The 131,713-nt window shown below is 39.4% G+C and overlaps 1 protein-coding gene across 1 annotated transcript; it reads right to left on the bottom strand.

Moving 5' to 3' along the window:
* Nucleotides 1-10,520: 10,520 nt before the first annotated feature.
* PREX1 (phosphatidylinositol-3,4,5-trisphosphate dependent Rac exchange factor 1) lies at nt 10,521-126,185 on the bottom strand. The gene is made up of 40 exons (XM_075167058.1): nt 126,111-126,185; nt 115,225-115,296; nt 109,632-109,754; nt 102,656-102,760; nt 99,228-99,329; nt 86,791-86,952; nt 81,235-81,368; nt 77,704-77,819; nt 76,575-76,724; nt 72,934-73,081; nt 68,616-68,716; nt 64,775-64,878; nt 64,005-64,054; nt 58,962-59,037; nt 53,474-53,546; nt 52,003-52,145; nt 44,859-44,951; nt 40,413-40,561; nt 39,422-39,507; nt 37,557-37,693; nt 36,934-37,105; nt 35,427-35,614; nt 34,521-34,682; nt 33,766-33,976; nt 32,279-32,540; nt 30,793-30,999; nt 27,250-27,338; nt 26,772-26,854; nt 26,055-26,145; nt 24,192-24,320; nt 23,438-23,479; nt 21,369-21,586; nt 20,189-20,288; nt 19,379-19,522; nt 18,613-18,727; nt 18,099-18,165; nt 17,145-17,332; nt 16,337-16,439; nt 15,717-15,784; nt 10,521-13,502 (listed from the first exon to the last, which is right to left on the bottom strand). Exons 1-40 carry the CDS (start codon nt 126,183-126,185, stop codon nt 13,460-13,462), a joined length of 4,881 nt encoding a protein of 1,626 aa, XP_075023159.1. The 3' UTR covers nt 10,521-13,459.
* Nucleotides 126,186-131,713: the final 5,528 nt, after the last annotated feature.

Genomic DNA, 131,713 nt, shown 5'->3' with positions numbered 1-131,713 from the left:
AGTGTCATTCAACTGTAGTAAAGAATATCACCGGGAGGACCAGTTTAGGGCAGTTACAACTAACTTACCTGCTTTGTCATTACAGGGTCTGTTGAATCTTTCTATATAGAAAAACAAGTTCTATATGTATTTCTGTTTTGGAAAGCTCATTATTTTTTGTGTGAGTATATAGCTATATGGATTATTCTTTTGAAATGTCCTACTGACAAAAACAGTCAATTTATCCCAGTGGAGCTAACTGAATATTTACCTTTTTTCTCTCTTTAGGGGATCCAACTACTCCAGGCAGAATTGAAATACTAGCCTAGTATTCTTAATGCATTCTCCTTTCAGCTTTAGATATAGACAGCGTAATTGTAAAGAAATACTGGAAATTTCTTTGCTTAACAGGGTTTTTTTTAGTTCTAATACCGTACCCTCTGCCATTTTTCAAAATCTGACAATGCAAATTTCAGATTCACATCTAATACAGCATTAATTTGGAAGAATGTGTGTCCTTTTATGACTTTCCTTGAACATGAATCCAGAAGTACATTTTCAGCTTTAATGATTATCTAGTATTTGGCTATTTTGGGAGGAGAAAGAGCCTGTATGGACTCTGTGCTGACCATCAGTGACTTTCTGGAAGCCATAAGCAAGGTGGCTTGGCCCAAGCAGAAGAAGTTTCAGACTGAGGAAGAGATGAATCTTGTTCTCTCCTTTGCTATGTTGACATGGTCATTTACCTTCTCTATATTTAATTTCTCCACATGCAAAGAGGGATAAGGCTATTTATCAGTCAGTAAATACACAGCCTCTGTAGTTGTTATGGATTGCTGATGCAGAGATATACTGAAATTGTAGCTTTAATTCCACTACTAACTGGAAATAGTGAAGTTTCCTGGAACCTTTATCAAAAAGAGACATACTAAGTGGGACTGTGGTTTTGTAAGTCATGGCTACTTGTCATAAAGTCTTTCCCCCTGCCTGCTTTTATGTCTGAAAAAGGCTGTTGAAACTAGCAGGGTTTTTACTTTGTGCTGCTGAATACTGATATTTCCATGAGATTTAATGTATTTTACAATTTTATGAGCATCCATGAATAAAAGTTATCTAGCGATGAGGAATGAAGCTAAAAAGATATGTAGTTTCCTATGGCTTTTTTTTCATCACTCTGAGACCAGACTCTGATAGTTAAGGCAGATTCTAAACAGTATTTCTGACATTTTTTAGTTGTGGAAAAACTCAAACTAAAGGAAACTCACTTGATGGAGGGAGAAGCCCAGAGCTTCTCAACAAGAACCTTTCTGGGGTATATACAGAGAGGAAGGGCAAGAGGAACAGTGGCTGATTTTAAAGTAAGGATGGTTCAGTGGTCAGAGGAAGCCTAGGCTCCTATGAAATTGAGTTATTTCTATGCTGCACAAGAAACTTCTTGTATGACACTGGGTATTTGCTTGCATGCAGATTCCCAAGGTTCTTCAAAAGTGTTTGGAGGCCTAAACCATAAGAATAATTCTTTTAGTGTTTAAGACTCGGGGCCGCCATGGCATTAATAAGGTTTTCTGCTATGGTTTCTTTTCCTTTCCTAATAATTCTGTTGTTCTAGGTTCTTTGTGATTGCCACAGAGCTCTGAACTAATGTTTACAGAGACTGGTCCACAAAAACTCTGAAAGATTTTCCAAAGCTTGGGTATCAAATTTAAAACCTGACTTTGTACATCCAATGCCTAATTATTTTTTTCATGTGACCAATACTCTGCAGTTACTGATATTGAATTTTAGTTGCCATTTAATCACTTCAGCCAGTCATTACTGCAGCATTCTTCTGCAGCTTTTTTCAATTGCCTTTGGATTTTGTTATCCTAAATAACATTTTATCATTTGAAATTTTTTCACAAGATTATTTACCCCTTTTTTCAAATCATTGGTGAACAAGCCCTGGCGGATCTCAAGACAGATCTGAGAAGTGTAGTACTGGTAACACCCATCCTGTGTGAAAACTACCATTTGTTTCTTATCTTTCAACAATGATAATGCAGTCATTTCAATTAGAATTAAATCTCTGAGATCTTGTTCTTATTTCCTATCTGTACAGTGGGGAAATAGTGCTTACTACTTTGCAGGGATGCTGTGGACATAAGTACATTTCAATATTGTTGCAAGCTAGTTAGAAACTGCAGTCAGAGGAGAAGTAGATACAGCGGGTGCTTGATCTCAACCCAGAGCTGGTAATCACTCAGACTAGGAGCTGGGAGGCCCTCATAGGTCCGGTAATACAGATAATATCCTTAGTGAGTAAGGAAGGAAAATGTTTTTTCCACTGCAGCAAAATGTCAGAGGTAGGCATAACAGCAGCACCTTTGGTAAGAGTAGTGTGGTCAAGAGGACGCATAACAGAAGAGGAAATATGAGATCACCAGTAAATATAGCCCTATGTTGACTAGTTGGTGGCAAAAGATTCAGCTGAGGCACTTGCTAACTGCTAAAGCTAGAGGAATATGTTGGTAAATAAGCATTGTTTGTTATAAGAAGTAGGTGTGAAAACCCCAAAGATCCTGAACAGTTGGCAAACCTCTGTTCTGAACTTTGTAATTATCTCCTCTTTATAAAAATAAGTGAACCACAGCCGTGGTCTAGACTGCATCTCAAAACCCTAGTGTAATTCTCTAATGAGAAATATTAATAAATGTGGTCCATAAAGCACTTCTGGCTAATGACATTATACTGGCTCCTCCTTTTTATCTCCATCTGTTAAACTGCTTTAAAAGGCAATTAAATTGCCTTTTAAAGTTAGTTTAAAATTGCCTTAAATATTTTAAAAGGTAAAAATATTTCACTATTTTCCTAATCTTGCCTTCCTATTTAAGCAAAGTCTTTTAGATAGTTGAACTGATGATATGCTATTAGTAAGAGAATGCATGATAATTTGTGAAATACTATATAGATAAGCAAGAATTAGGTGAATGTTTGGCCTACACTGTTTAAAAGTTGAAAACTTTTGTTGGGTTTGAGTTATATACTCAAACCTGTCAGTTGTTGCTGGGTTTGGGTTATATACACTCTACAGCATTGTGATTCCACTGAATTTATGGAACCCACATTTGATTTATGCCAGAGTAGGCAAAAGAAATAAGGCCCAAGGTTTGTTATTTCTTGCGGCAAGACACACTGTGTGTTGTACTGGCTATAAAATTGCTTATTAATTCAGAAAACTTTAATAAAACCCCCTGAAAAATAAAATAGAGCTGAGTTCATGTGGGATCAGAGATAAATGATGCATCCTTTCCAAATCACTCTTTCCAAGCAATGCATTCATGTGATAGCTTCATTAACTTTTGTGCAATAATTTGCAGATAAATTCCATCAAAAAAGCAAGTATTCAAGCACCACTAATAATACAAATTTGATTTTTGCACATTAAAACTGTGATAAAGCCATACTAATTATTTTTAATTATCTCAAGATGAAAATACGTCACTCATGTAAGTAATTATGTAAGTAATTTAAAGCTGATTAAATAATAATGATTCCTTGCTCATTGCCTTCAAAGTGCTTATAACCAAATTTAATTTTAAGCAGGATCAAGAAAATAATCACTTGATTCAAACATTAATTACTAATTTTAATCCTAATTCATTAAAAACAGACCTATTTTTTCTGCAGACTCTGCAGGGCATTAATTGACATTTTGCAAAATGAGTCATTATTTTGGCATGGAGAAGTATTTTTCAAACAGTGAATCATGACTACTAGAAGGGATTGTTAAAGAGCTCCGAGGGAGCTTTGACTTCTTAGAAAAAGCAGCCCTATTTAGCGGCAGTTCAGCTTCTCCAGGTTGACTGGAAAAGTAGTTGTAACTTTTTGCTAGTCACACTAGCCAGGGAGCTGCTAACTACCTTTAATTACTGGCAATAGGAGAATAAGCTGAAGAAAAAGTATCCTAAAGCAAACAGTTTTATTGAGACAAACTGGAACAGGATAGGGAACAGTTTAGAAGTGTAAGAATCAGGACGTTTATTGCTTTCTTTCCAATCAAGTTGGAAATGGAAAGAGAATCTGAGCAATTTGTTCAGGATTTGATCCTGGAATGTATAGCCTTACAACCACAGGACTGGTTTTGTTGGGGTTTTTTTTGTCTAGCTTGTCTATACTAGCTAGCCTCCTTTGTTAGGAACTGGGGAGAATACTAACATGCTCCAAAAACTTGACAAACTTTTGGATTGTAAATTCTTTTGGGAAAGGGCTTCCTTTTTGATATGTAACTATAAAGAGTTTAATCCAATGTCTCAATGGTCCTATATGATATATTAAGAAAAATTACATTAATATATCAGTAATTTTTCTGATAGTAGATCTTAAGCCCCAATGGGATTATTATAACTATCATGTAACATACTGACTAGCGTAACCCATGGGTTTTACCCCTTGTTCCTGCAGCTAATTCAATAGCTCAATTTTGCTTATTCAAATTGTGTGCTTTGTAAGTCTCAGGTGATCAGGACTCTACCTAAGGGATCGTACTATCATTTTATCAACGATACTTCTAGGAACATTTCCTGTTCAGCCTACATTTTTACACTTATCAGTTTCACCCTTCTCATCTTTTTGCTCCTCAGAGAATTCATCTTAATCAGAGGCAGAACTGGACACAGCTTCCACGACTGAGAAATCAACAGAACTACAGTTTTGACAAGGAATCATTTAAATTGTGAAGGAAAACCAGCAAAAAGGTAATCTTTGTTCTTTTTGCTCCATAGAAAAGGTATTATTTTGTACTGACTCAAAATGCTGCCAGCCATTTACTAGACCTGGGGATAAAGAGAACACAACTGAAAATAGAAACTGAGATGTTCAATGCAGCAAACACATTGTCCAAACGTCACCTTTCTCTGCATAAATGTAATGACCTGGCATGGGGGGAGAGGGAGGAGGTAATTTATTGAAGCTGTGTAGATGCCAATGGATAAGCCTGGAATAACTGTTATTTGCTGCTTAATGGGGGGAAATCATGATGTGTTAGTTAAATTGTCAGTGTAAAACAGAACAACCCATACAAGACAGACAGACATTTATTTTAATAGAAAGCTCTCTGTCAGATGAAAACAGTTAATCACTGAAGAGTACTCCCAGCCTTTTAATGAGCACAGGACAACAATAACAAAAAAAGAAAAAAGGTTGGACATAACACTGAAGATTAAGGCCATATGTCAGCTGTAGCAAAAAACTGCCTCGCATAATGTAGTGCCCAGGTGGAGACTGGGCAGAGGATAAGTACTGTGTCTTCCTCCCAAAATTTCCTCCCGTCTACTTGTGCCTGCAGGAGGTGGGCAGCCCCTATCCTGGCAGATTTAAAGTCTAGGTCTCCCTATAGGGAAAGTTTGGAAGCAGATGGCCTCTGGGGTGCCCTGGTCCTGGTCTGGTCGGGCTGCAGCTGTCTCCCTGTAGATGATCACAGCAGCTGGCGAGCTGAGAGCAGACAGCAAGCGCAGCACGCAGAGTTTGTCAGCAGGTCTTCAGCATTGCCCCTTGGCACCCTCAGCAGCAGCAGCACGCCCCTGGATGAGCCACTGTTACTGGTAACTGTACAAGGAAAAAGAGTTGTCAGACACCTTCTAAAAATAGTTTCTATTGCTCTGAACTGGGATTACTTACTCTTTTGTCCTATTGTTCTAAGGCAGCAGAATTTTACTTCACAACACGTCTGTGTAAGCCATGGATGGGGTTAGTGCTGGGAGTACTAGTACAAGTCCTCATTTTGAAGATTCTCTGGTGCTATTTGTTCTTTGCTCAAGACAGCTTATCAGTCCAGGCTATTGAACATCCTGTTAAGACTCTAAGGCAAAGAACTGGCACAGTCATAGTCCCTGGCCCTCATCTCACCTGAACAGTAAAATGAAAAAAAATGCAGACATCTCAATTGATTTCCAATAAGCAAGGAGTTAATTCCTTTTCTAGTGACTAGCTGATCACCCAGGTGATTAGGATCAAATGAGAAAGCCAGCTAGAAAGAAAGCCAGTCAAATTCACCAGTGCAAAGGACAGGAATTTTATAAAAAATTTTGCTGATAAGTGGGAAATGTCGGGCTCTTTCTGAGTTGAGAAACATTGCGCTAGGGACCTTAATGCACTCAGTAATGTCCCTTTCATGATCTGCATTACCCTCAGAAGGAAAGCTTACTAGTTGAGGTCTCTGTCTCTTAATTTGAATTCCTCATGCCTATTATTTACCTTATTTTTCTGATTTTCCTCTTCCTCCTATGTTGATGTAGCCTCTGAAACAGGATAGTATCTCCTAAAACTTGAGGCATGACCACACAGCTCTGCATAACTTGCTAATGAGAGAGAGGAGACATGCACCAACTGCCTCATTCTCTGATTTCTGTCATTTTCTCCAGCATAAAATACTGCTTGGAGAGTAGCCCATTATTGCTACTATCTATGGCATGTTGGCTTAGTTTGCTTCTCTTTGGTTTCTGTCCCGGTGTCACATGTTCAACTCTTTTAAGGCTGAAACAGGTCTCTTCGTTCAGGAGCTGCTGAATCAGTAGCACCTCTTTAAGTTTCTTGCAAGTGAAGTGGAAATTAAACCATTGTTAAAAACTAGAGGCTTGTCCTTGCCTTATAATAATGTTCAGGCTACTGGACTTTGAGGACTTAGGGAATTTGATGGGGTGATTTTGGCTAAGAACCACCTAACATATCTCAACATGCAATAATGGGACAAAACAGAAGTTCAGTTTTCACCACACAGGAAGCCACAAACAAAATTGTTCTTGAATCTCTCCTTTGACGTGTTTCTCTCTGTTGCTACAATAGAAGGAAGCCCAAATGATAGTATCTTGATCAGCGGCATGGATGAAGGGATTTAACTCATGTTATATTCTGCTTTCTTGGAAACCTATTGAACCCTTTCAGGTGTGCAGATTTAATCTCTTCAGTTGATTCCTTCAGTGAATGGAAAGTGTCCCCAAATATAAGCCCCTGGATAGACAGGAAAATGAAGAGTTCCCATTTTAAAGATAGCTGAGCGCACTGACAAGCTGAGTGTATCATCAAAGGCAAGAAGCGTTTATGAGTAGAGTAAGGTGATTAGGCTGTCCAGGACTTCCTCATTCTAACTGCCGGATTGCCGTGCACTTGATGCAACACATACACCATGGAAATAATACACGTTGTAACCAATTTTGGTATTCTGAATAAGCGTCAGAACATAAAAAGCTGAGTTTAATACTCTGAGGGAAAACTCAGGACCTGTCTCAGTTTCAGGATCAAGGGAAATCTTAGATGCACAGTTGGGGGAATCAAAGGCAGCAATGCATTTTCCTGGCTCCAGTTTTTGTCTTTCTTTTTGCAGAGGAGGGGAAAGAGATCTAGTTTTTTAGTTCATGCCCTGTAAAGACAGAATGCAGTTCGCACACAGCAGGAAAGAGCTTTTTTAATTGTCCCTTGTTCCACAAAACAAAAAAGGACTTGACCATCAAATACAGTTTTCTTTTTACTTTCTCAATCTTCTTGAAGTTCAAAAGGTTCTGCTTAAAGCAATAGCCCAAGTATTTTTTAATAACCCAGGAGAAATGTCCCCTGTTCAGAAACCTTTCAACCTTCCAAACCCAAGAGGAGTGCTCTGAATCCTGCCCGATAGAAGACAAATCGTTATGACCATCTGGGCCGTGTTTTCTAAATGGCTTGATTTCAACTCTGACAGACACAGAACATACAACATAGCAAACCTACATAGATCAGTAATGCTAAAATGACAACATGGATTAGACGATACAACACAAAAAGTTGAACAAATTATATTAAGACTTTTATCTTAATGCAGGATACACGTGCTTAGTTAAAAATACAGAAACATGAAGAAAAATATAACACTATTAGTACACTAGAATCCCTCAAACTTAACTGGAAAAACCCTCTCAAATATTCTGTACATTTTTTCTTTTTACAAAACATTTGAAAATGCCAATCCTATAAACTGATATAAAAATATAATCTCTGGAACATTTTCCTAAAACCATGAAAAGTTCTGTTCCATGCAAAAACAAACTATACAACTTGTGTCATTTCAGAATTGTCCCCCTGCCCAGACAAGGTAATTGACCTTAGGTGCAAAATGAGCTGTAAATGCAGTATTGCTATAGCAATCTTACTTGAGCTCCTATAGCTGATCATCAGTTAACTTTTAAAAGCCTTTTACATTTGGCCTAACCAATGGTCAGACTACTGTGGCCATTCCTACCTTTCGTAAAAAGGGCAAAAATAAAGGCCTTTCCAAAGTCCTCTGTCCTCTTCAATGAGTTATTTTTTTGTTCTATGGCATTGTACTAGTGCAGTGATTTTCATCTTGTGGTCTTAGCTCATCTAGAAACATCTGTGAAAGGTTAACTACGAAAAGCAAACCTATTGTTCTAAGATAATCAGTCCTTTGTCTTTAATTCAGCACTGAAGCCACTGTAGGCTTCAGAATACAAAGGCGTAACCCATTCAACTGATTGGGGTCCAAGTACCAACAAATCTTTCTTCTGGTACACTTGATTCCAACAGTGCATCAGAGCCTGATTCTAAGGGTATATATGCTGGCAATTAGAAGGACTTTAAATAAACAGTATTACCCTCATGTCAAACTGTGTGCTAAAAGAATTATCAATTCTTTTACAAACTAAAAGGTGCTACTCTGAAATCCAAATTGAATATCCTCTTGCCAAGACCATATTTTTAAAATATTATTCACCTAACATTTACTTATGTTCTGCATTCTGATATTCTTCAAATCAAGGAGTAGATAAGGGAGTCTAAGGAAACTTCACACATAAATCTGAGTTTATTCTTTTTCCCTAATGAAAACAGATATGTTAAATTAGGTTTCTTGATGGTATTAATGTATAGTACTTCTGAATCCTGAAATGGGGCCAGAGCAAATACATCAAAAATATACTCACTCAGTCGTCTTTCCTTATACCAAGTGCTCCCAATTAATATATTAACATTAAAAGCAGAGATTGTTATATGTCTTTGTGATGTTTATCCTTTTTTTCCATCTAGTTTCCTGTTTTTCAAGTCATTAGAACTATATTATATACGAAAAGCACTGTCAGTTTTCAAAGCAGTTTACAATTTTTCTCCTTTGAATCATCACAATACCAGTGGTAAGAAAATAGTTCCCCAGTTCCCTCCCCAAACTGCAGCAGGGAGGAAAAGTGAATTGCTCAGTATAGCAAAGGAAGTTGGTCATGGTGAGACTGAGCGCTTGGAAATTCATGTCTTAAGGACACTAGACTTCTTTCAGTATGTATTAAACAACTTCTCCTTTAGCAATAGCATAGTGATGCTGCGACAGCACCATCAAAACTGCTATTGCACTATGTTATTTAACATGAAACAGAAAGGATTTTTGCATAGGAAGGAACAGAAGGATCAGAACCAAATGGCAGAACAACAGTTTCTTGGTGCTAATCAAAACCTGGACTCTCATTCTAAAAAGTGGGAAAAGTACCTTTTGCTGTTTGAAGGTTTTTCTTCCCTGTTAAGATAAACAGCTACTGCAGACTTCTCTGAATGGCAAATTTGAACTTCATATTTGAACACTCTAGTGCTACACAAATACTAGTTCTAGATACAAATTGTACTGGGTAATTTGGTTAATCAATGATATCATATCAGTAAGTCTATGTGCTGTGTGCTTTTGTGAATAAGCTGGTTTCATGAGCTGTTTGTTGCGGGTAGGGGTTTTTTTTCCCTTTTACCAATGAACCAGGTGCTTAGAAACTGTGTCAGACATTTATAATGCCAAGTGTTAAGACAGATTAAATACTATATATGCTGTTAAGGAAGTAGGAGTGTTTAAAATTATTTTTACTTTGAAATTCTGGTAGTTAGGACTTAGTGTTTTATATCTTCAAATCACTTTAGAACCATGAAGTAATTAGTGCTCAGAATATTCCCAAATTAACACTATGAAGCTCCTTTGTAAAAGTTATTTCTTTTTTGTCAGAGCCTGATTGGGGAAAAAAGGTTTCTAGGGTCCAGAACAATTTTCAGCCAATATTTATCCCTGATTGCTTGTCCTCCTTTTTCTCCTTGTGGCTGTATTTATGTTCAGATTGAACTGTCTTTACCTTTCTCACTATTATCTTCTTACAAAGACATCAGTTATACTTGTGTCTTAGGCTAAATAAATCAAACTCTCCTGGTCTTATCTTGCAGAATTGCATCCACTTTACTGATACCATTTTAGTATCTTTCCTCAGAATCTAGCTACTGCAATTTCACTTAATTATTTGGCCTCTGCACAGTGGCTTGAATACTTCTCCATCCCAACCGGAAATTTGTCTCCTAGAGCAGGCTGAGCTTTCATGATTCTATCAAACTGCATCTGAGTCATCTTGTGACAAACTCTGTAACCAATTAACAAGAAATATAGCAAAATACTTTGTTTAATCTTCAAGTGCATAAGCTAATATTTGTAGTATAAAATTTCATCCCATTCATTTCATCCCCTTCAGTGTTCAAAGTCTTCCAGGGTTGTGTTTTTTTTTGTGTGTACCCTGATCCTTCTCTGGATTAGTGCCTCCCAACTTAACATCAACCCCAGCCTCGTAGTATCTGTGCTTCAGCCATTAATGAAAATGCTAAGCAAATTTAGTTACAAGACTGATACATAAGAAATTCCACTTGCAGCTGCCACCCAACCCCCACTTTCTTTTCAGTGTTGCCTTCTTTCCTTTACCAGCTGCTTACACACCTCATCATCATGCTGGTAGTTTCCATTTTCTCCATCTTGACTGTGTTTTCCGTATTTTCCACACTTCCAGTGTATCAGATGCTCCAGATCTATGAAATCTGCACTTGCTCGGTTCTGGTAGGCCTGATTCTTACTTTGCTTTTAGCCATGGAAATTCTGCAGACCTAATCTACTCTCTTTACTTGCAGGTTGGCTTGTTCTTTGCCCTCTTATTTTCCACATGAACTGGTTTTTTCCAGCACTGGATTCAAACCTTGCAATTTTACAGCATCAAAACAGTTTTTCTTTTCTACTTTAATAGGAAGTCTGCAGTAAAACCACATCTGTAGCCAACACTGCACAAACAGGAAGAGTTTAGCTCTACACTTGCCAGTTTGAGCTGGTATCAAAAACAACTTTTCCCTTAGTTTAAACTTCCGACTCCTCATTGCTCCATACAAATATCAGAACTTAAACTGTTCAACAGAGCTTAGAGCTGAGGAACTAAAGGGTATAACAGAAAAATAAGATCATACCTTCTTTCCTTATAATATAAACCAACTTTTAATAATAAAAACTTCTATCACATTTTCAATGAGAATAACATGTACATTTCAATGTAAAACAGTGCACAGTGTAAATGCCCTTAGATACTCTTCTATGCATCTTTAATGTTTACAATGACTGCATAAGCGTGGGCCAGGATCCTCACCAGGCTGTGTAAATTGCTGCAGTTCCACTGAACAGAGCTGATGCAGACAAAGCGAGGATCTTGGCCTATGTGTTCTTTTTATTTTTGGGTGTTCCTACAGTTCTTATAATACTAAGTACATTTTAAGTTGAGGATTCAGTAAAGAAACATCCATTTCTTCTTCAAACAGCAAATGGTGAGAATAACTCTTCCAAAATTAACAAAAAGTGCATTGAAATAATGATCTGCTCATCTGGCTGCAGTACAACATGGATACTCAGTAACAAACCCCTGTAACCGACAGCTGGCGATTGATGGGTTGTCCTAGTTCCCTGCAACAGGTTGCTGTAGGTCAGAGGAAACAGTAAAAAGTAAGAGATTAAACAAAACACGTTGCTTCCCCAAAATTATTTCAGCCTGTGAGTGAAGAAAAAAAAAATTAAAAAATTAAGAAACAAGGTTCAGAACAATCTGCATGCCCAAACTTGTCATAAGCCATTTTGTGTTGCGAAGTGTAGATTAAAAAATTTAAGAAACCTTCATATCCAAATGGAAAAAGTCTAATTTTAGTTTTTGAGTTGGTTTGGATGTTACTAAAATAAAATTAAGCCAGCTAAAAAACGAACAACGTCACAAATAAAACCCCCAAACCTTTATTTTCTAGAATATACATCACTGCAAAGCGCTCCTGGATCTCCTAACTATGAGCTGTTTCAAACAAGGCCGTGGAGAAACAGGGGAATGGTAAGTTTCCTATACACCCTTCTACTGACACCTGCTACAATTGAAATTCGTTAGGGATGGATGGTCATATTAAGGCACTCACTCCAAAAGAACACTATTTCTGTCCTGAGACTGCTTACATGTTTCAATTAGTTTCAGCCAGTAATTTGGAAAAAATTACTGTGCTTAGGATAATACTGACAGAATGGAGAACAATTTTTCAAACAAGAAAAAAAATAAAGTACATTATATACATGATTCCTTTTTTCTTTTAACTTAAAAGCATCCCTAATACATCTTAATAACTGTATTAAAGACTACTTAAATATTGAAAGATTTTAAATAATGTAGATTTCTTTTCAGTAAACTGGGAGTAGCTGTGTAATTGCCAGCATATTGGTCCCACTTTAAACAATATAATTTTTATTTAAATCTTGTATATATAATAACATGATCGAAAACACATATTCCACTCCACATAAATAAGTATAGTTCTTCTGACCTGTTTTAAAAACTACATCTGTTCAAATAATCAGATTATAAGACTGTATTTTTCCTTTGTAAAGTTTCCTTTAAAATCCTTCACTCCCAACCTCTTCTCTTAAATAGTACTGTATTTCCAGAGTACATAATAGGGCATTAGTAAAAAGAGTTAATCAAAAACCTGAAAGCTAAGTAAAATGAAGTAATGTTAAGAAGTATTATGGAATGTATACTCTGCAGCATAGAGAGATTGGTTCTCACTGGGCTGAAGTGGAAAATTATTCCAGAAGAAATTCTTTATGTTCATATTTGAATAAACCTTAGATTGTGCTATTCGTTGTTCAAAAGTGCAGGTCAGTTCACAAAAAAGTGGTGTTTATGAAGCTACTGCTCAAGGACGCTGATCAAAATTATGCTGGCAATTAAATGGATGCCAGATGCAATACAGGGAGAGAGAAATGCGTCATTTTGGATGTTCTTAACCGTCTCTTGAAGTCCACAACTTCTAGGTGGCAGTACAAACAAGTCATTAGTAAAACTGCGCTTTCTTGAAATATAATTGTCACTTTTCCAGGCATCTAGCAAATGGCAGTAACATCCATCTTAGCTCTATGGTGTTTGTTTCAAGAATTTCTTCCAGAAGTCAAAGCAATGCAAGAATCCCTGCAGGTGCTGCAGGAGTTCAAAGGCAGATTCTTGGTGCCTGGGTCCAGCAGGTTCATCTCCTACTAAACCAGAGCAGCATCTCTTCCTCTCTTGATTCAGCACCACCAGTGTCAGTTAGCATGGGTCCTCAGACAGGGCTGCTCATAGTTGAATGCTTTAAGGATGCTGCAATGTAGGTGCCTCTCTCACTTCTATAAATCCCCATCTGTAGGTGGCTGGCACAACCTATAGAGTCTTTAAGGCAGATGACGAGTACAGTATTAAATATCATAAGGATGATAACATAAAGTCACTGGCATAGTATATGAAAGTCAACTTCTCCTTTATCATTCTGCAAGCTTTAGAGATAATTCGCTACCAAGAATACCACTATTTTTAATTTTAATAATTGCAAATTTAGAAGTGCCACTAGTGATTTATTAACTAAAGTATTTACAATCATTGTTTAAATACTATTTGAGACTTTCCATCACTCCCTTTTAACTTTGGCCCAATTTGGGTCTTCAACAGTCCCTTCTCTCATTTCTTTTGTTTTAAAGCCAGTTCAGCATTTTTCCTGACAAAAGAGTTCACCTCTCACACAGATTGGGATACCAAAAAGATAAAAGAACATATTTGCTTGTTGATATGGTTGAACAAACTTTAAAATAAGTAATCATGTTTTCAGAGAAATTTTTTGAACCACATGATTAGCAAATTGAGACCAGTGGTTAAGCCTACGCGCACCTTGACTGTCATTCATATATGACTGTTTGTGGTAGCTTTTTCTTGGCTTTTTCTACTTTACATTTGAATAAACTCAAGTCTTTTATAACTTCTCTTTCAAGACTGCTACTACAGAGTTTGACAAACCTCAATGCTAGGAAATATAATCCTGAGAATTAACATTAATTCACCAGATCTCCTTTTAACTTTGCTCAGTTTTATTTCACATTATGATGATGGAACCCAGTAGGAACACATGTATCTGAGCTTTATTGCCCTGAAACAATCTAAGTAAATAGTCCTGGAATTTGTCATTGTGATTTAGAGTGTATATGAAAGAAGAGAAATGCCTCATCTTATGATTTGTTTGTAAAGCTGTTTCTTTTTGAACATAGCATGCTGTTATGGTCATAAAAATGGAACCAAAGTAATGTACAGCCATTAATAAGGCAAAATAACCATGGTGCTAAAACACTGATGACACTGGGGACATGGTACAGGGGCCACCACAGACTATTATTTTATTCCTTTTTGAAATAGCAATTACAATCCAAAAGAAGGATAAGGTTCTAAATGCAAAATATTGTTCTTTTTAAGGTCTCTGAGAAAATAAACCAAGGCCGGACTGTTATAGTAAGCATCATCACAGTCTCTAAAGTTTAAAATAATCTCCTATAAACATTTTGAGGAGCAGGTGGAGTGGGGGGAAGGCAGGGACTAGTTGTTTAGACTAACTCAGAAGTCTTAATGGGTGAATAAGGTATCAGTGTTTTAAGGAAATCTTCTTGACACTGAACTAATATATTCTTTGAAGGACTCCAGCACTAGCAAATACACTCGCTCTGTCTGAAGGGATGGCGCAAACTTTATGGATCTTTTCTGATGCTGATTCCTGCATGCCAGAACTGTTTTGCCTTCATGTGAACAATGCCATTAACAAGAGTAGAATCAGAAGTTTCTCTGATATTTGTACAGACTGGTTCTGTATATATCGTCATTTAAATCGTGATTTGTTACTACCATTGTGGGAAAATGCTCTGTTACAGTTTACCAAAGAATATTCTCTCTGATATATGAAATGGGAGGAAATTGAGCAGAGAGAGACACTCCTCTTACAAATAAAGGTATTCTTATCCTGTAGAAAGAGATGATGAACATCTCTAGCTCTCATTAGGTGCAGTACGATTCACAAATGTACAGTGCTTTTCAAAGTTGTCTTCTAGATAAAAACATATATAACCCTGGGCAACTGATCTTCCTTAGAGCTGCATTACTGTATGGTTACTCTGACTTGAAGTGCTTGCTCTTAAACCTGCTCTGCCATAACTAAACAGTCAAGCTTGTCTAAGCACACAATATTATTAGCCTATGAATTATCTTTGCATATCTGCAGTCAGATTTGCCATTCAGGAATTTTATTTTCTAAGCATTCCACAGATGGCTGTCAATCACTAGCTTTGCCAACTCACAGCAACAGTCCAAAAAAGACCCTTATCTCTGATCAGTTATGTTTTATTCAGAAAATGCAGAAACCTTTGAAGTTAATGATCTGCAAATCGTAAGCAGCAAAGCTGATTAATCAGCAGTGCACTTAGTTTAGTACAGCGAGAAAGAAGAGCAGGAATTTTTTCTTTTTTCCACTGTTACTACTAAGGAGATCTTTGGGTATAACAGGAGCTCCACAATTGTTACAGAAACATAAAACCAGCACTCAGATAAAATGCATAATACATAATAACCTACCGAGGTGCACACTGTGGCATTTGGTCCATCACTTTCAGATTCTTGGCAGAGATTTCAACCCTTGGTCCCTAAGGAAGCAGAGAATTTATGGTACTGACAGTATCGATAAAGCATCTGATCCTTAGGGGAAAATACTATAATGGGAGTATGGTTTCTATTTAAGAATCCATTAACTACTTTTAGAAGATTTGGAATCCATTGCGTGGATACATTAGTCATCTGTGTTTACTTAAAAGATGGAATTAGTCCCAAAGCACTTTACAAGCACTGCTGTCTAGGACTCGGGAATTTCTACTATTTAACACTGTGATTGAGACTTTTTTTTGTATACAGAAATTGTCTTAAATATACTGGATAGCTCTATTTCTAACCATCAAGGCACACACTTTAAATAATCTACACTGAGGCACATATTTTGATTGCTGTAATGGCTATACATGCAAAAGTTAATTTGTTCCTGTCAAATATACGTGTAGCTATTCAGACATTAATAGAAATTTGGCTATATGGGTTTGTAGTGCACAAAATACAATGCCACATCGAAATAAATTGGTGTTTGTACAATGATGTTACTGGAATGAAAACGGTGGCATGTAGCAGACACACATCCAAATACTTACTTGCTTTCGCATGATGTCTGTAGCTTGCATGATACACTTGGGCAAAAGTCCATGACTTCGAGCCAGTATGGCTGCTTGCTCCAGGGACACACTCAATGTACTTCTGAACATTGGAACAAGAGATACTAAATCACAGATCATATTTAAAAATATATAAATAGGTATGTACAGGACACCTGTTAAGTATGACTTCTGTTAGCTCGTGTTCTTATATTTACTTTTTTAGGTTTTTTACTTACAAAACTATAAAATTACCTCAGTCCTGCATTTCCAGTCTCGTTACACCTAGATACTGCAATTGTTTGAGTCTCCAGCATCATTACTACAAGGCTATGTTTCACTGCTCTTCTGCATTATATACATAGGTATATATATATAAAATTATTCACACATGAATGTTTTCTTTACTCAATGGTTTTGAGACACTGGAAGAACAGTGGTGTGTTTAGAATCAATGCTTGCACACACCAAGATTCTACAGCTATTTTTGAGCCACTTCCTACATTTTCAGTGTGTGATTGAAGACAACATTGACATAAAGTTATATGCAACGAGAAAACTCAGTCAGTTGCATTGGTTGATGCACTGAAACATAAAAAAGTTTGTGTGTCAATACTAATTATTAACAAAAGTATTAGAAGTCACAATCTACCCTAAAATAAAGATGGCAGTAGATTTAGGTCCTTATTATATTCCCTTACAATGTACCTTTCTACTGCTTCGAACAGAATCAAATATATTGCTCAAATCTCTAGAAAGGACACAAGTTCTCATCACACCAGTAACACATAGGTTTCTTAAATCTCACCTCTGCATCCCAGTGCCGCACATAGTAATCTGACAGGCTCCAAGTCGATAACAGAGCTCAGAAGATATAGGTAGCAGGCCAGCTCCTGATGTGTTAATGCTAGAATATCCTGACTGGGTTGGTTTTGTATTAATGAAAGACTTCATCAGCCTGCACAGCTCATCCATTGCATTAATGGGGCGAATAAGCTAAACAAAGCAATAAAAAAATGCATCAGTGGCATACTTACACCTTCAGTTATAAAGACATTTACAATTCTTTATCCTACGTCTAAGCACAATAATCTACACAAGAGTAACTGCCACAGAGTAACAACTGTTTAGAATATACATGAACTTTGGAAGTGGAAAACCACAATTACTTAGGCTTGGGACAATTTTTTGCAATTATCACAAATCACATAGATTGTTTACAATGTATATTACAATTGCAAAGATAGTCTCTGATTTTGTCTTCCCTGCAGTAGTATTTAATGCCTTACATGCATATATTCACATATGTCACCTGCCCCAGTTAGACAGACTGCCTTTACATGAGATGTTGGGAAGTACTATTTTCCTGTTGTTTTCTTCTATAACTGTCAAGAAAGCATAACTTGCAAATTGAATGCTTGTTCATTTTCATGCATCTGTGGGAGATGAAAATTAATTCATTCTGTCTAACATCAGATATTGTATTTAACAGGGGCAGTCAAGGGTGATATGGAGTCTGATTAATGCCTGAGTTAAGGGTTTTGTGTCTACCCCAGTTCTGCACATTTTCTTCTAAACAAAAGAACTGTAGCCAAGCTTCAGAGAAATTCAGATTACTTCTTCAGGGTAGGGAACATTTTTTAAATGATGTTTGGGTTTGTACAGGTCTGCCATATGGGTATCCCACGACTGCGATTTTAGAGATGTAGAAATAATACTTCTATGAGAGAATTTATTGTAGAAATAAACACAATAACAATACCTGATCAATCTTCACTGCAGTAGTATTGGAATCAGTGGGCAAGTTTGATCTCTCTAGGTAAAATGTCCTGCAAAAAGGCCCGCAAGGACTACATTAGTTGGTGTGTCTCATTTCAAGCACATATATGTATACTATCTTGTATAAAACATCTGAGAAAGCTGTGCTAAAATTCTTGTACTTCAAGATCTGCTTTCTTATTGAACCATTTTGATTGCAGTAATTCACAGAGTCTGTACTAAAATATTCCAAATCCTCTTTTTTATGTAATTTTAGCTCTGCACAAAATTCTGAAGTCAAATTAGATGGGAATTTCATCCTGGTCAGTGCACTACTTCAGAACGAGCTTAACTATGGGAAGAAAATTAACAAGTTTCCCACACAATGAGGATCTCCAAAAATCATATTTGTACAAGAAATCATCAGGAATGAAATCTCTTTTTCATTAAATTTTAAGGTCCTCAGCAAGGAGCACTCTTTTCAGTGTCTTTTAAGGCAAAGGAGAAGCATGAAATACCTGAGTTTACGGTAGTATTGCTGCACTTTTTCAAGTGAAATACCATTAATTTGCTGTGGAAGTTCTTCTAGAGATGAGCCAGCTGGTTGTGATTGCCCCTCCATACTCTCCAGAGCTGAAGAAAAAAACATTTTACTAAACCTATGTTATTAGTTTTCTTTTTATTCATTTATTTATTTATCTCTATATCACCTCACTGCTCAGCAAATGACTGCTGGATCATGTCAAGGCTGATTCTATTACTGCATAAATTTAATGCATTTCCCAGTATGGGAATATAGTGGTAGTATCATAAAAGTGAGCTTCACAGAAAGCTGTCCTATCAAACAGCAATTACTCCCCATTAATATCCCCTTGAAGGAAATTTCCTGTATTGTATTTTGGTGTGAATATTTGCTTATCAAGTCAATTTCCAGCCCAGATGATTCTGTCATGGTGTATGCCTTTAAAAACACTTCTCTGTAGCCTGGGAACATCTCCCGATACCATACTAGATCAGACTGTCCATGTAATCCAATATAATGTCTCTCTGGCCTTTAGAGGAAGGCATGAAAAAGCCCCAAACAGGCATATCTTGTTCTCATGACTGTGTCTTATTCTAAAATCTAGCACTCCCCAGGTCTTCCTAGAATAGAAACATCTGCTTCTTAAATACATCTGTAGTTCTCAGCTGCATTATGTTAAGAGCTTCATGGTCATTCTTTATTTTGAATCTTTCAACATCATCAGTTAGCTTATTTTTCTCAAGAAAGCTTTTCATAGACACCTTTTGTAAAGAGCACCGTGTGCAGTTTCAAGCTTCCCCCATTCTGAAACCGAGAAGGCAGTCTGGAGAAGTAGTAGCTGTCAAGATAAAAGATAACCTTCAAGGCCTGACGACTTCCTTCGATGTGGTAGAAGACATGAGTATCTGGAGAAATAAAGATAAAATACTTGCTGCTTTACCACAGCAGGAGAAATGCGAAACCATTGCTATCTGCGTTGGTTGGATTATCTAATGACATTTCACATCTCCACCATTAGACAAATAAGAGAGAGCCTTTATTGAGAGAATGCAGGCTCTGAAATATTATACTTTAAAAGATACACAGTTAGCATGACCTAGCATGATGTTTGATGCTAATACAATAAACATGGTTAATAATTAAAATCCCATCTTGTTTCATGGCATCTCATACTCAGTAAACATGGAGAGAGATCTGGCACGGTGGGACACAGAATACAGAAGAGCTGGGGAAGGACAGTCCTACTTTAGGTAATGCGGTGAATGACAAACATCTGTCAGGAAGTGCTCATCATCTGTCATATCTCCCTGTGTGCGAAATCACACAGGTAAGGTACACCGGCACAGACCATAGTTACAAATCACAGAACATGCCACCAGCATCCCACGATGTCAGTCCTGCTTTTTATGCTGTGTGTTTGCAGGGAAGCTGAGGGAATGCCACAGTGCTTCTGAGAAAATGCTCAGTGCTCTCCAGGTCTGACATGGTCTGTTAGATTTATAATCATGGAGAATATTAACCTATAAAACAAACAAGAAAAAAAGAGCTTCAAAGAAACAGAGAATACTCACTTGCTACAAGACTTTCATCCAGCTGCTTGAAATAGAAGGCAACTTTGTCCAGTTCAGTCAGAGTGACCTGTATATCTTCCAGCATGGTACGCTCCTCCTTCTGTAGAGCAAAGAAACAGATATAAACAGGTTATAATCTGCCAGAAAGAGATCAATGACAGGAAGGTATAGTTGTTATGGGCATGCTTTGGTTCAGGAGACCTAGAGCAGAATGGAGCTTTCCATTAACTCCATGCCAGCCAGGTAATTACTAATGGGTCTTTAACTTTGTGATACAAGTTTAGCTACCCTTTGCTTAGATGTCATTGGATGTGATTCACAGAGAGTAGAGAGGTTTAAGGACTGAAGTTTGAAGGGATCTCTTTCTCCAAACTTTACTCTGTATCTACAAATGTGAAGAACAGCCTATCAATTACTGCAAAATAAATGTCCATACATGCCATGCAATGTGAGGAAATAGTATTACATACGCATATAGTTTGGATTGTATTTAAAAAAAAACCCACGCTCAATCTACAATGTTTACAAAGTCCAAAAAAATGTCGCTTCTTTATAGTGTCAGAGCTACTTGTCTTTTTTATGCTCCTTTTTTCTTAACATTTTTACAGTTGCAGTAGCTTATCTACTGTAGCTGTGGCTTATCTGTTCATTAGGTGCAGATGAACTATGCAAGACCAGCTCCTCTCCTCCTTAGGCATGGTGCCTCAAATACCAGCACCACGGAAGTGAGAGAGAGACTGCAGTCTATCTATTCTATAAAAGTATCCAGTCTATGAAGAAAAGCCTAGATTTTCATGTTGTCTGAACTCAAAATACTCAGAACTTTTTCACCTATTTGTTGAAATGCGTGTTTTCACCAGAAGATGGCAGGCCACGCATGCGTCACCAACAACTGAGCAGTAAAACATCCCTAAATGCAGCAGCATTAGTCCAAATATGAAGGTAGACAGATTCCTATAGTGTTCTAATGTGACAGTGGGTCCAGTATTTGTGAGGAGATGAAATTTATGGGATATGGAATATGGGGACATGGTTGTCAGCAGCAGGAATCTGCAGAGGTTGCTGTAGTGAGAGTCTAAACACACTGCTAGTGTGAAGGGCTCTGGCTGTGCTGTGAGTGGCAGAGAAGCATACAGGCAAGTGTGAGCAGGCCCAAGGGTGCCACAACTCTTCATCTTACCACAGCGGGGGATAGAAGAGACTGGTAGTTTAGTAAAACACCAGTGGCTGCTATCTGTTCCAGCCATTTTCTGCTGGCGTCTCTGCTGCTCTCTTCGTATTCCCCATTGTTGTTGTATCGATAATTGAGAGCAGCCAGTAACTGCTCTGAAAAGGTGCAAATAGCAGCCACAAGAGACTGACAGAAGATGGAATCACGTCTCAGCTGTAGCTCAGTATCTGCCAGAGAAGGGGAGAGAAGCATAAAGAAGTCATGAGTATACTTGTCTTTAATCTCACTGCCAAAGAAGCAGTTTGCGTGTGTGTGTGTGCGCATGACGTTTGGCTTCTGCTGTAGCTTTGCACAGACTTAACAGATAACCTCTTCTTGCTGTGTGACCTGGGTGTATAGATAAAGACAGCATAGCTGGAGTACATGCAGTTTGAAAATTTTCTAGTCCACTTGGCTGTTTATTACCACCTCTGCCATCTGCATGCTCATTCTTCCAATGGGGAAGAGCTGTAACTCTTTAGTGCCATATCTGGACTGATTCCCTTCTTTTTATGTTTACAGAAGCAAGAGAATTCTTGAAAGCAGATCTCTGCCATTACTTCTCTCCTGGGCTATTAGAGATTCATCTTCCTCCATCCATCTGTATTTTGTGGGCTTCCCATATGCTTAATGCATTAACTGGGCCTGCCCATACGGTACCAATTGGTTTATGTTTCCTGGGAGAATTTTCCCTGTGTTAACTTTGCTTCCAGTCCGCCTGCCAGGCAGCCACATGCTGGTCAACTCAACCTCATCACACTTAGGGGGATTGCCGGCCAAAGAGGCACATGAATAAGTGACGAGCTACTTCACAGGCACCCTGGGCTCCTCCAGCAGACACTGCAGTACAGCAGTCTCTCATTGTCAAGGCAGAGTTCCCTAGAGAAAGAAGCTGAAGACATCCCCCAGAGGCTTTGAAGTTCTGGATTATTTTTATAAAGCACTGAACACAATAGATCGACTAATACACTCCAGGCCCTGGGCCATATTCTCAACTTAAGGGCAAGCAATCCTTCTAGCAGTACACCTCTGTACTGCTGGAAGTAAGGTGAAGAGAGCTTAGGACTGCCCCTCAAGGCCAGGGAATCCCTGATGCCATAAAGCTGCCATAGCCAGTTCAGCGCCATCTGCTCCTCCATTCTTTTCAGAGGATGTTCATGGAAACGCTGCAGGAGATGGGGCACAGGTAGAGACTTAGGGAGTCATTTTATCTGCTATCAGTAAAACCAGCTTTTATGGACACTAGACTGACGCCACAGGCTGGTTTGGACAGACTCACGGACCAGGCCTGGCAGGAGCTGAGAGGTGACTTAGAGCCATACAAATCTCTCATCTTCATTCTGTGAAGACTTCAGAATCAAGTCAGGCACAGTGAAATAACGACCGCCTACTCCAGTTATTGATCACCTCATTTTCAAACAAAAGTACACCAAGTAGGTGTTTCAATTACAGAAAGACTGCACATTCACTCCTGGGAAAGGCCTGTCCCTTGATCTGCGAGCACAATGTTTTGTGCATGGTAACAGATTAACGATGTCCACGGTGTATTTAGGTGCTGCCTGCACATTTAGGTTCTTAGTCTGCTCCTGGCTATAATTTCAGTACACACAATCCTAACTCCTAACACGCCTGCTCTGTTTGGAAAGATGACAGAGTCCATGGTCTCACAGAAAGTTGTGCAATAGGTCTCATTTTTGCTGCATGTTCTCACCACAGCAGGAAACAGTAAAGGCCATCTGGGAAGGAGGATTGTACTAAGGAAAAAATGAAGATAGTAAAAAGAAAAACAGTGTTTGTGAAACATCAGCAACCAGCTAGGTAACACAAAGCAGCCTACAGTGAACTGAAATAATGTAAACTGAAGAACAGATGTCAGATGCATGGAAAGGTTGCCCTAGATGCAGAGCATGAGAAATGTTAGCATAGAATGCCAGGGAAAAACCTAAATGCTAAGGAAAAACATAACATTCTGATGTACGCACATGCATAGGGACTTCTGTATATGTGATGTTGTTTTGCAACAAATCAAAACTCCTTACCTGTGCATTTTAACAAGGCCAAAAGCAGCTGATTCTTCCCATCTAAAACAGTGAAGAAAAGGAATGCTCTAGTCAACATGATACCATGGTAGATTTGATTGCATTTGGTTAACAGTCTCCTCATTCCCCACAATCCCTGGCCCCTGCGTGGCCATTTCTATTTACTCTAGTAGTCCTTACTCACACAGACATGTTAATGACTGAAAAAGAAACAAGGTGTAAATCAAAGAGTTTTACAGGCTAAATGCTCTGTTAACTACCATGAATTATTGGAAACAAATTGCACATGTAGATGAATCCCTAAGGAGGTGATTTCTGTCCAGCGCTTTGCACGGGACTGTGAACATCAGATTCAGCTCCTGTTCCAGTTCAATCAGACTGCAATGGTTTAGGATGTTGTAGTATCTGATTAGCATTCATTTCATTTTGGAATATACCAAGCATCTCTCTCCCCGTTTTCTAAAAGGGTTAAAAAAAGCACAGGGAAATAGATCAGTCCAATATCACTCTGTCTGAATGGGCTGATGAAATAACGTAAGGGAGAGAAAGTTCTTTGGAATTGCTGCACAGGTGAAATTTTACCATACAGCACTGGGACTCTGCAAACAATAACCTGTTTTACCTGTTCGTCTCTAGAGCTCAGTACAGCCTTATTACAAATTGAGATAAAAATGATAAAATGAACTGCTAGACTTGATTAGATCAAGACCTTTTCTCCCTGAAGCCGATAACAAACTTTTTCTTGCTTACAGACCTTCCACATGTTTTTGTATGATTTCAACAAGGTTCTTGATGCGCAATGGAAGGTTCCATGGATCTTCTTGAATACTGGCTTGAATATTATTCCGGCACCTAACTGTGGTTTCTTCCTTCTGTTTAAATTCTAGAAAAAAATGGAGTTCATTCGCCATTAAGGAAATGCTACATAGCTGAGAGTGGCTTATGAGTTACAACGTGTATACAGATGAAAGCAGAGATACAGTATCAATAGCAACAGCTGTGAATGAAAAAGGTTCTTAAATAGATCCAATACAGAAGGAAAAAAGACTATTCCTATAATCTCATGATCAGTAGTCTCCTAGCATTGTTTTCAGGATTGTGGACTAAAAGTTATGTACGTGGGTAACATGCACAGTGAAAGGAGCTCGGCACTACTCACAAAGCACGGAACTCCCTTCTGTTTTCTCTGCCTTTAATAATGTGCAGGCAGCTATACTGGGTCGATCTAGAGTGTCTGGCTCTGCAGAATCAAATCAACTTTTTGGCTGCAGCTGTCATATCCCATAATACTGATGAGAAGTTATGAAATATTCTGCTTTCTTTCACCTGATGGAAGCTAATTATTTAATTACAGAGTAGAAGATTTATTCTCCATGACTTAGCTATGTAGCTAAGCCAAATACCCCATTGTTGGTGATAAAATGCATAAGCAGACAGAGAAACTGTGCCAAATAACTGCTCATGAACAGAAACGGGATGGCATTCAAATTGACATCCATCACTGAAAGGTGTCTGTGGTAGCTATTAAACAGACACTTTGGTCCAGGATTCCAGCTGAATGTAAGCAGGGCTTGTCTGTTCCTTAGTGTGATGAATGTGGGATCTTCAGTTAACTTCAGTTAACTAAAAGACTCTCTCAGTGTAATTAATCTAGTTTTAATAAATGAGACTCTGTTTAAGCAAAATAAAATAAAGGAAGTGAAGACAGGGTGTCTGTTATTTCTTCACTTCATTCAAACAGTGCATGGAAAGACTAACAGATATTCTACATAAATATGAATGTGTTTGTAGAGATGAGTTCATGTAACAGAACTTCATAGGAGTTATTTCTGGAGTCGGGGAAAAAAAAGCAGAAAAAGCTCTCTTCTAGAGTTTGCCACCGTAACTTAAAACTAGAGCTTGTCAAAGGTTGGAGCGTGACTACAGCACCTGAAGTATAGTAGGAATAGTAGGAAACATTTCAGATTTCAAGTGGGAAAGGAAATGCAGGAAATGTTCAGAAAATAAAGTCCTGTGTATTTCAGTGAGAGAAGAAACCACATCCTGGGACCCAAAACCATTAAGACCAAAGTCTCATCATGCTCCCTGAGGAAAAAGAAAACACGGTATCATTTGTTTGCTCTCTATGAGAATCAGTTTTCAAAATAAGTGTCATGTGAGGATGAATTTACTCTGGCAATTATCCATCTGAAGAAAAGCAGAATAAGTCATTAAGCAAACTCAGGCAGAACCTTTTGGTGCCCCAGATCTACAGTGGTCAGCCCCTCATCAGCTTATCAGAGTGCTCATTTACCTTGTACCTGACCTATCTTACCTTGTACCTTTTGAGATACATATCTGTGTTCACATCAAAGGATAGATTTGGAGACTTGTGAAAGAGGTGTGAGGATTCAATGGCATGTAACAGAAAAGTGCTCTGTGTGTTTCAGAAGGAATTAATATGAAAATGACCTCTTAAGGATGCAAAATTTTGATGGTCAGACATGGTACCTGCCATTAATGTATGACTGGGTAGGCTGCATAGTTAAGTAACTCTGTGTGGCCACATGTGCATTCATGTTAAGCTCTTAAGTGCTAGCAAATCACATTATTAAATACAATCAACCTTTTTCTTTACCTTGCAAACTGTGGTCCATTGGAAAGTGCTTGGTTTCTTCGAAGGCCTTAGTTATTACTGGTCCTTTTAGAAGTGCATTGATTGCATCAACCTACAATTAGAATGTTTTCAATCAGTGTTAGTAAGACTTGCAGAAGAAAATCCGAACAGAACTCTTGTGGGAAAATGAAAAAAGCATTACACTATTTGTATTTTGGAATAATTTCTCATTGATAAGTAGCATTAAGACTTTCTAACCATGAACTGACCTCAAGAGCCTCTCACATTAAATACAGCATTTTGCACAATGATGATCTACATGCGATGAGATAAAAGATAATACAAAACAATTCTCTGGCGCTATACATCTATAAAGACATCCGTTGGCTGAACTTGCGAGGACTCTCCCGAGATCTGTAAATGTGATCCATTTAGATCATACAAGGTATTAGAATTTTATTCATCTTTTCCTTTTTTTCATGAAAGCTTTTTTCCCCTTAGTCTAATGCCTGAGACAAGGCAGGTCAACCTTGCCTAAATCACACAACGCAACTTGAATGTTGACAAAATTGATTCCTCAAACTGTCCTAAAACATACTTGCTTACACTGTACCCAAAATCTTGATAGTTTGCCTTCCCTCAAAATATGATTTCATTGAACAATTGGATACGTCCAATTTCTTGTATTGACATTGATAAAGAGAAAGCAATTCTGTGTAACAGTAATGCTTTACATACCTGGTTAAAAAGATGTTCCAGACAGCCATGAAGTTTGTCTTGCTTGTCTAAAGGAATCCTCATATCATTAGGAAGCTCATCTCCTAATAAAGGAAAGATGAAAAGCTTTTAACTGTCTTACAGATGTAATCTGTGATGAGGCCACAGATGACACAAGCACACCTTCACACTGGACTGGGTGAAAAATGATTGCTGCTTTATCCCTAATTCATAGATCAAAATACTCAAGATTTTTCATATAATGCAAATGTCCAATAACTAAAGAAGCTTATCCCTCCCTAATACCTCTTCCATATTCCAAATTTACTGCAGTTCATTAGAAAAAGAACAAATCTCTATCATTATATTCTTGTGATTAGTTTTGAAGAAACCACATTTGCAACTTAAACATGCAAGTGCTTATAATCAGCAAAGACTTATCAGCTCGCCTAAGGTGTCTGGTATGAGAAATATGTACGTAACCCATGCATATACTCACCTGATCCCATCTCATCACTACCCAAGTAAGAGCTATTACTCCGTACACTGGTGTACGACAACACTGAGTCCCGGTTACTGTTACATTCACTAGAAAGAAAAGCAAAGAAGGTGATTGAAAAAAAAGCTGTCCTTACACCCAGTCTCTGATATACTATCATTCTGTTTTAATTAACACTGCAATTCCCAAAACTGTTACGCATATACAAAAGAAAAACTAATTACATGCAGAACAACCATTAAGCAAGGCCTCTGGGGCTGGCACTGTAAGAGGATGTCTTTTTCCATTTGTAGTGACCACTCAATGCTTAATATATCGCCTGGATCCTATAAATAATGAAAATGGACTTCCCACCACGGACCTCATCTGGGTTGCACCATTAAACATGCTCTATGAGCATCGAGTAGGGGAGAAATAATTAAAATCTATGAGACTGAATCTCCATTAAACTCAGTATTTGTTACCAATCCTCAGGATAGTACAGCATCCAACTCCAGCATATATTGAAGCTGCAGTAGCACAGATATTGGAGATGGGAGAGGAAATGTAAGGAATCTGTACCATCGGAAAATCAGGCACTGCAGATCCTAAAACTATCTCAGGAAGCAGAGGAGTCACTACAGTTGGCTTCACACCAACGTTGGCTCATGCACAGCTGGAAAATTCTAGTACGAATCTCCTCTGTTTAAAGTTCACTTTATACTAATATAACTTAATAAAAGTAATCAAAAAGGCTATGGATCTCAGTCTGTCCCCCTCCAATTAAGTGACACAGTGTTTTTAATGGTACAAGCCCAAAACAAAGCCTACAAAATTCTCCATATTGTCTCTTCCTCTGTTTTTGTTTTAGACTGAGATGAGAGAAAAAATACGAGAGCAATTGAAAGAACCCTAACTGGGGTTCTTGCCTGTCCTTTGTTAAACCTATTATCAAAGAAATCTATTTTTTCTGAAAAAGATTAATACGTATGGCAATTACTCTGCAGTACGAAACCTTATGAAATTTGAATTACACCTCCAAATGATCCTGGAGAAAGAAGCGTGGCTAATGCAAACAAGGTATTTTCTTATCTGTAATTTGCTCATTTTTGTAGCTCCCCAGTAGTTTTTCAGATCAAAAACCATCAAAATACATTTTATTCCCCCAAGAGTAACTATTATCTGTAACATATGCTTAATTCCCTGCCTCTGTCTAATAAAGATAAGACAGAATAATCTTTCTCATCTTACATTTATGTGTAGAATTTTGGAACAAGTGACAGACCCACAGAGACTGTTTGTGATGTCACTTTGTTACCCAGAATAGATTAGCCTCAATTATAGAAACCATTTAAACTAAACAGTGTTCATAAATGGGATTCCTATCAACAATGAAAGAAATACAGCACATTTCAATAAAAAAGTTTCAGAGCACATGTGCAGATTTAAATCTACACAATAAAGAGATGCCACAGATCTCAACGCTGTGAGTGCTGGTTCTGTTTCTTTACTGACTTCATATTTGCTGTCCTTGGAGACATTCAATATTCAACTGGACAAGACCCTGAGCAACCAATCTTGTTGGACCTGTTCTGAGTGAGAGATTGGACCATGTGGACTCCAGAGACCCCTTCCAATGTAAACTGTTCTGATTCTGCCATTTCTGCAGTCCTGCATGAATGTAACATATTACTACTCGTACTAGTACAAAACCAACAGCAAGTAAAGAAACAGGCCTGTAGCGTGGAAGTTTCAAAGACGCGTCATTCGTTCAGGTTTCTCTAATCCTCCCAAATCACTGTAAAGTGTCTTTACTCCTTCCTATAGGCAAAGTCCTATAGCCTTATTATAAAAGTAAAAATGGCTTATTAAAGATGTGAAATTGCAATGGTCAGACATGACTGCAACTTGTTGTTCCATTTCTTCTGAAGCTGAGTTTCCAAATGTTTCCTCGCAAGATAGATTTGGAGTGTGTGAGATTTCCTTTGGTAGCAAATATTCCTGGAGAAGCAGCAGTCAATCGTGTCCCAAAACCAGGATTTTGAGACACCTGAATAAACATTTGCATTTGTGGTTTCAAAGGCCCATTAAAAATAAAAAGCTCAATGTCCATTTCTGTTTCTCAGTGTCTTACACTTTTGGGAAAATTGTTTGTAGAATTGAATGAAAACATTCCCTTACAATAGCAGCTATTACAAGACCAAGCAGTTTGCAAACTCTGCTGAGCTTATGTAGTTTCCAGCTATACGATATAGAAAGGGAAAGTCACACTAGACCTATTTATGTAATTTTATTCAATTTTCTAGAAGCATTGGTATTTTGGCATTGTTATGAGAAAAGGCTTTTTTGCTGTGTGTCTCCATGGTAATAAATGTAATAAATGTAATGAAATAACTATAGCTAGTGAATACTTTACTGAGTGAGTACAGAATAATTGACTGACTGGAAAATAACATTATTTCAAATAATCAAACTTAGAAAAAATAGTTCTAACCTTTAAGAGAGTTAGGGCTGGGGTAGTTATTTTCAAGGGACTAAGGGAGTCCTGTATGTTTCTTTGGAAAAAAGCTATGGTGTTCACTTAGGTGATGCACAGCTGACACCATGACTGATGCTGGATGTAGTCTATCTGGAAAACCTCAACTAAGACTTCCAACAACTGCCAAAAAGCCAATCAGGAGATCTTAAGGTTGTTTTAGGGTCATCAGATCAGCAAAACCCCAGTGTCCACTGAAGGTCTGTGAGGTCTGCTGGATTTTGGTGCTTTCTACTACTATGCTGCTTGTTGTCACCCAGCAGCACAATTCAGAACCAGGCAAACGTCAGCCCAGATAAAGAATTCTAGATATCGTAGCTAAATAAAGCAAGTGCTGCAGCCTCTTACTTGATGTGTAACTCTGTTCACATAACCCCAAGAACAGAAGAATTCTTGGGAACAGAAAAGCTCCAAGAAAACACTCGTAACAGGAATGAAGATACACCCTGGGAAAATCTGGACCTCCACTCTGCTAGGGGGACTTACATGGCAATTCATCACTCCTCATCAGAGCCACACAGAGTGGTTATACTTATGGTACAGCAACAGATGCACACTTGCATCAAGGCTTACTAGTACTCTTCCATTTCTTCCTTTTCATAGATGTTACTCCACGGATACTGTTCAGATTAAGATCACGTGAAGTCCTTCTGCTGAACCATGGAGAAACGCACCATGTTCATGCACACGTACCACATTTTGGAAAATTCAGATTGATACCTGGCCATTTTAGTCATGCAAGAGGTACCTGCTGGTGTATGTACATAGTCGATTATCTGCTCTAGAAAAGAATCCTGATCTATCAATTTCTCATCTACTACTATAATATTGAAAGAAAATGAGACAGACAAAGATGAGGAAAAGAGTTGCAGGTACTACAGCATAATTTTAGCAAGAGTTCATGTGACAGTTGTGTGGGTTTGGGTTAAAAACCCCATGAGGTCCTCCTGCTTGTTGAATCCATACCTGGATTAGAGCTTCGAAACATTATATTAGTAAGGTAAAAGCGGCACAATCTTCAGACTAACCTGTAGGAATCTCTGAAACTCATTGTGTCATGCCCAGAGTCTTCCTGGTCCTCCTCAGAAACTTTGAAACAGACCTTCTTGATTCCACCATGCTCAGCTTTGTCAGGATCACTCTCCTCTGTTCCCAGGGAAGGTGGAGATGTCTCCTCAGTAGATGGTGGCTCACAGGCACCACCTTCTGTAGGTTCTGTTATAGTGGACAAAAGTCTGCAAAAGTAAAACACACAGCTCTCAGGGACTGGTGGGTAGTCTCACAAATGTAGTATAATGACTAAGGTTGGAATTCAGCTATGTGAAATCAAAAGCAACCTTGCCAGTATTTTACATAGACTACAGTTACGGAAAATTGCAAGCTCTGAAAGGGGTTCATTGAAATCCATGAATCTCAGTTCACAAAAGGTCCTGTTTCCATAGGTACCCTACCTCCATAAGGTACAGCTTAATCACTGTAACCATGCCCACATATATAATGACTAAGGTTGGAATTCAGCTATGTGATAATATGTTATAACCCACAGCTCTGACAAGCTGAAAGGAGTGATTTACAAATAAGGTTCTTTTTCCTCAAAACTTGCAATTTCAATAACTTGCAGAGCTGTTTTCATGCCTCTAGGACACCTACCTCTAAAGCTGTTTGGATTCATTAATAAAGAAACTAAGACCCAGTTATCACAACGAAGTATTGTCTTGAGACTTCACCGATAACTAGTAGCGTTGTACCTCTTGGTCGTTTCTCCATCCAAGGCGCTGGGTTTCTCCTCTGGGGCAGTGCCTCAGCTCGCTGGCTCTACCCAGCAGCTACCGCCCTTTCTTAAATATGTTTGAGCCAAGGCTTCACACGCTTTACGGTCAGCTGAAGTGTTGGTGTACGATGGGCTGTTCTTTGTTGTTACTGAGATTCCTGGAAGTGGCTGTGAGCGGCTTAGGGCAGCTTATGGCCTTCTCCTACACAGATCATCCCTGCAGCCCCTGCTCCCAAAACCCCGCCAGTCACGCACAATACACAGACGCACTACTCAAATCCTTCATTACTACTACTAGGAGACCCATGATGAGAAAGAGAAAAAGACAAAAAGAGAAAAGGAAAGCATAGGTGCCATAGAGGAAGCTGCCTGAAATCACAAGTTTTGCTTAGTCTGCCTTATGACAGACAAAATCTCAAGGGTAGGGACTCCATCTATATGGAATTCCAAAACTGCTGGCGGCACCAGATAGATGCTTATATTGGAATATATAGTAAGCAAAACAGTGGCTGTTGAGTTCAGGTAGACTTTTAGGAGCAAAGGACAATAATATATACACTGGTGGATCTGCACAGGAGTAGGTTTGACACAACCAGCAAGGAGCTGTAATGCAAGTGCATGTGTAAAGAGGCGAGTGTAAGAACATGACAGCTGGGGCCGATAGGCACAATGTGTTTTCTGAGGTTAATGCCTCCATTTTATCAGAATTGCTCTCTGCAGTGCCTATGGGATTCTTTACTCACTTATTTATCTGAATGACATATTGCTTCATTTCCTTCACTGCAATGTCAAGTTTGTTAAAAAGGTGCAAGTATGAGTCCTGTATCTCCCGATCTTCCTGTTTCAGCAGAAAACTGAGTCCCCTTTCTTCTTGAATTGTTCCTCCATTCTGCTGGCCAAAGCTACCATCAAGGTCTCCATCTTCTAGGGTCAGACATCTCCAGGATGGTGCAGCCATAGTGGTGATGCAATGTTGAGTATATGAGACTGGATTTAAGGTACCTACTAAACATTGAAGGGACTAGTTAGTATGGCTCTCATGACTTTCCCCATTCCATCCCAATAATGATAGTTTAGGATAGATGGAATTTTATCAGGAAAAGATGAAATTTCACAGAATTATTTTACATAATTACATTCTATGACAAAAACATTCTTTAAAAAAAAAAAAAAAGAGACATTTTGGGTTTTTTTCCTGGCATGCCAACTAGATGTTTTGAATTTACTGCAGTCCAGAAACAGGTTAAATTATGGAAGTAAAGACAGCAAGTGTCCACACATATACTCATATAGACAAGATGGATAGTATCTAAAAGCGTTTGTTGAAATGTTAATGAATTCAGGTTCTCACCAGTTGGTCTTTGTTATTATTCCAGCTTTACAAACATTTACACACATACACACACACACGAAAAATAAATAGGATTATATCCTTACAGAAGACAAATAAAATTAATTTTCATTTAAAAATGCTGTCATTTTGGTATGGTACTTTGCTAACCACCTTAGCTCGCGTTAAAAATACTATGGAATTTTAATATCTTCATGCCATCAGGGCTTCTTTATTGACCTCATTTTGAACAGTCAATGCCATTCTTCAGAAGATTGGTTAGTCTACACTTCCCTGTGTCTCTTCCAAACATTCCTGCACTCTGACCTTCACAAGACAATGAATCAGAAGCATATTAGGTGAGATCATGATGAAGAAATGTTGGAACTCAAATAATCAGGTTGTAAGACAAATGCTGTGTAGCAGCTATTTATCAGAAAATAGATTCCCTTGACAGAGTAGAGATTTCAGCTCCAATGCATGGAATTTATTTAGTAATGACGAAAGAAGACAGCACTACAATCTGATTGACTCATGTTTTCCCCCTGAATGTAGCCTCTCTTCACAGCACTAGCACTACTATTGGTCCCCATTCACTTTTCTTTTAGTCAGTAAGTCACCTCTACCAAGTGCAAACAATACTCCAGCACGCTTAATTATCATGAGATGACCACACTGCTTAGCTAGTAAAAACATTTGACCTGAAGCCTCTCTATGCTTAAAGGCATTACTATTTTACAACACAAGGAGGCTGTCATTTTACTATAAAATTTTAAAGGGGAAAAAAGGGTCCTGGCAAGACTGTGTTTCTTTGGAACTTATTTTGACCTTGCTGAGCAGTGGAAAGACATAACTTTCTTATACAGATAAAATCAGTACAATTTGAAAGTTAATTATCACCTTGTTCTGGATCAAGACCAATAATAGAGGGCTTCCGTCCAATGCGAATGCTGAACGACCTCCCTGCTGAGGTAGTGTTTTTGGGGTATGATACCTCCATGAGGTTAACATGGCAGTTGGTGGGGCAGAAATCCATGCTGTTGAGGGAATGTGGTTCCATGATGGCTTGTTTGAAGGCTGGGCTCACCTTTGTTTTCAATTCATCTGCAAACTGGGAGAAATAAAGTAAGCATGTGCTACTTCATTTGCAAAAAATTATGATGCAACACAGACAATCCTTTTCTCTTCCTGCCTCCTATTCCAGAATCATATGATTTCTGCTGCAGCTGGAATAACACATCAAAAAAACAAAAAAGCTCATAAAACAACAAGTGAAAGCAATTAGCTATACCTTCCAGAACCCTCTTTTCAAACAGCTTAGGTTTTGCGCTACTGCGCAAAAAAGCACACATAGTTTGTTTACACTATGATACGCTATACGCTGATCATTCTGTTGTCATATTTATTCACTGATATGGTGGAAATGAACCTGCAATAACATGTTATAACCCACAGCTCTGACAAGCTGAAAGGAGTGATTTACAAATAAGGTCCTTTTTCCTCAAAACTTGCAATTTCAATAACTTGCAGAGCTGTTTTCATGCCTCTAGGACACCTACCTCTAAAGCTGTTTGGATTCATTAATAAATACTAAGACCCAATTATCACAACGAAGTATTATCTTGAGACTTCACCAATAACTAGTAGTGTTGTACCTCTTGGTAGTTTGTGAGCCTTCTGCTAATGCTTTCCAGCTTAGTGTCACAGATTTGCCGGAATTCATACTGGGGCATGGTAGCCACAGCACTGCTGAGGGATATAAGTCTTTTGCAATTCCTTACGAAGTGATTGTCCTCTGCAGCAAAGGCCTCTAAAATCTAAACAAAAAGACAGGATGTCAGGGATATGAGACTTGACAGTGAGGAAAAATACAGTTTTCTTCCACTGAATAAGTGGCAAAGGCCCCATGTTGTCATGGTTGAATAAAGCTGCCTTCAGAACAAGTTGCCTGAGAATCACTATCATGTCTAATTCCCCAATTCCTCAAAACTTTTTAGAATAACTGAAATGGATCAAAATATCCACTGTGCACTGTCAAAGTTACCTGCTCTGGTGCACTTTCATGGGACATAACAATAATGTTACCGGGATGTGACAGAAACATTTACTATTGTTGTAATAGATGACCAAAACACTAAGTGCACTGCTGCTTTCCAATAGCAGCAGTTCTACTTGCTTCCTTTAGTGACCCATCCAGCCTATCAGATGGCAAAAAGCTGCTTGATTTTCTTCCAAGGTAAAGCAAATTCTTGCCTGAAAAGATTAATCTTGAGTATCAGCAAAGAGTATATTACCAGACAGATAGAAGCGAGAATTCCACAGCTGAGGGCTCCCCTCCCTCTACCTCAGCAGCTGAAATCCTGGAAGCATTTGCTGACTTGCTCGTACCAGATGAGCTATTATAACTTGATGCATTCTAATGAAGAAAACTCCAGGCAGGGTTGAGAAGACCATGTGTTACCTCATTCCAAAGAGCCAAGCCAAGCCACCAGAGAAATGCCTATATTACTGGCTTCCCTGTTCGTTTAGGAATGAAGTTGGCCATGTATGTTTTGCGGTACCTTTGCAGTGAGATTGAAGCAACCTTTTGGTTCCACAATTTTCTCCAGGACAAAGGATTTGATGCCCGCACTGCTGACATATTCGTACACCACCCCGTGCTCCAGGTGGGTGTTATCCACAGTCAGGCTAATGAGAGGTGTTTCTTCACCAATGATCAGTGGAGAGGTAATGGTCTGTGGTGTCTGGGCTGGAACCGAAATAAGTCATTAGAGGTGTTTGGCAGCACACATGAATACAGGCATGCATAGGGAAGAGAAACCTGTTGAAAGGTATTATTAAATGCAAAGACACAAAGACACAACCTTTGGCTCAAGGAGTCTCTGAACCAAATACTGCTAGAGGCTGGGAGAATATTATGAGGAAGACATTTGCTGTTGGCCACTACTGGAGGCAGCGATAGAGGTTTAGACAATCCACATGCTCCAATCCACATTCTGATGTTCTTCCATGTGTGCATGCACACACCCGTGCAGAGGACACTACTTTTAGTTCTGTTCAGCATTCAGACGCACAGACCCCAGCAGAAGCTTTCAAAGGGAAGTGAAGTATGTTAATCTCAGAGTCTTGTTTGTAATGACCCTCTGGAAGATTGCCACTTTTCTGTCCATTTTGGGAAATGCTCCAGATGCATTTTCTGTGCAGCTATAAGACTGAGATGGCAGGGCAAGGGGTGGGGTGAGGAGATAACAGTTTTTACACACAGCAATGCTATTGTCACCAGAGAACAGATTTAAGTTACAGTCAGATTGAGATTTGCCAGAGAATTGCTCACATGCCTCTACCAGGGCACTGCTCCAGCTGTTCCACCGTGGAGCTGCACTGTTTGACCATTAGATTACCAGGCTCACCAGAGATGGGATCCACACAGATGTGCATCTGTTCCTGGAGAAGTTGCCAATGGCATTCAGAGTCCAGGCTCAGCCCTTTGGATTGAACCTGGCTTCAGTATTCTCCCCTACATCTACTTTTCCGAATAAGCTCTCAGCATGAAGGTAAAGCAGTGTTTTTTATGAGTTAGACTTTTCTAAGTTGGAGGAAATACCCATACCTTTTGCTAACACAGTGGTAACATGCTCTGAAAACTTGCTCCAGATCAAAGTCTTTTAAAATCTTAATCTTTAATCTTAAATCACAGAAAACATACATTATGCTAGGTGGAGTTACTTGCAGACCTTCCCTCTCCAGCTGCTACTGCCCATAAATTCCTGGTTTGCAGGGGCTACCAAATGATTCTAAAAATGCTGAGCCTTTTCATTCCAGAAACAGGCTCTCTTGTAAAGATCAGAGAGTCACAGGGGTATGATTTCTGTGTGCATCTCAATTTTTTTCTTTTCCTGAGTAAACTGCAGCATAAAAGTACTTCCTCTGGCAGACCTAATCCTATTATAAAGCTTTACTAAGACAGATATTCTACAATAATAATTACACTTTATATTTCTACCACAATTTTCATTCCTGAAGCCTCTGAATCTTCCCTAGGTTTTCTTCCCCCATGAGAATCTTTACCTGATTCCTGTTGGCTATTTTGAAGGGGATCCAATTCTGCACCTCCTTCCAGTGAAGGGTCGTCTTTGCTGGAGCCAGGATGACGGCCATTCAGATATGCAGTGGATGCTGCTTGCTGAACTCTGTCCTCCTCAGCATCTTCATGTGTTCTGTACACCCACTGGTACAATCCCTTTCAAGAGATATAGGCTTCAGCTATGACCTCAGTAAAAATGCCTGATCTCTATATGTTTGAACTACAAAGGCGAATCTAGCTATCACTTCTATATCTTCTAAGTTGGCTGAAATATCAACATTCCCCCAGCCTTCCTCTGAACTTCAGAGAATATAAAATCTAGATCATATCTGGGTGAAATTCTAGTTTTAGCAATAGTTAATAATATTTAGTACTGCATGCAGTGTATGAATTGGCATACATATTATTTGTAGACGTTTTGCAACTATAGGCAACTGTAATTAGCTCCCTCAGTCATACTAGGACCTTAGCATGTGAGTAAATAAGTCAAAAGAGACACGAATAAGTTGTTTTTCTGAATATTTGGTGAGCATAAAAGCACAGAAGAAGGGGAGGACAGAAGAAGGGCAAGAATTAATGTACTTCCTTTGAGGTTTTGTATTCATACCAGTGCTTCCTGTTGTCTGGTCCTGTAGGCTGTAAAGTGCTCCAGAACTTCCATATAATTTCCATGTGTTGCATTATTCCCATTAACTTTCAAAATACACTGCCCTGGATGAAGGCCTACAGCTGCAGCGTCAGAACCTGAAAAATCAACAGGAGAGGAGTTAGACAGGAAAGCCATCTGCCTATGGAAGAGAAAATTGGAAAGTTTGCAATGGGTTTCTGGTTAAGAAGAGTAAGAAAAAACAGCTAGTTGAATGCTGTCATGCTTTTGCTACTAAGTATTCTGAGAGCTTTGTTGTGTAAGGAAAACATCATGCATCTATCCTTCCTATTTTCAGTAGTGCTGGGAAGAACGGAGACCCCCTATACCTAAATGCATTCATGCTAGGAAATGAAATTCCTGTGGGAAGTCATTTGGGATTCTTATATAGCACTTCTAGCCTTATGATTCCGTTAGCTGAGGTCTTGCTTAAATGTAAACAGTTATATTGGTTTCAGCTTGTTGCACTTGAAAGATACAGAACACTTGCATGTTATGCAATTTGCCATGGTCTAAGATATACTTAATGATATACTTAAATCTAGAGTAAGTCTAGAATGCAATAACCAACTTCAATGGATGTATTCCAGATTCACACGAACAAGACTCAGACCCAAATCCAGCTCCTAGAAACCTACAATTAAGATGATTAACTTTTTTAAGGCACCATCATTTAAAATTCATATAGTTTTATTCCAAATGCAATTTGTCTTTTGCTAGCAAAATCCTGAAAAAGCAGACTCTTTCTAGCTGGCACTTCCAGTTTGCACTCTTCAGACTGTTAGAAAGTGGTTATAGATGCTGTTGTGAAAGAGTGTAATAATGTATCTCCCTGAGAACATTGTTGCATTTGGGTGCTGCCTGTTGTCTGTACACTAACTGCACATATTTGGATATATGTATTTGTTCTGAAGGAAGGAAGTGGTACATGTCTGAAAGGTCGTATTTTCTGCATTTGCTGAAAATAAAGGTTAGAGCTGTGCTTTATTTACAGCTCAGTTCACATTTCAGTTACGGAAGTAGTAAATATCTCTGTCAAACTGTGTTTTCTCCTTTTAAGAAGACCAAGGAAAGCAGTTCACCCCTATCTTATATTGGTAATTTATAGCAGTATAAGCCAGTGTAAAGGGGGAAGTAGTCCTCAAGTCTTACACCATACTTTGTGATTTAAGAAACATGATCTGTCTACCAACCTGCTGATCCCACAGCACATTCACAACTGCAGTGATCCAAACTGTGGCTGACCACAGGCAAAAATATTGAAGAAGCACAGACAGCATTACACCTCAACTTTTTCTCAGCCAGCTCAGTTTCAAATTTTTATTCCCTGTGGCTGTAGAGCTGTTATCGTAGAGGAAACAAGGTTAGGATCACTGTGCAAGCGCATTTCTAGCTTGCAAGAGCTCAAGTGACAATGCTTTCTCAAGAGTCTTTCCACAGTACTGTGGACTGCAGTATCACCAAGTTTATTTTACTGTAGAATTAAGTTATTCCTTGTTTTGTGTTGATGGGATTAGTGACCCAAACTCAGTTCATAATAATGATACCATTTTCTTAGACTGTATTTAGATTATAAGCACTTTGAGGCAGGAACTCTCTCGTTGTTCTATGGTTTTATATATGAGTGTGAGCCTTCTCTATGACAGGGGTTCATAGTCATTATGGTAATTAAACTAAGTTGTCAAAACTTGTTTAGAACAAGTTTGACAATGAAACCTGTATCCTTCTTGATTAAGAGAGATATATACACACACACACTTTATATACACATGGATATATATTTAGCTGTACTCCAAGCTTAACTATACCACAGCCTTTCTACTTACCTCTTCCTACTGCGTGAACATATGGTGGTGCTGCTCCCCGTATCTGAAAGCAAAGTGCTTCAGGAGAATCCGGGATTTTAATAATCCTGTGGGTAAATCAAGGAGAAGAGAAAGCAGCATTTTAAGTTAGGCTGCCAGAGCTCTGGGCAGTTCTAACAGTATCTTTCCCCAGCATTCACAACCGTGTTTTCGATTAAAGAAAGTACCCACATAGTTTACAAATAAATAACAAATAAATAGACCTGAAGAAATCATCCACTCCATCTTCATTCTCCAAGGCAGATGAGAGATTCTCTTTGTTAATTAAAATTTGGCATTTCCAAGTGTATTACATCTTTAAGTGAATAACACAGGACAGAAACTTTCTATGGTATTTATATTCCCTTTCATTTCTAGGCAAACTTCAGTGCAGCTCTGCTGACTTATACCAGCTGAGGGTCTTTTCCATTAAAAAAACAATTAGACTGGACAAGACATCCTGAACTAGAATTTAGCATCAAGTGCTCATTGACACATTCAATTCTATGGCAAATTCTGGGATTACAGAATCTAATAATGCACAAGACATTAACAGGGCCAAGACTCATTATAAGATACAATAATGGACTGAAAAACTGTTAGAGTCATCCAAAAATAAGCCAAGCTTTAATGGGGTGGAAATTACTTTCCCTTGGACCTATATTAGTCTGAGAAGCTTCACACCTGAGACAGAATGACAATCCTTGTGATTCAGTTCTGTTTGTGCACAAGAAGCCAAAAGTTAACTGCAGTATAAAGAGAACAAATCCTAACTTGTTCTAGAAGCACAAGGTTCATCACTGAAAACAACCTGTGACTCTTGTATCTCTTTCATTTATGTCATTTTTTTTTCCTATTGAACAGCTTCTGCATAGCCAAGTGTTTACAGACTTTTCACTACAAATTGTGGAAGAAATATTTAGTAATTGACATTTCTAGATAACCTTCTCTGTCTGCCCATTTTGACACTTACTCTTTTGATTTGGTGGCTACCAGAAGCCTAAGCGGCCTTCGTGAGCAGAAGGACTGGTTTAAGATGGTTTCCACTTCTGAAAACGGGCGTAGGAATATTAAGTCCTCATTGATGGAATAGATTTTTCTTCCCATCTGCAGGCCAGCCATCTGCAAATGAAACAAACGCCACAGAAAACTTTGCATCATTGGCAGCATCTCTGAAGATCAAGGCTCCAAGGTTCAACTGTTCTCTACTTACAGACGTTCCTAGGATTATTGTCATATGGAATACTGTATATACAGTGTTGGTTCATCAAATCATTTGTCAGTCACCCTTAAAGTTGTCTGCATTTACAGAAAACAAAGAGATTTCACCAATATCTGTATAAATACGCCACGTTACTTTGCAATGATATATCTTTGTACTTTTCTGCTACAATTTTTTTAATAGGGGACTACTAAAAAAGGAGAGTGTATTAAAAAAAGGGGACTGAAAAATAGGGGACTGTAGTAGACTGGCTACACTATCAAATGAGATACAGAAGTGTGACTTCCCACAACTTACAGCTCAGGCACAGGGAGCCAAGAACACAGTTTTCAACCACTAGCTACGCAAAACCAATCTATACCTAGTAACATAAATAAATGTAACCTGTTTTTAAGTGGTGGTAAAAACCTGTCTCTGCTTTAAGTGAAGTACTGGCTTTTCATCAGCCTAAAAAGCCACAAGATTTTAATTTTAATTCCTAGCTTTTGCACCTAACTTTGGTCATGGTCACACAGGAAGTCAGAGACAGATCCGATGACAGAATCGAGATCCCTTATTCTGCCTACTGGACAATAACCCTAAACATACCTCTTGATGATCTATACCATCTAAAACGTGACATAGCAACACTTAGACTACGTGTTAGGGTATCAAGAAAATATAAAATTCCCTTTAATGGAGTAAGAAGAAAAAAAAAAAATTATTAACCCTTCCCAGGTTAGAATTACTTCCTATCACTTTAAGATTCAGCAGTTGGGCTTTCTTCTAAACGTGACAAACCCCTTTCCTATTCTGCCTGGAATCCATTGACAAATTTCTTGACTTGGAAAAGGAGGTCTAAACAGTACTACTCCCACATATGAAAACTGACCTCTTGCAAAAATGAATCTGGAAATGTAGGACTGGAAAACCCTGCTGACTATGTCTATGCATGGCTTGGCTTTTCTTAAATATGTTTTGTGTCTGAAAGTCAGAGATCAGTTTACCTACAAAAACCTATACTCTTTTTCTCAAGTCAAAGCTATTAAAAGCAAAAACTACAAAGTGCTCTCCCTGATTTAATTCTCAAGCTCCCTACAGTTGACAACATCCTCTTGTGTACCTGGAAATAACATTTTTCATCCTTCTTTTTTTGTAAGTGATTTCTAAAATGGATAATAGAGATAAATAGCAATAGAGATTTCAGCTTAAGAGAGAATTTGACAAACTTTGGTTTATAATTCAATGAAAATGTTTCTGCTATTTGCATTTACTTATACTGATGAGTTTATTATAAAGTAATAATTATTATATAAATTTCTAAAGTCATTATGGTTTAGGCCTGATTTTCTCAAAGGAGCTCACGCACTTTATATATGTGCAATTAGCTAAACTCTTCGCATACCTGCCATCGTTCTACCTGTGGATGACCTCTTTATATTCCTAACTTACTGCTTGTGCATATGGGACACCTACCTGCACACATAATCATAGCAAATCCATGAATGTATGAGGTACAAAGTCGCATATTAAACCCTACAAACTAGCAACTTTCAAATAAAAATCTGCTACTCTACTGAGATATAACCAACCAGGCTAACGAAGACTAGACGGCGTGTATCTTTAGCAGTAAAGACCTACAGTGTCACAGAGCTTCTGAATAACGGATGCTCCTTATGACAACTCAATGCAGTTGTCTGGATCCAGGCCATTGTTTTTTCTGAAACACCAGCAGCTTGCTATTTGCTGCTCATCTGCATGGCCGCTGGCCAACTGGCTGCTTGTTGAACACGCTCTGTTCAAACACTAGACATCTGCTTGTCAGTTGGCTCTTCAGAGTAAGACAGCAACCACACCTCCCAAAAGGGTAATTTTTTTTCACGATTGTTTCCTTCTGTTAGGAGTATCATTCATAAACCAGCTCCAGGATTAAAATTTATGGGAATAAGCCCAGCTACAATTAACCTGCAAGTGAGCTGGGTTAGAAAGGAAGATAAGGTACAAACTGAGGAGACATTGACTTTCTGAATGTCTTTCTGAAGACACATGAACTTGGAACAGGCATGGGACGTGCCACAGTCCACATCAACCAACCACTGCTGTATGTTTTTTTGTGACCCTCTGTCTAGGTGAGCTGATCAAGCGTTAATTGTCACAGGCAGCTGCTGCTGGGAGCATGGGGGGACAATTCCCACAGGCGAGAGTCCTGGGCTGAGAGCTGCTCATTCAGGACCAGGAGAGAAGTGCATGAGTAGTGCCCACTAGGGCACTCTTCTGTCTAAGGGCCAAAACTGAGAAGCTGAACACACACGTCAGGCGAAGGGTTCCCAAACTGCAGTTCAAGTACCCTATCTGTACAGGAACTTGATGTTCCAGCAATTCTTTTCTTAACGACTTTTAAACACAGTTTGGGAATTGCTTCTGGCATAGACAAATCTAATAGCTCACAAAACAGTTTCTAAAAAATCTTGAGAAGAAAAAAGACACTAATAATAGAAATAACAATGCTTGGCAGCTCCAATTTTGAATAAAAACCCCAAAGACGCTTATTGCACATGCATGAAGTTCAATGCTGTGTGGCGCCACAATCTGTGCATGACAGTTTTTTTCCAGGTATACTAGGAAAAAGAGATCACAATCCCAAACTCAAACAGAATGTGTTAATCTTGAATAAATCCATGCAAGTAATAGATATGTTCCCACTTAATTGGTGAACCTGGAATCTTATTCTAGCCTGAAGTCTGATAGTCCTAATGAATGCAATGTACTGTGATGGGCACTGTGAAGCCAAGCTGCATGTCTTAATTTTTGTCCCTAAGAGTGTGACAGCAGGCATAGGGTCTCTACATGGCCTACAGCTGCTGAGCCACAGAGAACTACATGCTGGATATCCTTCTAGTATCACAAAGCAATTAAAAAAGCCCGAGAATGTAATGAAATGCATCACTGTTGGACCTCAGGTCTTTCCAGAATGAGCTGACAGCCCCCTGGTTCAGAGAGATGCAGATTTAGTTCTTTTCTGGAGCAATATTTTAAGATCAAGTTGAAAAGACGGGCTCATGGTCACAGATAGTTTTCTTGGAAGATCAAGAAAAAGATTCCTTAGAAAATTGTGTGCTTCTGTTGTCTTAAAACACAACAGATTTGCAGGATTTTCCACAGGCATCCAGCCAAAGAAAGGGCAGAAGGATTATCTGTCAGGCAATGGTTTACAGCAGAGGTTTAGATTAATAAAATTTTTGGCCAATCTATGTTGATTTTGAGCATGAGCTAGAGCATAGGATTGGTTTCTTTGGTGACCATAAAACAAACGAGAATCAGGAATACTGAAATAATTTAATTCTAATATTAAACTTGAGTTCAAAATTCCTTCCCGTTTGACATTCTCAACTTGCTAAAATCAGTCTGTCCACTTCAGCTGTTTGCATTGGGCGAGTCATCCAGGAGTCATCTGTAGCCTAAAGCAGTGACCAACAAATGAATGTGGACGTTAAAAAATTCTGTAATGGTTGTCCTGGACTTCTGTGTGCTGCCACAATTTACTGTGAAACCCTGAACAAGTAATTTAGTCCTCTCTTATCTTCATAGGTGCTAAAAAGCACCTAAATAGCTTTTAAAAAATAGACTTTCTGTCTGTCTGTGCCTTATTTTGGTAAATGGAGGATCACATTGTGTTATCCACTCAAAGGTTTTGTATGGATAAACAAATGATTATGAAATACACAGATCCTATAATATTTGGGCCATCTATGTGCCTCAAAGAAACAAAGCAAATATATTCTGTAGAGCTCTTAAAAAAATACCAGGGAGAGAAATGAGCACATGCTTTTTAAGGAAAAAATACAAATCTAAAAATAGAGCTTTCACTCAAATAAACCTGTTTCTCATTGACCGTCTTTGTTATCCCAAAACAATGTTACTTTCCCTCCCTCCTCAAATTTAAGTTGCTAATGAACCTGAGGTATGCTATCATCACACAGAGATACTGCTGTTGTCCTATCACTTATCAAAAGTATTCAGCAAGTCCTCCAAAGATGCCAAAACACTTAGCAACTTACAGAAACAGTTTATTACCACAGGAATTATAGAAGATACCAAATTTTCTATTAGCTGCCTTTAAAATGAAACAGACCTTAAAAGGATGGTTTTGTACCTTTTCAAAGCATTGAAATATTTTTAGGTACCAAAATCAAAATATTTATGAATGTCAGGTCATACCTCTGCAGAAGACCCTCGTCGAACTGACTTCACCACAATTGCTTTGTTCTTTTCTTCCATGTCAAATCCATAGTCATCCTCTTCTGGCAAAATCTTAAAAAAAGCACAAGGTAATGCTTCACGAATATGGAATTAGCTGAAAAGCTAAAGGATGGAGATGAGAAATTGGAATCTTCATTGCAAGCCACGATTGACATAGACTTGTAGATCTTAAGGCTGAAAGGGCCTATTAGGTCATTTGGTCTGATCTTCTATGTAAGATGGGCCATAAAATTTAATCTAGTTATTTCTGTTGAGCCCTTACTATACTAAAGCAGAATTTCCAGGGAGTTATCCAGTTATGATCTGCAGTGTTTAAGAAGTGAAGAATCTATTCCCGCCCTCGAGAGTTTGTTCCAATAGTTAATGAACTCTTCCATTAGAAATTGCATTTGGTTTTAACTTCTAGCCCTTCATTCTTCATTAGATCTTTCACTTTTAGGTTACAGAATTCATCAATATTCAGTATTTTCCATTGGTGAATGTACTTACAGATCAAACTGTAGTCATTTATTTATTTTTTAAGATATATCCCACATACCCAATAATGAACAATCTATGAGTCCTTCTTAGATATCAGTTTCAGATAAATTGGGGATCTCAGGCCTATTTCGTATAAATAATAATACACACTACATAAATTGCATCATAATAGTTGGTCTGCTGGCTAAAATTCTGGATGACCAGTGAGAGAACAATTTCTGACATAAGCTTTATGTTAGGGAAAAAATACAAGACTCACGTCATGTGCTCAGTTTGCACCTTTTATGATTGACAGAAGACTAGGTAGTTCTTGCTCCTGAGAATCTGCTTCCTCTTACTTGCACTGAGGTCACACAGACCTGCCTTATAAATATTTTTTAAAGTCATATCAATCAAGGCAAATATATGTTTCACTCATCCTTTTCTAGCGGTTTTATTAACTATGAAAAAAAAGCTTAACAACTCAATTCCCATTTTAAAAAAATAAAGCAAGCTTGGCCACTGGTAAATGGACCAGTGGAAATTCTACCAGATAACCATCTTGCATTTGAGCAAACACTACACATTTAAGAACCATCTGACAAATTAGATTTGACTTAAAAGGAAAAATAAAGCTATCTATAATCTAGCATGCCACTGGGAAAAAAAATTACTGAGAATTATTTCCTTGATTCTGATGATTCCTGCACTATTTTAAAATACTGTCCTTTTTCTATTGAAGTCAATGTCATCAGCCTATAAGCTTTAGAAAAAAAAATTAAACAAATAGAATCATCCTTTCCTGCAGGAGCCATACAGCCGTATTAAAATAATACTACACTAAAGCAGAATTTCCAAGGTTTTTCTGCAGGGAAAAACTCCTCATCAGATGATGTTCAGATTAAATGATGGACAGGAAAGTAAAAAGACTGAAAGCTAAGTTTGCCATTCTCGAATATTTCAAACAAAATATTTTCAGAAGCAATGCTATTTATGCATATTTAATAAAAGGACAGCTTAGAAAATTGGGTATATCACCGGTTAGATTTTTAGTGTTGCAAGTGTAATGAGCTTCAGCCCAACATAATATGTACTTTTATCACTTCACATTTGGGATTAAATAGAAAATTTCTAGGATAGCTCTGCCATCCAATTCTCATTTTACATTTGAAAGGAGTGTTCAGTTTCTTTTGTTGGATTTTGAAAGCATATGTGAAAAGATATTTAAAAATTTGGAGGCTTTGATTTGCCAAACTTAAGAAGCCAGCAGCTACACAAACTTACATGATCTCTTGGGTGCAGCTACCATCACTATGCGTGAAGATCTTTTATATGCTATCATTTTTAATAACCTACCTTCCTCTGTTCATCAGTACTGCAAAAATGTACTGTTTGAAAGCAAAGAACCAAAATACTTTTAAGAAACCCCAAGTGCATCAACATTAGGAACTTTATCACCATGTTGTAAAGAAAGAAATCTCACGTCGTGTATACTGACGCTCCTGTACTGGGGACACTCTCTTATGAAAAGGTAGACTATGGATAATAATCAATATGCAATATTTGGAGAAGGCTATGATTCATTCTTTATTATAAAGTAGTAATACCTTGCAATTCCACAGCTGAACACCATTCATCCCTAAGGAGTCCAAGCAATTAACTAATTTGCCACCTACAAGAATTATTTCTGTGCCCCTGAAATCCAATCAATTTTTTGAATGTAAGGCAGCAGCTGTTTAATCTTGAAAGACAACCACGTTAAAAAATGAGACCATATGAGAAATAAGCATGTTTAATCAAAACCAGAGGGCAAATGTAGTCAGAACATACTCAAAGAGAATTTTGGCAGAGATGGGGGGGGCGGAGAATGGGGAGAAAAGCTATGCAAAGAATGGTCTATTACACCTGTATCTGTTACATTCATGAAGCATTTTTGGCATGTGGGTCACGATGCCTGTGTGGTACCTCTCCATTTCTTCCCCTTCCTATACAAGGAGGATTATGAAGGTAGAAAACACTTGTGGCATGGGGATGCTCAGTGTCTATGAAGGGAGAATTGACAGATTTCCAGGAGAACGAAGATGACAGAGATGTGAAGTAGCCTGATGCTCAGCTATGGAGTAGCTTCCAGAATTGCATCATGCTAATGTCATGAGAGCATGAGTTTAATGTACAGGGTATAGTGTCCGGTTTACCTACCACACTTGCTGATCCCTCAAACTGCATACACACGAAGGGCCTTGGGTTGGGCACTAAGATTCCCCCAGTGAAGGAGGTGAAGGAACTGGATCCATTTCACTCTTGGCAGCCTCCCCAGGCTGCTCCTACTGTTCATGCAGAAGCAGGAACTCTCAGCCTAAACTCCTGGGGACATCAGCAGCAGAAGAAGCAGCATAGGCAGATCCACCACCATTTCCTAAACTAGGGTCCAGGATGCACATCCTTCTCTCACAGCCTTCCCTACAGCTCTCCAGCATAAATTCTTCTCTGTTGGACACACTTGAAGAGTCTGACTTAGTTAAGAATTTCTTAAGGAGCAGTGACTTATCAGATAATGTCAAGTCTGAATGCTTCACAAAACTGATGAGGTTTCTGTGGCCCTCGGCAGCATTCATTTGAAGAAAGCTATTTTCCTGCCACCTCTTCTCCCAGGTTGTTCCAGTCTCCCCAGCCTTTCAAAAATCCAAAGCTCTGGGGCACTAAAACAAAATCTGAAAAGACAAAATTTCTTTCCAATGAGAAGCTCCAGAATCTAAGCCATCCCTACTGCTATTATCTTTAAAGGTACGTTTTGCCACATTAACAAAATAGGCTTAATATATACAAAAGGACTCAAAGTTTCTTCTGGTTTGTGCGCTTTGAAATTGAGCACTGAAATCCAACTGTTCATTCTGAACAGTGAAAGATTTACAGCTGAAAGGAAGTTTTTCACTTCAGAGTTCACTGTAATTTTTAGTATCCAAATCCACTCAAAGTCCTTATCTGGCCACCTGGATGATGGATGCCTCTTGTAACCAACTTGCCTATCTCCTTGGGAGATCAGAAATCCCTAGAGAATGGGCTCTTATTAGTGGCGCTCTTCCCAGGGGTGTTTTAAATTCTCAAGCTACAAGAGTGTGGTACACTAGTTTAATGAAGAACAAAGGGAGATCTCTTTTTTGCTCTCTCTCTGCTGAAATTTTGCAGAATTAGGTCGTTTTATATTAGCACAACACATAAAAATAATTCTCCTGGAATGATTAAAGATGGGAGAGATTTTTATTAAGGACCAAGTATGGCTTTATTTGAGTAATACAAATTACTGTTATTTATTCATTATTAGAATAGGAGAAATGTGTTCTATAGATTTATAAGAATTTTAAGGGGAATGCTATGTTTATTGGATTAGCTGGTTTAAAACAGAAAAGACATGAACTCAAACGATAATACTACCTATTATCTAAAAACTTGATATCTGAAGTGCTGAATTATAAGGACACTTTCATTTTCAAAGCTGATTCTAGATGTAGCAGCAGTAGAAAAGCCCTGTGGATAGATAAGATTTAGCATCCTAATTTTCAGATGGTAAACTGAGGCATAGAGTGGATTAAGGTCTTGCTCAGGCCACACAGTGAGTTCATGTGAGATGTTAAATTAAAACCCAGGTAGCCCTGACTTCTGTGCTCAAACCATTGCATTTCATCGAATATGCTACAGTACTCAGGCCCCTGCATGAGCTGAATTCCAGGACATGCCACGGCCCTGGCTGCGCACTGCAGTGGGACACAGCAACTCCTCTCTCCTGCAACTACTGCAACACGCTACTGAGATAGGGATACCCTGGAGGAACGTAGGAGATGTAACAGGTCTGGAAAGTTAATAGGTTTAGACTTACAGTCCAGATCTCCAATCCAGCACAACAGTTTTGAGAATGCTACATAAAATGTACACAGGCATCATCTTTTGAGATCAGATAAGTGATACACTAGAGTCTTCTGGGGACTCCAGCATTGTGTGTGCATTAAACCTCGTAGGCAACTTTGATGGAGGCCCATGTCTACAGGCAACTACCCTTGCCTGATATTCAGCTCCAAGCTACCGGCTTTAATTTGTGTTGTGGTTGGCTTGGGCTAACAAGTAGAGGTGCTGATCACAAGTTAACAGCACACTGCAGTAACCAAGTCACAATGCTTGGAGTCAATCCAAAATCCAAATTCTCTTCAACTATGCAAAGAATGTTGTATATTTTTTCAGTTTGTGAAGATTTATGTCCTTCAATGAGAAACAATTGCACAAATAAATGAGTATTAAATTTTGTTTGAAGTGCATTTTTTCAGACTGAAAGCATTTTTTTCCTTGGCATTTCTAATGATGTATTTGCCAAAGCTTCTGTTGTTCTCTGTTTTCAAGGGCAAGCTCTCCCGTGATAGAGCAAACTTAGATGAAGGGGGTGGGGGAAGCTGCCCATTAAACAGCTACGATTTCACGGCAATAGAAAAGCATGTTTCAAAAGCCAGTGCTGAGGAAATTCCATTAAAATTCCTATGGTGGGATCGGGGGATGGGAAGGATCAATGCCCCATCATGAGTGTAAAGAGGCACGTAGTGATGTTCCACAGACAGCAAAGCCTCGGGATTCCAGCTCCTTGTAATTGCTAAACACAGAATAGCACAGAAGTCAAGCACAAGTTTTTTTGTGGATAAGTGTAATGCATTTACTGTACTGCTATTTGCGGGATCTTCTTTACAAACGTTCAGGGGACTGCTAATTTCTTTGTGAAAATGAGGGCAACTCATAACTTCAGCATGACTACCACTCATTTGACAAAAATCTGTGCCCTCTGAGTAGGAGATTTCTTACTCAGCATGTGCTGTTCATTTCAGATTGTTTACTTGTTGAGATGGGACTGTATTTTGACAGAGGCTGACTGATGCGCTTCAGAACTACAGTAATAGTAATATTAAAATTATTCCTGTTGCAAATATTTCAGTTACCAAATTGTGGAGCGAATGGAAGGACCAATTAGGGATTATGATTAATCACTAGTAAATACTCCATGTGCAAGGTTTGCTTCTTTGTTCTGTCTCTTTAGTGAATACTAATAAATGATTATTACATTAACAGAAAACAGAATCAAAGAACTTCAAATCCCTCATTTCACAGCTAACATATTACCGTTGTGAGTTTTGGCATTTTAACAGAAGTGCCTTGAACTGACAGAAAAAAGTGGAAGAGACATACTAGTCAATCTATTTCCTCAAACTGTCTTGTCTTGATAAGGTGGAACATTGAAAATACCTGAACAATGGCAGTTCCCACCAACTTACCTGAAACTGATCCGAGCGCTTTGCAAATCACACTAAAAAACCCCACAAAGTGTACCACCTTTTAACTGCTTCCCTTTATCCAACGACTCTCCATGAGGATAATCATATTAACCTGACACTCCTGTCTCTGGCACTGGATGCATAGAGGAATAATTTTGAGGGACCATGGTGCTTTAAATATTACTTCTGGTCATTCAGACAGACACAGATTGGTCTCCTGGGAGACAAGACAACAGTGAGACAGAGAAGTTTGTGTGAACCACAGGAATAATTTTCCCATATAATGGACCTCTGGATCTTTTCCAGCAATTTTGCTTTTGTAGTTTCTGACCCAAGTTTTTATCCTGCTCCTCATTCTGCCAGTGTTCAAAGGGAGAAAAAGATGGGCCTGGAGCCACTGGCAGTAAACAAGGATCTCAGAACAAAGAGTTTGCACCAATCTGACTACCAAGTCCGAACAGCATTACAATAATCCCAGTGCAGTAAGGACCGTGATAGCATTTAATGAGGTGGGAATCTGGAGAGAACAGTAATGTTGCAAAAGCATGAACATAAAGAACAGTATTTTTTGGAAAACTGTTTCCACAAACAAAGTAATACTGATACTTGATGCAGTAATACAGGGCATATTCATATCACTTAGACAATGATGTCCAAAATATCTGTGTTCTTATCAGTCTTTTAACCTGCATCTGAATCTACCTCACATATAAGGGTGTTTAAACTTGTTTAAACTTAAACTGTGTTAAAACTTGATGGCAGACCTCTCCCAAGATAGCAATGCCCATTACTTTCTCCTTCACCACACCAACACTGTGGTGCCTGCTCAGTGAACTCAAGAAACATATGGTGCCTGTTAAGACAGCATCTCCAGCTCCCAGCCCACTTCCAGACTCTCCCAAGGGCTTCATGGGAATAGAAAGGGGTTGGGCTGTGAACTGGATGAAATGGTCGTGTCTCTGAGTCTCCTCTTTTCTTGAGACCTATCAGAAATAGGCAGGAACTCACTTGCATTTGCACATGCGTGTGAGCTGTGAATCCAAAGCTGCCAGGTAGTGCAGGATGGTCACATGCAAGAGAAGGGACCCTGCAACTTACAGATTTCCCTTGCTACTAGAATAAGCTATGTGGTCTGCCCAGCTAGAAAAGTCAGAGCTACAGCAGCTGGAGCTCTACAGCAAAGTAGCTCAAGAATTAGTATTTATGCAGTGAAGAAAAGTCTAGCTACAGGTGCAATTCCCTGTTCCAATTCTACTCTATTATAATTTTCCTTCTCATTCTCGTCTAGTATAAAACAATATCAGAAACATCAAGGTTTACATTAACATATTTCTTACCAGAAGACTCTTTCCCAGGATGTTTTCCACAAGCTTGAAGTCATTACGTAATTGTTTGCTCTTGGAACTGGTGCCTTCCATCTCCTCATCAGCATAAAAGCGGAAATATAAGGATTCATCCTTAAATTCACTTTTCTCCAGGACTGGAAACAATATATATGAAATACATACATGCATTTACACAGAGAAAGAAAGAGAGAAACAAAAAAGAAAGTTAAAGGAAATCCTAAACATTTCCCCAGTCTTTACAGAACAAAGACCAGATGCATCCCTATCAGACAGCTATTCAGCTCTCTATTTTTAATCCACTACTATATTTTAGGATATACTTTTCCTCACAGTGCATAGTAGCTCATGATATGATGTTTGACCTCCCTCACATGTAGAATGTATATAAAATGCAGAAAATCCTCTTAGAAGAAAGATGCTACTCAATACCTTATGCTCCCTTCCCATGTCAAAATTAATATGGTAAAACTATAAAAGGAAGAGAGGGGTAAAATGGCTGTTTAAAGGTAAGTGAGATGGCTAAATAGACTAAGGCGTTTGAATCTAAAAAGGAATTGAGAGGGAAATGAGATCTATAAAATTCTGGAAGGTATGACAAAGTTCTTTACCATGTTTTCAAATATGAGACCTGGGGGCTTCAAATAAAAGCAGCAAGTGACAATTTTAAAACCTGAGGAACAACTTCTTCATTCAACATGTACTTACGCAAAGGAACTCCTTGCCAAGGGATGCTATGAATGCCAAAAGTTTACATGGGCTCAAAACGGATCAAATTCTTTAAAGAAAAGTTATTCCTACAGTCTTATCAAGTACTATGCGAATTCTCTATTAGTTATTTACAATAATCTGCTCTCAAAAACACTATTCAAAATATGGAGACCAAATGTTATTTGTGACTAAAACTGGATGTTTCATTGGACAAACTATGTTTTAGTCTTAGGATTTTGTATGTGCTATTTGGTACTGATACAGATGCGGTTTGTTTACTTTCCCAGTTTAGCAGCAGCATCACTGAGGATGGATGATGTCTAACTTGGCAATTTGGCACTTCAGGTTTGGAAGCTTCAGAGATTCAGCACTGAGGATTGTGTTTGTTGTCCGAGTGGCAAGAACTAGGCAATTTTACTTTGTACCTGACATTTCTTGGTGATATTTCAGGACAGTACTTGGCTTGTGCATTGGTCTGATGGCTCTGAAAGAGATGCAGTGAAAAAACATTCCCCTTCTAGCTTGTCTAATCGTGTCAGGGCTCATCATAACTACTAGCAAGGGGATTCACTTGGGAAGATACTAGGCTTAGACATTTTGTGTATGCTCGAAGGACCTGCTGGGATGCCTGCAATTGCACACATGTCAGCATGTACGGCACAGCCTATAGTAAAGGGATTTTCAGACAGTCAGCTAATCTGACTGAAGTAAGAGGTCCTTTAATTGGCAGTGGGAAGTAATATTGATGCATTACCATGATGCATGAAGCCGTTATTGCAGAGTCCAACACCCAGTGCGACAGCTTCCTCCCGAGTCTGACAATCTCCCTAGACACAAAAGGATAAATATTACATTTCAGACAACTTCCTCAGTTAAATTATTCCCCTTCCCCACCGCATAGCTTGTGGCTCTGAAATTAGCAGGATGCTTTTTGTAGGGAACAATAGCAAGAAATTAAAATAGCTACCCTGTTGCCCAAATCCCATTCATTCCTATATACAGCATCTCTTGCCTCCTACAGGAATAAGGAGGACAAAGACCAGGATTCTGGAAAGTAACTGTTTAACCCACAAAGGGGCATAATATTATCTCAATGTAAAGACTTTTTATTTGCAATCATAGTGTTGGACTTCAGGATCCATGAGCCACAGACAATAAAACTCATTCTTAAAGAGAAAAGTTGAGAGATCTTATCTATATTCAACCAAAGGGAGAAAAACCTGAGTAAATCCAGTGTATGTGAACTCCAAAGGTCAGACTGGTTAAAACTGCAGTGGCTTTCTTTTCTTACACAGCAGACCTATCAACAAAGGCTTCAGTTTCTTATTACCTGAAGCCTTCAGTGTAGTATTTCAAAAGAGGTACCAAAGCTGACTTGCAAATTTACCTGAAATGGCAGCATTAAGTTTTGCATCTACAATTCAGTTAAAAACAAGAAATGCCTACTTTTTTTCTATGTATCTGCTAATTTGCAGTCACAAGTGAAGACTTTACAAACACGCTGGTTGTACTTTTTAGGCAGACATATAAGTTCTAAATAGCGCTGGTAAAAATCAGCAGGCACTATTGGTCTTATCCAGATGCAATCCATTGTTAACACTGGTTTAAGGTTACCTGCTTCCCAGTCCCCAAACGGGCACAAGAGAATCTGGGATCTACTATCTCACTAAGAGCAGTTGGTCAGCTCATTCCAGCAGGTAGGGGACCTGCTGCTTTGGCAGAGGAGCAATTTCAGTATTACTTTCAGTCCTACTAAATTAGAAGCTGTACCCCACACAAGTATTACACCTTCTTTTTTTTCCCCTCCGTCTGGAGAACTAGATATCCTGAAGCTCTAGCAGCAACTGCAGAGTAGCATACTGACTTCGTTTTAAGTAAACCAGCTTGCAGACCAAGAGCCCTCTGATCCTGTCAGCAGAACATTAGTTCTACTTCAAGTCCTACTAAGGAGAGCAGTAGCTATTTGCCAGGCAAATACTGGCAAAGAACATCGCTATGGTGTAAACATACTATTTAACATACGGGATAAAACAGGATCAGCTCTTGCCAATCAGCAGCTCTTGTTGAAGAGACTTTCTGAGAGCAAAAAAAAGGCATGACATTTACAAATTAAGAAATAAATACTGTTGTCTTGGTAGGAAAAAAGACCAAGGCAGTTGTGGAGGAACTGCATGATTATGTAATCACACAAGGAAAGCCAAGAAAAGGCTTTAATAAACCTGAAGTTTAACTTTTACTATAAACTAATTTCAAGTCTTCATAAGTCTTTCCTCATTTTCAACATCCTGTCATGTGACAATTCTGAACACTCGCTTTGTGTTACTTTATGGGATAAATGGGTAGTTTATTTTAAGAGGCTGGGACTTAAAAATCTAATTTATTCTTTCAACTGTAAATAAACTGGAGGAGAAATGCCTTCTAATGTTAATCTCTTAACCTTTAGTCATCTACTTTTGTTTTAGGCAACAAAAACTTTGTGTAGGAAGGCTCTAAACCAGACTTGGTGACTCCTGATGATGTTAACTTGGCCTCAAAATATTTCTCTAGCAAACCAGCATTCTCTAATTATAAAATATAACTTAAAATAAATCATTTCAGCTCACCTGTAAATACTTCTAAATGTTATGTAGCAATTTGTCCAAATACAATGAAAGCAGTAACAAAAATCTTAAGAAAAAAGAACCACTTACAATCAACAATCTTGACAGAATGTGTGTCTCGTAACTTTTTCATACAGAAATTGGATGTGAAACTAGATACACTAGTTTTGACAGGATAATTTAGGTTTACTCAAATACAATCACTGCACTTGAGTCAAATGAATTATAGAAACAGTTTACAGTCAGTACCATAGCGAAGAATCATGTCCAGAGCACACTATTATTATTATTACTACTATATTACTACTGCCACCATTACTATTATTATTATTATTGTTGTCTAGTTCTGTTAATGATATGATGTCTGAAGCCCTAATCATGGTCAATGGCTGATTGTTTTGAGATGCATAAACCCAGCAATTAAGATGGTCTCTGACCTAGAATGTTTACAACCCACATGTAGGAGAAAAAGAAAGCAGATGAACACAGATAAGAACAGCAACCAAACCACTTTTAAATATTTTGTTGGTACCATGGAAAAGGAGAGTTTTAAGATTATGAAGTGCTCCTTCTAAGTGGGAAGGAAGCCTAAGGTAATGCAATGCACAGAGGTGCAATATATGCTGCAATAGAAAGAAGGAATGGATGGATGGAAGGATGGATGAATGGAAAGAGATAAGAGACCCACTGGAGCAAAAGACCTGAAGAATCTTACCAGCAGGTTTCTACTTTGCATTTTTCCCTTTACTTCATTCTATCTTTCATTTTAAGTTTCTTAGACTTAGGACTGGGGATTCAACTGGTAGTGTTTTATCACAGATCATTTCTGGAGGTCTGGATATAAATCTTCAGCCATATGACAAAAATACTGGTTTTGTGGCAGTGCAATCTTTCAGTGTACCCTCAGTAGCACCTAAGATTCTGTGAAGTACAAGAGCTCTGACATTTATAAGTGAGGTCTGTATTCCTCTTTGTTCTCAGCCTATGGCAGTGGGAGAAAGATTAGGTTGTAAAATGAAGTTGAGAGGGTCTAGAATCAATGAAAGAATGAGCCCCTTCCCTTCAAGAAATTACCTCTAAATATACATAGGGACCATAACATAACTCACAGACACTTTCAATCTAAATCCACGGATATGGATCAGATATTTCTCCTTTCAGGCTCTGACTGCTGGAACCATTTCTCTGTTACATTCAAATGATCACTAAAGTAATGCCTACTGAGAACTCTAATACAGTATTATGTTTTCCAGGATTTGACTTTGTGCCTCTAGAAGAGGCATGAACACTTCCATCTCCAATCAGCACTTAACGCTCATATGTGCTTCTCTCCACCATCACACTTAATGCTTTATTTTAGTGTCTCATGCACAATTTGCCTAAGACATACTATGGGGATAACTGCAATAGGATCCAGCTATTGTGAAGAGCTATAAACAATAAAAAGACATCAAGCACATTCAGCATTAAATCTCCAAGTCATTAGGAAATCCCTTCACCATCCTTTCTCACATGCAAGAACTCCCTCGTAGTGAATAATCTGTGCTAGCGTATCACAGGGCGCTTATTAATAAACCTGATAGTCAGACATGCTCAGCTCCTGCAGACCCCTGAGGTCTACAGAGCCACAATGCACTGCACATCTAATAATAGAGCTCTTAATGCCTATCCAGTGCCAGACTCTGAGTGCATAGAACACATAGGGAATAATAACATATATCACATTTGAATACAACTGTTCAAATGTACACAAGATTAAGCCTCATTGAGGACCCCAGTTATCTCTTGTCAGAAGTGTAATAGCCAACAATTTCCAGGTAGGAGGATCAGGGTACAAAATACAGTTGACACTGTTTCTTTGATTATAAGAAAAGTTCTTACACTTTTGCTCTCTTCAGTCTTACAAATATTTGTAAAGGTCAAGAAAATGAAAAACAGCTTTCTCATTAGGGAGGGCTCCCACTGGTATTTATAGGCTAAATTGCAAACAGAAATGAGAGAGACTATCCTTCAAGACAGTCATCCCTATGCCACTAAATCTAACAGAAACAATAGTCCTCACCTTTTCTGTGCACCATTTCTAAACAAATTGATTGTCAGACACAGAAATAAATATATCCCAGCAATTTTGTATAATTAGGTAGTTATCAGATCAGACACCATCACAAAGATTTTCAAGAACAGATGCCTGAAGTTAAGGTAATATTTGAGCAGTTAAATAAATGCACTGCTCTGCAACAAGCTGAGTATTCATTAGCTCCCACTACAATATGTTGTTAACAAATATGGCCAAAGTATGAATGGTTGCTAGAAAATAGTTCAATCTAGTATGAAAAACCCAAGAGAACCCCCACGAAAATTACTATTTGTAAGAATCTATAAGCAAAGATTGATTTAGTCACATAGACAGGAATTCATCTAAGTCATAGAGAGTGATTTAAATGTTTAACAATGTTCCCCTTTAACTGAGCACAGAAGAAATTTCCCTCATCTTTGCATCTGTATACATGTACATCTGCACAAAATAAATTAAATAAATTACAGATTCTTCTATATCTCCATATCTGGCTTTAGTACATTCTGATTCAATCTTAATGTAAAGTTTGGTAAACAGGAGAACTAACAGCCAGGTTAACCAACCAGAATGAAGAAAAATGGGGAAGGAAATGAACTCCCTTTTCCAGACGAAGAGCTGATGTTTTACCTTGCTATCTGAGTCTTTCTGCTGCTTACAGCTCTATGATGAACTATCGTATTGGCCAGATTAGCCTGATTACATCTCTCTCCTTTGGCCAAAGCAGACTTTTTTCCCCTCAGCTTTCCATGAATTAGACCCCATTAAAATCACATGTAACAGATATGACAACCTCAGTACTAATATCCTTGCTCTCCTCTATGCTTTTAACAGGAAAACAACTGACTGCTCCATTTTCATCCAGTTATTTGGCAGAGAACAACCTTAAATCATACCAATCTTACTGATGTAGGAGGATGTCAAATGCAATTGCAGGAAACATTTCTGAAGGACAACATCCCTGGTTGTCAGAGGCCTGATTCTCATTCAAACTAGCCTCCCTTTATGTTATTTTGGCAGTATAGGACTTAATGTGATTGTGAATCAGACCATCACTTAAGACAAAACCTGAATGTGCATTTGACTCTATGATGGTAAGCAACATGGCACACTCTCCCTTTAGATTGCTTTAGGCTATCAAAGCTAAATTTTTAATTTCTGAAGCTACAGGCTCTTCTCTGTAATTACAAGGTAAATGTGGGGCAACTACATTTTCTAAAGACAATGGTGTAGTTGTTGGTGTAAAACTCTAGATTAATTTTTCAATAAATAAAACTGTACCACACCACAACATTGCTTTAAACGTCTTCAGAAAACCACAAGAAATAGAAAAGATCCCCGATAACAGCCAGTTCACCACTCCTAGGGCTAACAAAGGACTTTCTTCCTCTCTACGCTACCAAATAATAAGTTTTCACCAAATGAACAATAACAGAAAGCATAAAATTTTAAGTGCAAAAAATCAGAATACGTTTAATTATTTTCTCTAGATAAATGCATTTTATTTACTTTGAAACGGAACTGAAAAATTACTTGTCAAAAACAGCAGTATCTTAAAATTTTCTTACCTGCGCAATAAGCCAATCCACTAGTTTACTTGCAGGGATTACTGATTTGTAGGTCTTTAGGTGGTAGTCACGGTCTCTAATTAAGAAAGAGAATTCAGGGAAAATCAGGACAAAAAGGTACACGTTTCTTTTATACTCTAAAACTACATATACTATTGTGACCTACTATTATGAAGTTGAGGAAAGAAGAATAATTATAGATGGAAAAAAAAAATGAGACTCCCAGCCACAAATAAATAAGACAAGAATAGGAAGCAGATATCCTTTTTCTCTAGAAGAAAGGACTAGTTTTTAAACTTTTCTAACAGCTTGAATTAGGAAGGTATTTCAGATCAATACAGAGCAGTGTTTGTATTTCAAATTTCTCCAGATGTTGTTTCAAGCCATCTTCAGAGAGCTTATATTCCTGCCAGAGGCAACCAGGACATTCTTTTCACAGATGTACTGAGCTGCTTCTTTAACTCAAATTAGAATATTGCCACCATCGGTCCTGTTGAAAATCACATTCTTCTGGCTGGAAGTCATCTTCTAGTTTCCATCCTAAATCCATTCATGTCCAGTTTACATTTATTGGCTCAGTGTCAGCCCCATCTATAAGCTTAAATAGTTCTTCTCTAGTGTTTACCCATCAATGTATTCACAGAGAGTGACCCTACATATTCCCTCTATGCCCTCTTTTTCTTAGGCTCACTGAATTAAGCACCTTTTAGCCTACTCTGTCAAGAGAGGTTTTCCTGATTCTCCACAACTGTTGAGATTTTACTTCCTTTAGCAAAATATCACAGAGTAGCCAGATACAAATAGAGTACAAAGTGTTCTTTTATGGCATTAGATAATTTCAGTCATTGTAAATAAAAAAGAAGTGTTGTATTTAGGTCTTGTAACACAACTTGCACCATCTCACACACAGCCCTTGTGTGAGAGGAGCACTGTTCCTGAAATAAGGAAAAGAAACCCTATTGTAACTTGCTGCATTTAGCAGTTTTCTTCCATTCCTCTTCTCAGAGCCTTGGAGATAATTGATGTTTTTAGTCTTTCATAAAATACTTCTAAAGAATTTTGATACAAATATAAGAGGACTATGTGACTCAGGACATTGGGCTCTAACACCTTTCACCTCCAGGTCACTGGATTTAATCCAGCTTATGAAAGAATGAAAAGCTCTTTCCATTTTAAGGCTGTTTACTGGCCCGTGTGAAATAAGTTTGGTGGTCTTGATCCAGTTCCTAGTTCCACATCACAAAAGCCATTACCACAATTAATTTGCATTAATTGGCTCCCTCTTGTTGAGAGTCTCAGTAGAGAGGCCAAATGCTGAATGGCTATGAAGAATTAATTCCTCTCTCACCCTTGGAGGTGGTCCTTCTATTTCAAGCTTGAGGTCCACTGGCATGACTGTGGAAGGAAACTTTCACAGCCACTGTGACTGTTTTACAGTCCGGATGTATCTATACAGCAGCTCAAGAGAAGACTATTCTTCACTTCTGTCAAATCAACCTCTTTCATTAGCACCACACAATTTGATATTTCCTTTTTTCTAAAAATCTAAAATCAAACCACCATCTAAAATTCATCCTGCTTATGTTTTCCTTTTACTAATCACCTACGGATATAAATATGTTGTGACTGGCTTTTCTAAATAAATGCAGCAGAAATGCCTGTGTGTTTGCAGAATGCAGGCTGTGAGAAATTAGAAAGGGAAGCAGGACTTTCAGAACTTGGGGGTGGGGGGAACCAAACCTGACAGCATTTCCAGAAATATGTGTCCTCAGAACAAAAGCTTTCCTCATAGTGCTTACACACATTTTTCGACTTGTCTTGCAGTAATGTGCTAAACCCAGCACAAAACTGTGGGAGTTTTCTGGGAAGTTTTTCCCTCTCGCACTCTTATCTTGAGAAAATGTTCTTTTGAAATGTCAGAACAATAAAGCAAAACATTAAAATATTGAGTACTGATGAGTAGGGGTGTCCAGATTGTGAGAAGCAACTCCCAACATTTTAATACAGATGCTGACATAGAGCTAGAGTTTTGAATAAGCTGGCACCAGGATCTTGGTCCAAGGCCCAGTCTTTCACTGCTTGTAGTTAAATGCTTCTCAGGATGAATATTTCAACATTAGTTCACTGACTCTTCCCCCCATTTCAATCTAGCCTAAACAAGAGTAGAGCATGAATCATAGAATGTTATCCAGAACCATGAGCTGCAGGTGAGTAGTCAAATATAGATGTGGGAACCATTGACATTTTGGCAGAATCTTGCTGCCTCATGGGAACTAGAGGAATATAATGTTCTTCACAGGATCTAGCCCATCTACGCACTGAAGTATTGTCCATCCCATGTGTGAGAGGAAGTTCTCCCATCCTCACAACTTCCCCAAACTAGATCAGAGACATATTCAGAACCTTCTCTACATAGAATCATAGAATCATAGAATCATACAGGTTGGAAAAGACCTCTAAGATCATCGTGTCCCACCGTCAACCCAACACACCACGTCCACTACACCATGTCCCTAAGGGCCTCATCTACACGTCTTTTAAATACCTCCAGGGATGGTGACTCCACCACTTCCCTGGGCAGCCTGTTCCAAGGCCTGACCACTCTTTCAGTAAAGAAATTTCTCCTAATGTTCAATCTAAACCTCCCTTGGCACAACTTGAGGCCATTTCCTCTTGTCCTATCGCTAGTTACTTGGAAGAAGAGACCAACACCCACCTCACTACAACCTCCTCTTAGGTAGTTGTAGAGCGCGATGAGGTCTCCCCTCAGCCTCCTCTTCTCCAGGCTAAACAACCCCAGTTCCCTCAGACGCTCCTCATAAGGCTTGTGCTCCAGGCCCTTCACCAGCTTCGTTGCCCTCCTCTGGACACGCTCCAGCACCTCCATGTCCTTCTTGTAGTGAGGGGCCCAAAACTGAACACAGGATTCGAGGTGCGGCCTCACCAGTGCCCAGTACAGGGGCACGATCACCTCCCTGCTCCTGCTGGCCACACTAGTTCTGATACATCTAAGATTTTTCAAAATGTTTCACTTTTTATGTATCATCCCCCAAAGTAGCATGCTTTGTTTCCAGTGGGGTATTATCATTTTGTCCTCAAAGTACATCAGCGTCAGAGTTTACCTAAAGAAAATTATAAAGGCAAAGGCTACATGGAAACTGCCAGGTTTCCAGGGAAGACAACTGAGCAAAATTACATTCCAAGGTTGTCAACAAAATAACTGAATTTTGAACTTCATGATTCCTCCAGATTCTTTTGGCACATGCCCTTGCTACTCCAAGCAGTTTTGCTGATTTCCTAGAAGGAAGGTTGCAACAGAAAAGCAGGCCTTATCAACCTGGCTAGCATGATTGCAGGGATCAGCAGTCTGAAGATGACAGATAAAGCAGTGGTCCAAAGGCATAGCAGAAAGTAATAGGCTTTGCACAACTAACTTGGCTAAAAGCTAGCTCCTTTAGGCTAACATTAGGCTTGTCAGAGGCAAAAAGACGTGATAAGAAGACATGAAAGGATAACAGCCTAGGAGATTCAGTTTTCTAACTGGGAAATAAAAGGAAGAGTGAGTAGGAAAGAGAACAGCGGAAAGAAGAACCTGAGCATACTGAGAATGTTGAGTCTACCCAGAAGGATCCTAAAACTTCTGAGTCTGCTATTTTTCACTGTTCATACACAGTTTAGATTCGTGCTGTCACTAACACAGATTAATCCCGATATTAGAAGATTCTCCAGCTGGGATTCTATTACAAAAATGGCACATAGATAAAACACCACAAGACAGATGCAGTGGTAGTTATTTTGTCCTTGTTGATACCCCAAAGTATAAGACTACATTCCTTTTAGTTTGTGGGTACCCTGAGGTCAGTGAAATTTTTTGAGCTTCACTTACTATTATTTCTACTCTGCATGTGAATTGCCATCTTAAAGAGCGAAATTTGTATGTGCAAATACACACATGCATATACATCACCATTTTGCCTACCAAGGGCTGCATCACGCTTTTCTGCTCTCTCCATACCCTTTAGGCTAACTTAAATCTGCACTACTGTAGAACAGCTATTCTGGGAAAAAAACAGAGATCTAATTAGGCAAATTTATGACTGATGAACTGTAACTATCTTTGCTGCTCCTTTTAGCATGACAATGGCATCTCTCTGTGAAACATCTGTTGTACAACTCAGGAACAAGAGGTCAGTTTTGTTGAATTTGGGACTCCAGCCATGACCACCAGAGGTTTTTTCCTTCCTCATCAGTTTTTTGTATGTAAAAATTAAGTTCCCCTAAGTGAAAATGCCTAATTTTCAATCATAAACACCTAAACAGACACCTACATGGCTCAGGCTGGTTTCCATTATAGGCCAGAAATGTTCATCTGATATCATAGTAAGGCAACAACATCTGAAAATCATCTCCTGGGATCTGGGAAAAGAGTTAACTAGCGCTTGCAGATTATCTCGATTCTTTAGCATTTATTTATACAGAGCTAAGTTCTGAAGATTCCACCCAAAATTTTCAAGGTTTTTTCAAATTACAGCTTCAGATTTTATTCCACTTCAGATTGGGTTTTGTTTGTTTAGGGTGCTTTGAATGAAAGAATCCTAGCATCACGTTGGAATCTGTTTACATCACTTTAGCATTTGTTTACATTTTCTATAACCCAAATAATACAGCAGCTACAATCACACTGCACAATCTACCCTAAATCAGTAGTCACTTATTAATCACACCCACTTTAACTCACAGAAAATGCCAGAGTAAACAAGTAAACTTGTGCCATGCTAACAGCTCTCATGAACTGATAGAGGAAGCAAATGTCATGAAGACTGTAACACCAGCCTTTCACTCTCCCAGAATCCAGTTCCAACATCCTCCAGCAGCAGTACAACTACAGATCTAAACTGTGGAGATACAAGGGTAGTAAAAGAGCCAAGAAAATGCAGAAAATTACTGTTTATAATAAGAAAGACGAAAGATTTCAATAGTAACATGTCATCCTTTTAAGAAAGCCAGATAATATATACAAGGGGATCGTGAAGGTGAACTTACTTTACCACTGGAGTATATAGGCAGTGTAGTCGGCAGTAGAGCCTCACACCCTGAAGAAGGAAAGACGCATGGTATTATCAGTTTCTTCCTTTTCAAAGAAACACTGACTAGCTAAAGCTAGCAAAACCTGGACACTGATGTCTCTACTCAGCTGGAATTATCTATTGATTAACTGTTTTTCAAAACAGTTCCCTTATCCTCTCTGTCAAACATTCTTTCTTCTTTCCCTGCCTCCAGAAGTCAAAAAAATCTATTCTTTCATCTCTAATCACCTCCATTCCAACATTTTCTCCATTAATCCTTCCTAACAATTAACCCATGAACTGATGTCCATAAGAAGAAATTCAATTTATTAAAAGGTATACGGGCAGATATGGGATCAACAGAACTCATTTGACATACAATTATCAGGAACAGCAGTTAAATATTGATCTCTTCTATCTCCCTGAACCATAATGCCCAGATTTTCAGCAGATGTGCTGTATTATGGCCTACTGTTTTCTTTTAGACCTTTTGTTACTATATTAGGATCGTAATCAGCAGTCTTGGGTGCAGTCACAACCATATTGTTATTTATTGCTAAGCTCTGCTTCCTCTCCCTACAGCGACTGTCTCCTATGGCATTAGGATGGATAGCTTAATACAACAAAGATAAACAGCTTTAGGGATTTCCTATACAACAGGTCAACGACATTTAGAGGTAGAGCAAAGTCTTCTGATGGCTTTTATGCAAATCACACAAGGTTCCAACCAAGAATGATAATACAAACCTTGGACATGATGTCTTCCAATTCACTTCTTGGCTTGTACGTTCCATCATCATAGCGAAATCTGTACATCACCTGCTCATTCTTAAACTGGTGCTTATCTGAAACTAAAACATCAGTATGATAATTAAAATTAGTCTTTTCTCTCCTGCCATGTTCTTCATAGGTCAGTTGGTACATCTACACCTAAGGATTTCCTGGTATCTACCACTTTCTGAAGAGAGGACTCAGCTCTTCAAATTTCCCCTTATTGTGTATATATATGCTTATGTGCACTTCTGCATAGGTCCACCAACAAAAGCAGTTTTATAAAACACTGCAGCTCCAATAAAATTGAAATTTCTTCCTTTTACACTAGATTCAATTTATTTAAGGCTTTGGAAACAGTCCTAGTGAAGGTAATTGGGACCATCTGACTTTTTTCGATAAGTTTTGAACACAGTGCCTGCGAATTCCCACAACAGTTAACAGAGCACTGAAGTCATTTTTGCAGTTGCCCAAAGTTCTGCAACTCCAAAAGCAGAAAGCATACTGGTGGGAGGAATTACAGCTGTTAGAGGTATTCTTCTATAGTTATTGTATATTCCTCTATATTTCTATTCTATATAGAATATTATAATATTCTATATTTCTGTATATTCATATGAATATTATGTATATTCTTGTGTAAGTAATGAGTTCCTTCTAAAAATTAAATAGTATTTTTGAGGGACTGCTTTTTCACCCAGAATAGCCATTCCACAGTAGGGCAGTTAAAATCTTACTGGGTAATGCTAGGCTGATAGGCTTTAAAGACACGGACACAAAAGATATTTTAGTGTGACAAGGAACCTTTTCAAAAGAAGCATTGGTCAAAATCAGAAAAGAGTTAAAAACCGTGCCCAGTTTCAAACAGATTTATCCAATGCACCAAATTGGAAAAGGATTGAAGTCTATATCCAGTTATATGTAGGTTTATCCTGTCTCTATTCTAAGGTAAACTATTTCAATAGAGGTGGGAAACCCTCATACTGAAGATAGTACTTCAGTAACTAGTAGAAATTATTTGTTTCACTGATTAGTAAATAAGTAGTAATTAAAAGTAAAAAGTGCCAACGATTGTTCAAATTCAAAATAAGTTATAACATATCTTCCAGATTTTACAATACGTAGTATAGAAATGCCATTGTTCACAGCTTAATTTAATGGAGAACAGTTACAACCATGTAGAGAAGGAGGAGGAAATCTAGAGAAGAGCAACCAAAGCAGACAGCAGGTAAAGTAGGGTAGCTTAGTCACTGTAAATCTTCCCTTCCTTTGCCAATGTAACAAAACCATGGACAGATGTTCGTGCTAGAGCACCCTTTAATATTTTGGATGCAGTATTTCACAGTGTAGGCACAGCATTTGATGAACTGAGAGAAAATATGGATTTACACTATTTAAGATGCATTTTAGCCTGAGTTTGATTAACCTGAGAAAACTGATTGCACTGGATGACTGAAGATAATAAAACTGGATGAGGCAGACTCAGAAGTACCAGGACTCAGTTTGATATTTAGTCTGCCCCTTGCAGAGCGGGCAGGATGATTGTCTAGAAGGCAGAGACCAGAAATTCTTAAGACCTTCCCGCATTACATAGCGCATCCTTGTCTATGAATATTTAATTAAGATTCCTGCTTTTGGTGATATTTTTCCTTAATTTCACAGAGTAAAACAAAGTTTGCAGGATCTGGTGTATATCCTTTTGTATACAGTGGAATCTCTAAGCTGTGTAAACTATTGAGTGTCTGCATGCTCTGCATTTTGTATTTCTACATCCAATTGAGAATCGAGTCTGCAGAAAGCGTCTTTTGTGTCTGGCACACAGCAGATCAGGTTCTGATCACTTCTGTTCTCTGTGACAGGTACCAGAACTTCCACATCAGCAGATAAAATAGCCAGAATTAGAGAAGATACAGAGGAAATTGAGTGATAAAACACACAGAACTCAGCACTTAGCACAGAGCTCAGCATTTAGCAATCTTCTATGGCCCTGCTTCTCAGGCAGGCTGAGAGATCAGCAGTTTTCACCTGACAGTAATGTTATGCCAAGTGAAAACAAAAGATAAAAGACATTGCCTAATGTCGAATAGGATGCTTCATTACGGTGCTTAAGTTTTAGGTTCTTGCTACATTAGGAGACACATAATGGGATACTTTCATGTCTAATGATTTATCAAAATCTCAAGGGATATTTCCTTAAGTAAACGTAGCATTGCAAATACCTTCCAATGTCTAGCAATAACTGTCACTGGAGACACTAACATCAGGAACTCTAACTAAAAGTAACATTAAAACCAAATCAGATGCATCTTACTCGGGGCATTTGAATAAGGGGAGCAGTAGATATAACAGCACAACTTTCTTTGAGCTGTAAATTTCTGTTTAGAATAGAAGGACACTGCTGAAAGTGTCAAAGTATGAAGTTACGGCAAGGTAAACAGTCATCATGAAAACAAGTCTCAGGAGAGCTTTTTGCACAAACAGTGCAAGCGTACATATTCAGAATGTAGGCAAGTAAGGGTGTGAGTGCAAAAGAGCATTCTTCATCCAAAGGAGGATCCCTACACATTGGAGCCAGAGTGTTTCAGTTCTCCAAAGCCACAGTTAGGGTCAAGTACTCAAAAGCGTTCAGTGCTTTTGAGCTCATGCTCAAAGCCCTTCAAAGTCTGAATGTGCCTAAAAGTATGTCTTGGTACCTGGAGGTGGAAGTGTATGTGCATGAAAGATTATGGTACTGCTCATATTAAATTTCTCTATGTGTTAATTAAAAGAAGAGAACAGACATAATTTCTTAACAGTGTTACTGTCACCTGAAAGACGAGTTTGTGGAGCTAAGTTACCAAGAGATTAAAGCAAGACTAGCCTAATTAAATGGCTCCCCTATTTAAATTGGTTTCCAAGAGATTGTATGGAAATGTAGACCATTGGTGACTTCAGACCTATACACTTATTCCTTTGATGTGCATTTTGCAGCTAAACTCCCCTGAAAGTTGAAATTGGGGCATTTGCTGTTTAACTAGAATAGGACTATGTTGTTCTGTCTACGTAACGTAACATGAAAATAATAGGAAACAGCAGGACAAACCTGGATTTAAAGGACATAATCTGGAGAAAGACCTTATTTTAGCAGAAATGCAGATAGCACAGAAAATTTTCGAACAAGCACCTTGTGCTACTTTGGTCATGCAGCACTTTTGTATGCACTATCCTACTCTTCTAAAATACCCCTCATCACAACACTTCAAGGTCATCCGCTGGGTATGATGAAGAAATATGGTGCATCGCTATTTTAAAGAGAGACATTCTTGCCAAATGAGCTGGAAAGAACAAATCCCACAACAAACCCTCCATCATCTCTTTTCTTTATGACAAAGAGTCTCATTAGAAAGAATGACCCATCATCTGGAGTCCCTCACTCTGTTCGTACCAGTGCCCCATTCTGAAAGAGCACTGCTCGACTATCCTCTGTACTGCTGATGTCTCATATGGAAAGCCGTATTTATTGATCACTACAGATTTTCAAACACACAAAGTACAAAGGAATATACACCTGATATAGTGTGCAACAAAGATCTTGCAGAGAAATCAAGCAACTGCAGGCATAAACACTTTCAGGACACGCAACAAGTCCTGTTTTCATGACATAAATATGCCCTCATTAATCTCATTAATCCTAAAAGTCATTAAACATTTTGAGGATTTGATGGATATGGTACAGGAAAGTATTTGAACATCATGTGAGCAGCTGCAGTCAGTTTTCCACCCTCATTTCCAGGGCATTACTGAAACCTGACATCTCTTTATGGCATGGAGCACTTACCATGATGAATGATTCCATTTTCCAATAGTGCCTGTCCCAGGTTGACCCCCTCCTCTGGTTTGCTTATCTCTCCAATCTCTGTGAGCCATGATACAAACTCACTGCAAAGGGAAGCAGAACAGAAACAATTAGCTTTTTTGCTCTGAATATAAGCAGACACGTGCCTCTGCAAGTCATCAGCCAACCACGGGAGACTCTCTCCTTGAACCAAGTGTGAAAACTGTTGTAAGTGATGATACCTCTACTAGGTGGCTCGATTTCCTACGTTTCTGGAGGAAATGCTCTGCAGAAGATCCAGATCTCCTATCCGTGGCTTTTCCCACCATTCCCCTTAGCTCATCATAATTAACATGCACACAAAAGGAAAGACGACCTGTCTGGATCTATAAAGATGCTGCAAATACTTATTTTATTGAGCAATCCAGACATCCAAGGGGGAAAAGGAAAGCAAGATTAACTGATGACCTTAAAAACAACATATTGGACAGTAGAGAAAACAGCTACTTCCATCCAAGCTATTCCTCCAGGCAGTGTTCGTGGTCTGACTTAGTTACATATGCTCACCTTTCTTCACTGGGTCTGATTTCTGGCCCGTCCCACCCCCCCCAGTGGTGTAATTGCATTGGCTTTAATGGAATCACAGTAGGACTTAGGACAGAAGATTCAACCTACTGAATTCAAGCACAGAGCAGTGAGAGAGCGCACAAGTCCCACTGACAGGTTAATTTAAGGTCATTTACTGGAGTTGGTGCCTGGCAGATACATAAATGATGCTTCTAATTTATAGACAAAAGGTGCTAAGTCTGTCTGCTCATACAGCACGAAACAAAACCTCTCTCTGGTGAGGGGCAGAGCTGCACATACGGGCAGAATAAAAGCCAAAAATGGATAGATATGTTACTCAATTAGAAACAGTAAGTACAGAAAAACAGACATGGCAAGCCTGATGAATACAGCACTGCCAAAGCCCTAGGGGGCTCAGTTGTTTGCCAGGTTAATTAGCGATTATACTAGAAATGTGTTAAATTCATAGAGAAGAACAAAAAGAATATATGAAAGTAGAGCAACATATGGGAAATCTGAGTTCAATAAACCACTTGGGTGCTTGCCAATGTGCAGAGGGTTGCTGCTTATCAAAACCAGTATCCATGCTTCCACTTATGGGCTCTAAATGAATTATTTTTAGTCTCTTCATGTTTATCAGAGCTGACTCATCTAAGTTGTAGGTAGTATTTGCATTTTGCCTTTAGAATAACAACAACAACTTTAATACTGAAAACTTCAGTTTGCTGAGGGGCTACTCTGTAACTGTCATAGTGTAAAAAAAGCAGCAGAATCTATTCAACTATGCCAGGGGAATTCCATGGAAACCAGCAGTTTTGTAGGACTCCTAAAGCCAGAGAACTGTAGTGATGAGTCAGACTCTCTAAGGAAAGCTCATGCTCAATTTCCCAGTGATTCTGAACTCTTTCTAGAAGTATTTAAAAGCTGAAACAGAATATAAACTGCAGAGGGAGGAGAAGTAAGAATGATTCTCCACACTCATTACTGAGAATACAAGACACACATTCTGTGGAGTGCCCCATCACAGACATGCTGGCCAATGACTGTAATCATGTTAAGTACCCAGGGTAGATGCCCAGTTGCTATATATTTTTCCATCAAGTGCAATGGGTCTATGGCAGTTTACAGCATTTAAACAGTTGCCCAAAACTTTAGCAGAACACTGCTACCCTGTTAGCTTTCCTGCTGCTTTTATTTGGAACTGCGTCCCTGGAGTTTATTTGGATTGTAAGTGTAAGGCAGTCTTAAAGTTTGAAATTGCAAGCTGAAAAAGGAAAATAACTGCTAGCTACTCTCACAGTCCTGAAGCTTCGGAACCATGGGATGGTTTTCTTAAGAGCTACTTTAAGACTTCTGTGGCATTTGATTCATAAGCAAAATCAGAACTCATTTGCTCTGAAGGCTTTATAAGCACTGAAAAGCGCATGATCCAGAAATATTCCAAGAGGTTTTTTAGGAATATGCTGGACTGTTGCTAAAAAAGCATCAACTCAAAAAGTGGATGACAAAGCACAGCTTGATTTGTTTCCTCATCTTGTCCTAAGCAGTTCTCCAGTATAACTGAGGGTATCCTCACTTCCCGGTGCTAGCACACTCTCATCTGGCATGCAAGTCAGGACACCATCTCCCAACTATACCTCTGAAATTAAGGAACTTGGAACAGCTGGGTTTCTACTCAAGAAATACACAGGAAACCTGTCCAAGTTGTCCAACAACCTGTCCAAGTTTGTGCAATCTGATCAGATATGTTTGGAATCTCCTGAGGTTAATAGATCCTCTCTATTACAAGCTCAATACAGTTCAAGGTTTTGCAATCAATTTAGTGCAGTGCTGAAAAGAAGCATGGCAAGCATATAATTTACTTATATTGGCACCAACACACATTTTTCCCATTGTATCAATAGTCACGTGCCTAAATGCCAGTACACCTGAGGAGTGGTTAGGAAAATGGATTTGCACTCAAGCAAGTCAGTTGCTGAAGTTAAGTTCAATAAACAGCCTTATAAATAAATGCATGTGATATTTCTGAAGATATTAGGATTAGTTCATGCTTTTTTTTTCTGCAAACACATTTTATCTCTTAAATGCTATCTGATATCCAAAGGCCAAGAGAAAAATTATTTTTTGCAGCCTTAGTGTTACTCTCAGCTGCTGCATGTAGCAGAAGACCACTAAGTACATCTCAGCACAGTTATTAATGGCTCCCTTAGGCAGGAATATCTGAAAAAACGAGTAGGTCACAGCCAATATGCATTGTTCAGGGGAAGCCCCAGGAATAATATGAAAAGTCTGCGAGTCATGACTGGATTGTACTGATTGAGTTGCACTCAACTGAGTTGCCCAGGACTGTACCAACAAGTGACCGTTGAAAAGATATCAGCAGAGTTATTTTCTATGGGAAAGGCTGGAACATTAGCAGAAATAATGCTTTTGTCAGAGATCAAGGATACCTCAGTCTGGGCCCAGTTACCCATTGGCAAAGTTAGGTCAAGTCCTCACTACTGGAGTGTCAGGTGGCTGTCAAGCAAACTGAGGGCAATGAGCAGGACGGATTATGGAGCATGTAAGAAAACAGACATTTTAAAAGAAAAAGGAGTAGCAGGAAATCGCAGGTAAGACTTGAGACTAAGCAAAATATCAGGGAATCCACCACAGACTCATATATATCAGCACTGGAATAACATAAGTTTCTGATCTGGTACTTCTTGTTGCATGGAAAATAGGAAATGCTGTATATGCCTCCAAAATCAGAGCTTAAAGCTTTCAATTTGAATCCAGCAAGATCAACCGGGGGGAGGAGGAGGGGCGGGGGGGGAGAAGAAGAAAAAAGCAACCAAATCTCCAAAAACCAAGAATTTCTTTTAGAGCTGAAATATCACCAGCCTAAGCTACCAGATTGCCTTCTGTCAGGCAGAAAGACAATGCATCATTTCCACACCCTGTACACAAGGAATGCTGCCTGCACGCTGCCGTTACAGAGACCAGGGGGAGGGAAGGGAAATGAATGGATAACCTGCCTCTCAGAACTTTTTTTCCTCCCAGAGCTGATAATTTCAATCATAAACAGCTGAGGCGGAAAAGTCTTCTCAGGTCAACTAATGTGTCTCCCTGTGTGCTATGCAGGACATTTCCCCGCAACAGCCCCACGCTACCATATCTAATCTCTGATCTGATTCGTCCATGGGGTCTCTCTTCTACTGCCTCATACATGTCATTCTTAAGAATTATTTTGTAATATCTAGCCTGAGTGAAAGATTTTTTTTCCAGCCAATAAAACCCCATACTTGCAACAAATGCATCAGGTCTCCTGATGCACAAAATTTCATTCGTGTCTGTTACATGGACAAACAGGAAACTTCTAAATTCAATCCTGAGACTTGGACAGTTCTGCTGGATTTAAACATCACTTGGTAAGCATTTGCTTGTATACAAAAGAGGATACAGGTTAGGCCACCAACAGCCCTGAGCTTGTGGGAGTTAAGGTATTTTTTCTTATTCCTTTTGCTGATTTGAAACAGCTGTTATGAGTTACTGTACAACAGAATGAGCTGTCACTATACAGCCTGCGTATGGCGTAAAATAGAAATCAATGATTAAATTTTAATAAATCACAACTGTAATGGGGGTTATGGCCTTTTCAATTAAGCTGCATCAAAGCACATCTGATCTGACCTCACAATGCCATACCCAGAAAATCCAGAGACCATTCTTTTAATTGGTATGAAAGGGCCTTTTCAATTCAAATGCCACTTACTTGCCAAGAAAACACTTGGGAACAGTACTTAATTTTCTCCTCCTGTCTTTGATAAGATTCACTTTCTTGCTCATCATCATTTGGTACAGCTTCTCTCCTTTCTCTGCAATCATGACATATGCATCCCTCTCCATTCCCAGTTTCAAACCTGGAATACAAAGCAGAAATTCCTTCAGATCCTCAACATCAGATAAAGTGTTTGCTCAAAGTCAAAAGCTGAGGCCAGACAGACAAAGTGATAGAAACACAAAAATTAACTGCCTTATTTTCCAAATAAGGAAGTAATTGGGTCATTTATTTATCTGAGTACAAAACTGTCATTGGTGAGTTTAGCACCAACAAGATGCTTGCAGCTTTTCTTCTCCATTTTAAAAAGTAGCTTTAAACTTATGGTTACATCGCATCACACAAAGTAGAACGATTTACAGAACATGGAGAAGTTCCAAACAAAGCAAGATAAAACATACACCTTCTGAAACTGATTTCCTGTTGCAATTTCACTTTTGACCCTGAAATAACTGTCGGCATAAGACTTGTTCAAGGCAGCTAAAAGCAGATGACTTTTTGAGTGTTCTATTACTTGAAGCCAAAAATACAAAACTGCTGAAATCAAATTCACATCCTTAAATAAATCAAAACTAAACAGGAACATTATTTTCTCATCCTTTCTTAATTAGCCTATTTACTAATACCTCTAGGATAAAAATATAGTTTGACAATCATATTATCCAGTCAATGAAAGAAATATTGAATGATTTATGGAATGATAGATAATTGAATATAGAGAAAATTTCACATTCACTTTGTATGAGTTTGCACATAGCTCACATTAACTTGAAAATTGCTACAGTCAGGAGGATGATCTCTGAAAACAAGAGGTGTCTATGTTACAACTATTGTCATAACTGGCACTTTCTGGCACTCTTCCCTTTGGATCTGCAAATTGCTTTAGGAGGACAGCACGTGAGAAAAGCTGTTTTGCTGCTGCAGATGTTTTGTCTCTTCTAGCCTGAACATATCGTTTTGTTTCTGGCTATGTTATTCTAGAACTTGCAAATCTAGGCAACTCTGGAGTCCAAAACAGAGGCACGGATCTTAGACATCTCTAAGATTAGCTTGAAAACAGGCAGCCTGAATTGTATTTAAGTGCCTAATTTTTACAAAGAATGACATTAGGCAGAATTTAAGTGATCAGTGTAAGGCCAGAAAATGAAAACTGTACATTCTTTAGGAAGAGCAGTTCACCCTAACTGAACATAAATCCTGTTGCTTTATGGTAAGATACTGAAATGAATTAATAGTCATGTGTCATCAGAGCTGCTTTCTAGCTTTTTGAAAATACTTAATGCATTTGTTTTAGAGGCTTGAAATGCACGTTCCAGAAATGCACAACATTTTGTCTTTCAAATACATATTTCTTTCATGTGTCCAATATCTGACTAAAGATCCGCTGTTAGGCTTATTGCCGTTATTCTTCCATCCTCTTCTTCCCTCAGTACTGTGATCCAATTCAATGCGAATGCTGACACGTGTAGCCGAGGCTAATTTGCAACGTGAACTTGTGATAGAAAACAGCCTGTGTAATAGTATACATGTTTCCTGCTGGTCTTACATCACTGAATTCCCCAGGCTCTGATGTAAATGGCAGACTGGAATGCATATTCTACCCAACTCATCCTACAGAATTGGGAATCTCACCAAGCTTTCTAATCCAAACACTGATATCTCTCTGACTTTGCAAATACTCTGATCCAAAGGAGATTTTCCAACAAAGCCTGGAATGTCTGCCAGAATATCTATGCTTATCCCGAGTGCCTGTCATCGGCTACCACATCATAAAACTATATGACAAAAAGCATCAGAAAAACCCCACTCTTACTAGCCATGCTGCATGGAAAACTTTGAGAAACTTTCTATTAAGGAATAGTTCTTTTCCCTTCCTGATATTTATTTCAGTCACTTCCCCATATTCTCAAGATCCCTGTTTATACATGGTCTGTTTTTCTAGTCCTGTCTTTTTACTTCTTATTGAACCTTTTCTCTCCTTACATTTTACCTGTTGCACAGGAAATTCTGCAGAGCACTAGTAACCTCACAAAGCAAAAACTCACTGTGAAATGGAGGCTCACTGGATCTTTGAGAGATATGATTTAGCACTCTGAGGGCAAGAGGCAAGAAGTGTATTTTATTAAGAAAATATATCATGTGGAAGATCAGGATCCTTATAGTAGAGTGGTATGCATAACTCACCAATGAGCACAGATCACCAGCTCAGAATGGTAAAACAAACCCAACCCTAACCAAAACCAAAAAAACACCAAAAACACAAAACCAAAACCAATCAAACAAAAAACCAAACCAACCAACCAACCAACCAAACAATGACAACAACAACAAAACCCCACAAAACTGATTCTCTCTGTTGCCTTCAGGTAGTTCTTTTGAATTTACACCACGCCCAATCTACATTTTGAAGGTAGTATCCTTGCTATTATCAAAAGGTGTATTGGGGTTTATATATGCTAAGTTATGTTAGAAATGTTTTATATTCTATAACAATAACAAATAACAAATAACACTGCAATGTGCATTGTATTTAGCAGATTAGATGCAAAGCAATGTAACATAAAAATTAAGGTTTGGATTTCAAAGGACATTAAAGGATTTAGATTCTCTGCTTTCATTAAACTTCAGTGACAGATCTGTTATTTTCTTAAAATACTTTAAAAACCTAAAGCATTATTGCTTAGCAAGTACAAGTTCTGAAAACACACTACTAAAAAAGGGTTTCAGACTGACCTCTTTCAATATTAGCATAGATGAGCAATTACATCTTTACTGAAGTTGCGTGTGCAGAGATGGGAACCACTTCTAAAAGTCAGGTACAGAATGTTTTAAAATAAGTGTAATTTCCTCTGGCAATCAGCTATTATTTTTCCCATTGAGCTAACAGGGAAGCAGATTCACTTGTGAAAGCTAGTTCTGACTTTTAAAGGAACTCAGAACTTCTATCACCCACCCTGATTCACAGCTTTGTGAGCTTGCTTCTATTATACAACACCGTTTCAAGATAAGCTTAGTTTTTGTTTCATTCCGCAAGAAAAGATAAAAGTGACAAGCATCTGCATACATTTGTCACTGTTCTCAGTCTAAGCGTAATATTTCTGGAGTTTTTCTCCATGAATTGTTCTGTTTATTTCAAGATCATGGAGGCCGAGTTTGTGAGAATGAGTTTGTGTTGTTGCCTTGGGGAAAAAGGCTGCACGCTGGATTTTCTTCTTTCCTTTTACTGATAAATACAAATACAATTTTATTTTATTTACAGACAAAAGACAAAAAATTAAAATTGATTAAATGTCATTTTTTCACAGTAATACAATGCATCAAAGAAACTGACTGTGGCAAATAAAAATATTTGATAAATATACTGACACAAGTCCATAAAAACCCCAAGGTACACATCCAGAAATATTTGTTTTCAATCACTTGATTTTCTTTGTCATTAAGGATAGATTTTAATTTTGCCCATGGAGGAAAAACTGCAACCTTTTCTTTTTCTCTCAGATACTTATACATGCATATACATTTCTCCTTTGTACACAAGTTCATTCATTGCATTAGAAAATACATTATTCACTTACTCTCTCTCTGCTCCCTTTCCTTGATTATAGCATCCAGCCATTTCTGTTTGTCCTCTGCAGTCTTGGCCATACAGACAAACCACTTGTTTTTGGCTGTGTTGTGTATCTTCCAGCCATTTGTCACAGTGTAGCCGTTGCTGTGGTAATCTGCTGTAAAAACCCAAAACACAATGCACACAGTGAATAGAAGGCCTGCTACTTTAATCAAATCAGTGTGGGACACTTCAATTAAAATTTTCTTCTTTGAAGAGCTTGATTTCTGGAGGTGTTCCTCATGCATCAGTCTTGCTGACTGTCCGTGTGACTGGTTGTTACTTACCCCTCTGGAAGTACAAATATTAATACAAGTATCCATGGCTAGGCTGTCAACTGACTGAATGTTTCAGTCACAAGAATGACAATTTGCAATTTCACCTCAGAAGAACTAAAATGTTTTAAATACAATGACATCAGTGAAAAAGTCTATAATGTTTGTTCAGGTTACTTGTTCTGAACTTTGGGGACACGCTAACTTCTTGCACTGTGAGGATTTTTGTCCATAGGACATGGGAAATCTTTAAATGTCAACTGTTTAAAGGACATAATATTAATTTCTGACTTATTACAATAGGAGCAGGGGCTGGTGTGGCCTTTGTTGTGGATGAAATCAGAAACCCATCCAGTCTTCCTGCCTGTGTCAGAACACAAGAATCATAACACAACTGCATTCCCATATTAGTTCATGGCCACATTCCATGCTACTGATTTGATGTTAAGACTAATATTTGGTAGTATTCTAAATCAGAAGAAGATCCAGAAGTTCTGTTATTATAGCTGTAATGGCTTAAGATGGAAGAAAAGAAAGAATGAAAGAAGATAAAGTATCTTTTACTAAATTAACTTGGATTAGGAGAAAAAATAGACAAGCTTCAGGGTACACAAACTCTCCATAAGGTCATTTCAGAATGAAGGACTAGTGCCTGAAAATATGTCCATCTTTCAACTACATAAGCTGGTCTAATACGAAGGCATCAGAAGTTACATAGCTTACTCAGATTTCATTAAAGGAGATGGACGAGTACTTTTGTACCAATTTTCAACACAAGATCTGGATTGCTGTGTTGTTAAAAGACAGTATTTGGTCTCTTACCTGTTCCATCTTCCACATTCTCCACCTCCATGACTTCTGTATTTATTCGGCCCCTGAAGATATACAGGGACCCGTTGATTGACTTTGTTCGTTTAGATGTTTTTTTCCCAGTAACTCTGCAATTGGGATTTAGACTGTTAGCAACACATAAGCAAATAGTGTAACATATATATGCATGAATCAATCTGAGATATGATTATTAAAAAAGGATTCCAATATAGTGTTTTGTGGTATTTGACCATGTCTCTGATTTTAAATAATTGGAATACTCAATCAGCTCACAAAGATAAGCTTACAACAGTGTCAGTAAGCGATAAAAAGCTTATTTTGCAAGATTATGTGAAGATTGGGATGCCTTCAAGATTTACATTCTTGATGACTAACTGTTTGAAATGCCAGCACAACTCAACCGCACGTGGCTTTGGGATGAAAGCTGCAATATCACCTGACACGATGTTACATGTGCCTCCTTTGTCTGCCTAAAGCTTTGATAAATATGTGGTATGTGTACCAAGTTTCAAATATGAAATGAAACATGTAAAGAGGCTAGTGTCACATGGTCTGTCATATCTGTGTTAAATATCATTGTATGCAGCATTTGTGAAGGTGCTGCTGTGGTGATTTTGCACTAAAGTTTACATCCTTATCCATAAGCTTTATAGTATCTCTGTTGAAGTGTCTTATAAAAAATCTCAGGAAAGCACTTTTCATTGCTAGTTATGTTCTGATTTTTATGTCTAGAATAGGTTTAAAACTATCTACTGACACCTGCTGAGCTTTAATATCTAAGAACAACCCTGCTATGTGAACCAAAACACAACTGGTCAAATGATCTTCATTTGAGATGGCAGGTGTCCAAACTCTGTACAGTGAAAGGATTGCTGTGGCAACTTGCCAGGAGCTCATAAGATTCAAGGAATATTGCAATAAAAAACAGCTGGGGAAAAAATTTCTGTCAAAGTGAAATATCTATGATAAACTGAGGTGAGAGGAGAATCACCAAGTTCTTCTGAACAATTTTTCCTTTTACAACTAGCTTTAGGCACAAATATACCTTTAGTGATGACCATATATTTACATCCAATCAGACTGACAGGGGCTGAGATCTTGGAGCTATTAGATCATTTCCTAAAGACGACTATTGGAGTCAAAAGAAAAGCCGTCCTGGCAGCCTTAGTGAAACCTTTAAATACTCAGCCCATTTCCCCACATGAAACATACTGTTCCTGACATCAGGATCCAATTTAAACAGCAGTCTATGATCCTGCTAAAAACACAAAACAATACTCAGCCCTGAAAATCTATGTCATCAGTTTGTCAGACTTCCTTAAGCTTCTGCAAAAGATGAGATTGCAGTCTTAGATCTAAAATCACAGATCTAATTCTGATTCTAAACACATCTTAAATTGGCCTCAACAATACTACTCCTAATTTATGCTGTTGTGAAAAGATATGATGACCAAATTCAAATGGCTGCATTGTTGACTACTTATCAAAGATTGGGGCCTGAATTCTGATTGCACTTTTCAATCAAGAAAAACTCCAGTGATTTCTACAAGATAAGCACGGCATAAGTGAGATAAGAACCAAGTCATTCAATTTCGAATTAGGAACAGACACAGACAGATTTCGGGTTGTTGGGTTTTTTTTGGTCGTTGTTTCTTTTTTTTTTCCCTCCAAAATCTGTGTCCCACTAACATGTCAGTTGTTTGTCAAGCAGCCGGCCAAATGATCACACCAGCATAACTGGATAGGCATTCATTTCCATCCTGGACTAATTATAAATAGCAGCTAGACAGGAGAAATATCCAAAATTAAAGTCGCTCAGCAATCCCTAAATATATCTTTTACATTAGGTAATTCCCAGAAGACTTAATAAAATATTCTACTCTTTAATGGAAATCAGATTCTGGACATTTCATCAGTTCAAGCTACATTATTAGAAAAAGATAAACAGTATCAATCCTTTGGGAAAATCAAAGTGTTACAGCAGCCTCCTCCAAAGTCAAGCCAAACTACAGAGTAGCTCAGTAATATCTCCTGTACAAAAACAGAGAGTTGCTTAAAAAGCAGTAGAACATTTTGTTTTCTAAATCTTAGTATTCCGGGAAAAATGCCTGGACAGCGCAGGAGGGGCTAGGCTAACCTGAACTACAAAGGGGACTAGAAAACCAGTTTCTAACAGCTCTGAAGAAGTAAAAGATTAGATATCAAATTGATTTTTTTTTTTTGGTAAGGAATAGTTTTCTGTTAGAAGACACACAGATTTCTGAACTCTGTTTCATATGGAAGTTTGGATTTTGACAAATCTGGTAAAGTATCAAAATGAAATGTTTCATCTTTCTTGCTTCATTTCAGCAGAGTCAGAATGCTTCAGTTAGATAATATTAAAAACCACGTAAGATTGAATTCTGTAGATTTTTTTCAATTTAATTTAAATGTTTATATTACATTCTAATAATTTCTAATGTAGATTTCACCTAATAATTTGTATTTATCTTGTATAGTTTCAGCATTATCCACACAAAAAGTCTGAACATTACTGAAATTATTTTTTCCCGGCTTAATGGCTCCAAAATTTCCATTGAACAAAAAACTGGGAAATAAACCCGAATTTTGAGATGTAAGAATTTTCTTTGGAGAGAACACTCTGGTTTTTGAGAATTTCTAACTGGGTTGGCCATTCTACTTGGCAATCACCTGTAAAGAGGTAGAACTTGAAGAAGGGGGAGGATATTACAGGAAAGGGAGTAAGAGCAGAAGCTGGAGTGTAGAGAACGCATTGTAAATTCAGAAAAGACCAAGCCATGAGAATGAGACTGGAGCTGTGAAGGTGAAAAGCTTAAGAACTGAAATACAGTATAATTGCTACAAAAGCAAATTGCCCTCCACACTGCCAACTGCTATTTTAATAATAAGCAGTAGGTGTTAATAATGCTTAACTTTTGTAAGGTGGAATGATGCAAAAATTGTTACTAAGATAAGAAAGGAAGACAATGCACAGAACATGTGGGCTGCAAATGCTGAACAGCAACTTGCTAGTCTTCATCTCTTCCTCACTCCTCTGTGCCCTGCATCTATTTAATGTTTTCTTAGTCTTCCACTTTCCCTTTCTTGGCTTTATATCATTTTTCACGTCACCCTTTTCTGCTTGGAATAACCTCACAATAAAAGTTGGCAAGGCCTCCTTCTTCACATCACTCCTGGAGACCTATCTGCTCCGGGAAGCTTTCCAGCTGTAAGAACTCACTCTGTGTTTTTTCTGCACTGTATCAACTTCTGTCTTTGGATTGCGCACTTCGCAGGGTGGGGACCCCATTACTGTCTGGCATATTTATCCTACCATATAGTGACTTCTTTCTCATATAGTCTAAGTAATAGCAACAGTCAAGAACAGAGGAAAGTCACACCTGTGACTCAGCCCTACAGAGCAACAAGGAATACAGTGAGTGATCAGTAATTGATTATACTTTCTACTTAGAAAACTTCTGAATGGTCCCATTATAAAACCATAAAGACAGAGGGACTCACCTGGATTTCCTCTTGCAATAGACCAGTAGATTATCGAATAGAAAGAACATTCTCTCCTGGATATTTCCTGCTGAGATTTTTAACAAAGTCCCTTGGAGCAAGAGCTGTGTGCAGATATCTGTCAGATTTGACCCCTGAAACATAGAAAAGAGCTATTCTTTATTTTTAACGTTTTGTGTCTGTGCACAATGAAGGATTTTTACTAAAACGTTATTTTATCTGCATGTCATTAAACTGTGAAATAACTGATGCACTCATAAGGAGGAAGTCCTCAATTTCTTAATGTGGCTAAACACATCATGTTTTCTCTGGATTACAAATATTTTTTTGGAGTCCTCATACACTACAATAAATCTTCCTTATTAAACTCCAGGAGACTTTTTCCTGAAGAAATCTTTCACTCTCAAAGCAGCTGTATTGTGAGCCTCTCAAGACCATTAGTCTTCCCTTCATACCCTGAGCTATCATTGCAAATATCACAAGTGGTGGGTTTAGGAATGCTTTATAAAAGAATAATGGTATTTCCCCAACATTGTAGCTCTGATAGTGACATACGTCACTATTAACCATGTCTCTGCAAAATCATCTCAGTGGCAATATGTCTCTCCAACTCTTTTGTTAGAAGTATACGCAGGTGCTCTCCTTTCTGGTGTTCTAATAAACACATGCGAGTTAGAAACGTAGCTATGAAAATCAGAGGTTGGGTCCTGGACACTGTGCCAGCTGCTATGTGCAAGCCATTATATGCACTGGACAGCCATAGAGACAACTGAGCTTGGTGCTCAAGACACTTCAGCCTATGAGGATGCCCAAAAGCTGAAAACCACAGTAGATCACCCTAAACCATTCACTCCTCAAACTGTTACTCAGATTATTCCTAGGAAAAGTGATCATACAGTCCTTTAAATGGGGCCTTTTAGGACCAAAGCAGTTGGGCCCAAATAAAAAACAACTATAGGACTGTCCCAGGTTGCTCTCAGGACAGGCAAACTCCAAGTGGCCCCACATTCTGAATGCACACAGTTGGGAATCTACTCCTGAGCTGTTCCATTGACCAAACGAGATGGTTTGGCTAAATCTTAGGCACCAGCTTTAAATTCCTTGATCTAGTATTACTTCGAAGGTACAAGAGCATCCTATCAATAAAGGCCCCTTTTCAGAAAAACGCCCTGAGGCATTGGAAACATTTACCACCCAGTTCAGGATCATATATTAGTTTTTGCATTTCTCTTTGAGTTGGAAGGAAGAACAACTTAGGATAATGGTAACTTCCTTCCATGGTCAGCATGCAGATAAGGAAGTAAATTAGATTACATGACCCACTGCCTTGAGTCTTGCTGGAAAAGAGAACTGACTTTGGATTGCAAGACACTCATTATCAACAACACTGCTTGATTTCCAAAAGTCCATTAACCCTATACTCAAATATAATAGAAGAATTTTGTAAAACACAATTCATCCCACTTAAAGAAACTGAAGACATCTCTGTGCACAGGCATGAAATCCAGCTCCATCTAGAAAGTCACCCCAGAAGGATTTGTTTGAATGATTTTAGACATTGCATGACTGATTAGCTTTTTGGTTTGGGTTTTTTTTTTTGAAGAAGGTACAGTCTGCTGCCATCATGCTATTCAGGGGAAATCACTGAACTGAAATCAGCCTTTCTAAATGCAATGCAGTCATTCTAAAGGTGTGAATGAAGCTCTGATTACACCATTTTCTAAATCAAACCTTGCCAGTTGTGCTGTCCATGTCTTGCTTTTAGGTAACAAGGAAGCAGCTATTCCTTAAAGGCTGCCAAGTATGCAGCACCAATTTGTATGTTCCACATATGTGTTTCTATACATTCCAGATAGAATGATGCAGGAAATAGCTAGATGCAATAGTTCCATCTGCTGTCCTGATATGTTTTTATTTTCTGAATCATTCTATAGAAAGAGTTAATACATGTCCAGAAATGAGCACTTGTTATTCTGAAAATGACTTGTTACTATCTCCAGAAGAAATCACTATATCTCAGAATTATGACCCCAAAGGCCTACTAGCACATACACAAATAGGAACAGAAACCAACTGACTGTACAACATAAAAGCATGCTCCTCATGTGGTTTGCCCATGGAGAAATCAAGGCTTCAGAGCACCTCAACATCAAGTACTTAATTTTCCGAAAGATACCCAAAGACAGCAAAAGCAATAAGCACAGTGACATCACCAATTGGAGTCAATCTTTCACCGACACAGGAATCAATGGGTAAAATTATCTGGCCTATTTTGTGCAGGAAGTGAAAACAAATGATTGCAACGGTTGCTTCTCGCCCTAAAATCTAAGAATCTTTACTTTTCCATCGGACCCATCATGATGGTATCTAAACACTGTTGATGCATTTCCTGTTTGCTGTTGACCTAGCTACTTCCCATTTATACCAATTTGAGAGGTTTTTCAATAGTAAGAAACAGAGTAAAAAGATTTATTTGATGTTTTCAGAGACAACACAGGATTTCTCACCTTTCTAAGTGCGACTAAGCTGCGGGGGAGCGGGAAGAAAAAGAAAACATCATAGCTGGTAGAATTGCAAATTACACACAATTATAAAATGATTGATCTACCTAAGCACTAACACATATCTTACAACTCATGCTGTTCCGTGATGGCGGTTTTGCTTCCCTATGCATTTCAGACTGGGAGAATTTGGGGATATGTAGCAATTGTTCAGTAAAAATAATTCACAAGGACTCATGAGGAGGAGCTCTCCCCACAGAAAAATCAATATAGAATTAATAGAAACAGCATATTAACTTGTTCTTCACTAAGCAAACAAAAACATTGTATATAAAAGTTGGTCTTCTCATGCATCCTCTACTTTTCTTTCCCCTTTTTTTTAAACGAGTCTTTGTTTCCCAGAAGGATTAACCAGAATCAAATTGACCTGCCTGAGACTAATCCATAACATACATCTAACAAGGATTCTGTGCATTCCAAAAGAATGAAACTGAGCAGAGCTCGTTTTGCTGAGCAGACCTCTGATTAAGCTGCAGGCCTTCAGCAGCTTCCCAGACTTGGCCGACTTTAACATGTCCCCTCATTATAATCTGTCTCAGAAAGTGACTGACAGGATGATGCCAGTATATGCTCAGCGTATGATAGCGACAGTTCTATTAGAGAGGGAGACGCACACTGGTGGGTGGAGATGTTGAAAAAAAAATGTTGAACTGAGGAAAATGCTCTAAAAAACTACTGCTCTTAGTGAAGTTACAGATGACTCTCAAGAGCAAGAAGAAGAGACACTGCAGAAGCAAAATGATTGTTCTTCATGTTGGAAATATTGAGGGTGGCACTGATGGCAATAGGATGAAGATCAGACCAGCGATAGTCCGTTGGGATGTTGGAAAGAAGTGCAAAGTCATAGAAACCAGTGAAACTGCTGGCTTGGTTAAACAGAAACATTAGACAAGGTGGAGCCTGTTCCAAGTAATGTGAACAAATAAACGCCAAACTTCATGTTGGGCTGCTTGCACAGTCCCCAGATTCAGGCTACATCCCTTATAACTGTAAAATATTTGGTCACAAGTAAGCTGATCTTCACTCCTTTTTGACAATCTAGATGCCTTGGATTAAAACAGTTGGAAGCTGTAGGCCTTGTCAAATTAGCATGCATGGTATATAATCGCATATACAGGGCACCAGTGTTTCAGAATCCATATCCATGCTAACAGAGAAGGGAAATTTTCTATTTCATAGGAGAGATTGCCATCAGATAAACTAAAAATAGGCAAAAACTTGCCTTACAGACTTCCTCCTACAGCCAGCTGTGTGGCTTATATTACTGCTAAGCTAAAAATTTATTTAATTCAGCAATTGCAGCTTTCCATAGATAGAAATTAGGAGCCCTTCTCATTAGGAATAAACTGTGAAATACATCTGAAAGAACCAAAAGCAGCTGTTTATAAACACAGCACTTTGCTCTAGAGTCATAATTTACAAGACCCCTAGCACTGTGGAAACCCAAGATAGGAAACTGTCAATCAGTTTCAAACTTCTTTACAGGTACAGAAGAAAAAAATGCCATCATGTTGAGCATTGGCATGTGTGTGTCATGTTGAGCATTGGCACTGTGATGTATAAAGCTAGTTTTCCTGCTTTTAATATGTTCTACACTTTACCGGGAAGGAAAAACACTTCTTCCTTTTTGAAATTTTGAGCTAAGTGACCTAGGTGACTTTGTTACAAAACAGTATATATAAACAAATCTGAAAGGGTTTTCAGTCCGAGAATGTTGCTGTAGATAAGTTAAACCCTAAAAAAAACCCGCAATAAGTTTGGATGCCACTTCATTTATGGCATCATGGACACTTCAATAGTCATGCTTCAGGCTCCAGAGTTCAAACCATGCCTCTTGTCTGGATGACCCATGAGTTGCATTGAACCTGAAATGGTTTTAACTGTTTCTAGAAGTCTTGATATATAGAACATTATACGACTTTGTTTGCTGAGCTTGCTATCCAAAAAATACACAGCTGGCTATCTGGGTTGTTCTCACGTCTTTAGCTAGATGCCAAGAACATCCTTCAGGGAAAAAATGAGCAAGGTTTAAAACATACACGAAAGATAAAAAACAACCCAAAAGAGAGTCATGGAGAGCACCCAAGAGTCCGAACATGAGGAAGTTTACATGACCTCTAACAAAATGTCCTCAGCTAAGAAAGCCTCAGCTGGCAATGATCAGCCTCGACATTTTAAATGTCAGTCTCACTAAACGCCGACGCCATTCTCTCCATGAGACCATTTAACACCACTGACTCCCTGTGGTGCACCTCCCAGAGGCTTCCAGCTCCACTGATTCAAGGACCTCAACTAACATGATCACAAGATAAGCTGCCAACCCTTTGCACACCATCCTAACTTCCCAGTATTTCTACTGAGTGGCTCTTTTTCCAGATTCCCTCTTCCCCCAAGCTTCACATTTTAGTTTTCTCCCTCTCTTATTTTTCTCCCTTCCATAGTAAATGCTTCTACCTATACAGATAGACCTACTGATAAACACATCACTAGAAACACATCCATGAGTAACTTAACTGGAGCAAACACAAATTACCAGTTGCTTTCTAATCTAATGCTTGCTAATCTAACCTTTACCTTTTATACAGGAAATCTGTATGAAGCTAAGTAAGCTAACTTTCAAAGCTCCTGGAAAAACTAAAGGTTTGTAGGGATGGAAAGAGAAACTTCTGTTATTTAGACCAGTCCTGATTTCATCTTCTAGACCTATTTGTCTTTCAAATGAGATCTGCCCATTTGAAGTTTCAGTCCATTCTAGCTCTAACACCTTTCTTTTTTTCATAATCCATTTATTCTGCTTCAATTTAGCAGCAGCCTGCACACCCAAAATAAACGCTAAGTTCTAAACTCGTCAGAGTGATGCCACCCACACCTTCAAGAGCATTTACACATCACGTAAGAAACAGAAATCCCCGTACACAGTATGAGTCACTAAACTTCAGCCCATTAAACTGTGTAGCAAACTGCCTCCAGGGAGCTTTCTAGTCCTACATCATACCTCCCAACCTTCAATGTGGGACTGCAACTGTTCAAGGGCTTCCAGTTTCTCCATCTGTCTCTTGGTCTCATTGATATTTGTGCAGACTGTCTTCATTGCCTGCAATGCGTTCTGGACAGCTGGGTGATCAGGATGCTTAGATGGAGTCCTCTTAGCTAATTCCTTTAAAAAAAAGAAAAGAAAACATGCAATGTAAACTTAGAAGTGGCTCACAGAAAGGCACAAGCATTAGTCTGCAATCCCACAGGAAAATGCCAGAACCACTGCAAAATTAAAGAGAAGCTGTGGGCATGTTGTTGTAGAATGCTGTTCTCTGTTCTTCATCTGTGCAGGGTTGCCATTTTATATGAATGCTGCTAAATAAATGAAGCCATCACTTATGTTAAGTATGCCAAATTAAGAGAGCTCAAGCCAAAAACGTTTTGCTGTGTCACATATGTTTGCTTCTAGTGTGAACCAAGGCCAAATAAATTAAAAGATTACATAAAAAACACACTGTCCACTTCAAAGACATGCGATATACTGTTGACCTAGCCATGGTCTAGATGCTATACCAGCCCCAGTGATGTGCATCCAGTATTTCAGTGATGCTGGATCGGGCCTCTTCAATCAGATAAACATTCTGCCCATAGCAGGCCTTATCAGGAACCAGTAGAGCTATGGAAGTGGGGTTTTCTGTGAACTATGGCCCTACAGGAATAATGCTAGGCTGTACACTCCCCCCAGTACTTACAGAAATTATCAGGTGTAGATTAATCCCAACTCACATGAAGCTTTAGCACCTAGGTTGTTTAGATCTATAACCACCAGAAAAATGCAACCAAAGTGCAAATCAGATTTACCTAAGAGTGGAACTGCCCTCATGAGAAGCCCGTCTCTTTCCACTGACCAAAGAGGGATTCCCGTGAGATGCCTCTCCTAACTCAGATGCCCCAGGTATGGGGTGTCTGTACCCAGGTGCTGGCAGGGGGGCTGCAGGGGCCTCTGTGAGGAGAGGCGAGGGGCTGCCCCGTGCCGGTTCCAGCCGGATCTGCAACAGACCCACAGCAGGACCTGGCTGAGCCCATCGGAGAAGCCGGTGGCGTCTCTGTGAAAACATGTTTAAGAAAGGGCAAAACGTGGCAGGGCAGAGAGGAAAAACATGAGAGAAACAGCCCTGTGAGCACCAAGGCCTGAGAGGAAGGCGGGGAGGAGGTGCTCCAGGTGCTGGAGCAGAGATTTCCCTGCAGCCCCTGGAGCAGGCATCTCCTTGCAGCCCATGGAGAGGACCACGACGGAGCAGATACCCACACTGCAGCCTGTGGAGGACCTCACGCTGCAACAGGTGGATATTCCCTGAAGGAACTGTGGCAGGTCGAGAGCCCATGCAGGAGCAGGTTCTCCTGACAGGAACTGCAGCCCATAAAGGACCCACACAGGACCAGGTTTATCCTAAAGAACAGCAGCCCCAGCAGAGCTCACGCTGGAGCAGAGAAAAGTGTGAGGATGAAGGAGCAGCAGAGAGGAAGTGTTACATACTGACGGCAATCCCCCATTCCCCATACCCCCCTGCACCGCTCAGGGCTGGGGGGAAAGTAGAGGAGTTGGGAATGAAAGAGTGAAGTTGAGCCTGGGGAAAACAGCGGGGGCTGGAGGGAAGGTCGTTTTGTTTTTCACCATCCAAATATATTTTAATTGGCAATAAATTGAGACAAGTCTGTTTTGTCTGTGATGGTAATTAGTAAGTGATCTCCCTGTCTTTATCTTGATCCACAAGCATTTTTTCATCTTATTTTCTCCCCCCACCCCATCAAATAGTAGGAGTGAGAGAGTGGCTGGGTGGGCAACCAGCAGCCAGCCAAGGTCAACACACCACATGTGGATAAGCACCTATGGCTCTGTGCATGATGAGTCTGAGTGTCCAGAAATTGCAGGGAAATGCGCTAGCCACAGCTGTCCCACATTTTTATGTGTCAGGAAGTATAATAATAATTTTATGAAGGAGGAACTTCATTTACAGAAGAGTAACTAACTTGTCCAAGGACAAGTCATTTGCAGAACCAAGACTTTCTGGCATTCAGTTCAGTGTTTTAACCTCCAAGACAGGCCCATGGCAAGTGGAGAGGGCTTCCCAAAAAGCAAAGTGGGAAAAAGTGTTCAAGTGGGAAGGAGAGAGGCCAAGAGAGCAGCAGGAGTTTAGCAGGGACTCTTCCCCAGATTACGTTTAGGAGGTTGGGGCACATGTTTCGACTGGAGAGATTAACATAGAGATGAACAACGTGTCTGCTCGGAAGGAGTTCCTAAGAGACTCTGCTTCACTTGATTCAATGCACAACAGCCCAGTTAAACACTGCCCACTGAAAAACAGCAGTGGGAAAATCTGGGACCTGACAATATTAACCAGTTTGGCAAAAGGGGTAACCACTGTCAACTCACAATTAATCATTTTTTAGACCAATAGTATTTTATAGTCAGCCACAATTGGATAAAAATACATTAAAGAAACCTTAATTAAGGCTGGTAATTTCATCTTGGTACATAATATGGTGTTTAAGACCCACATTTTTAGATTGCCTGGAATATTTAACTTTCTCGCTATCTTCTGTTTTGCCCCAACATGTTATTTGGTTGTTTTAAAGTCCTGTGTCTGAATGGCAAACTCCTGCTGAACTGCATCATTTTGCATGAGACACAAGAATGAGTTTGAATATAGCCAGAGAGCTGGCACAGCACTGTGGTCTGAACACAGCTAAATTGCTTCAGTCCATAGTTCCCACAGCTAAGAGCAAAGACAGCCCGTTACAGTTGTTGTTCATCCAAAATAAGTGATTGCAATACCCAAATGCCTTTCGTGGGCTCCAACTAGGCTTAATCGGTGGTTTGATTTGTCTTTTGCTTCTCCACATCAGCATGTTAACCTAAGCAAGTGTCTCTTCACCATACAAAATTTTGCCATATTGGCATTAATTTTAAGATCTTTGTGCCATGCTGTCTTGCTTGGCGCTGACATACTCTGATTTCAGGCGTGATCCTGAGTATTACTGGGGCTTGCCTTGCCTGAGTTGGTTGCACAACTTGTAATACAAGCACTGTTCCTAAACTGACTTATGTCCATACACAACCTCTAGATCAAATTAACTGGTACTTTTAGGCTCAAGTTATACAGCCTGTCAGAGAGTGGAGGGATGTGGGCTGAAGTTCAAGTTCTGCTGAAACTTGCATTAACTTATAGTAACTATAATAGCTGCTAAATCCAACCATTTTTCTAATCCAGACACTCTGAGCTGCTAAATCAAGGAACTTTCTCTGTCCTAGTGTTGATTCATAGATCTGCTCTACAAAGTTCTTTAGATAGAAGTCACCTTTAGCACGTGAAAGGTTTGTCATAGCTAGCTGTACTTTTCTACTAGTAGGAATAACTGTAGAATAAATAATTAGACTGTGAGGTGCTCAGATACCAGCAAAATTGGATGGCATATTTGAAAGGAGGAAGCTAGAGTTAAAAGTAGTACAGCTTTGTTTCTGCCTTTGCACAGACCTCCTCAGTGCTTCCTCTCTGCTTCCTCACACTGGTGGGAACAAGACTTAATTCACTAGCACTAGTAAACCATCTTGAGACCCAGTGTTACAAAAGTGTAAAGTATTTTAATTATTTATTTATTAACTTCTCGGTTTGCAGAACCTTTTAAAGTGAAATTTGCATCTTGAGATTAAACTGCTTGGCCACTGAGACTCCTTTAAGTAATGCAAGAGACAGGTCTCATGAGAATCAAAATATGGCAATGGGAGGTGCTCTTATTCCCACATAGACAGATCCTGGAGACAGAAAGGCCCAAATGAATGGACAGGAACGTCAGATGTTTGTCCAATGAAATGTAACTATTCAGTTCTTTGCATGGATTTGGTATTTTGATAATTTACTTATAGCTACAATTTCTCTTTTCAGAAAATTATAAATGGAAGTTGACAATGGCTCTTGTCAGATGGATGACAGAGGAGATGGGTAATATGCTGACAGCTGGGAATCCCATTAAGAGAGGAGTTAATGATCTTAAACTCTTGGATGATTTACAGAGTGAGTAACACATGCACAGCAAAAAGAGGCTGGCTGCTACAAATGTCAGTTGATACCACAAATTAAATTCCCTGTGGAAGTTTTTACCCCACTTTTGATGAAGATAAGGCCAAGGAAAGTAAGTGTTCAAAAAGAAAAGTCAGGAGAGAGGTGTTGCACCTTGGTGACACTAGCCTCTGCTCCATGCTTCCAAAACAGAGTGCAGATTTTTTGCTACATGACTCTCATTAAAAGTCAATGAAGTTCTGCAGCTCAAATGTCACCCACACTACTTTGGAAACAGATATGTATACTCTAGCACCGTCTAAACATCCCGTTCTGAAATATCACCAAGACACAGAGGAAGAACTCTTCACAGCAGGCCTCTGCATCTTCCCCACTCCTGCTAGCTGCCTGCAGTTCTACCCAAGGAGCAGGAGAGGAGGCTGGAAAAGCCAGGGAGGGTGCTGGTTGGGGCAGTCGGTTGCCTCAACAGCATAAGCAGCATAGACAGACAGAGAACTTGTCCCACCACTGCCTCGTCTTAAGCCATCTGAGGAAGAGCCATGCTGCTCTGACACTGCCATTCCCAAAAGAGCAGAGCCTCGCACTTCTGAAATACAGTCAGGGAGCTCTGGGTGCTTATTTATTTTAAATGACAGATTTATGATGTGTAAACTCTGAGAGCATTTGACAACATTTTGAAAGACAGCTGAGAGACAGACCAGATGGCAAACCTTGGCTATGACTGTCCTCCGTAAAGCTCACATATATTGTTGTCCGGATTTACTGTCTTATGTATTGCAACTTGTGCACTAATAGGGCCAGGAAATGAGGTTTTGCCACTTGCAGAAAACTATTCTTTGCAAAGAGTTTCTTAAACTAATTCATAAAACACATCTACTTTCTAGCTACGGACTTGTTAATCCTTCAGACTAACCAGCAGTGGAGAACAGAAAAGCTGGTATTTTTCACAGCCTCTATCATCTTCACCATCATCCTCTGACTTTTCTCTCTTCTTTTTGGGGTGTGTGGGGGGAAAAGTTGCAAAGGTATTCATATCATAAGCTGGGGGGGGGAGTTTTCTCTGCTCTTTAAAAAATTAAGACAGAAATGGGAACTGCGTCCTCTGGGCACAAAATTTTCCTTTTATTTCACTCCTCTTTCATAGCTGCAAAGATTGAGGTTGTGCCACTTATAGAACATCTACACACAGAACACGACTCATTTTACAAAGGGAGTAACAGAGCACTCCAAGACTTGTACATCCAGCTGTAGTGTCCTCCTGAACAGCATATAGAAAGGAAGGACAAGCCATCTAGATCCAATTTACTCAGAAATGCCAATGTTTGAATATGCAATGGAGTAAAAGGATTTCCAACTTAAGTATTTCAATCTCAGATGCAGCTTTAAATAGCTTAAGGCTAAAAGAGTTCTAAACATGATAGAATCTAAATATAAGAACTAAATCACATAAGTAGTAAGACATATCATGCTTACAGATTTGTCTGTTCGCTAATTGTGCTTAAGCCCAAAAAAACCAACCAACCAACAAAAAAAACCTACGAGGACAGAACTCAGCAAAATGAACATTACACAGGAAGATGCAAAGAGGTGGCAGGAGGGCATAAACACAATTTTAATATTTCCTAGAAAAAAGGATGTTATTCTGCTTAACTGATCTTTTTTAAAAAAGAAGTCTCTGTCATCCTTCCCCATGTCCTCCCTTGCCACAAAAAAATGATTGTTTGTATACTTAAAATTGACAACTGAACACATGTTTTGCAGCTGAAATTTACAAGTCTCTATATTTTAAAAATTCCTTCCTCCTATCTTTATACTCTTGAGGACACTCAGACATGGCTTAACATGGATTTTGCGCAATGAATGTTAACATTGTGCATTGACTGGTGCAAATCATTGCTTGTCAGGCTGTCTCGCTTTGCACTACAAACCAGTGCATGCATAAAATACGGTTTCAGAGATACATCCGTTGGTTACTTACTGAACATCTCAGGATTACAGAGATAACAAAGACAACATATTTCTTTGCTTATCAGTTCAAAAAGCTGTGTTAATAAACAGTTCAGCTCCAAAATGTGCTTTTTTTAAAAAAAAAAAAACAACACCTTTCTGTGAATATAAATGTTTACAGGAGTTTTATATTTGTAGTTTACAGTTTTTAATATTTGCTTGTATTAAAATTTATTTTCCACTTAAACTAACCAGAAAATAAATGTTACACCAGGCTCTATCCATGTCAAGCAGGTTTTTTTATTCTGTATATTTTTAAAATTTGTAATTTATGTCAATGTTTCTGCAGGGTAAAGACTAGACAAGCAACGATAAATCAGTAAAAGTGATTACGTTCAATGTGCCATCAAATCTATGACACATGCTAAATTAAAATGTAACAAAAACATGTTTCCAGTTTTATAAATATTACCAGTTATTTGTGATTATATATAAAAAGTGTGGAAGACAGAAGTATGATTTATAAATTGGCAGTGTTTCTTACAACTCTGTAGGGTATATATAATTCTTAATGTTGTGCTACATAGAGCTGGATTTCAACCAGGCAATGTCATGAATCTAAGAGCAACACCACTTTTCTTGGGGGGAAAAAAGGAAGGGGGAAAAAAAAAAAAAGACAAAACCCCCAAGCCCCCAGAGATTAAATATATTCAATTATGGCTAATTAGAAGGTTCTGTTCCTTAAACAGCTCTGAGAAAAATGGAGAGAAAGAAGAGGGGAGACAGTGAGTTAACCTTTCTTCATCCTGTTCTGTACCCACACCACTGGCTTCCTATCTTTCCCTTTCAAAGTCCAGGCACTGCATTTATTAAGGCCTGTGTGTGCCTCACTGTTGGGCTTTCCCTTTCAAGAGAATTATGAATCTGGTCACTCAGCTTTTTGCATCCAGGTTTTTCTTTCTCTCCTAGGACCAATGAGTCTTCCATCACATGAAGCAATACAAAATTACTGCCCTAAATCGTCCATGGAGTTGTGTGCATTATGAGATATTTTTAAAGGATCAGAGGTGGAATGTGCATTTCTGGCTGGAGTCTGAGCAATTCTTTAAGAGAACAGACATCAAACAAGAAACAACCTCTGTGACATACACTGGGATACCAGGAGCCTGTAGGGGTGCGGCTATCATGTGCCGCACATTCCTCGTGTATTGAGAGGAAGGAGAGAGAAACACTGCTCCTAATCCCCACCCCCAATGGTGTGATTAACTCATGATCACCACTCCCCCAGGGTTTTCTTCTTGCTGAAATAAATTCTCTTTATTAAGGGAAAAAGGCTATTTTTGTTCAGATTGGTTTACACAACAGCTGCTTCTACTCTTAAGTAGTATAGTTCTCACTAATTAATACATAGTCATACAATTATTATCGGTGAGACAGAGCTGCCTTAGTCCAAAATGTTCTGCTAGAAATATTTACTCGGCAAGCTTTCCAGTGTACATACACGCCCTGGAGTTTTAAGTCACTCACACAGCATATGCTCTCAAGGTCTGTGCATCTGTTTGCCTTTACTTCTTTTCTTCTTACCAAATCATAATGCCCATCACAGCAAGCACAGTTTTGTTTTGTTTGAGCCTAGTCCAAGCCCGTTTCTCACTTTTAAGGAAATTTTATAATGAAGCTCATCGCTAACAAATATTCAGAACTCCTACATTCCCAAATAGACTTCAAATCATTTGCTGACCTTTGACAGCAAGAAAAAGAAGTGGAAGTCACATTAGGAAGGTTTTGGACTGGGGATAAAACTAACCTACTGACCAATAAATTCTGTGCTAATTTTCTTGCATGCTGTCTGAAGCAGACAAAAACTGTATTAGCAACAAAATTATTAGTATCATTACTGCTCTATTTGCACAGAGATTATGAATCACCATGGCTAGGTTTGAGTCTTGCCCTTCAAAACATATATAAGGCTTGCAAATTAAACAGACTTCCAAAGAAAGCAACCAAAATTTACAAACAAACAAAAAAACTGTTTACAGTCAGCCACTCCAAAGCTGCAATGTTTGGTTCACAAAAAATAGAAACTACAAATAGAATTGAAATTTATCAATCACCATCATTTGAATTATTGTTTGTCTCCATCATTTGTTAGTTCAAAAAACCAAATAGTTTCATCAGAGGATGAGAAAACATAAGATCACCAATTGCAGGATGCCATACCTTATACAGGAAATTATTGGCAATATATGCTTAAGGTGTATCTACACTTGGAGATATGACAGTATATTATTGCTAATTAAGTAAACCAAATTAACTCCATGCTACATGCTATTATTTTGAAGAAGAATACTCACATATGGTATTATATAAAAAAAGTTATAGTATTTTAAATATGTGCCTTACCCTACTATTTAGGTTGACTTTCAAACACAGACAAGTCTGAATTATTGTGTTCATACTATCTTTATCAAACCTAACTACTTAGCTATACTACATACTTACGCTGTAACAAGGTCATACCAAAGTTATCAGAAAATCTGGATGTTCACAAACTCTTGCTAAAAGCAAAGTAAAAGAGGAAAGTAGGATAGCTCTGGTCTATGACTTTTCTAATCAGTTGGAATACAATAGTATCTGTTTGCCCTGGGAATTAGATAAAATAAGATCCAATCCCCATGAATACAAAACAGCTATTTCAGGAGCAATAACTGCAGTTCAGTAGCAAAGGGAGAGCAAACACTTAATTTGACGGTTGTGTTATTTTTAAATCTACTTTTTTTTTTTTTGCTTGCTTGGAGAGTTGCATTTTCCTGGTTAGCCCTAACAGAATCAACCTGTATTTTCCCTTAGCTGTTCTCATGTCTGAAACATTTGTGTCCACTCTGCTAATTTTGTGCTGGCAAATATCAAACAAGTCTTGAATGGGATACAATTTATTCGCTATGAATTCACTACCTTTGAGAATCAGCACCAACTACACTTTCTAATGACCACAGCCGTTTTCTGAGCTGAACAACTCCTAGTAATGGCACAATCTCACTGACTGAGGCAGATTTGATGCCTAACCGAAACAAAGTTCCTCTGAGCTTTTTCTTAAAACTTTTATTTCCTGTCCAGGAAAGTAGAGAACAGCGTGTGATTTATATCAGCCTGTATACAAAAAGAAATTCGTAGAAAAATTGAATGCAACATCACGAGATGCCTCGTCACAGCTCCTCCCGTTGGCTCCCTTCATGGCTATCTGTTCGATAAGTACGCATGGGTCTGGGTGAACCACACCAAAGCCAAACGCCAGAGTCCCCATCCCAGAAGGCAGGCACAGCGTTGGCATCAGAGGACAAATTTATCTTCATTCTACCCCACTGTGGCTTGAAGGCAAGAAAGACTGTGTCAGTCTTAGCCTTGCTGGACTTGGTTTTGGCTTTCAAAAGAGGTTTGCGCCAGCAGGTCTTTTGACATATACAACTGTGCACCTGTGAGAAAGTGGAAACCACAAGTTTATTTCCACAGGCCAATATTTGATCCCCAGAGCACAATGACTTCAGTTGCCATTTGAATTATGGTTTAGAAATATTTGTTTTCTTCTAGTCTTTTGTTTACTACCCCCTTGCAAAACAAATTCTTAAAGAAAAGCAAAATAAACTGGTCCATTCATAGCTCTTCCAGTCCCTGATACAGAACCCCATACTTTCTGAAAGACTTGCCCTAGAATGGTACAGAGGAATGGGAAAATTTAAGCTGAAGAATACCAAAATGCCATTGCCTCGATGACGCTACTACCTTGTAATCAAAGGCATGCGTTTCTTTTAGGTGTGCTCCTGTAGTCAGCATCCTCATGGCATTTGAGTAAAAGCCCTGGGATTTCAGGAAATTTTGTAGTATTGGCAGGTTCTGCCATTCTAATATTTTGAAGAGCTTTTAAAACAGAATAGAGATTTTAATTTGCAAGTCAAGCTTCTGTCAGCAGATAAAAAGTCTACAGATTATCCAAACTGATAGAAATCTACCACTCATAATCATGTTTTCCAAAAAGCTTAGAAATTAAGCAGGTCTGATTAGCAATGGGTGATTCAGCAACCAAGTCATATTAAAAGAGAAAAAGAAGAGGCACTGAGGTGCAGAAGAAATGTAGGGAGTTCCCTAAGACAGCCATGGACATGGCTTACAGCTGAGATCCCCAAACTGTGCTTCAGAGATGACTGGTGGTCCACATATTGAGTGGTCAGATCTGATAGTGAAACCGCATTGAGTTCAGAGCTACTTCAAGCTTATCAAGGACACAGAGCAAAATATGAGAAATACAGAGTGCTAACACAGTGATCTTTTAGTCCAAAATGTTTGGAAAATACCGGGATAAAACTGGTTAAAGATCACTTTTAGATAAGCACAGCAAGGGTACAGCAGATACTGACCACTCTGGCTGGATTAAGATGTTTCCAGCATGGAATAAATATATGAAGGTATCTGGCCTTCAGGCTCTGTACCCATTAATGACTCCCTTCATACAAAGGGTAACCATAACAGGAAATCTGCAGAAGATTAACACTTCATCTTTTAGTAACAGCACAAATGTAGGGATCAGTTCAAAAGTAAGAACCCAGCCACTATTTCCTCTTGTTGAAGTTTCTTGGGAAATAGGAAAGGAATCTCTATAAGGAATCAAAACAAGCTCTGATTTTTAATCTTGAACACACAGCTAGATAATAATCACACAACACACCACACAGTGAAAAGAAAACATAAACACTATCAAAATACTTAGTCAGGAATGCACATTTTCAGGTCCCCACATCCCCTGGTCTGTTTACCGTAACGGATGCTGCAGGAACTCCCTTTCTGTACACATGGATATTGCTCACAGTCATCATGCAGATCCACAGACTGAATAGGCACCAAATTCTCTCCACACTTACCCCAAATAAATACAGTGGACTTAAACTGAGACATCACTAGGTTTTCAATCACCTCTACACAACCAATCCTCGCCGAAGGTAACTCAGAGCTGGAGCCATTTCCGTGCTTTCCTGATCTAGGCATCCTTGCCCTGTCTTGACTATTACGAATACTGTGGAAGAAATGTTTGTAGCAGTCTCACACATTAGCTTCTCCTGCTATGTGCCTGAATTGCATGTGCTTTTGTTTGTTTGTTTGTTCAAGCTGTAAGCGGAGTCATGGATAGATTGACTGGACTGATAAACTGGCTGTATACACATAAAGCCCATTAGCTAGGTCCACAAGGAACGGTGCATGAATGTCTGCTGTAAGATGGGTTTGTGCACAACTGCATGGACAACAGAATGATTCCACCTGTACAAGAGACGTATTTTGAAAATTCGGCTCTGAAAGCTCCAATTGGATGGATGGGAAGAAATAATTTAAACATTTATCAAATGAAACTAACAATTTTAAATGGAACAGATCAGTATTGAGCTAACCAGCTTGTACCTATGAAAACCCTTATTCATGCTGAATGTATGGACACAGCACTGCAATAGCTTTACATGACATACAGTTGATTCATGTGGTCAGCCTGTGACCAAGAGCAGCAGCTGATCACAAAATTCTTACTTTCTTCCACAACTCAGGAAGGGATCTTTCTTTCAAAATACGAGGCAATTTCTTCTTATATTTTTTATTAATTAATTTTCTTTTACTAAATGTAATGTTACTCTGATTGAGAAAGAGACTGACATCACTGAAGATTGATGGCTGTTAGCCACAAAGTAGCTACAAGGCCACTGGTGATGCAAGCTCCCCCAGAAACTGTTTCCTCCTTTTCCCTCTCCTTGTCCCCACCAGGCGTGTGACCCACCCCTGACCTGGAGGGATGAGAGGCAAGGTAGCTCCTTTTAGGTCTTCTATTCTTTAGCTCCTATGGTAAGAATACTAGCAAGGGGGCCAATTAGCGCCAATGGCAGTAGTCATTTCTGCAATGACATCTGTCCATTGGGAACTCATCTGAGACGACCAAACAGTTTTCAAACAAGCTGCCAAACAGCTGTCAGATGATACAGGATTTTGATCATTACTGACCTGAACACACTCAAACTAGAGACCTCGTGATGAAAGATGTATCCCATTTCCACTCCCCAGAGCCATCCAGTCCCTCAGAACACTGATACAATTCTATCTGAACACAGCTTTTCAGGAAGTAGCTAAAATACCACTCACAAGCCTTAGTAAACGTCTGAGGCATTAGTTAGTAAGTTACTCTGTCTGGTCTACCCACACCATTACAAGATTTAGCAGCCTGTCAGCATCTGCCAGCTTTTTGACTGTACCCATAAAAAGCTATTTTCTTCAGAGAGGATCCAACTTTTAGAAGTGCAAACCAGGAAGGTAGTAGTGACAACAAAAGTCAGGGCTAAAAACCTGCAGAATCACTCCAAGAATAAAACAACCATCTGGAGAAATACTTTCTTTGGTTTACCTTAAGCAGAAGTGGATATTTGCAAATTCTCTGAATTGGAGTCAGCAGATAACCCTCTAGTGGAATGTCTGTCGTCTTTCTGCCTCCCAAAAGCATGCAACCCTGTAATCAAAAAAGGAAACAAATGTTACCTCAGACACAAAGCTTTCAGATGCTCTTTGACATGATTTTGCATTCCTATAACACGTATTATGATCAGAAAGCACTTTGCCACATGTAAGACACAGAAAATGGGACTTCGTTCACCACTGAAATACAGCCATCAAGCCTGTAAAGTTCTTTGTGCATCAGCAAAAGAAAATTTGCTGTGGATAACAGTGGCTGTGTAGAAAGGTATCTTCCCAGAGAAATATTACACAGCTGGTGACTCAAAAAATGTCATAACAATATGATGACAATCAGCAAACCTAGATGCACCATTACCTAAAAGAATGCAGCCTACCCCCACAATTGATACGACGATTTGTCTTCATTCACTACGCAAAGTTTGTGCTGTTGGTCCAGATAACTCTTGAAGGCTAAAATAAAGCCTACTAACTAGTAATCATGGAATTAACTCTAGTCCAATCCTTATGTCTGAAGGAAATCAAAGTGCAATTGAAATAAATGAGTCATCTGCATCACATCCACCAATTCTCTGGCAAAACATTATGTCTAAGCACAGTTGGACAAACAGCATGGGTGCACTGGCTGGCTAACAGCACACTTGTAGCTCTCAACCAGTCACAGCACGTGTTGCTGTTTGCCCAGGAAAAAAAAGCTATGGGACATGCAGGCAAGGCTTCCTTGGAGGTAGAAGGTGCAAGAGGCAATGAAATTTAAGGAAATCAGGTTTCATTAATTCTGATACTCATAAAAAAAAAAAAAGGGGGTTTCAGCATTACTTTTGTGAAGCTCTGACTTCCAAACAGAAAGAAGGTGAAGGGCATTTCTCCACCTAGAAAAATTACTACTCTCCCAGTGTTGTTTAAACACAGTAAGGAAGGGGACAAGTATTGGACCAATACACCAAAGAAATACACCAATACACCAAAGAAATCCAAGTCCAAATAGGTTGAGGAACAGAAGCAGCAACTGATCAACCTTTGCAATACTCACACAATGAGTTCACACAAATTTGGAGGCACCCTGCATTCCAGAAGAATCATTTCACAGAAAATTTGTGCACACTACCTCAAAAAAAGTGATGCTCAACTTCTCGGTAGATTATGGAAATCCATTTCTCAGGATTGACATGGAAGGGGAGTATAAGAATTGGGTATGGCATCGAAAAAAAAAAATCTACAGTCCTTGACCTGTCCTTATTTTGTCACAATAATCTGTAATCTCTGAGTGACAAACAAATACTGACCTACTGTAAGCTTTTTATACATTTCCCTGAAGAGTCTGTTACGGGCTGCTGCCAGAGACAGGTAGTGGACCCAGATGGACTTCAAATCTATTTCAGATAAACTAGACTACACTCCTGTGTTCAACCATGAATCTGGACAACTTTGCTCCAAAAATCACCCCCGTTGCAAACCTGTCCCGTCGACAGAATCTGAAGTTTAAATTCAGTTCAGCCAAGATGTGCTTTCTTTGGGCATCACTGATAACATTTTTCTCTGTGAAATGTGTGCTGTGGCTCAGACACACTCTGAAATTTAGTGGGTTTTTGGCTGTAGTTCAACAATCCTCTTCAGGAATGTTCACGGACATCATACATAAATCTCATTAGTCCTAACTGGTATTTTTACAGACAATCGTCTGTAAAATAACCCTTCCCCAGGCTATTCTAGATCTGTGGCATTGGCTACCAGCTCACAATGCTCCCTGTCCAATTTTCCAAGTCTCGAGTGATTCAGTCCTTCCCGTCTCTTCTTTCAGCCCTCTCTCTAACTCTGGGCTCAAAACTGCCCTTTAACACTTACTGATTTTTCAAACACATTCCCACATTCTATATTTCAGCAGCTGTGAGGGGGCAATCACGCCAAATCTATCCTCACAAGCAAAGCTTTGTATTTTAATGCAGCTTTCTCTGCCTAGTGGCATTATAGCATTGGCTTTAGGAGGCAGTGGAGAAGAGAAGGGAAGCCTGGGAGAAATTATAGCAGCCACAGCAAAGTAGACACTTCAGTGTAGCCTCTCCTCCCACATTTACTGCTATTTTAAGAGTCTCTTGGATTCAGGTGCTGCAGCAAGCCACAGCAGACAGCGTGACATCTTTTATGTGCCTTGTAATCAGTTTGCCAGCTGGTGCCGGTAACACAGACAGGAGGCTTTTGCCAATCCAGTGGAAGTGGAGAACACTCTGCATGTTGGGAAGGATGGTGTTTACATGCACTTTTGTCTCTTCTCTTTCTCATTAGTTTCCCTCAACAGAAGCACCCAGAGGAACTCACAAACAAGGAAAGGGCCACTTTGTGACTCAAACTAATGGTTTAACAAGGTTGATTAAAACTCAGACACGACAAAGAGATTCTGACTACCCAATAGCATGGGTGCTCGTCCCGGCTGCTCCCTCCGAGGCCTGTATTTTTGGCTAAAAAAATGCTCTGGCCCTGCTTGTGATGGACATTTCTGCAGAAGTTTTCTTTTGCTGTACTCTATCGGGGAAGAGCAGAAAGAAAGGAGAGCAGGTCCTTTGCAAAAAGACAGCCTTTCTTTTACCACATAGCATTTAGTAAGGAAAAAAGCTAATGTGCCCACCTACATACCAACCCCATTCCAAATGCCATGCATCCATGGCCAGGAAAACAAGACACCCAAAAATCAAGCAGAATTGGGGTGAAGGCTAGGAGGAGAAACATCAAAGAAAAGAAAGAAAAATAAGGAATGTTGTGCAGAAGGCACTGTCTACTGGTTGTTTCTCCTCCTAGCCCAGCCTCTATGGAGGCATTTGAAAGCTGTATGCCAGTCCCTCCCAACATAGATACTAATACATCATGGGTCGGATGGGGAGTTGGGTCATTTTTGACACAAGCAGCAATGACGCAGTCAAAAGAATTCATCCAGACTGCATTTCTTGCCCACAACTGGACTCATGGGGAAAAAAGTGTCAGAAGCAGGCCACATTTTTCTGGTGGGTCTGCAGATGGTGAATTGGTCAGAGAACTGAGCAGGGAATCAGATCCCCTGGGAACTAGTCGCAGCCCTGCTGCTGACTTACTGCATTACTCCTTTCACAATCTTTGCTCAAATTTTCTGTTGCTTCTTTTAAAAAAAAAAAAAATTCTTCCCTGTTTCCACTGAAATCACTCATACCAGAGCTGTGCTTAGTTCTGTGCCTGAACTCATCAGTTATTTCAACACCTATCCATCCTGAGTGCTGCATACCTGGAATGGGTAATATCTGCAAAATGCCCAGCGTTCCTGGGATACCAAAGGGTTATTATAAGTACAGTGCAAAGTCAGATCATTAAGTCAAGAGTGCTAGAGAAGGTGCTTACCAGGAGGAATGTTCTCACTGTTGGGATCTTGTTCAATTCCATCAGCAGTCTGAGTGCTTTCTCGTGGTTGCTACAGTACTCCTCGTACACAAAGAATTTGTCTTTCTGCAAGGAAAAACATTGTAACTTATTGACTCAGACAAAACTGGAGTGACTACTTTGTCAGTCTGATACCAAATTCTTTAAAAAGGGGTGTGCACTCAGAGTGGCGTTAGGATTGCAGTTTACACAACGCGCGTGATACTCCTCTAATGTGATACTGTATAGAAGTGTTCCACTAATTCCTAACTTAACTCTGTTGTAAGTTAACATTAGCTTTCTGAGCACAGAGCCTTCCAAGCACTTTTCCTCTTAATGCATCACTGAAATAATATATTCTTTGCTGAAAGAAAGAATTTTGCTATCTCGGGGATACTTGCATGTGTGTCAGGATACTCCAGCATTGTAGCCAGGAGCAGAGTAAAGTCAGGAGCAAGTGGGCTGACATTTCTGAGCTGTGCTGACCACTCCTGCGGAAGGAAGAAACAGAGGTGGCTGAGAAGAACCAAGGCCTGGAAGAAGCTCAGAGATCTGGAGGGGAACTGTAACACAAAGCAACCAGCTGGAAATCCCCTGCCTTTCAGGGCAGAGGGGGAACCCCCAGTGAGTTGTCTGGTTCACTTTGTGTTCTGAAACAAGCAGCAGACTTCACTATTTCGATGCAACACTAAACAGTGGGTCAGCTGTCCATAACAGTTTCCCTAAATGGAAGAATTTCATCAAATACACACAAAATAACCAACATATTACAGAAATTAAAGGAAGGGAAAGGTAGCTTCACAACTAGATTGAGGTACTTACACTGGAACATGTCACACCCACCAGCACATGCAGTGGAATGAAATCCCCTGTTAAGAAACAAGGGTCAGCTGGCAGCACCAAGTTCTGCTTTACTGATCTCCAGAATCAAAGACAGTGCAACTTCTTCTAACTAAAATGATCAGAGATGCTGAACCCGTTGCAAACATCGGATATCTGGAAACACTGAAATGATTCACAAAAGCAGCAGTAACAACTATTTCCATGCCTGAGCAGATCAGGCAAGGAGCGAGTTGATCCTTTCAAGGCTGTTGGGAAGGGCTGAACTTTCAGCAGCTATGTTATGAGATTCCAGTATTGCATTCAATGGATGGAATAAAAGCGGGGTCAGGAGACTGCATTAGGCTTAAGTCAGGTTAAATGATTCAGAAGCCAAAAAGACCCATCATTTTTTGGGTGCTCCTCACAACAGTAGTTTCTTTCCTAGTTCAGGTTGGCTTCTATGCCACAATGCAGTGCCATGCCGAGATACTCAGGCAAGCTAATTTGCATATCAAAAGTAATTTAGATGCATTAGTGTGGCATTCTGCCAGGGGTAATATGCGAGGCCTTCCAGAGCTGGCATCTCAGGGCACCATGCCATGTAGACAATGCCCTCCAGAGTTTGTTGTGGCATTCACATCATTAATTTTCTACTTAGAATCCTGGCCTGAAAACATTCTATCTGAACTTTTTCATCTCCCCAGAATTAGAAAGTTAATTTTTTTTTTTTTTTGGAGTTTTGATTGGACTCCTAGCACTCTTCAGAGTTGTAGAACTTCCTGTGTTAGCTGAAGATATCTGCAGCATCTAGCTACTTTTAAGACAACTCATAGTGATCCAAGACTACTGCCAACTGAAGGAGTTAAGTAACATGAATCCATGGGAATACAGCTGCACTCACTGGGCATTCCCTTCACTATTGTCAATGGAAAAGAGATTGTGTTAATATTAGTTTGGGAGAATTTGACATTCTGGTCAGATGCTCAATGGCTAGATGTACATGCTCAGAGATTGTAAAATGCTCTTGCGTTTGGTTTATCACCAATCTGATGAAATATTTTTCCCCTCCTTGTACTTCCAAAGGAAGAATTGAGAATAAATAGAGGTACGTCCAAACACAACAACAATGGTACAAAGCAAACAAAACAACAGCCACAAAGAGTATGGTGCAAAGAGCTGGAATGCAGATGTCCGAGACTTTTATCCTTCATCTACAGCTGTTCATATTAGTACTGGAGTTTAATACTGGGAAGCTGAAAAGAAACAAAGGCTTCTGACCACCAGATGCAGGAAAAGGCAGGGCTGGGTCCATAGTACAATATAAAAGAAGCAATTGAGAGGCATGGGATTGTTTTCAACCATAAAAACTGGAGAGTTACAGAATGAGAAGACAGATATCTGAGTTTCTCCTACATTTCCTCCTCTCACCTCTCCTCAACTCTCTGGATGCACAGAAGCAGCATGCTTCAAACTAAAAATAGTAACCATTAACACAACAGCATCCGTTACATCAATGCACACAAAATGTCATTGCTCAGGTTTCTGACTGCAGCTTTGACTGCCTGGAGTTTTGGGAGGTTATATTTAGATCACGACAAAATCCCTTTGCTAAAGCTCAAGTCAGTACAATAATTATACGCACACCAGAGTGCTTTCATCAAGTCTTTTCCAGCTGTCCTTCATGCATGAGACCCACAAATATGAGAACTATGCTTTAAATTACTCAGTGTCTGAAGTGTTTAATTTCCTCTCTGGGTGACATTCAGTTCTGAACTCTCCCATCTCCTGGTGAGGAAATTATCAGTTACATAATTACAGATGTTAGCCCAGGAATTCTGAACCTGCAGTTACTATATATTAAAGTGCAATTATGGTCAGAGATGTGACCACATAAAAATGGCACCTTCTTACTCAGCAAATCTGCTAGATACACAGCTAGACCTTCTGATTTTGGTGACAGAAATAAGTCTATATTGTTCTTAGTCTGGTTAAAATAAATCTTTAACCAATAGTTTATTCTCCAAATATGTTATTTTGGGTCCATTAGAACTGCCCACAAATTAGTGCAAATTTGAAAATAGTTTTGACCAGAAAAAGCAAATAAGACATTTGGAAAATTGTAGCGATTTCATTTGAACATATTTTTAAAAAGGCATGGCATTTTCTTGTTTCAAAGCAGGCTGAAACCAATTTTGTCAACATGAAAAACCTAAACAAAACAGAAGATACAATTCTCAACAAAACAAGATCCGTGATGACTTAGACAGTAAAACTGATCACTCATGCAACATTGCTCCTAAAAATGAGAAGACGACACATTTCCCTCGAAGAAGTTTCTAGCTATTACGTCATCAAACCTCTAGCAATATGGCAATATCAGAAATGAAGCATCTGTCAATCCTCTGCCCTTCTGCTCTGCAGACAGTCATACGTGTTCATGACCTGCACGAAAGAGCCTATGCTGATGAGGTGTGATTATTCCAAGTTCGGTGTATATGCTCTCTTCGATGTTAAAGACTTGTTCTACATGCCCTTTTGTGTAAGGCTGCAGATTCGATTTTGAATGAATGTTTAAGTACGTTCTTTATTGTCTGTTATGGTCAAACCCAACTACAACTCAGAAGAAATTCTAGCACCTAGCATCAGACAATGAACTTCTCATGATCATCTGATCAAATGGAATACACTAGGGCAAACAATGTCTGTCTTCTGAAGTAAAACAATTTTTCACACCTGAATATCAGAGCAAGTGCATTTCATCATCTGTTAAAATACTTCAAGAAGCCAATGTGCAATGATCGCTCTTTTGGAACCCTTGCAAAATCTGCTTGCTTGCTTCTGGTGTTACTCAAGAACTGAATCCTTCTGAACTGGAGATCCAGGGGAGAGTGTCCTAGCATTATTATAAATGCATCAACTCTGATCCTAGAGGCTCATAACAACTAAAAGCAGTGTCCTATTTCTGAAGATCAGTGGACTGTTGTTGAGCGAGGCTCTTCTAGGCCAAGGTGAACCAGGAAAAGAGTTAGGCCTACGTAGATTAGAGGAAATTTAGGATACATAGATCTCATGAACAGAACCCAAACACTGCAGTCTGGTAGAACTCCACATTGGGAATCTGGGGATCTCTGTCAAGGATATATGATACAAGGAAACTTACAGAAAACATGCACCACTAAGAAATGCAGTGTCTGGAAAAAACAGTGCTTCAACAATTTTCAAGCTATTCACCAAATTTATGAGCGTTTTTAACATTGAGTTGCTGAAGAAAAGCACCTATGCTAACACCCGGCTGCTGACACGGACTGGGTTCATAATCAGGACTAAGAATGACATTGCCAGGTGATCATGATAGAAGATACACTGATACATTCAAGATTCACAGGCCTTATGTCACTTCCTCACTGCAAACTCCCCTGAGGATACATCGTGATTTGATGATAATGAAAAAGCAGCACTGAGGGTGTTCTTCCCAGCACCTCTTCTAAGTGCATCACAACAAGAGAACCTTACCCAAAATGAAAGACCAAAGAAATATGTTACCCATGTTTTCTCTGTAAACTGGCTAACAATGTGCACTCTGAAAAAAGCTCTTCAGCCATGCTGCGGGAGCGCATCAGTGGAAGAGAACAGCTGGCTTTGTCCCCCGGAAACCTCAAGTGTGCTGCACGGGCTTCTTGTGGTGGCAAAATGCTGTACACCATTTAAAAAAAAAACGGGTTTCAGCACCATGGAAATACCTTCAGGAGTACTGTTTCTGAGGCACAGGGTTTTTTATTAATGCCCCTGCTTCATCAGAACAGCCCCAATTAGGGAAATGGAGCTTTGGAAGCTGAGCAGAAAGGAACCGAGGACTCATGCTGAACCACAGTTGCCACTGGCATCTCCCTGGCACTTGCTGGAGACTCACTTATGGAACCCTTTACTGTGACAGGGCACAAATCCCACCTCCCTCACTCCCAAATATCCACAGTGAAGCTTGTCTTCTAAAACCTAGGCACAATCTGCATGCAAGGACAGATTATTTCCTCCTCTCTTGATACTCTTCTGTTAACTGGTTCTTACTCAGACTTGAGGCATCACAATGCTACTAATGGTATTCCTACATTTCTTTAAAAGTAATTATGGATGAGACCAGCTTTTTCTATATATTCTGAATCAAATATATGTTTTACTTCCTTCTGCATAAGCTGCTTCTTCCCTAGGGGATCATGAAAAGCTGATGTACACATGGTTTGCAATGCACTCCACAGACAGCAATGTAAGCTGATCTCAGTCACACTGTCTCTATCAGAAGACAAATTCTCACCAGCGCTCATCCCTGTGCATTACAGTTTCATAATTCTTGTATTGTTGCATGTTTGATAAATAAGGAACATTACATAATTCTTAAATTTAACACTAATAAAGTTACAAAATTATATGTTCATATACAAGAAAACACTACCAATGACTACATACACCAGGCTTGAATTCAGTCAAATGACAGGATGTTAACATTTCTGGTTATTCAGCACCACTCTGAAACACAGTAGACAATTTGACAGCATCATTCAAAAGCCCTCTAATTTTGATACCCCTGCTAACGAATACTAAAATATATTAGTACAGCACATCTTGTTGGTAGGCAATGATTCTAGCGGGTATTCAAGGCTTTAACTAAGTTCACCAGTATGTTTTTCAGCAGCTGACACTCAGTCCTCACATCTGATACAATTTTTGGGCATGGTCTCAATATAACACTTTCTGACACTATTTTAATAATTGTCACAGCATAAATAAAAATTAAACAAGGGGGGGTAGTTGGTAAAGCTCTACGAGTAATGAATGGCTGTATAATTGCTGTCCGCTCAAACCTGATGAACTGTGAAAGCATGAATTTTGATTACGAAAGCGTAACAGAACATACTTTGATAGGAAGTTGGCCTGTGGCTTAATGCAGTTAATAAGAATTTGAGGAAATGGCTATTATGTACATGCTTTCTAATTTTCAAACATCTCAGGAGAGCTGCTCCAAGTGAAAAGAAGTGTGCAACTTCAAATTATGATACATGTAAATTAGGTAACTTTGCATTTAAATGAGTCCAGCTGGTAACTAGGTGTATATAATAACTGATCTTGCATACACAGTATGCTCTATATACTTATTAGTCAGAGGATGGCACACATACGTGATTGAAAATCGGGCCAAGTTAAAAGCAAAACAAAACAAGAATCTACCACAGGAAGTATTTCACAGTATAAGAAACAAATTACAATGAGAGAAGCAATGGTAGGATCACAAGCTGCAATTGCACGATCCTTAGTATGGGTCTGTGCTTTCCTGGATCACCTAGCAGCACCAATCTGACTGATTAGGTTGGCACACATGATCATATTATGGATGTAGCAGGAGAAAAAATAATACAGCTATCAGGCATAAAGTCAGATGACACAAAAGTAACTCGTCAAAATGTTCTAAACAACCCGGAACTGGCAAAGTGAATTTGTATCATATGACTACTTCGCATTTTGTATGTCTGGCATGCTTGAGCTAGCATTATGAGTCCAAAAGCCAAATTTTATTTACTTTTGAGCTACAGAATGCAGGTACTCATTTATTCCACGGTAAAAGTCTGTGTGTTGTAACTTGTGCTGCATTTCAGCAAGATAAGCCATCTCACATTACCTTTGGTTTACTGAAGGATAAATGTATGCACAGACACTAACTATTGTAAATGATGTATTGTCTTTGTTTTTAATTTTGATCTTTGTTTCAATTTTTTTAAATTTTAAAATACACACAAAAATTATTCATTTACTTGAAATTGTGCTGCTTTTTTGAAACATTTGGAACCAAAGCAGACAAATTCTCAGCAATGAAATGTGATCAGCTGGGTGAGAAAAAAAAGGGAAAAAAAATTCAATGGGAAAAGGAAGAGTTTCTAAAAATACCTTGTTGTTTAGCTGAGTTTGATGTGGTTTCCATTGTTCTAACCTCATTCACAAGTTTTTTCCCACCCTACCTACAACTTTCATACAAGACACACATTGTCATAGTATTGCCACAAGTCTTAGAGATTAGGGCTAACTAAGGGGTATGGGAGCTTATGACAGGAAACTGCATTTTCAGATAGCGTTAAGTCATTGTACTTACAAATTTTAAGAAAACGTTTCCCAGTTCATGCTGAGACTGAGGTTCTGGTTGTAAACAAAATTCCAGGGCAGCCAGGAACTCCTTGTGAACACCAAGAATGTCTTCAATGTTAGAAAATAAGATCTGAAATACAAAGAGAAAAACATTGCTAGCTGTTAATATATCTGAGACTGTTTTGTTAAAGTAGTAGCACCAAAACATTGTGGCTCTAGACTTGCTGTGATAGGATCTAAAGCACAGACAAGGACTTGTACAGAATGAATTACACTGTATTTGCCCCTTTCCTGGCCCCCTGCGGAAATCTTTATTGCTACTGAAGTACCTGCTGTAAATGAAGAGTATCTTACCAGATACCTGAGCATAATGAATGTGAGCAACCTCTTTCAAGTCTAGAGAAGATTTCCTATGAGACCAACCAGGTGAATGGAATCACAAGGACCAAACTCACTTTGCAGGAGATGGAAGCAGGAAGTCATTTGCCTTTCCTGCCCATGCATTAGAAATCACTTTCTAGAAGAAAGGGACTTGAAGCTATCACACACAAAGATGTACCTGTAAATAAGAGACCAAATCTCTGCCACATGGGATCTAGCATTTCACTAACAGGAGTACAAAACAGTGTAAAAAGCTTGCAAACCACAAGAGCAGCATTTTAGATTTCCCTTTCACTGATCTCAGTGGTTCTAAAAGGCGTATGTAACGGGATAGAGGCCCCTAGTTTAGACGTGTACTAAAAGGTAATTGTGCAATCTCACAGCTAAATGATCCCTGGTGATTTGAATATGCATGTGCTAAGGGGAATAAACTGCCAGGGTGAAAGCTGCTATAAATACATAAGATTTTGTATTGGGTTTGCATGGCAAGGTTTTGGTAGCGGAGGGGCTACAGGAGTGGCTTCTGTGAGAAGCTGCCAGAAGCTTCCCCCGTGTCCGATAGACCCAACGCCAGCCGGCTCCAAGTTGGACCCACCGCTGGCCAAGGCCGAGCCCATCAGCAACGGCGGCAGTGCCTCTGGGATAACATATTTAAGAAGGGGGGGGAGGGGGGGGGAAAGAAACCTGCGCAACAGCAATTGCAGCCAGAGAGAGGAGTGAGAATATGCGAGAGAAATAACTCTACAGACACCAAGGTCCATGAAGAAGGAGGGGGAAGAGGTGCTCCAGGCACCGGAGCAGAGATTCCCCTGCAGCCCCTGGTGAAGACCATGGTGAGGCAGGCTGTCCCCCTGCAGCCCACGGAGGTCCATGGTGGAGCAGATACCCACCTGCAGCCCAGGGAGGACCCCACACTGGAGCAGGTGGATGCCCGAAGGAGGCTGTGACCCTGTGGGAAGCCCACACTGGAGCAGGCTCCTGGCAGGACCTGTGGACCCATGCAGAGAGGAGCCCACGCTGGAGCAGGTTTGCTGGCAGGACTTGAGACCCCATGGGGGACCCATGCTGGAGCAGCCTGTTCCTGAAGGACTGCACCCCAAGGAAGGGACCCACTCTGCAGCAGTTCATGAAGAACTGCAGCCCGTGGGAAAGGACTCATGTTGGAGAAGTCAATGGAGGCCTGTCTCCCATGGGAGGGACCCCACCCTGGAGCAGGGGAAGAGTGTGAGTAGTCCTCCCCCTGAGGAGGAAGAAGCAGCAGAGACAATGTGTGATGAACTGACCGCAATCCCCATTCCCTGTCCCCCTGCGCCGCTGGGAGGGGAGGAGGTAGAGAAAACTGGGAAGAAGAGAGGGGTGGGGCGAAGGTGTTTTTAAGATTTGGTTTTATTTCTCATCATCCTACTCTGATTTGATTGGTAATAAATTAAACTAAACTAATTTCCCCAAGTTGGGTCTGTTTTGCCCATGACAGTAATTGGTGAGTGATCTCCCTGTCCTTATCTCAACCCATGAGCCTTTCGTTACATTTTCTCTCCCCTGTCCAGCTGAGGAGGGGAGTGATAGAGCAGCTTGGTGGGCACCTGACATCCAGCCAGGGTCAACCCACCACAGCTTTATAAATCTTAATAATTTTCATACAAAAGATGAGAAGAAAGTGTGAATACACATATAGGAGATGGAATGCTACCTACATGGGGAGAGAAGTTCTGATACGTGGTGACAGAGCCATCAGTATTGACAGCCACTGGAGGAAAACCTGAATGGGCAGAGTAAATCCTGGAGTCTGCAGTGACATACATATTGCAGACAACATTTTCTATCACTTTGCTTTAACTATGCCACTTGCAAAGAGAAGATCTGCAGTGCAGTCAAACCAGCTTTCTCATTGGAAGCAGCTTCCCGGGTCTTGCACAGTGAGGGGGCGCACACTCCTCTGAACCCCAAAGCGTGCAGCCTGACGGAGCCAGCCTTCATCTTCCTGGCATTCGGTGTGGGAAGTGATCAAGCCTGACATCTTCCAACACTTCCCAAAGCACCTTATGGTAGCACTAAGCTTTTCAACTTTATGCAGTGGAATTTATTCACCAGATGTGACACCGATTCAGCCTGGTGGCTGGTGATGTGGCAGTAATTCAGAAAAACAATAATCTGTAAATTAAGTCTAATTATTAAAGACAAGAACGAAACCTCAATTCCTGGTTTAAAACCAGTTTCTCTCTGGTTTTCCAGGAGTAGATAAGATCAGGAATTCAAGGAGCCTTTGTCTCTGCATATACCCAGGTTCAACTCTACACCTTCTGTTATTCAAGGATAAGGCAGAACTATTTCTCTCAAACTCCTCCTGCAAGCTGGCTGCATGTGCGGAGCAGAGCCTGTTGCTTGTCTTCCTTGTCTTTGCTCCCCTCTCACTTCAGCAATAATGAGATACGGTAGTATGCACCATCATTAATGCGTACTTGTGCCTCATAGCTCCTTTCTAGCTCTGAATAAACTAAAAGATTCAAACACTGCACTTATGGGCTCTGAACATAAATAAAATAAAGGACAGGGAGCTAGGACCATTTGATTGCTTCCAGGAAACGTTCCATGCTAATCCAAGCAGAGCATACGATGGTTCTGTCACATGGCTGAAACTGATGTGATGACACGGTGGCCTCTTTCTGCATGGCTTTGCCAGAAGCTGTGCCAAAAGGGGATTAACAAGGAAGAGGAAAACATCTGTCAGGGATGATTTTATCCTTCAGGAGCAGTCTTCAGGGGGTATGTTTTGATCCAAGGAATATCTATGTAATCTAATGAATTCCGTGGTGGTCAGTAGAGCTCTGCTTGCAACAGAATTCACAGATAAGAAGAGACACTTGAAAATCAAGGCAGCAGAGAGACCTTGACTGCATGTGCATATCTAATACACAGTTACCATTTATAAGCCTCATGCGAGGATCTATGTCTGGCAGCTTGCGTACACCCTCAAGTTGTACTGCCTTCAATCTCCTGTATCAGTAAAATGACATCAGCGCCCTGCTGTGAATGTAGCATAATACTAACATATCAATAAAGTTATTCCCACATGAGGCAGTGAATAACCTAAAAACATTTTTTTATGATGTTGCTGCAGCTGTTAGTTACTGGAGTACTTGTAAAATCTGGGCCTGGCACAGGACTCAATGTGGCCTTTCTGGAAGGGGATACAGTGGTCAAAGATTACTGAAATCTCCAGTGCTTAGCGCCAGCTGTAGGAGAAACCTGCAAAAACAATACTGGGAGCGGTAACCCAAATTATCTTAAAAAGCACTTTCTCCTTTTGCTCAGAGGTGAGTGACTGCCAGAATACCCTGTATTTTCCTCTAGACATTTCTGCTGCATGAAGAAAGAGAGGAGAAGACAGGCTTCTCCTTGCATAAGCTGCCAAACCATTTATACATCCTTGCTGCTGCCAGCCACTTCACAGCTCTCTGGTGACTCAAGATACATAATATTAGCAGGCAGAGTTCTCAGAAGTCCCAACACCACCTCGCTTGTCCTGCCTCTACCAGCAAGGGGGGAGAAAGGAGAGGGAAAGAAAGAAGAAAGATCTTTCAACTGCAGGAAATAAAATGAAATTATTTGGAGTGGGGGGGAAGGGGGTGAGAGGGGGAGATAATATTGAGTCTGATCAGGAAAACTGTGCCGTTCTGATTCTATTTCACCATCAATAGGTGTAGGCCCTTTATTACTGAAGAGAAGCTCTGTTATTGAAAGCTGGGTATTGTATTAATAAGAATAAATGAGGTCTCACAGTGGCCTCAAAAAGACCCCCCAGGCACTTCAAGAATGACACAAAAATGAAATGGTACTTCCCCAGAGGAGTGTGATGAAACTTCAAATAGAAATACATTTAAATCAGCAAAAAAATACGGATTCTTCTGCACAGGCTTTGTGGGCACTGCATCTGATTATGTGGCAGTCATAATTAATATTCATTTTGACGATATATGAATAATGATAGAATAATAACTTTCACCAACATCTGCGGCTGTTCATCAAATTGGCAAATGGTTGTTTTTATTTCCCATGCAGAGCTTACTTTTTGCACACTTCTTTGCACATGAGATCTATTGTCACTAATCACTTGTCTACTTTTTCTTCAGCCACCCCCAAACTTACTTCAGACCCTAGATGGTGAGTTTCTGGGGAGCAGGGACTTCCAAATTTGAAGACAGCGAGAGGCTTAGCTCCACAAAGCTGCCAAGCCGTCTTGCTGATGCCAGTCAGTCGATACTACAGTATTGCTAGCCTGTAGAATGAATAGCAAAAATGGGGGCTAGAGCCCTGCTAGGATTTCTATACATTCAAGTAATACTAGCATGTGAAATGGAGGAACCAGCCTTGGGGAAACGTATGCCAGTTGCAGTAGCACTGGCTGGTGTGATATACCTATTATTGCTGTGCCCTGCTCCCATAAGCATAAAGGGCAAAGTTTCTGTGATTTAGGAACTACAGGATCAAATACAAGCCCTATAAGTAAGCCTTTAATGGCAAGAAAACTGCACCCTGTCCCACTGATCATCAGGTTTCACTTGCATATGTGTACAAGGAGGAGTTTTAAGCCAAATTACTACAAGAAAGTGTTGTTGTATTTATGAAAATAACCAGCAACAAGGCCTCCTGTGACCACAGCTCTGTGTTCTATGTTCCATATCTCTTTCCGGTGCAAAATTCATTCAGGAACCTCTTCATGCAAGGGTCTCCTGCCACTTAGTCCTCCCACAAGAACTCAAATTCCTTCCCATTAGAACACAAAGGAATATTCCTGCCTCCTTCTCACAAGCCCTATCAATTTCAGATTTGTAGAAGATGGCAGATGCAAATTGGCTAACTGAATACTGTCAAGCAAAATAGACAAGGGCTGTGCATTCCCTGCCTTTCCTCTCAAAGAGACTGAAAAGGCCTCTCTGTCCTCTACCCATTTCACAAATCTTGCCAAAAGTTAGTATCTTTGACAACACTACACTGTTGTCAAATTTTACTGAAATTAGCTGGTGGGATGAAAAATTGCTGGAAGATGACAGCTATATGAATGGGCAAACAGATTGACAGATAAACTGTCAACATGAGCCCCTTTTCCTTAGGGAACTAGTTTAATAATAAGCATCAATATGACATGAGGATATTTGATATTCATATCCCTGAACCTATCATCTTCCCTACCAAGAAAATGAGGAAGATAGAAGAAATACCTTAACATTCTCTTCTGTTATGTACTTCTCAGCTTTGTCCACTGCATTCTGGCGGATCCGGTGAAGAAATGCCTGCAGAGATAAAAAAAATTATGTTCAAACAGCTTGATACAGTCTGATTTCACTCTTTTGTATCCTCTACGTTCCCATTAACACAGTGCGGCTGATTACCTTTAAGACTGAAAGAATGTAAACATTTACCAAATCAACACCACAGTTCTTAAACTCAGGGTAACACCAAAGACATTTCCTACAATGTTGTTGGGTTTTGCCTGGCCATAAATGTCTTCCCTCTGTTGAAACTTTTAGACTTAATTATCTAAATAGACCACAGCAAGGGTCTCTGTTTTTTCTTTGAAGGTTTTCCTTCTCTCTAAGATGCAGCTGTTTTGACTTTGGGAGGCAGCATGCCTGACACACATCAAGACATATGTCAGCAAAAAAGACTGCAAAGAATGACAAAAGGACATTCATGCTGCTGGAGCTGAGCATGTCAGAGCTATGAGCTAGGGTTATGGACAAGTTCAACAGACTCAATACTTGGGGAACGGAAATGGAAATCACCAGACAGCGCCTGGGACAGATTCTCCTGTTCACTGTACTACATTTCGTTAAAAACAGACAAAACAATGCTGGAACTTTATGCCTAGGCCAGGTTTCCTCTCCCCTCAGCTCTGCACAACTTTGGCTTTAACAGGCAAACCAATAAAAAGCTCCAGGCCACGTACAAATGATCCCGAGTATCAGCCTTCAAAGTGTAATTCTGGCTACTGGAAGTTGGGACCTACTTGCATTTGCACTGAACATACCCACAACGTATTTGATCCAGTGGGAAGGGTTTAGCAAAGCACACTATATGGAATTTCTACCTCAAGTCTCCACTGTTTTAGCAACCATTGGCTAAAGGGCACTTCCGAACTGAGAGTAGAGAATTTTACCTTCCACAGGCATCACAAAAGAGAGATGCAAATACCCGCAGGTGAGACTGAAGGGAAGCCAGTGAGGACAGAATCTGCTGTGATAAACTACATGACCCATGCACAGAAGGCTAGAGGGCTTTCCTCTCTGTCCTTGTTAGTAGTTTCTAACTCTCCTCCCACACAAAGGAGTGAGCCCTGGGGAGTGCTGTGAACACGGAAGAAAGGAACTTACCCACCTGAGACAGAGAGGGGAAGTGGGTCATTTTTTTGTATTTATGGTACAAAGCAGCTTTGTTACATCTTTATAATAAAAGGCTTTTAAAAGTTGAACTATTCCTGAGCAATGCCCATGTCAGCTGATGCACACTCAGCTTTTTCTTTTTTCCTTTTGCCTGTTGGGATTGGCAGCAGCTTACAACCTGATAAGAAGCAATGTCACTGAACCAAACTTAGAGCTTATGGAATGCCTTCGCCCCCGGTATTTTCGTTGGAAGACAGTGAACATGTCCCTCTGTCTGACTTGCAGCACTAAAAGGGGCACGTCTCTGTTTCTGCTTAGCCGTGGCTCTCTGTCACTTGTCAGCCATTCACACCTTACAGGATAGGCACCAATAAAAAAGAGATTAATTAATGAGGCACACAGACCCTACATTTGTTTTCAGCCCTGGATTCTCAACCTGCTTTTGAACAAATTTCAAGGACTATAACCACGTTGCTCCTCTTGTATTGCTAAACAGGAAGGAGATCCTGGCTAGATTCCAGCTAGATATGGAGAGCTTGGAGCAGATTGTGTGGACTAAGAAGCCTGAAGAACAGATTCCGACGTTAAAGGAACAGGACATGTGTGCCAGCAGCGGAAGAGGCATTTTATAAGAACCAGCCAGTCCACCTTGCCAATAATGTGGCCAGGAACTGCTGCAATGTTAATGTACTGCCCAGCACCTTGGCAACAGTCAGGGAACTGTCTGAGATGAAGTGCTCAGCATGATGACTAATGGCAGGAGGATTGACAGGAATAGCTGTTGCCCTCCTACTTCAATGTTGGGTGTGATATCTGAGCATTAATAATCAGGCATCTGATTTATATGAGGTAGCACATCATATTAAAGTCACTCATTCTCAAAAGATAAGCCAAGCAGAGACTTTTCCTTACTTTAATCACATCTCTGTTTGGAGACAACAAATCCAATTGGAATGATTAATTAATCTACACAATTAACAGCGCCACTGGTGACTAATAGTTACCTGCATATTAGTCCCAGTATGGCCGGTCTAATAATAGAAAGTTGGTAAACAGAATTGCAAATCACATTAACTGTTACAGGCTAGTCAATAAAAAAGCAGAGTCTCTGTTTATCTAAAAAAACAGCTTTTCTGTGATGCTTGTCTGAAAAGATAATGTGAGCATGACAAAGGGAGAAAAGGAGAGAGAAAAATCAAACAAAAAATGAGAAAGGCATAGAAGCAGGGAGAGAGTAGAAAGGATGAAAGACATGAGGGAAAGAGGCAATCAACTTTGTAGATAGTTTGTCAAATCTCCTACAGCCTCTGATTTGTCTTGATGTGCATGAACAGCAGTCTCTCCAGTAATAATAAAACAAGACAGTTACAAGAGATTTTGGTCTTAGAAATTTAGTAGTCTAGTTTCCAAAATGCGTTGCCCCCAAAAAATCAAAACTTAGTGGATGCAGAACTATTTATTCCCCATTTTTCAATACCTTCTCATGTGCAAACAGAATCTTTTGCAACAGAGTCATTCAAGTTAAAAAGCATGATAAACACAAGCTATTAAACAGCAGGTCATAGAGCTAATGTTGCATGCCCTGTTCACATGACAACACCACTTTCCTTCCAAACCGCTTCTAGCTTGGAAAAAGCAGCCCTTTTCCCAGAGATGTTGTTCAGACATTCAGGCCAGTGTTTTCCAAACTTCTTAAGATTTTTTGTGCTACTGGTTTTAGTAGGCTCTAAGCTCATCCGTACCAACACCATCCCTCTATTCACCTGGTGACACAGGCTCTCAGATCCATTACACAGGCAACACAGGCAACTCTCTCCGGGAAACATAGCTACAGGGAGTGGTATGATGTTTTATTAGACCGATTGATTTATCCGGAAAATCAGACAGGTATTTGGGCCAGGACGTGACAAATGTGATGAAAAAAGAGAGAGGGGGTGGTGGTGAATATTAAGAAACTGCCATGCCCACATCTTATTTATGTTCCAAAACATATTGTTATTAAAGAGGAAGTAGTTGAAGAGTTAAAGGGTTTCCTGGCCACGTAAAAAGTTACTGAGGCAAATGCTCTCTCTGGCTGCTCCAACGTCTTCACACTCCACACAACTCGTATATGAATTCAAGGGGTCTAGTCCTTGACATTTTCCATGAGGAACTTTCAGGAACCCCTCAGTTATAACCCTCTTCATCTGCAACACTTTTGATCTCTGCATAAATGAACTCACTATCCTCCAGGGATATGTGGAAGCATAGGGGTCACCTTTCTTGGGAGCTCTTGAATAACATTTCTAGGACTTGGAGACTCTGAAAATCATTCCTAGGACACAGCAGGATGATCACGATCACCTCTCCGCTGCAATCAAAAGCTGAACTCTCTACTGTGGCGTGCTGTTGGTTTTCTACACTTAAAAACTATCAGGGATTCAGGGAAGGACAGCAGCTTATAATACACACTATACTGAAACCGCAGTCACACATCAAATCAGTAAGACGCTGTTGAAGAGCTAGAGAGAGACGACCAGACAACAAAAGTAGACTCTGTTCCCTTCTATCTGCTTGTTGTATGCTGGTCAGGACTGATATAAGGTTAAAAATTTGACAAAAAAAAACAGAGACAAAAAGATGGCAGATAAAATGACATCTTTCCTTCTTACCCCCATAGATGCTGCATTTACTTTCTTGCCATTTATAGTGTTCTGCTGTGCTCACACTGGGCCAGATCTCTGAGCAACCCAAGCTATATGGTGGACTACTGCTTGCACAACAGAATTGGGGAAAAGGACTGGTAGAGCCCATGAGCCCAGAACAAAAACAGGTCACGGCACAATGTAGGGAAAAAATGTGAAACCAGACTGATAAATTTTCATTCTCCTGATAAAGGTCTGTGAAGGTCTCATCTTCCATGCATGTGTGCGCTAATCATTAGGAAAACAGCCCACAGAGGATTTGTTTTTGTTTAAAATTCTGCTGCTGCATCAACATAACATTTATTTGTGCACTGTGACTTGTTGCCCTAGAGGTCTGCCTCTTCCAAACTCAGCAGGCCATGTCTGATGCTCCTCATGTCATGCATAAACACAGTTTATAGTTTGACTTATGGTACAAATGCCTTGCAGGATTCAAGAAAATCTATGACAAATCAGAATGAGTAGAGTGAAATGCTTCCTTTCTGCACCATGTCATGTTGGGTAAGTTCCTTCCAATAAATACTAAGACAAACACATTACAAATCTAGAATGCAATTTAGGTATAAAAGTTCATTTCAGTAAAAAGGCTTTTTAATGGCCCCTTTTTCAGGAAGGTGTTTTGTTCTTCAGTTCACCATCCTTACAATCTACTGCTGCAAAGCAACCTTGTTGCTTTGAGTGGCTTTGCTGCACCACAAAAGCACGAAGCATACTTTAAGGAAAGGATCTGCTAATTGTGAGTTTTTCTCACATGAAACAGACTGAAGCAACTGGGATTTCTCTCAAATGCTTTTCAAATGGCCCTTGTTGAATTTTCACTTGTAGCCTTAACTTCATTAGGGAAAATTAGTGTTTACCACCTTCTATGTAGCATAAGTAACACATGGCAAAGACTAGGGACAAGGCAGTGATAGTTTGCTTGTGCCCCTTCTCAAAATTCACGTCTAAGGCAGATACTTCCTCAAATGTTCAGAAATAGCAAGAGATTTTTGATTAAACAGCAAGACAGGCAAACTGTGCATAACCCTGAGGGAAACGAAAGGGAGAACAGAAACAGACAAACAATGATGAGGCAACTGGCTACCATATCCAGAAGGAGCCATATCTGAAAGCACAATCCTGTGAAACCCGTTTTCTGAACAAGTGACTGGAATTTCATATTGGCCTTAAGAGACAAATGAGACAATTTTAAACTCGTCAGTGATCAGGACTGATTCAGAACAATGCAGGGATCCAGATAAGCCTAGTATTTTCAGGCTTATATTTCATTTATTCATTAAAATGAATAAATTGCTTAAGAGTTGTGCAATCAATTGTTTAAAGCTTCTTGCGAGTGCAGACACTTTGATTCCAAGAAAACGTGCTCACAGTGAAAAATGAAAAGGTGATATGAACAATGAATTTCATCACTTGATTGTCACTAGCATCTTCACCTTGGAACTACAGGATAGGTGCTATGCATTAATCTGTCTCTAACAATACAGAGTAAAACTTGTCATAAAGATTTGAACAAGAACCTGCAGGTGTCATTTCAATTTCTTTTTTTTCATCACTTGAATAAGTGTTGCCACTAAATGTGGCTGTCAGATAAGCCTTTGCTCCACTGCAGTACAAGTGAGATACCAAAAAACTCCATTGTCTTCAGCAAAGCGGCTTAAAAGTCCTGTGGGAACACGGCTCTACCGAAATAGTCTGATGATTTAAAATGAATGTTTGCTGAAGTTTGTGTTTTAAGAGCAGGTGCATCCTTGCTCATGTTACTCAATTGTTAGCTTTGAACCTTGTCATCCTGATCATGTTCTTTTGCTTTCTATCAGATATGCAGTTTATAAGCCAAAGCTCTACACAGATGACAGGAAACATAAATATCCTGCATCCTATACGTGAACCGCAGTTCTCACCTGCACTGAAGTCTGAAAGACAATGTAATAAATAATCTCAAAATAACGTAACAATGACTGCACAGAGCTATTTATACAAAATAAATCCCATCACTTTTTTTCTTTTCCCTTCATAACAACTAAGTGCATTTCTATGGAAAACTAAGTCTTTCAGCATTTCCCTCTCAGCATGTTGTAAATATCTGAATGCAGATCTTTCACTGAATGCGAGCACAGCTTTGGGTTACCAAACAAATGGGAATCAAGTAATTTCAATTGGAGGTGAACCTACTTCAGTTCTATTGTTCCTAGAGTGGTCTGCAGTACTGCACACTGTTAACCAAGATCTACTGACTTCCATCCCAGAGACAGCTGCATTTTAAAGACAGATGAAGTCATTCTTGTGTAAATTCAGACAACTGGTTTTCAAACATCTCTTACCTTCCTGGACAAAAGCCAGCATAGACATGTAGAATACTGGGCCTGATTCAGGTTTTCCAGTTGTGAAATTTCAGTTAGAATATTGGAAATCAGAAGCAACTCCTTTGACATCACTAGCATTACGCATGTAAAATGAAGCAAGACTGAAGCAACTCTACTACTTTTAAAGAGTATATTACTGTACCTCTTACACTGTAAACTGGCAATCCCTTATTCACTCATTGCTCAATTAGTGGCTGCTATATTAAGATTTCTATAAAAACACATTTTAAATTATCAGTGTCTGGTAAAGGAAGAAAGACCTTAAGCATCAGATGAGTGCATTATACTGGAATTCCTGCACAGAGTATTTCACCTAAGAAGAATATTTTTCTCTAGATCCTCTTAAAACAATAAAGAGCCGCAGCTGGGAGTGAGAGCAACTCTGCAAAAAGTAGCTCAGGTCTACAGCCTAATTAATTCATCAGCAAACAGCTGAACAGGGACTTGCCTGGTAGGCAGAGGTGTTTAGTAAGAGGAAATAGCATCAGAAATATCTCTTATTGCCCTAATTTCAGGCTTCCTGTGCATCAAATTGGCTTTAAAGCCTCAAAGCTTATTGGTACATATTTATTTTTTGATCTATCCCCTGAAGAGGAACTAAACTATTAGCTAACCAAGAAGATTTTGAGAAAAAAAAAAAAAAAGAAGTAATGTACATTACAGAATATCAAACACATTCTCTGCAAACAGTTCAGGCAGTCTGAGCTGTAAGCTTGCATCACTGCCTACTGCTAAGCAGAAGGTCAAATAGACTCTACTGTACAGTTTTTAAAATGACACTTCTTTTCCAAAGGTTACAGCATAATCTTGGGCTATGTTAGACATGAAATGAGGTGAACTACTTATACTGATCACCTGTGCTCTATGATACTCATTTCACTATTTTTGAAAGCAAATACGAAGATCTCCGTCTTCAGAACTGCTACTCCCATATCCCTGGGGACAATGTCCTTCTTGCTCATATGCCCCAGCTCCACCCCCCACACCCACACTTCCTTCTTTTAAGACGACTTTTTTCATTCCAGTGTTGTCATTTAGAATAACAATCATTTCACACACACAAAAGCATGGATGTTACAGCATGAATCATCTCTTCCCACAGAAGACTGCATGACCATTTGCAAAAAAAGTAGACTACATCTCAGTCTCAGGTGAAACCGCAAAGACCATCAGAAAACAAATGCAGCTTCATCTGCAAAATCCAGATGTATCACAGGGGAGAGATCTTTTTATCTGAAGCATACTTTCAAGAGGTATTTTTTATGATTGTATAGATAAATAAGCAACAAATACATCTATACATATTACAAAACCTCCATTGATATTGACAATTTAATAAACATAAACTAAGCACTGATCATGGCAATTTGAAACCTCTTCCCCAGTTCTTAGTCTGACATATGGTGAATCCTGATAAATGAAATATGGGGAAGCATTCAGAAACTCAGCTGTTTAAAATTATGTAAGTGTATGTATGAATAAAATGCTTGAATAAATAAACTGGATTATTTCTTTATATACTACATAAGAGAAATAGCCACTGCTTATGTAAGCTATATGCCTGAGATCTTTCCAAAAATCAAACTGATTTGTCCTTAACCAATCCTGCATTTTAAGGCTCATGCAGTTATGACCACACTTGCCTGATTTATCTTATATCTGTCTTGCCATTGAGTGTTATACTGTCTATAGCATCAAAGTTAATGAAAAACAGTTGCAAAATATTGGCATTGCGTAGCACTGCGATTTTCAGCGGTGCTTGAGGGAGTCAGACATTCCAATTGCTTTTTACTTACTCTGACTCTCTTGACATGGGTCTACCACAAAATGGTTTCTGTCAACAAATCACTGTGGCTAGGATTCACCTCATCTAATTGCACCCACCTAAAAGTTGAAGCCTACCCTAAGTTAGTGATACAGGTTCCCTCTACAACAGAAAACAATGGGCAGGCAACTTCAGAGGATGAGTCACTGCACTCTAGGAGTGATGTTTAAGGAGAAAGGCTGAATTACCCTCTAGAAAAGCCTTTCTCTTTCCATCAAGAGACAACCTGGGTGACAAGTTTAGATTAGACCACCCTCCTTGCCTGTACCAGTTTCACAGCATCTGGAAATACAAAGTTCCAGGGCAATGAGTGTTACTGAATCATTTCTAAACATGAACCAGTGACTGCATCTCTCAACATGGATACTACGAACATGGGGGCATTGCAAGTTGACACATGCAAAATTAATGTGCACAGACATTCTCAGCACGGTAGTGTTCTGGGACTCATCACAAATGAATTGATCTAGCAGCACTTCCCAGAAGAAGTGATTTACAAAGAAAGCTCCGAAATGATCCCGGGCTATATCAGTATTTCCAGATATGGAAATACTGATATTTACACCAGAATTCTGCAACAACAAGAAAAGGTCAGACCAAATTCATTCATGCATTGACTGATGAAGGAAGGTGAAACCAAAGGGAAATGAGAGTGAAATATGTTGCAGTGTTTCTCACTCCAAAGAGAGATTCCTTTCTTAAGGCGGGTTTGTTTTCATTTGAATTACAAAAAACTTTTTGTGAAGTGAAAGAGAGACTGGTGCTGCAGAGGGGTCCATTGTCTCTTCTCTACCATCGCCCTGACCTCTGCTATCCTCTCTTCTCCTCAGTCACTAATATTTGCATCCTCAGGCAGGTCAGAAGATCCCAGTTCATTTCAGGGCCCAACAAAAGCTACATTTTTCACCTTTGAAATTCTTCAGGACTCATTTCTACTAATTTCTTCATATCTCCCGTACCCTGTCTCTCTCGACTCCTCTTCATGCTCTCCCTCCTCTCCAACACTACCCCTAAATCACTTTGAATATCCTCATTATTGTAGATTTAAAAAAAAACCCCTCTTCTCCTTTGCAGACCCACAGCTTAAGCATACCCTTGTGTGAATATCTATCCCTATATCACTCCAGCCCATTTTTAGTATCAACAGAAAATGTATTTGTCTGGATTTTCAAAGGAGCTTAAGAAAGTTATGTGCCTAATTCTCTCAAGCCTTTGGAATATTCTGTCTTTTATTGGCCTCTTCATGTCTTTCTCCCTGTTCTACAATCATGAGATGATTTTGATCATTTTACTGCACTGGGGAACTTTTCAAATGCTTTCAGGATGTAGTTTGTTTGAATAGTGTGTTTTACTTCATTCCTTTTTTATGCAGAGCAATAAATCCTGACAAGTCTGTGTCTGCTTAGCCTTTATGTTACTTTAACAAAAGTTTGCTTCAGGAGTAAGGGCCCAGTAAACAACATATAAATACCTCAGAATTTGACCCATATTACTTACATTTGCTATGTCCATAATGGAGAGAAGCCTGCAGACTGCAACCAGTTCTAGATTAGTGATGTCTCCAACTACTAAGATTCTACTCACTACCAGGAAATGTTTAATCAGGTTTCAGGCTCTACACAGCTACTCCTTTTTCAAGAGGGAAGTAGAAGCATCAGAGTGACTAGAAACATCAAGTGGTCCCCAAAAGCAGTGAAGTCCAGATGTTGAATGTAATTGTAGCAAAAATTGGAATTTCTTCAATCAATATTTCAAGATTCCAATCTAAGATAAAGAACTTAGATATCAGAAAGATTATTCTCTCCCTTTTCTACTCTTTCTCTTTCCAGTGATGGTGGAATTAAACACTAAATGGACAAGACAGAGAAAAACTTTAAAATGAAATCTAGTATCATTAAAGTCCATGGAAATTTTTTTATTAGTCACAACATAGGCTAGGACTTCACCAGTGTTATCCCCTCAGCGGGTAAGGATCACAGAGAGCAGATAAAAGCTTAAAAAATGTTGAATCTTGTCCTGCATAATGGTCAGGCAAACAGAACTGCCAAAACGTGCAGGGGTGTAAATCCACATAAACTTCACTGGTTTGCCTGTGAGTAGACTCACCTGACAACCTGGCCCTTAGTCTTCCAACTGAGTTTATGGGATGATATTGAATAATACCAATTTTCAAGCTTAGATTGAATCTCTGAGCTAACTGAAACAGACCATTTCAGCTTACTGCCATCAGGTTCACGGACACTTGTTCTAAATTATGTTGTGAATCTACACTGGGCCCGAGTACGGTGATCTCGGGTGACCCACAAACTTTATCTACACTGCAAACATGTAACAAAATTCCAGGATCCTATTTCACTAGGAACATTTTGTCTATGCCCAGCTGATATGTACTTAGAGTCTCATAAGCCAGTTCAGCATCAGACTTTGGATCTAAATAGTGAGATTGCTTCTACAGGTATGTTCTCAAGGAGATGTCCATCTGATCTCAACTCATGTGTATATAAGTGGCTAACAAGCTGAACGAACAGCATTCCATGCACTGACTTACACATGCTGGCTTTCTATCAGGTATCAAATCAAACTCTCAAATGCACGTATAATGTATAAATACTTGTGCTTGATTCTTAAGTTTAAAAGTACTTAAGAGCACAAGCTAACTGAACAGAACCGTACCTTCTCAACTGATAAAATTCAGAGCTACAAAAGAATCAATCAAAATGTCAAAACTAGACATTTCACCTTAGAGAGGTCCTCAGAAGTATTTGTGTCAGATCTGTTTATGCACTCACAGGTTTCCTATTAATCAGTCTTCACAGCTGAGGTAAAACGGGAGGCACTGAAATCCGTAGGTACCTTATCCAGAAAACTAGTATTGCAATTGGCAGCAACTACGAGAAATCCCAGTGAAACTGTCCTGATTTCAGGCATATCGGCCACCAGATTTTAGGCAGCAAGTAGTAATAACTGCATTTGAGAATCTCCATGCAGGTATACTAGGTGGAGTCATGGGTCAAGGGACTTAAATTCCAAAGTTATTTCTAGTTTAGGAGAGTATCCTGGTATCTGCCTGTGCAGCAACTGCAGTCAGCTCCCCCAGGCTCCTTAAAAGCAGCAGTGTCTGTATGGGCTCCCTGGCTGGGGCTGTAAAATCTTACGGAACTTTTCCTCCTTCATAACCAGCAACTGGGGCTCTGGTGCAGCACACAAGCGTTAGCATTCCTGGCCTTTGGAGCTTGAAATTTCCTGCTGGGAGAAATCTGCTTAAGTGCCTGTGGTATGACAATGGGGAACGCAGCTTTCCATGGAGGCAGTAGAAACTCCACAAAAGGCCGTGACGTTCTGGGATTCTCACCACTGGAGCCTAAGGAGAGCGGCTGTTTCTCTGTAGCCTCTGAAAGGTTTCCAAGAACTTCAAATGCATGGAAAAATATGTGATTTGGTGAAAAGGAGTAGAATCCCAGAAGGGGAAGGGGGGGAGGGGGGAAAAAAAGAGGGAATTCCGACTGTCTCAAGCCTCTTCTGTTAAAGGCAGGATGGGCTGATGTTCCTGTAATCGGCTCTCTCCCCCTCCTACCAGAGCACACCAGATAATGTGTGGTTCATGCAGCTTGGGCTGCTTTCAAGAAGCGAACAGCATGTCAAGCTCTCCCTGCTATGAATTCTCCCACCTCATAAAACCAGCAGTTAGGGTATGTTTATTTGTGAGCTAAAGGATTAACCTTCTACAGATAAATGGAAAGGAAAATTAACCACAAGGACACTGATCTGAATTTTTGTCTTCCCCACGCAAAGGTCACGAGGCAATGTGACACATCACTCCCCCTGAAATCAATGAAAGCAAAGTTTAGTCCCCAATTTATTGTCTTATACAAACTGCCGGTTATGCCATGCTATATGTCTTCTGAGAAAAGAAAGTATCTGTTTACAGAGATATCCTTTTCTATATTTTGACTACATAGTAAATATTTGTCTGAATTACAATTTCATAATTCACTAAAGAATAATGCTGCAAATAAGAATGAAAGGTTCCTGGTCTCTGATCAGACCACCAACCTCTCTATAAGTGAGTACAGGGAATAAGTTTGCAAAAACTACCCAGCACTTAATGCACCTTTTCTATCCAAGCTCTCAGGCTTTTTCACTCAACTTTGATTTAAAAAAAAAACCAAAAAAACAACAGGGAGTTTTGCCTGGTTTCAGCTACACCATGATTTCACTTCAGGAGAGGTATTTCCAGGCAACGTGGCAGGAAATATTTCAACATTTGACTAAATCTAATCAGTCAAAAAAGCTGTTAATTTAGAGTTGTTTTTTTTTTTTTTTTTTGAAAGAAACACAAAGCATTTATACTTCCTACCACAGAAAAGAAAGGAACACAGCTTCAGAGCTGCCACTTTGCATGTGCTTTACCCTCAGTCGGTGCTCACGCACCGCTGCTGATTAGGCTTGCATGCAGAGAAAGATGGGTTGCACCCACAGCTGCACCTTGCAAAACCTGCCTTGATGTATTTGCAATTATTTACACACACAAAAGAGGAAAAAAAGAAAGAGCGTCTTTCACATGTTGGTTTAAAAGAGGAATTAGAAAAATTAACCTCACAAGCACATTTTTCGTCACTAGCCCTGAGCAGGAACAAACAGTTTAGCTGATAAAAAGCTGCTTGCTGAAAGTACAGTAGCTGATCTGAGCTAGTTCTCCCAACTGAGCCCAATCTAACATCATCTGCACCATTTTAAAGTGTGCACCATCTGACTGCAGCTGTTCATGGTGATGGCACACAGTGTTTTCCAGCCATCTTTCCTATACTGGAATAAACTAGTAAGTGAAGACTGAACTGGACAAACAGGCAGGAGAAAATCCTCAATTAATTATGAAATATGATGCCAAAATTTTACCAAACCAGAAATCTCCCTGAAGGCAGACAATGTCATTTATGGGCCTTGGTTTTTTTTTCTTCTCTTTCCCAAACAGCACTACACCCCTAACCTCTACAGAGAAGCACAAACGCACTGCAGAGTGGTTTGGAGCCAACCTCTGTCCACAGAGCACCTCAGAAACATCTTCAGAGGGCTTATTCATGTCAGGGTTCCCTCCCAGTTTTGCAGACTTAAAATATTCAGGCTATTCAAAAAAGCACCAGCTTGGGGTCGTAGCCAGACCTAAATTCTTCACTGCATCCAATACTCAACAGTAACCTGTCCCATTCCTTCTCAGACAAGTGGAAAATTATGCCATTTTGCCAGGTCAAAGAGCTAGACAAGAGCAGAGTCTAAAAATATTGCCTGTCCTACTGCCCCAAGCCAGCCAAAGAGCTGGGTTTCATAGTTCCCTTTCACGTACACTTATTTTGCTGTGACAGACTAAAGAAAAGCTCCCTCTCATTGTGGCATTTCTTCTCTGCACACATGTTCTTGCAGAACACAATCATATCACACACAGTCTTAAACCCCAGCTTCCTCTGAAGCAGAGCAAAGAATTAGACCATTATATTTTAAGCATAAAGGGGAAGTTGAGAGAGAGTGAAGCTTGCTTGCAGACCCTGAACTGAATGGCTCCAGCAAGCAGACTGCCCTCCCCAGCATTCCCATGGCCTCTGACTTGTTTTGAACGTTTGTGAAGACATACTAGTACTGCCTGGGTATGTATGAGGATGGACAGGGCTCTCTTAACTACAGGCTATATTAAAAGGTCATCTTCACTTGAGCTATTTAGAACTGACAGGTCAAATGGTTTGTGCTGTGTTAGGAGGGAGGTATTGAAAGTGAGCTAGCAGTTGTATTTCTAATTTATATATATTCTAGAGCAAAGCTAAAAATGTAGCTTTGGTATCCATTTGCTCTTTCTTTACAGAGGTGCAAATAGATGGAAAAACTTAAAAGGAATTACTAAAATTTTAATTTTACCAAAAGTGGTTTTGTGATCAAAACAGTTCGTTCAAAGTATTCTGATGTTTTAAAATGAAAAACAGCTAAAATTTGAGTTCCCTTCATCTGAAATCAACCGAGTTACATTGCTGGGAGATGTGAAGCACATCAATCCAACTTATGTTTTTGCAACATGCCCTCTTCTCAATAACGCTACAGGTTTCTCCTTTGCATTGCAAAAAGAATGATTAAAGCAGCTTAGGGCTCTACCACCAGGACAGTCCTCTGAAAATTAGAACAACTATTTTTAATGCAGGTACTTCATATCTGCAGACCTGGAGCTAGGATTAGATACAGCTTTGCCCACCAGCCCCATCCAGCCGTAGGAATTGTCCCTGCTAAGAAAAGCACATTGACCACACCGCCTACGTGCCAGTGCGCTGACTGGTGCATTTAGCAGTCCATTCATACAGGCTGCCATTTTCTCTTCTCAAATATTTTCCCCTCAGCTGCCTTTTCATTAGAGGCTGAATAGTAGCACCTACTGTCTAGCCAAGAAATTCACACAAGGAGTTCCCTTTGGAGCTGATACTCCTGCCATTCATCCTATCTGTCAATGCAGCAGCTCCCCATCCAAGTCCATCGTCAGTCACCTCAGACACTGCTGGCACGACTTCCCCCAATGACCCATCTCTACCAGTCCAAAGAACAAACCTCTAAATATGCTGCCAAAGCCCAGGTCCATGCTGGGCCAAAGCAAATAGCTTATTTAACACTTCATCCACCACGTTTACACACTGGATTGAATTTAGCCTTTGCGAGAGTCCTAACCGCATCTGTGAACCCAGCTGATTGCCAGTTACTGAGTACTCACACATAGCAGGGCTTTTATTTGTAATAAAATATTTAGAGTGGAAAAACACCCCAGAATTTAATAAAAGCAACAGTCTCAGATTGCCAATGACTTGTGGTGCATCTATTCAGATGCTCGGAATTCCCTACATAAATAAAGCTAGACTTTCAAGTTCTGCCAATTAAATAAATGCCTGTTTTAACTCAGTTTTGTATTAAAACAGTAACCAATTTTACTTATACAAAATAAAGTGTGAGGTCCTGGATTGTAAATAGGCTCCATTTGTGGATGTATTTTCACACAGTTACTTTGCCTAAATAGCTGACTGTTCAGAGAAAAAACGCATCCATTTTGTATACCTAAGCACAACTGCGTAAGCCAACTTAAATGTAAAAAGCACATTCAAAATTGCATTTACACAGTTGAGTTTTAAAGTGTTGGTCATTCCCATAGAAAATACAATAGATATAAAAGCTTTTTAGGAATAAATGTTTATAAAAATTACCCTGAGAGCTTATGGAGGCAACATCTTTTCTAGAGAGTTTGTTTCAGCCTTCTTGCACAGTGAAGATCCCAAGAAAACAATTCTGGATGCTCCATCAACTATCACCTCAATACAAGATCCTGTGTTAAAACCTTTTTCATTTTTATTTGAGCCATGTACCAAGTTAAGGAACTGTGTTTAAATGCACTACAGATGGTGGATAAAGCAGAGACAGGAGTAAAAGTGGGACTGCAACTCTTCCTTCTCTGCTAACAGCCCACGCAGAGTTGCCTGCTCTTCGTACTCTGGGGAATCACTCTTCCCTGACCTGGAAAGAGCCCATCTTCCTGTTTCAATCTATTGACACTGAAAGCTGTCCTGTGGTTTCTCCAGCCTAGGTATTAAAGAAGCAATACAAGATGGAAATAAGGGCGTGATTCCACAGGCAATTACACCAACCAAAACCCCCTCTGCACCCAGTCCCTGACTGCTGCACATTCCTATTCTCTGCCTTGTACCAACATTGCTGCTTACGCAATTAGGCAATTGCAGCCTGATTGCAGCCAGCTTGAGGTAACTCAAACAGCCAAACACTAACCACACAAAAATTAAGTAATCCCCTTACAGCCACCTTAGCTTCTGGAACTGTCTCATCGCCCACTCACCTGAGCATTACTGCTAATATACATAAGCAGTATGTATATAGAATAATGTTAGACACAAATTAGAGCTGTTTAAGCTACTGCACCCACAGCTCTCTGTGCTTTCTAAAACTTACCCTTAAAAGCACTCATCTTCCACTAGAACATAGAAAGCTACTCAAGTTATACTGGGGAGACAGTGAGGATGGGGCTGTAATGCTTGGTCTAACTGGAGTTTAGATTTACATCCTGTCTTTGAAGCCCGGTATAGCCCAGTAGAGCAGGACAGTTGACCATTCTGCATGCATCAAGCCCAAAGCGAGAAGGAGAACTTCCTACACTAATCTACCGTTGTGTACACTTTTGGACTATAAAGTAAACAAGCGAGTCTTAAGGGTTTCACTGTAACATCCTGTGGCTAACACCCTGTTGGTGTATGCAAGAGAAGAAGTGTTAACTGAGCGGCGAGTACACGTAAGAAGCATGGCTTGATATTCAGGGAAGGCACAGGGTTTTTCTCTAAAATTTTCAAAAGCAGACGTGGCTTCAGTGTCAAGCCTTCTCCATCCATCCATTCAAGTACAGAGCTGCTTTCATGTCAACACTGTGTTTT

The sequence above is a fragment of the Calonectris borealis genome, chromosome 17, assembly GCF_964195595.1.
Source record: "Calonectris borealis chromosome 17, bCalBor7.hap1.2, whole genome shotgun sequence".
Lineage (NCBI taxonomy): Eukaryota > Metazoa > Chordata > Aves > Procellariiformes > Procellariidae > Calonectris > Calonectris borealis.
The sequence above is the reverse complement of the archived record's forward strand: the minus strand, read 5'-3'. Positions and strand labels throughout refer to the sequence as shown.

Coding starts and splice junctions, on each gene's coding strand:
- PREX1 (XM_075167058.1), bottom strand. CDS start 126,185: ATGCCTGAAATCAGGACAGTTTCACTGGGATTTCTCGTAGTTGCTGCC. Junction 59,038..64,004: donor CTATATACTCCAGTGGTAAA/GTAAGTTCACCT, acceptor TTTCTTAATTAG/AGACCGTGACTACCACCTAA. Junction 53,547..58,961: donor TGGATTGGCTTATTGCGCAG/GTAAGAAAATTT, acceptor TTTTGTGTCTAG/GGAGATTGTCAGACTCGGGA.